Consider the following 122,547-nt stretch of genomic DNA (forward strand, 5'->3'; position numbering starts at 1 on the left):
CTCCGTAGATATAAAAGAACCACAAGGGCGGGAAGGGACGGTAGTCGTAGTCTCAAGGAGTGAAGAACAAGGTAGCTCCACAATGATAGGCTGCGATGGTGAATGCAGCGATACCCCCAGAGAAACAATTCCGCAAGTATTCTGCAAACAGGTCAATGGAGTCAAATCAAATTCAAATTCAAAAACTTTATTCGATCATTGATTGATGATCATAAAAGTACATACATACATAAGTGATAAAACATGAGGAAACAGCAAATATTAAGTTAATCACATATCAAAAAGGGTGCTTTTCCTCAAACAAATCGATTTTAAAATAAATACAGCAGTAAAAAAACAGATGTCCTGTGAATCAAGTCCAAATAAAAGCCCCATGGCCGATACAATAGTGGATACATTATATTTTTTGAAAAGCGGTTTCAGATATATTTTTCGGAGGTGAAGATAAAGAGGGCATAACAATAAAAAGTGCTCCGTACTTTGTTTTGTGGTCCCATCACACGGACAGGGGGCAGTAGTATAGGTCTTCATTACAGGATAAGCGACAAGCAAATGAACAATCCCCATCCGTAATCTTGTCAATACATATTGGTGGGATCGGATAGTGACCAATTTAAGATATCCTGAAAGCCCCATTTCTTCCTTAGTGTATCTGTCGTAAAAAACATGTGTAGAGAACTGGGCAATAGCTGCGTTACGCTTCCCCATGCTAACCCTCAAAAATTCATGTTTAAGCTCACTCTTCGGTATATCTAAAACACAAAAAGGGTTATCACGCACAGTAAGGTTAAAAACATCATTAAATGTTCGAATAATATAGTTAAGCCAAGGGATGCGGGCACATTTGTCCATATGAAGACAGTCTAAAATAATTTTTCTTGTGAAACCAGTCTGTTCCTTAATCCATATAGATCTCCATACTAACAGGGGTCTTAATCTGATCAAGTCAGATAGATGTTCTAGACCAACCTCCTGATGGATCAGCTTTGTTGAGGCAGAAGATGGTAAACACAGGAGTTTTTTGACAAATTTGTTTTCCTCAACCTGGAGCATGTTGTTATTACAATGGCCCCACACTCCTGAGCCATATAGGGCCAGAGCAACACATTTATGGCGGTATAAGTACAACATGTCTGGTATCCGTCTTGAGCCTAACTTGGATGCGAACTTAAATATGCCAAAAGAACACTTGGCCATTTTGGCTCTTACATTAATCATTTCAGGTGTCCACATCCCCCCTCTGTTAAAGGTGATACCCAGATAACAAAATTTGTCCACCACTTTTATAGTTTGGTCCATAACTGTAAAGGGCCTTAAGTTTTTAATTTTCTTCCCACAGGGCATTATAAAAGTTTTTGAATTATTAATTTTTAATTTTCTCCCATTAATAAAATCTGCAAATTTATTCATAAGTTTTTGCAACCCAAGAGGGGTTTGTGAGAGCAGAACCGCGTCATCCGCGTAAAGCAATATTGGGATGGAAAGGCCGTCAGCAGTCGGTGCATCTGCACTGACGGTCCGTAGTTCCGACTCAATTGCGTTTATAAAAAGGGAGAAAAGAAGAGGTGCAAGGACACATCCCTGCCTAATTCCAGAACCTACTTTAATACTGGGTGTACACTCCCCCGATTGCCCGTAGCGTATCTTAGCCGTCAGATTCCTATAAAGTTGGGCCAAAAAATAGATAATATCCTGTGGAGCACCCATGTCCAACAAGGTTTGATGGAGTCAAAACTTTATCGCGGTCTGGACCCGGAGTAAGCGGCATACACTCGTGTGAGCAAGATGGAATTACAGTAAAGGGCCGTGCCGGCTACTTGTGCCCATTGTGGCTTTCTCGTGGAATACTCGAAAACGGCCATTACCTTGTAATTCACGACGGATTCGATAACAGTTAGAACCATTATTAATTATTACTGTTTTTACTGCCCTTGCTGTTCCTGGCGCTTAGAATTCATTGTGATTCCATAAAACAATTGACTACGAAAGTTATTCATTATTTGATTGGCGCGCCTCAGCAGAAGACACTTTGTACCCGGACTGGGTTGGAATTATCACCAGTCGTGGGGGACTACACATTCTTTCCATTGGAGATAGCCCTGAAGATTTGGAGTGCAATCCACTCCAATGAAACACGTGTCGGCTGGCGCATTAAATATTATTGCTGTACTTACCAACTGTCCCTCGCTGATGTTGTATAATCAAGATCAAAGAAATGTATTATAATTTGTATCAAGCTTGTGTGTGCTCAGGTTCTTTTCCTCACACATTCTTTACCCCGTCTGCCCTGATGAAAATGTTATTAGTGGCCCAAGAGCCAAGATGGATGTCTTAAGCCTACTATACAAGGCCTTTACTGTTGTCATAAATGTAGCAACATTATGATCTATTAAACCATTCAGAAGAGAGATTTTTTTGTACAGCGAGTATTCTGAACTCAATTATTTTTAGTTGCACTCATATGATAACTGAAAAGGAAGCATGTGGGAGAAAATTGATCCATGTCACACCGTTTGGACACTCTTGGAGTCTGTCATTGAAACCAGGGTCTCTGGGTCAAGGCCCGCAACAAGGGATGCCATGGGTCTATGGGCGGACTAGCCGTACCGGGCATTGGGCTTTTCCCCGGGAGGCTGGAAGGATGGGAGCTGCTTTTGCTACTGGTGGCCGGTTTTGTAGCAGTGCTGCAACATCGGCTCCCAGTAACAAAAGCACAAAAGCCGCAAGCAATTGTTTCCAGCATCCCGGAGCCAGGCAGTGCTTGCCCAGGGGATGGTCTGATAAAATTGCAAGGGCCGCTTTGGGTACCCAGTCTGGCCCTGCATGGGTCCAAGACAGGTTTCTGACTAGTTTGGGCATGTAATACAAGGGCATTAAATGTATCCTTTGGTTTTTATAAGATGGGGCAACAACAGTGGGAGCCCTCCTTTTATACGACAGCTACACCTTGGGCAGAAACAATGCAAACATCCTTCATTCAAAGGAAAGGTATAGCTAGGTTAGTATCACACAAGTAGGTACCAAATGGGCAACAGCAGTGCAAACTTTAGTTCCTCACAGAATAGGGACAGTGTGGCAACAGCAAAGTAAGCGTCCTTCTCTCACAGAAGGCAATATCTATAATCCTCCATCTCCTGAGAACTGATCCAGCATGGCAGAGTTGAGCAAGCTTTAATCGCCAACAGAACATGAATGGTTAGGGCATGAGTGACGTAGGTTACATAAAGATGTCTGGAACAGTAGCTTAATTTACAGAGAAGAATATATAGGTGGATTGGTGAGTAAATGTGCGAGTTCTGACACCATTTTCACGTCGGTAATATTCCATGTCAGCAGCCTGAAAATAAGGCTGGGGTCACTCTTAGGCTCATTTTAAAAGTGTCTTTGTTTTAACACACACTGAGATATAACAGTAACCTAGGGGGTCATTGTTATTTGTAACATCTTTGCCGCAGTCTACGTAACTTTGCGCTAGACAGGCACACAGATGTGTCAATCTGTTTGAGAACTTTTGAATGTGCATGCATCAGGCTCTCTGCAATCCCAGCCTGGATGTTGCACCTTTTCAAAATGTTGTGTTCCTATCACTTATGGACTTTATGCTTGTCTTTCTACCTGTACAGCACTCTGTTCACTTTAGGCTAGGTACACGCTACAGAAATACCATATAAATACATAGCTACAAAGAAAGAGAGGTTGTGAGCTATAAAATGGGATGTGGGCAAATTTGTAGAAATGCAACAGAGAATAAGCGTGACAGACATACGACTTAGAATAAGCTGTTCTCGGGGAGAGGAAGTAGGCAGGGGGCAGCGGAGTGGAGAGTGTCATTTAAACTGCTATTGTTTAATGTATTTTAAAGTGGACAGCTGAGTGAATAAATAAATGGAAACATTCCCACCGATCCTGACACAGAATGTGCGTCAATAGTCCTTTGTGCGTTGTTATCTTCAACGGGTGGCCTTCGTCCCGGAAATGCGGCGTGCTCTTTTATTATTTAGGTAAATGAGTAACTTTAAATTAGTTAAAAAACATTGGGCGACTTTGAATTGGTTGAGGAAAGTCGTGGGCGGCCGTAAATTGGTTGAGGAGACTAGATTTATAAAAATAATACCAGCCTTTTTTTTTTTCTTATTGGCTACCGAGACCCGCAAATAACACGTGCGCTTGGCACGATGTTTAGTTTTTGCACTTCCGACTTCCGCCAGTGGGCGGGATCTAAAGCGTAAGCAGAGAGATGCTGGCTTTACATTGGCTGAGAAGAGCAGATTTTTCTGATAGGCGGGTTCTGTCTTCACTGGACCTTGCCCCATAACAGCTTCAATGACGCTGTCTTCCGCTTACAGCCACCCGGCCTGTACATTCGTGGCGAGTCGTCACCTCCTGCCCGCCTCTGCCCCTCCCTCCTGGAAGCTTCAGTTCCCTGTTCAGTTCCCACCCCCTCCTCCTGGTGTTGCTGTGGTCGGGAGCCCCTCATGCGCACGGTCTCAGGCCGACCTCCGCGGCTCCCTCCTTGGGAGCTCCTACTCCAGCTTTATTTCTGTCCGGCGCTACCTCTAGGAGCCGATACAAGTTTGGTGAGTGTGACGTGCGGCTGTCACCTGTCAGAGGTGCTGCCACGCAAACATGGAGGGGTCAGGGATGTGACAATAGCGGTCTGTTGGCCCACGTTATAAGATGACTGTTTATACAGTCCGCATTTTTCGGTTGGACTACAAGTCCCAGAATGCTTCTCTTAAGACGGTTAAGCAGGATAGAGTGAGATCTACTCTCCTGCAAGGCTGGCAGATGGCTCCAGAATCGGACTTTACTTTCTGTTATTTCAAGTAGGTTACTTCAATTGGCGTAGTTTAAGTGAACCGAATGCATCTCCAGGCTTCTAGAATGCCCTAGGTTGTTAAATAATGACTTTGGTTGTTTGCTAACTTTGTCCTCGTGACTTACTGGTGGGCGTGGAGACACTACACTTATTGTGCTAAGTGGGAAAATTGCAGCTTCTGATGTTCTGTATGGACCCAGTCGAATTTGTTGGTGAATTTATTGTTACAACTGAAGTACACATGACGGTCGGGCATTTTATTTGCATTTCTCTAATAACAATGTGCCTCGAACTTTACTGTCACTCTTATTTGCTTTCTTTCTATTGTATGGCTCCTCTTGTTTTAGCCCGTCTATCTTGTGGGTGTTCTTCCCATGAACCATACCTTTTTTCCATCTCGTTGTTTGACTGGCTTCTTTGCGTCCTTTACTTGCTTTTAAGGACCTACTTTTTTTCCTTTTTATTTACCATCCCATAGTACAGGTGTTTACAAGTTGTCTTCCTTATGTGCTTGTCTCTCCTCACTTTGTTCTCTCTTGTCCAAGTGTTTCTCTCCTCCTACCCTCACTCTCGTTGTTCTTTCGCTCGTGTGATTCCAACCTTTTTGTTTTCCACATTGCCCACTTTTTTGCTTCCCTCCACCCTTGCCAGCTGGGTTACTTCACCCGCCCCTGCTCCCAACTCATTATTATTTTTTTAGCACTTTTGAACTACATTTTGAATGAGCACCACACGTGTTCCAGCCCTGCCGCGTAGGGCACTGAGTTTGCCATCAGTAGTGTGCCCCAGTCTGAGAAGTGATTCTTGGGTATTCGTGCGTGTTGTAAATGCTACCAATAGTGGCGGCCTCCCTCAGAGTTTCTGTCCTGTCCCAGGGGGATCCTGCTACGGAGGACTATGGTTATGTTGCATCTGAAGTCAGGTTGTATCACTGCACCCCAAACAGGTTTCGCTACATACTAGCAACAAACTTTGAATACTCAACATTAATTCCTAGCTGTATTTTAAAATATTAAAAAAAATAACAATGTAAGTGGTCTGAGCATAAGCCACTTGCTCACCATTCAGGCCTACTTAGATTTGTTTTATTCCCTCAGTTGTGGTGATAGTTTTTTGTGTGCAGATTAGCATTTCAAGGATGTTTTTGTGCTATTGTGTTAACTTGTAGTAATTCATTCCATAATATACAATACTCCTGTTTGCCACCCTGATCTTAGTCGGTTACTGGCATTAACATTAACCAAATTCATTTTGACATTCCTTTAATTTAGGACAGTTGAGTTAAATGTAATGTGACATCACTTCCTGTGATTTCGTTGTGTATGAGAATTGGATACTTTTGATTCCTTATCATTTCCATCAAAGATTCATACAACGTAGACATCCTAATGGTTGCATACATTAGAATTCAAGATGATTTATTGTAAATGATTGCTGCATAGAGATCTCGCAGAATGCATTCATCCCTTATTTTAAATTTATCACACGTTTATTATCTCATGCCCAGAATCCAATAAAGTTTTGAGTGCAAATGTTGTTATTGGAACCTTTGTTTAAAAGCTCCAAGCCAGCATCTTGGCCACAAGACCACAGTCCTCTTTTATCTATCTAGGTTCTTTCTGTCCCTTGTTGTACCTCTACTTCCTTTTGAGGTAGGTAAAAGAGACATCCGTCGTAGATTGGTGAAGACTTGTAGCCACTGTAATGTAAGCTGTAGAGGAAAAAAGTATCACGTGGCACTGTGTTCATGATTTTGAGATGCCAGTTATATTTCACTTCGTTGTCCCATTTGCAAACTATAATTTTTAATTAAATATAAAGATACATTTATTGGTGTTACGGAAGAGTCAAGGATCCTTGTGAGTGACGTAATTGCAAAGCACTTGGGGCGATCAACATCGGACGGGTTGTATACGTTTTCCTCGCACGCAAACGGAGAACTATTTCTCTGAAAATGTTGGTTAAGTCCAATCCACTCGGACGATATGGGAGGCATATAAGGTCGTTCTGAAAGGGCAGGTCCTATCTTCGAAGATGGGATATATCACTAAGAAGCGTGAGCTCGTGGCACAGGTGGAACACAACCTTCTTAACCTTAGAGAGGGTGCATGCACAGAATCCTTCTCCTGATATGGCGCACATGCTTCTACTGAAGCAAGATGAATATCGGATCAAAACCAGGGAACGCATGTTGGCCAAATATTGCCACACCCAACATAGAATATACGAAATGGGGGATAGAGCGGGCACGACACTAGCCTGGCTACAAAGGAGAGTACAGGGGTCGAGATGAGTACATAAGCTAATGACACAAGGGGGTGACACGGTGTCCCATCCGCAGGATATTGCAGAGGAATTCGCGGCTCACCTAGAAAGGGTATATTCCCCCTCTACGCACTACACGGCTGAGGATTCGCGCCAGCTTCTCCAGGATAGTGAAATGCCAGCCCTCTCGGAGCTTGATAGGAAGACACTAGAAGAGGCTCTCTCGCCTGAAGAGATCGGCAAAGCAATAGGGCAGATTAAGTTGGGAAAGGCGATTGGGCCCAACAGCGTCCCAGTTGAATTTTTGAATGCCACTGCCTCCCGCACGATCTTGAACTTAAAGGCCATGTATGAGGAGAGTCTGGAGGTGGGCCGGCTGCCAGTTGTTCAGAGATTGTCTACCATAGTTGTAATCCACAAGACGGGCAAACCAGCGGACGCATGTGGATCCTATAGGCCGATCTCGTTGATCAATGTGCAGGCAAAGGTGCTAGCGAAAGTTTTGGCCAATAGGCTGGTGTCGGTTATCAAAACATTAGTCCACCCGGACCAGTCTGGGTTTATGCCTGGAAGGAACAGGGCCCTCAATCTAAGCCGATTACACAATGTGATGGCATGTAGAAAATACATCGAGGACTCAGCGGTTGTGTATCTCTATGCCTCAATGGCCTTTGATTCCATAGAATGGCTGTACATGTTTGAAGTTCTGAAAAGAAGGGGTCTGGGTCCTAAGTTTATAGCCTGCGTCCGACTGTTATACACAGATGTCTTGGGTCAAGTGAGGGTAAACGGTCATACGTCCCGGATATTCAGGCTCCAACGGGGTGCCCTCTATTCCCGTTGATCTTTTCGCTGTTACTAGAGCCCCTAGCGGCTTGGATACATAGAGATGTTATGGTCTGAGGGTTGAGATGGGCGGATGACGTGGAGGATTGAATATCCTTATATGCGGACGATATACTGCTATACCTGGCTTCCCCATACAGATCTATATCGGTGGTGTTTGATATTTTTAAAAATTTTGGTAAATACTCTGGGTATGCGATCAATTGGCACAAGCCCGTATTGTTTATGCTACATGGCCCGGTCCCTAGGCTCCCGGCAGGATGCGATGTGGTGGGGGCGGAGGAGAGGTTTCGGTATTTGGGAATCTTTGTCACGTCCGACTCGAACCTCTTTTACAGCTCTAACTTGGCCCCCCCACTCGCTAAATTACGGGCGGATGTGAAACATTGGAGATCCCTTCCACTTTCGCAGCTGGAAAGAGCGGTGCTCTTTAAGATGCTGGCCCTCCCTCGCTTCCTGTATATCCTTAATAACTGTCCGCATAAAGTACCAGACTCATATTTCAGGGCAGTGGAGGGAGAGGTCCGTACATTGTTGTGGGATGGGAGTGTCCCAAGGGTGGCACTAAAGAAGTTAACAAAAAGCTGGTACGACGGAGGCATTGCGCTCCCCGACCTGCAACTCTACTATTGGGCAGCACAGCTAGCAACTGTTAATAATTGGGTATACCGGCCTCCGAATGACCCTGCATATGCTCTTGACAGATACCAAACTGATCGATCCGGCTATTTCGGAACCCTATATACATACGATACGAAAAATAAGGGGCGTTTCTTTGGGCCTACCCTACACACCTTACAGATTTGGCGAACAGTGCTTTCTCGCCTTGGCTGGGTTGGCGTCCTCACTAAGGCAACGCCACTTTGGTATACACGGAAGCTGGGCATGCTGTGTCACCAGCCCGGGTTTGATAAGTGGGAGCTTATAGGTATCTCGACAGTAAAAGACCTAGTCAGAAAGGGAGCCATACTCCCCTTTGGGGACCTCCAGAAATAGTATCCCCTGGCTCGGGGAGAAACATATAGATATCTGCAAATCCGACATGCTCTTAAGGCGGTTTTTCCGTCCTTTGCGAACATACCAGAATCCTCCCCACTAGATAGGCCCTTAAATTCGGAGGCAATATCTCTCACCTATAAGAAACTTTGTAATAATCTCCCGGATACCTTTCCAAGACTTGGAGAGCGATGGCAGGGTGATTTGGGCGTGATTAGTAACAAGGACTGGCAGGAGGCCCTTATGTCCCCTCGAAGTGTGGCTCAGGGGTTAGAGGCGGCAGACCTGGAAGCTGAGATCGGTCCTGTACCAGGGTTCAATTCCCCGCCTCGGCGGGTCTTGGGCTAAAAAATTCCACGGACTCGATAATTCTCGCTTCGGTGCCTACTCGACTCACGGGTTCACACTCTGCGACTCTGGGCAATAGCTTGCTTAATCTCCACTACGGCCCCTTGCGGCGGGATGCCTGGCTTTCACCTTGTGGATACCCTGCCGGGGTTATCTCACAGGGAAATACCAGGACGGGTTCCCTAAGCAAGCGCCGTGAGACCCCTTTGCGGGGGTGATACGTGCGCTATATAAGTAACCACGTTTACGTTTTTCGAGAGGGGGCCATAACACTTAAGTATAGGTTGATCCAATTGAGGATACTACACCGCTCATACATGACAGGGCAGACACTAGCGAAAATAGGGTCCAGAGCCGACGACTTCTGCTTACGGGGCTGTGGCCAAGAGGCCACATTCTACCACACACTCTGGAGCTGCCCGAAGATTCGTAGCTTGTGGGAGGAGGCCTCGGAAGATATACAGGCGGCCCTACATAAAGAGATTGTATTGACGCCGAAATTGGGATTGTTGAATGTCTGGGAGGCGACTGATCTCACGGAAGTGGAAAAACCATTCACTACGCTAGGATATACCTTAAGCGGGAGATAGCGAGAGGATAAAGGGGGGGGGGGGAACGCTCATACCACAAGTCCATACATGGGAGAGAGAGCTTGATAGATGCATGCTGGCGGAAACAGAAGTCTTTTTGGCAAGGGGCTGCCCGAAAAAGTGGGATCGGAAATGGTCGCTTTGGAATACTTATCGAGGAAACCCAGTGGTGTCTCCAATGGTGGAACTGGACATGCATAGAAGTACAGAAGGTGCAAGTGTGCTGGAATATTTATTTTTGTCTACTGATTGTCCATTTATTATATGTAGGCAAGTCAAAATTACCGTCCTTTTCTGTATATATGATTGTGATATTTACCAATAAACACCTACTTTTTATTTTTTAAAAAGATATATAAAGATACATTACTGGCCTCGAATATCGTTAACTTCTAGTGCAAGATTTGTCTAGATTGCATCCTAGAACCATACAGTACTGGAACTCCTCTACATAGTCGCATGTACTGGTAGCGGCAGATCTCCCTAAATTGGTGATGCTTGCTCACTAGGCTGAACAGGCACAGCTTTTGGCTTAGCCAACTTCAACATGATGGTATGGGTAGGCATAAAATACGTGTGAATGTAGAAAATGTGGTGTGACTCACGTAAACTAAAAAATAGTAATACGCTTTAAAACAATAAATGGTGGTATGGGTAGGCAAGTTGATTTAAGGGGTACTCGTCTGATCTATAAGACCCACCCTTTCAGTGCCTATTAGCCAATATTTATTGCTTCTTATTTTATATTGATCATGATTCCCTACCCTGCAGCTGTTTATCAGGTCCTTCACTGTCATGTAATCATGAGGCACACAGTTTACTGATTGAAGCACCCACTTCACTTCTTTTGCACCCCATCCTCTCAGTGCCACCATCAGCCATGAAGACTTTTGGAAGTAATTTTCACTTATCCCCACTTCATTCATTGGCCCCCTCCTCTGCCAGAATTAGTCTTTGCCAGTTTTGTCGTTTTCCACAATCCGTGCCACATGAAACATTGGCAACTTCTGTGTATTGCCCTCAAGACCGTACCTCACTTCTGAGTTATCCTTTCACTGTTGGTGCCTCCCTACTTTGTCCCTTGTTCTTCACTTAAGCAAAATTCGACTTTCTATGCCCTTGAGTTCCCATTTCAAATTCAAATAAGCTTTATTCTATTCAAAATATAAATCATAAAAGCACAATTTTCACATATGATTCTAAAAATCCGGTCACATTAGTATTACATAAGAATGTGATATCAACCATATTAAAAATCAAGTTCTTAACTCACACTATTTTCTAAATTTGATCACATTTTACAAATACCTTACTAAGAACTGGGAAAAATTTCATAAAATAAAAATTATAATATAATAAATCATGTGTTAAAAGCCAGGTTAATATTCCCTAATGTTTTTCTAAATGTAATCATTCATTTCAAATACATTGCTACTGAGCCAGTTAACATTTCATAATTTATAAGTTGCAGTGTTATGAAAGCAGGGCAACATTGTCTCATACCCAAGATCTTTAAAATGGGAACAACCCATCTTTTTTTCTGGGAACTGCATACAATTTACAAAATAAAAGTGTGCAGTGTAGACTGCTGAGACAAGTCGTCACATGGGTATGGTCTAAGAGTTTTCGGCCAGTCATTCATGACAGGGAAACTCGTTAGACTATGGAAAATTTCCAAATTTCCAGACAAAATCGAGTTAACAGCATCCTGTCAAAACTCCCGCCTACATACACGAGATATGGTTTTATGCCATAGCATGAAATTAACAATTGGTTTTCCATGACAGTGGGCTTAACAATTTCATTTGAGAGACTAATTAACTCCAGGTGTGTGTGAAGCACTCAGCCTTAAGTGTTTTTCTCGGGATTGATATAATGCTACCCGGTCAGTAAAATATTCGGTATGACCAATGTCTGTCATAAATCTTCTGATGTACTTTAACTAGGGGATACATAGCCCCCTATGAAGTTTTAAGCAGTCAGTTCTGATGTCCCGGTTAAGACTTGTGTATGTTGTAGCCCAGATTTAACGTCATAATAAAATTAGCTCAATTCTGATTAAATCGGAGAGTTCCCATCTCATTCTTTGCCCAGTTAACAATCTTAACTAACCATGAGACCCTTTTTTAATTCCTGTGTTACCTTCTTCTATGTCACTACTTTCTTTGTGCTTTACCTTCTGACTGCTCCCCTCCTCCTTATGTTAAGTGTCTGTCAATCCCCTCTACCGGCACATTCCGGTTACCACCAGAATGTTATGGTTTCTCCCAGGGGTGGTGCTATAGATGTAAGAAATAAGTACTCCAAATTAAGGATTCTCCTTTGGCTAGTGAGGAACTCGTAGTGACATCAACATTAAGATGGCACAGCAGGAATACACCCCTGAAATACAACTAGCCTATCAAAGAAACACAAATGTTCCAATGTTACCATTTGCAGGATAGCACAAATAAAGAGTTACAGGGGATTCAGCAAATAGCTGTCCACCCTGAGAATAGACATGACCACATTACTCTTTCTGATATGAGTAACCACAACCTAGGGTCAAACTCAAACATAGAGTTGACAATATTGAGGGGATGTGCACCAGCCAGGCCAAGAAGCTGGTGGGGATATGGGTACTGGAAGGTCGGTGGCTCTTGTTGTGTTTGTCCTCGCTGCCACATGACCTCATAGGATTCCACCCTAAGTGTTCTGTAACCTAGGAACCCAGTGAGATAGTCTGAGGCAGATCGAGGCTGGAAGAGGAGTGTTCAGACTGTCCTCAACTTACGACTGGGTTCTTGAATTAAACCTACTTTACTTCAACTGTTCGTGGAGTATTTACTTCGCAACATTGGCGATGGGGCGGTCTTGAACACAGCTGATACTGAATCTGTACTCATATTTTTGGCCGATGTATTTGGCCGTGAAGGTCTTCCCAAAGACATAAACTGTCTGCCATTATCTGAAATTATCAGTGAACCATTTAAGAAATTCATCAAAGAAACGGGCATTAACCATAGAACCACTTCTGTATACCACCCAGAAGGAAATGGTTGTGTAGAACGCTTCAATAGAGTAATCAAGGCTGTCATTGAATTTTCTCTTAGCAATTGCAATTCAATTCAAAAGTGCTTTATTCGAGTAATTACTCATAAAAGCAGACAAACAAACACATAATAAAATACAATTAAATTTCTAAGTCAGCATGACGTAAAGCACAAATACACATAAAAAGAGATTTAAATAAGATTACAACAATTAATTACGATCAAGGTGCAAAGTTCATATTATAAAAACATATTAAAATACGATCCAATTACATAGTTAAAAATTGATATGAAAAATTTTACGTCAGATAGACACCAGGCATGGGACAGAGAATAGATAAACTAGCAGTCTCTGATCAACTTGGCAGAGAGTAGTCACCCTACTAGCAATCTCTGCCTAGTTACCCACGCCCACCCCAAGTACTTTGCGGTCGCTATGACAATCCAATTTAAGGAGGTAGTTTTAACAATACGTAGAGCAACCATGCTGCTTTTAGTACCCAAATTTCTACACATGGGGGCCAACCACACACGTCTGGGAACAGAATATACATGACAAACAAACAAGAAATGACCCAGCGTCTCGTTGCCTTCCCCACAAACTGGACAGGTTGCTGGACCTCCATTTCTCCATTTAGATGATAAATTACCAAGAGGTAGCGAACCAGCCCTCATTTGAAAAAACAGTTTCCTGTCCATGGGTCTAGTTATAATGTCCCAGTACATTTCAAACATTGGAAACAGTTTAGCTTCAAGGAAGGCAGTCGTCATAGTCCCATTATTATTGTTAAGGAGGCTCTTGTTTTCAACCTGTTCCCAATAAAGGTTTTTTATAAACAACTTCGATGGAAAGGATGACCCGGTTGGATCAGACCATAATTCGCTTAACCCTAGTTCACTTAATGCAGTTCTCAAAGATCTAAACCATTTGATTGCATGAAATCGATCTGCTTTGATCACATCAGCAAATCCTTCTGCATATTGTGACAACTCAGGGGTGGTCCAGATTCTACGCCAATATAATATTGGTCGAAGTTTACACATAGCCGAGATTTCCTTCCTGCCAAGATCATATCTGAGTGGCAAGAGGGGACTGCTCTGTGGGGTACCAGTTAGTTTTCGGAGGAAGCTATTCTCTGACCTCTGTAGCTCCTGGAGGTTTTCTTGCCCCCACAGCTCTACCCCATATAGGGCAGACCCTATTGCTTTAGCCTCATATATGATTAGTGGCGGTTTAATGGGCTTAGTTAAAGATTTCTTGTGCTCCTTAATAATGGTACCAGCCAATTGTTTGTGTCTTAAAACTGCCAGATTCAAGTGATGGTTCCATCTGTTATTATTTGAGATTTGTATCCCTAAATAGGTAAAAGAATTCACAACTTCGAGGCGGCGCCCACTCATGGTTATTTTGGATTTGAAATTCCTACAAGGATTAAAAACCATGAGTTTTGTTTTTGCTGCGTTTACCTCCAAGCCGTGATCAGTACAAAATTTGTCAAAAATTACCAATGCCTTTTGCAGACCACTTGGGGATTTTGATAAAATTAAGGTGTCGTCTGCAAACATTAAAATAGGAACTTTTGCACCAGCAAGTGAGGGAGCATCTAGGGGCTCAGCTTGCATGAGGGGGACAATTCCGTTTATATAAAGAGTAAACAATGTTGGCGCCATTGAACAACCCTGCCGAACCCCACGCTCGACAGGGAAGTCAATGGTATCATTACCATAGCCACCCCATTGAATCTTAGCGTAAGTGCCCTCATGGAGTCTCATGATCAAAGTTAAAATAATCATCGGGACCCCCAGAGCTGCCAACACCTCCCACAACTTTGCCCTCGGCACCAGGTCGAATGCAGCCCGTAGGTCAACGAAAGCTGCATAGAGACTGCATCCGCCCAGGACCACTGTCCGCCATTGTATCAATTGGAAGCGGAAGACCTGGTCTACAGTGCTAGTTGCTCTGCGAAAACCAGCCTGAAAAGGGGATAGGACATTCTGCTCCTCAGCCCAATCAAGCAGATTATTAATAAGTACACGCCCTACCACTTTTTGGACCGTATCTATTAAGCTGATTGGGCGATAATTACAGGGTTGGGCACGATCCCCCTTTTTATATACCGGTATAATGACTGCACCCCGCCAGGATACCGGGATTTCAGCCCCCCTGGCTATATGATTTAATAAAAGGCAGATGTACTTACTCCACCTGTCGGTGTCATCTAAGAAGACATCCGCCGGGACACCGTCATTTCCCGGGGCTCTGCCCCTATGAACAGATTTCAGGGCAGTCAGGATTTCACTTACCATAAAAATATCTTCAACTGCATACAGATATATAAGGTTAGAATTACTACCAGGCTGATCCCTGGAAGAATACTGCTCGCTGAAGAACTTAACCCAGGCATCATGAGGTACATTGTTATTGGGAGGCTCTGAAGATCTATCATGGCCCCATTTGACAATATGCCAAAATTGCCTAGAATTTTTACTTTCGCTAGCACATCTCAGTTTCTGCCAGTGGTCTTCATCCCAGTCTCTTTTTGCCCTGGCGATACAATTTTTGTAGTGCTTCCTGGCAGACCGAATGACACTCAGATTATTGTTTTTAATAGCAGCTCCTAGTTTAAATCTTGCGGCCCTGCAATCTTGGTTATACCACTTAGCTGGTTTAAATGGACAAGCCCTGCTGTTTCGTACGGGTTTTAAGAAAAAGTTTTTGACTTCATCAAAGAGAGTCGTATGAACTTTATGAACATCTTCTTGTCCTTGTTCAAAAGCAGTAATATTTTCCAATGCCATAATGGCCTTGTCTGCCGCTGCTCCTATCTTTTCCAGGGCCAGTTGGTCCGTCTTAACACCAGACCACCTTAACCTACGCATATTATTAGATTGCACAATCATTGGCGGCACAAGTAAATCACTAGAGTTTGGAGTGACTACATTAGATGTCCACCAATTATGCGAGACGCATAGCGGGTCGTGGTCACTTTCTGTCCTGACTGTGACTACCATGTCACTGAGAGATGGCCATAACGAAGTACTACAGATGACATAGTCAATACGACTTTTACTTCGCCCGTTGTTAAACGTCATGGCGGGAACACGATCTGATTGGGTTCGGCCGTTCAGGGCTCGTAACCCATGCTCCAAGCACATGGCGTTTAGACCTAAAATGTCGGCCGTCCACCGAGTTATCGGGGGGGACTCTAATGTGGGAATGTCCCAGAGCTTGTCTTCCTCCGAACCCAGAGGAGAGTCACCAGTGATGAGAGGTTCGAATGTCCGATTCAAATCACCTGCAATTAAAATGTTTTTTCCTGCAGATTGGGTCTCAAGGAGTGTATAAAGACACGTTAGAACCTCGGATCTACCTTTGCTACCACCTCTAGCATAGATATTGTATATATCCATGGAGAGGGGTAAATCACTGGTCAATCTAATAAGCTGGATGTCTTTCTGGTCAAGTTCCACACATTTTACAGCAATTTTTAAAGACTGTCTAACCCATATAGTGAGGCCCCCCATCGGCCGCCCTTTAGGTCCCTTAATAGCAGGAACATAAAAGTTTACATATCCCAATGCAAAAGTAGGCTCACAGGCCCAGGTCTCTTGAAAAATGCAGAGGTCATACTTATTAATAAATTCAAGCCAATCAGCACTATCCATTTTGGAAGATATTCCAGCCACATTCCATGACAAAAGATTCCCTGAGATAGATGTCATAAGAATACCGGGGTTTGTTGTATTCGTGTTTAGCACCTTACCCTCAGTATCCTGATCTGTAGTTATAACATTGGATAACCCAGGTGAATCAACAGTCAGAATCCCCAAAGGGCTAGTAGTTGTAAAATTACAGGCTAAGTCAGAAGTACTTTTAGCACAAAGAGGCACGGCAGCAGTATTACAGGTAAATGGTTGTCAATCGCAATCGCTTAAGTTAGACAATGCAGAAAAACGATTTTCCAACCCCAAACCCCAATCCACTGAAGCAACATCCTTCCTCCCCCTCTTAGTCACAATGTTCCATTTGGTTCTTAGAATACTTGAGTTTGGTCCACTTCCCTTTCTAGGATAAAAGAAGTCCAAAGTCAATGGAACAATTGAAGTTGTTCGCCTTTGTGGTGGTAAGATGTTTGGTAGAATGTTAGGCAAGACCCCAGGGTCGGAGAAGTGAAGAACAACACACTCCCCGTTAAACTTTTTCACCCTGTCCCCAATCCACTGTACCCTTCTCACTTTGACGAGCTCTTCAGAAAGTTGCTGCTTTCCCCAAGGAGTAATTACCATGTTGGTGGTTAACCATGATAAAGATTTATTTCTTAGAGAAGATGTAGTTTCCCGCTCTCCTTGAGCCAAGGGAGGAACGTTAGCAAGGACAAGTACCAGTGGCGAAGCTTCAACCACAAGCTCGAAAGTCCCCTTTTCAATAAATGGGTCTTCACCAGCAGGAGCAGGGATCGAAGAAATATGGGAATCAACTGGTAGAATATTATCACTTGCCATTAGGGGATTTAATACAGGGGCGGGGATGAGACCACTAACAGCTGTAGTTACTGATTTATTTACGGATTCCTCTATCCTTACATAGACATTTTCCGGAAGATTCCCTATCTCACCCATGGATTTTTGTAATAGACCTTCCAGTCGGTTAACCTCAGAAGTTAACTTGTCTATTTTGCTAACCAGGGGTTTAACCACACCTTTAATTTTTGTGTCCATTAGAGCCAGTAGTTTATTGAATTGGGCATTCGAGAGTGTAACGTACGCTTCATTAGTCAGGTCAAGCTCCTCATCCTCAGAATGTTTCCTCGGGAGGTTTGCAATTTTATTTTTAGCTGACCTGAGACATTCCCGTTTACCCAAAACGGGTGCTGGAGGGGAGGTAGAATGATCATGACTATTAGTTATATCAGCCAATACCTCATTAACACTAAGGTCTTCAACTACAGCAACAGTACCACTGGGCTGAATGGTAATAGTGTCTGGAAACAAATCAGGTGTAGCACTATTAGTACTATTGTTGATTAGAAGGCCAAAAGGATCATCAGCCTCGATGTCAATGAAGGGAGATTGAACAGGTGAGCCTATTCCCAGTGAGGCTCTTCTGCCGATATTAATTTTTTCAACTACTTGCACCAGATAGTTCTCAATAGAGTTACTAGAAGTGGTTAACTTTTTTGGAGGCATCATATACTTTATATACAACCAAAGTCAATGTAACTTACGTAGCAGTGTGCACGGCAGATGTCGATGCGCAGAAACGTCAACTCCAAAGCAACGAACCAAGAGACCAGGCCCAACCCAACCTTGGCCAACCTCGGACGGCCTCAGACGGCCCGCCCTTTGCCCGGCCTTCGCCCCGGGCGCTCCCCGCGCGCGACTCGCGGGGCGAGAGGCGTTGCACTCTTTTTACGCGCCTCCGGGCGCTCTGCTGTCGTCACGGCCGCCGGGGCACCTGGGATTTGTGATTCCCTGCCCGCTCGGCGCCGTCGGTCAGAGTGTTGCTGGGCGTTGCGCCGTTCCCCTCTCGGCGGTGCTGAGGCACAGTTCTGGCGACCCAAGAGAAGTAATTCCGGTAAGCCGTTTCCCTCACGGCACTGCTGTCTGACTGTAGAAAGCTCCCAGTGCACGCTCGGCGCAGCACTCTTTTTACGCGCCTCCGGGCGCTCTGCTGTCGTCACGGCCGCCGGGGCACCTGGGATTTGTGATTCCCTGCCCGCTCGGCGCCGTCGGTCAGAGTGTTGCTGGGCGTTGCGCCGTTCCCCTCACGGCGGTGCTGAGGCACAGTTCTGGCGACCCAAGAGAAGTAATTCCGGTAAGCCGTTTCCCTCACGGCACTGCTGTCTGACTGTAGAAAGCTCCCAGTGCACGCTCGGCGCTGCACTCTTTTTACGCGCCTCCGGGCGCTCTGCTGTCGTCACGGCCGCCGGGGCACCTGGGATTTGTGATTCCCTGCCCGCTCGGTGCCGTGGTCAGAGTGTTGCTGGGCGTTGCGCCGTTCCCCTCACGGCGGTGCTGAGGCACAGTTCTGGCGACCCAAGAGAAGTAATTCCGGTAAGCCGTTTCCCTCACGGCACTGCTGTCTGACTGTAGAAAGCCCCAATTGCTTAGATTGGGAAGATGAACTAAGAAAAACCGTCAATGCATACAGAATAACTTGCTGTGAATCTTCAGGGTATGCCCCGTTTGAACTCATGAGGGGAAGACTTCCTGGTACCAAATACAATCTGGGTTGGTTAAAATGTACTAATTCTGTAACTTGGTCTGCTTAAAAAATAAGGAAGTCTTTGGAAGATACTCAACAAAAACAAAAAGAGGCTTTTGACCATACTCATAATGTAAAAAAAGTACATCTTTGTATTGGTGATGTAGTGAAAGTAAAAAAAGGAGGATTGACATGTAAGGGAGAAAGCAAATTCTCTGCTCCTTTAAAAGTTATCAAAGTAATGTGTAATTCTCCTTGTGTTACTGAGGGGGAAATGGTGATTCTCCCACCATTTACAATGATCTTCCTAGTTCTGGCTTGAGTGTGGCATCCGAGGATTATTGCATTCCTGAAAGAAATTCTGAAGTAACTAGGGCTGGGAGAGTGTGTGTTAAACCTCTTTATTTAAAAGACTACATCACACATGTTTGTCCTTTTTTAAAATTTTTATTAAACAGTCTCGACATTAGACACAAATTCACAGAATTACTGGAGGGTTATAGTGGAATCAGGTTACATATAGTACCGCAGCATGATGCACTGGATTTCACGGGGATGGGGAATCATCATCATCATCATCGTTGCAGGGAGGGGTACATATATCTCCTCGCTATGTATTCCAGGAGGGTGTCCAAATATGTTTGTCCTTCTTAATTTATTCTAGCAAGGTTGTATTTTATTCTTTTGGAAATAGTTATCTAGTCATGCTAGCATCTTACTTATAATATGTATTTCTTATATTGTTGTGTTACTTTGTTATCTTGTTTTTGTTTTATTCTTTTGTGGGAAAGGGAAGTGTTGTGTTTATGTCCTCGCTACCACATGACCTCATAGGATTCCCCCCAGGTGTTCTGTAACCTAGGAATCCAGTGAGATAGTCTGAGGCAGATTGAGGCTGGAAGAGGAGTGTTCAGACTGTCCTCCTCAACTTACGGCTGGGTTCTTGAATTAAACCTACTTTACATGAACTGCTCGTGGAGTATTTACTTCGCAACAGCTCTTCAGAGGTTTACTATGTAACATAACTGATATCTCTAACATAACTGAAGATAACTGGTCCAGCAGAAAGGGCCTTCTCACCAAGGTCATCTTGATGGAGGTGGGTAACTGTAACCTAAACTAATATGTCCAATCATTGTTAAGAGGTCTACTTCACACCACTGATTTATACCGATGTCATCCTGGCCGGACCCACAGAGTATTTTCTTAATATCTGATGAAGGAGGTTCATTTGTTTCTTGTCAGCTGAGAACCAGGGTGCAGCTAGTTTCAACCAAAAAAATACTTAAGGGAGGACAATAGTCTTATTTTACAGGATTTTACAAGTAACATTGGGCAAGGAAATGAAGGGAGTAACCATGTAATTACTGTGCGGTGACAATACCATACAGATGTTGTTTCCTTAATATTTAGGTATATGCGCTCAACCGTTTTTAGGTCTCGACTATTTCTATCCCGTTATGGATTGAATATGCGAGGTTATAGTAAGCAGTCCGAAAAGTCTACCTAGCCTGCGGATTGCGTACAGTTCATGTGAGGCAGGCGCGTGCACATCAAACACCATCGGCCTCGGCATCAGACTTCAAAGGAAGCAGCTCGCACACCACCATTTGTCTGAGCCTCGGCATCAGACTTCAAAGGAATCCGCTCCCGCGCCACAGCAATGCCGAGAGCTTGTTTTTTTTTGCATCCATTTCGGCGTTCTCTGCACCTTTTTCGTTTTTTTTCTGGACGAAAGTGAAAGCCTACTGTGCTTGTTTACAGTAGCCTTGCTCCTCAAATGCTGTTGCTGTGTTGCCATCTCTCTAGGGACACTCAGCTTGAAAACACTCGACTTGCTAGCTGCAATGCTACATCCGCTATGCTTTGCCTCTAGACACGTTGATCCCTCCCAGACTGTGCTGACTCTGCCCCTCCTGATTCTGAAACTGATCAACGCAGTCACCACGCTGTCTCTTCTCTCTGTCTTATGATGTCTGCCTTGCCACCATTTACTTCGGACCCTCCTCACCCTCCCTCACACACCCCCTCACCCTCACAAACCCCCCTCACCCTCACACCCCTCACCCTCACACCCCTCACCCCTCACACCCCTCACCCTCACACCCCTCACCCCCCTCACCCTCACACCCTCTCACTCACCCTCACATCCTCTCACTCACCCTCACACCCCCCTCACACTCCTTCACCCTCACACACCCTCACACCCCCACACCGTCTCACACCCTCGCACCCCCTCACCCTCCCTCACCCTCACACCCCCTCGCCCTCACACCCCCTCGCCCTCACACCCCCTCACACCCCCTCACCCTCACACACCCTCACACCCCCTCACCCTCACACCATCTCACACCCTCACCCCCCTCACCCTCACCCCCCTCACCCTCACACCCCCTCACCCTCACACCCCCTCACCCTCACACCCCCTCACCCTCACACCCCCTCACACCCTCTCACCCCCCCCACCACCCCCCCACCACTCACCCTCGCACCCCCTCACCCTCGCACCCCCTCACCCTCGCACCCCCTCACCCTCGCACCCCCTCACCCTCGCACCCCCTCACCCTCGCACCCCCTCACCCTCGCACCCCCTCACCCTCGCACCCCCTCACCCTCGCACCCCCTCACCCTCGCACCCCCGCACCCTCGCACCCCCTCACCCTCGCACCCCCTCACCCTCGCACCCCCTCACCCTCGCACCCCCTCACCCTCGCACCCCCTCACCCTCGCACCCCCTCACCCTCGCACCCCCTCACCCTCGCACCCCCTCACCCTCGCACCCCCTCACCCTCGCACCCTTACACCCCCTCACACCCCCTCACCCTCACACCCCCTCACCCTCACACCCCCTCACCCTCACACCCCCTCACCCTCACCCACCCCCTCACCCACCCCCTCACTCACCCCCTCACTCACCCCCTCACTCACCCCCTCACCAGCATAGCATAACATAACATAGGATAGCAAAACAAAACATAGGACAGCAAAACAAAACCTAGCAAAACACAACAAAGCCTAGCAAAACACAACATAGCATAGCAAAACAAAACGTATAATAGCATAGCAAAACATAGCATACCAAACACAACAAAACATAGCATAACACAACAAAACAGCATAGCAAAACAAAACAGCATAGCATAACAAAACAAAGCTTAGCGTAGCATAACAAAACAAAGCATAGGATAGCAAAACAAAACATAGCACAGGATAGCAAAACAAAACATAGCATAGGATAGCAAAACATAGCATAGCATAACAAAACATAGCATAATAAAACATAGCGTAGCATAACAAAACATAGCATAACATAACAAAACATAGCATATCAAAACATATAGCATAGCAAAACATATAATAGCATAGCAAAACATAGCATACCAAACACAACAAAGCCTAGCATAACAAAACATAGCATAGCAAAACAAAGCATAGCATAATAAAACACAACAAAGCATAGCAAAACGTAGCATAGCATAACAAAACACAACAAAGCATAGCAAAACGTAGCATAGCATAACAAAACACAGCATAGCATAACAATTCAAAGCATAGGATAGCATACAAAACAAAACATAGCATAACAAAACATAGTAAAACACAATAAAACATAGCAGAGCATAGCAAAACATAGCAGAGCATAGCAAAACATAGCAGAGCATAGCAAAACATAGCAGAGCATAGCAAAACATAGCAGAGCATAGCAAAACATAGCAGAGCATAGCAAAACATAGCAGAGCATAGCAAAACATAACATAGCATAACAAAACACAGCATAGCATAACAATTCCAAGCATAGGATAGCAAAGCATAGCATAACAATTCAAAGCATAGGATAGCAAAGCATAGCATAACAAAACAGAACATGGGATAACAAAACAAAACCTAGCATAGCATACAGCATCACTCCGCACCACCACAGCATCACTCAGGGGCACCACAACATCACTATGCGCTACAACAGCATCACTGAATGCCACCGCATTACTCGTTCACCATCACAACATCACTCTGCGCCACCACAGCATCAATCTGTGCAACCATTCAACAACACCTGGCTCAAATATGTTCTCTCAATGTTTCAAGCTTTATTACAAATGTAACAAAAATATGTTAATATTTCACTTCTGTTCTTGGATTTTCGTCACAATAAAATACACTGAACATAATCTTTACAAAAGTTATTTACAAAACTTTAAGCTATTGCCATTATAAATTACAATAACTTTTATTTATTTAAGAATTAATTATTGAAAAAAAATTAAAAACCATTGTTATTTGTAATATCAATACATGTAAGTCACGTAAATACAACACATATTGCATTACAAATGCTATAGGTGTCATATTTGCGGAAGTTATAACTATTGGCATTGTAAATGACAAAGCAAGTAATTTCGCTATTTTCAAAAACAAAACATAATAAAAACAATTGTCATTTACAATACCAAAATCTCAAACTTTCCTAATGGGAGACCAATTGCATTGCAAATGCTTGTTTATACAGTTAGTGATGAAGCAGTCATACTATTGGGGCCAGAATGGAGCGCAGGAGGTCAAAGAAAGCGGACCCAAAATAAATTATTGCATTTATATAGTCCATGCCAATGTAAAGAAGATTGGAAAACTAAAATAAATCACTGTATTGTTGGTAGCAATAGTACCAATTTTCAGTAACTTCAATAGAATTCAACTGACACCTTAATTTCCCCTTGTGGGTCTTTCCCTTCCCATTACCCATCTGAACAGGAGACCAATTGGCAGGCTGGCGATGGTTGACCCCAGTTAATTCTATTACATCTTGTAAATGGGAGACAGTTTATTTGTCTGTCATGAGGAGAAGTATTGAATGTCAATACACTGCTTTCTGATGAGCTTTTATAAATATACCAGCATTTGTAAAGCGCACAGCTACCTCCCAAGAGGTGTCCCGGCGCTGAGGGCCGCGGGAAGATTAAGCGAGCTATTGCCTAGAGTCACATGGTGCTGGGCTAACCTGCTGCCGTGACCGAGGATCGAACTGTGGACCCCGTGGCTGGAGTCAGGCACCCTGGCTGCTGCTCCACACCTCTTCTATGATGTAAAGATGTACATTTTGATGCACCTGCTCCAGATCGTAGTTGCCTTTCAGGGAATGTCACAAGTAGGAGGGGCAGGGGAACAGAGGAACCTCATGCAGATCTCCCTAGCAGGGTCCTCCTTCCTTAGTGAGAGCTACAAAAAATTACAATTTTGGAAATGACCAAGAGTATTTACCTGTTAGGAGAATTGGAAACAGTGAAGGTCCTGACCTAGAAATCCATATGTCTTATAGAAGATACGTTCTTCATTGCATTGATCTAATTCTCTCATTGTAAGATTCACCTATATTGGCATCCCTCAAAGAAGGTTATAACCTATGCATGTCTACCTCACGAGGATTTGTCTACCCTTGTGGTCTTACTGAGCATCGTGGATTTGGCCCTTGGTGACGCTTGGAAATCTTAGTCTAGATTCTTATGGTTCCACTTTCTACTGCCATTTACAAAGGGTTATATCAGTGATACTCAAAGCACAGCCAGTGGGCTACTTGCAGCCCTCCTGACCTTCACATGTGTCCTCCTTGTGAACGATCGCACTGGGCTGCTGTTTACTTATAGACAGCATTAACTTTCAGAAATATGTTAAATAAATGGGCAAGCGTTTATTTACATGATCGAAGTAGGAAAAGGAAATGAATAAGGAATCGTGCATCACTTAATGTTAGGAATACATTAATTTTTTTAAACCTCTTACAAAAAACGTGTATTCAAATGATAAATTAAAAAAGTTACTTTCTTTAACATACTTAAGCTTTTCACCTGAGGACATTAAATTATATCCGTGCACTGAAGTATTTTTTAAAAGTGATTGTTTAAAAAAATAAACATAGAAACGTTCATGCCTCCTCCCACCCGGAGGACAAGGCCAATAGTTAACTAAGAGGCAAGTTAATTGTCACGTTTAACCCTCTTGGTGGCCAGGGATGCAAGTATACATTGGCAATATTATAGTTTATTAAATCAAACACAAGAGAATATTTTCTACTTTGCATATCCAGAACACACATTTTTCATGCTGGGCTTACATGTGATAATGAAGAAAAGAGAGCAAAGTGAAATAAAACAATTGGACAGTTTGGTCAAGTTGGGAAGCCGATATTGATTGTGCGGGTTACTTTACATCGGAAAAACTAATCAGGAAATTCGTACACGAATTACCCAACATAAATCCAGAATAAAAAATGGGATCGACACTGCCCCATTGGTTAACCACTGGAAACGTTGTAAACACTTGCTTAGCGATCTCAAATGGACTGTGATCTCACGTGTCGAAAAAGATGCACGAGAAGGAGACATGGAGCTAAAATTATCCAAAAGGGAAGCTTATTTAATTGTAAAATTTGACACAGCAGTCAAAGGATTAAATGAGATCTCAGGGATATATAAGCTTTAATCCAGGAATTTCACCATGGTATAAGGTTATACAGTCAATCTATAGGACGCTACACATGCGCAATTTACACCACATTACGAGAAGCCTTCCCGGCTTGTCTCTGTTTCACGCATGCGCATTAGCGTGACATATATTGAGCAGCCCTGCAAGTTACTACACACTCCACGCATGCGCGGGAGAACAGTGCCACAGGGGACGCCGATTCATTGAGACCGACGGAGCTTCATACCGGTAAGCTTGAGCAGGACCGGGATGTTTGATAAATATGCCTATACTAGACCGGCGCATGGAATAAACGAGCCCTTCGTTCTTCTTTTCTAACAGAGGCCGTTTTTCCGAAGAACTTTATTGAATTCTTTGCACGTATTGTCCTTGTTCAAGGACGCATTTTGCCACAATCATCCGGTAAGCAATCCACAACCTCATTTTATTTATGAGCAACGCACCCGGTCCCGCCATACTAAAACGAACGCTGCTCTGTTACAGGCCCCCTTCTTACTTGAACTTGCAACACTACAAGATACCGTCAAGGTAAACTTTTTTTCTGGAATATGGCAAACCTCATTTCGTTGTGTGTTTTTCAGCTTACTTATATAGCCCTTTGCATGTTGTTCTTTTCATCACACAGGTTTTACTCCTTCCCTGGATACTTTCCATAGTGGTAAGCAGAAAGCTCCTTGGGTGGCAATGCTTTAGAGTGTCTTGATATTTTATTATAATAGTTTTGTAGATCCACACGATAGAATTCTTTTTCTCTCTTTTTTTCTTAGAATGACCTGGCCCTGACGAAAATCCCTGCCAAAACTCGGGGATTTGAAACGCGTAGGCCGTTCCATGTTCAGTGTCTGCTTCCCTTTCATAGGTTTTGTCCTTTAGTGTGAACACAGTGACACATTACTGGCTTACAAAAAAATTGCTGTATATATTTCAATTTGATATTTGATTTTTCTGATTCATTTGGATTTACACTTGTAAATATTATTGTGTACATAATTGTATAGACTGCAGCAGACCTAATACATTACACGATTATTTATTATTTATTTAATCGTGTATGTATTTGCTTTTGTATGTTTTCTATGTATGAATGGTAAGGTATGATTGTGATATGACTGACTTTGGCATGCTTGTTGAATTTTTTAAAAAACTCACTCTTCTTTTTTTGTCCGTATTGTATTTAGTGTATGTAAAAGTGTTGCTCTTGTTCTAAATGTATATGACTAATACAAATATACCCCTGTGTTTTTTGGACTAAGATAATCTAATAAAAAGCTACTTATAAGCACATCCCAGCTTGGATAAACGTTCTTTGCTCTGGTGGCAAAATCTTTGTTAAACAGTATCAGTATAGGCAATTGTTCTTTGTTGATTTAGAATTGTGGCTCAGCCTTGCTGATTAAGAGCCAACCCAAGTCGTTCCTAGGTTTACTTATAGACAGCATTAACTTTCAGAAATATGTTAAATAAATGGGCAAGCGTTTATTTACATGATCGAAGTAGGAAAAGGAAATGAATAAGGAATCGTGCATCACTTAATGTTAGGAATACATTAATTTTTTTAAACCTCTTACAAAAAACGTGTATTCAAATGATAAATTAAAAAAGTTACTTTCTTTAACATACTTAAGCTTTTCACCTGAGGACATTAAATTATATCCGTGCACTGAAGTATTTTTTAAAAGTGATTGTTTAAAAAAATAAACATAGAAACGTTCATGCCTCCTCCCACCCGGAGGACAAGGCCAATAGTTAACTAAGAGGCAAGTTAATTGTCACGTTTAACCCTCTTGGTGGCCAGGGATGCAAGTATACATTGGCAATATTATAGTTTATTAAATCAAACACAAGAGAATATTTTCTACTTTGCATATCCAGAACACACATTTTTCATGCTGGGCTTACATGTGATAATGAAGAAAAGAGAGCAAAGTGAAATAAAACAATTGGACAGTTTGGTCAAGTTGGGAAGCCGATATTGATTGTGGGTTTTCTGGTTTCACATTGTGTAATTCTTTTGTATTCCAATTCAATAATGAAGTTACTTTTTTTTTTTACACTTGCTCTCCCAAGGTTGGGACAGCAAGTAGAGAAGGCTTACACTAAGGTGCAGTTGGGGGAACAGCGATTCAGATACAACACAGCACAGTATTGTCAAATCTATGACTCTTATAGAGACTAAACGATTAGTTTAGAGTGCAGTATGGAATGAAACCCTCAAAATAACCCCATGACTCACTGACCACACCATCAACATGCTTTGTATCCCCAACACCTACCTTACTCCCCAACCCTTCCCTGCAAAGCCCTACTCCCACCCAGCTGGCATAAATGCGGCCCTAGGGCTCACGACACACCATACTTTGTGGTCCCCAGGGAAAATGTGAGTACCCATGGGTTATATCATGCTGAATTAAGGCCTTGCAATTGGGGCTGTGTGCTGCTTGGTAAAGTGGAGATGGTAGAGGTCGCCTGAACACAGTACTTATGCCCTTTCACCCCTGAAACCTAGCATTTTTTCACGATGGCTGTATACAATGGCTTTTAGAAAGTCCTCATTAAGCCAGACCTAGTTAAATGCTTCAATGAATAGCCATGATTAAGTAGCACAAGGTAGTATCTGGGATGTGGCGAGAGCTGTGTTTACAGGATTACTGACTAGTGTCATATCAATGGCCTTCGTTTGAATGTTAAAGATTGGAAGTACGACTTGTGAAGATGAGAATAAACAAGATCTTCTTGGATTCAGAAGAAGTTTTGTAATGAAGATAATTTGAATCATTACTTACTGCAGACAGTGAACATCATCTGCTTCAGGCAAAACCATTCTACTGTGACAAATCTAATATGACCAATTAACGTAACATATGAATTAACAGTATGGACTAACTGGGAGTTTATCAGTTCTGCTGGCCTTTTGGTGATCGGTAAAAATCAGAAACTCAGTATTTTATAGGTACGGATCGCTTCAGTAATTGTTTAATTCAGCCACAGGTCCTGGCCTTCACTACTTTGGGTGGAGATTTTCTGCCCTTGTACTGTGATCCTTCTGTTTTCCCAGATTTCTCCAGCCCTGAGGTAACTGTACTGTAGAGCCCTTTTCCTTCAACTCTTAAGTCCAGTAGCTGCAGGTACATTTGAGTGACTATGCAAGAGAAACCAAGATAGGATGTCTGTTTTCATTGTTTTTGGGGACTCTACTATCCTGAACCTGCTACATATCTCGCAGTTGGTGGTTTTGATACTCCATTCCCAAGTCAGCTTTGATTCGTCTGTCATTTCCAGCTTTGTGGTGTCTCCTATGTTCTCTGCCTAGAAACTATTCAGTTTCTATATGGTTTACCTCTCCCCTGCACAGATCCCACACATTCATCGCTTCTGTGCGGAGGACGCCTTTTCTCCCATCTTGCAGCTAAAGCCTGGAACTCCCTACCCCTCCACCTCGCCGACCAACTTCAGGAAGGGGCTTAAGACCTGACTTTTCGACTGCGACCTTCATCCAGTGCCTGGATACCTTCTTGGGTGACGAGCAGTGCTCTACAAATACAACTTGATTGATTTAACACTACCGTGTAGCGTTTTGTTCAAGGTATGTCCAATCTTTACAGGTAGGGACCAAAGGGAGACCATTAGAGCCCTTATATAATGGATTACTACCCAGCCCTCTTCTGCAGTTCCGGCATCTTCAATCTTATAGGAGCTCCATACATCTAACTTTACAACACCTGCCAGTTGGACACATGGTTTGAAGTGGCTACCATGTGAGGTTAGGAAAATATTTCACTATATAAATATGAATTTTCACAGCATTCACAGATAGCAACATTAAAGTTTTGTATTACAGCTAATGTGATAATACGTAAATCGTAGGCGGTCCATTTGGTGCACAAAGATCTTTCAGAATCAGTGACAGTTTGCTTGGTTTTTAGAGATGGCTGCTCAATTGAAATGTTGTATTCTTGGCTTAAAATTCTGTTTTGCTTGCAGTTTGGCGCAGCTGATTGTTGCCTTTCTTTTCAATTAATAATTATTAACTGAGTTTCTGCGATTTGTGCCAGCAAAGGTTGTCCGATCATGGTTTTATACTATCAATGGTTACAGATGCCCCAAAATCTTATGTTGCCCCATTTAAAGCAAAACTCCACGCTGAGGCCAGACTTGTATTAGGAGAAAGGATCTTTGATCACATCTCCCCTACCCTCAAGCACCTCAACTGTCAGCCAATTGAGGACAGGGCCATATTTTAAACCGCCTGCATAACACACAAAGTGCTCTACGCTGAAAAAACTATCTACCCCACAAATAGACTATCAAAAGCCGGCCAAAGGAGATCTTCACGAACCTCAAGCAGTTTGCTCTTGATTCTTCCAAAGTTTAAGAAGGAGAAATCTCTCACCCGCTCCTCCTCTGGAAATATTCCCAAAATCGGGATCTCCCTGCCCCAGCACCTGCGGAAAATTAATTCTTCCTACACTTCTAAAAGAAACTGAAGCTTCTTCTCCTCAACAAATACCTCAACCCCCCTCCTTAAAGCACCGGATTAGCATGCAGGTTCCCTCCCCGCACCCTCTAAACAAATCTGTACGCCACTATCCTGGGAAAACTGCCTAAAATTTCCCCCATCCTTAACAGGCCTTAACCCAGCTACCTCTGAACGATATTGTTCATCCTTACTACTGTTCATCTTGTTGTGCCGTTTTATCCTGTTTACAGTTTTTTTGTACTCCTTTGGTAATCATGTGCAGCTGCTGCTGTGCTCGTATTAGCAATATTTATTTTTGTGTGCCGTAACTACCTCAAAATGAATCGGCAGCTGAATTGTTTGGCGGCCATCTTAGGTGAGGAAGCTCGCCGGTCGGGCAGTGCTCGCTCTAGCGTCAAGGACGCTCGACCCCCTCCTAAAGGAGATCATGCTGACGCGCAGCGGTCACGCGCAGCTGGAACGCCGGATCACTGCCGGATCACTGCCGGATCACTGCCGGATCGGCAGCTGAATTGTTTGGCGGCCATCTTAGGTGAGGAAGCTTGCCGGTCGGGCAGTGCTCGCTCTAGCGTCAAGGACGCTCGACCCCCTCCTAAAGGAGATCATGCTGACGCGCAGCGGTCACGCGCAGCTGGAACGCCGGATCACTGCCGGATCGGCAGCTGAATTGTTTGGCGGCCATCTTAGGTGAGGAAGCTTGCCGGTCGGGCAGTGCTCGCTCTAGCGTCAAGGACGCTCGACCCCCTCCTAAAGGAGATCATGCTGACGCGCAGCGGTCACGCGCAGCGGTCACGCGCAGCTGGAACGCCGGATCACTGCCGGATCACTGCCGGATCACTGCCGGATCACTGCCGGATCACTGCCGGATCACTGCCGGATCACTGCCGGATCACTGCCGGAGTCACGCCAGAGTCCAGCCCGTCTGCGCCCGTCCGCGCTGAGGACGGGCTGTCCATTGACAATGACATCTTGTTCTCCAGTTCAGGTAGGTTAACTCTATTCGTCTGACGTATTCCGCACTTACTTTAACATCTCTACGATTCCGCTTACACGTCTCCTGTACCTCCTGTATTTTGCCTACCCATTATTTTACCTGTGCAGGCTGTGGTTTTTCGACAGGTAAAATGTTGCTTTCTAAGACACAAACTACCAAGGCACACTATCGGGGCAAAAGGAAGGCCACTAAGAAACTTCAAACTTCCCCTCTACAATTTTGGAGTATTAATTGTAGATCGCTCCCTAAAAATAAATTTAATTTGTTTGATTTTATAAATGAAGAGTCGCCAGACGCACTGTTTCTGACTGAGACCTTGCTCCACGAAAGCTCTGGACCTGACATTGCCATAGCCGTTCCTAACAACTACGTGATGGTACGTCAAGACAGGGCCTCCGGGAAGGGTGGGGGGATTGCAATAATTTTTAAAACCATCTACCAATGCAAGTTGGAGTCGTTTCCCCTTCCTGGATGTGAGGCCGCTCTATTTAAACTAACGATTGGCCCTCAATTAACGCTTTCCGGTCTTCTAATATACCGCCCCCCGGGCAATGCTGGTCCCTGGATATCGTCATTGGCCGATACTTTATCCCCTGCACTACTTAAAACGGCTAACTTCACCATTCTTGGTGATCTTAACATCCATCTTGAAGATGTTGAAGGTACTCTCAGTCAGTCGCTACTGTCTGATCTTGAAGTTTTTAATCTCTTACTGCGAAAATCTGGGGCTACCCACTCGGCCGGTCATTTGTTAGATCCGATCATTTCTAATCTACCTTATGACTGCTCCCAAAGGGCCCGCCCATTAGGATGGACTGACCATTTTGCCGTACACTTCATGTTACCTCTATCCTTGCCCAACGCGAAGTCTTGTGTTGGTATGGGTAAGCCGTCTTATCGGTGGGACAAGCTTAACATGGTGGCATTCAATCAACATCTCACTGAATCCATTCCGACTTTGGAAAAATCGGGATCAGAATCTAATGCTGTAGTCTCCCAGTGGTTAAGGGATGCTGTAACTGCACTCCTTCCTTCTACATCTAACAACCACAGATCCCTTCATCCTCCTGCACCTTGGTTCTCTGAGGAGTTAAAATTACAACGCGCTAAGTGCAAGGCCTTGGAAAGGAAATGGAGGCTCTCGTATTCTACCCCTAGCAAGGCAGACTATAAAGAAGCATTAAAAAGCTATCATGCTAACTGTAAATTGGCAAAAGCCACCTTCACGGCATCCACGATTATCCAGGCACAGAACTGTCCGCGGACTCTTTTCGCAGTGGTGAAGAGGCTAACGGGAGCAGATACAGTACCTCTCCTCCGGCCCTGGATAAACCACAGTGTGATGCCATGCCATTATCTCTAAAGTGGAGCATATTTATGAATCTTTGACTACTCCTCCGCCATCTGTTGAGTCCTTATCGGCGACCACTCATGGTAGTCTTCTCCCCCTCCCTTCAATGTTCATCAACGATTGGTTACTGTTTGATGACACTACCTTTCTATCGTGCCTGAACATTATTAGATCAGGCTCCCCTCGGGACCCTGTTCCTATGAAAATTCTAAAACTGTTGGATCTCGAACCTCGGAGAGTCCTAATGAGACTTCTTAATACATCTCTTGCAGAGTCTATGGTGGCACAGGAGTGGAAGCATGCCATGGTCGTTCCCTTGTTAAAAAAGACCGGCGCGGACATCACTAATTTAGCCAATTTTAGGCCCATATCCCTGCTGCCTGCATGTTCCAAAATTTTGGAACGACACGTGAACACCCAGCTTAATTCATTTGTCGAAAACGTGGGATATCTCCATCCGTCCCAATCCGGGTTCCGCGCTCATATTCCACTGAATCCGCACTCCTCGGGGTGACGGAGAGGCTTCGGCACGGCATCGATCGCGGGGAGACCTTTGCACTCATCCTTTTGGATTTGAGTGCAGCGTTCGATACCGTGTCTCATTCTATTCTTCTTGACTCTCTCCGCTCCCTTGGTGTTGCTGGATCTGCGCTGGCCTGGATAGCCTCCTTTTTAGGTGGACCTACCTTGCAGGTGTTTTCGACAGAAGCTGAATCTGCTGTCTACGCATTGGCACACGGCGTCCCCCAGGGGTCGATTCTCAGCCCTTTGCTGTTTAATATCTATATCAGACCCCTTGCTACCATCGTTGAGGACGCCGGCCTGACAATTTATTCGTATGCTGATGACACGCAGATTGTGTTCTCTCTTTCTAGCAGTGAGGGCCACGAGGTCTCTGCCTTGAAATCTGGCCTGTCACGCGTTGCTGCTTGGATGCACGACCATCTGCTCAAGCTCAACGGTGACAAGACCGACGTCGTCATCTTGGGCAAGAATAAAGATCTGTGGGGCCCTCGACATTGGCCCTCCGATATGGGTCCTCTGCCGAATCCAGCCCCCGTAGCCCGCAACCTCGGTTTCCTCATCGACGACAGGCTCTCTATGAGACAGCAGGTAACAAAGGTCGCTGCAATCTGTTTTTCCATCCTGAGATGGTTGCAGAAGATCCTATGGATGTTGCCTTGCTCTACTCGGAGAACTGTCGTCCAGGCTCTTATGATCTCCCGTATTGACTATGGGAATGTGCTTTATCTCGGGGCCGATAAGGCCACAATGAATAAGCTTCAGGTGGTGCAAAACTCCTCAGCTCGCTTACTGTGTAATGTACCCCGGAGATCTTCCGCAGCTCAGGCTCTGCGCGATCTTCACTGGCTTAAAGTCCCGAACCGCGTAAAATTAAAAACCTTATGCCTTCTTTTTAAAATCCGGCAGGGTTCTGCCCCTAAATATCTGCAGAACCTGGTTCAAGTCTACAAGCCTGGTCGTACTTTAAGATCCTCCACTAGTGGCAATGTCCTGGTCCCTAGAATAAAACTGGCCAAAATGGGCGGCCGTTCGTTCTCTTATCTCGGTCCAAAGATGTGGAATGCTCTTCCGCCGGCCCTGAAAGCTGAGACTGATCTCCTCCCTTTCCGAAAAAAACTGAAGACTTTGCTGTTTAACTGATCCCTCTGCATTGTTGGTTCTATTGGGCTTTGCTGTTTCCTTTCTTTCCTCTATCCCTGGCGCCGGGAAACCCATTGAGGGTAGCTGTGCGCAATACAAGTTTAATAATAATAATAATAAATCTATTGGCCTTATACACCATGTCACTTACTTTCACCATGTATCTGTATTAACTCCAAATGTAGCTTACTCAGTGGCTGCCTATGTAATTTCCTCATTTATCTCCGCACCATCTGTCACTATGTATCTAAATGTACCTTAAACAAATGCTGCGTGGGGTAACACTGTGAAGCGCTCTGATGCCCTCCTGTCAAGTTTGCGCTATATAAAACTCTATATATTGTGGAGTATTGATACCCTCTTCCTCCCCCACCCTGTATGCTACAAATCTGGGGCATTTCCACACCAGTCAATGGTATGTGGCCTCTGGGTCAATATACTTAGGCCAGTCCCCCTGAGTACCAGGGTTTAGGCGATGTAACATTGCTGGTGTCATGTATGTGTGGTACACAGTTATGTTTAAATGTGTTTATTAGCATTTTCAAAATTTTGCAATACAATACAGAGACATGAGTAGCGCGTTACGTAAGAATGTGCACTCCGCATGCAATCCGGTATCCATAAGAAGCATATTAACCATGCAGTGTACGGTATAAGCAAAACCATTGCCCAAGTTGTTGCAGATATCCATAATGAGTGCTCAGCCTCTGCTTCAAGAACAGCAACAACCCCCCCATCCGGGTGCCTTAAACTGTAACCCCAAAAACAAATCCTCGGTCCGCTCTGGCAGCATCCTGCGTCAAACAGTAGGGGAAACCTCTCGTTCTTTCCATAAATCGGATATGTGCAACACTCTTAAGTATTTAGGCTGTGTTATTTCATTAAAGTCAGACGAGAGCAGTATTAGAAAAGGACTTCAAACTTTCTGGAAGGAGGCTGTGGTGTTTTGTAGAGTGGCTGAAATGCTTTCCATGCCCAAGATATACCAGAGCCTATGTAGCCCCTGACGTGTGTGGGGTTAGTGGAGGAGCCCCAATGTGACAGTATATTTTGCAGTGCTGCACCCAATGCTATCCTCATCTGACGGCCTCTTATACTTTTAAGTGGGAACCTTATTGGGTTGGGAAGGCCCAGGATGACATAGACCGGGAGCCTTGGGATCTGTGTGTCAAACAGCTCGTCTATTGCATCAAGGATTTTAGGCCAGTAATTGGACAGCAACTGGCAGTCCCACAGTATATGCAGCAATGTACCCTCACCGTTGCACCCTTGCCAGCATGTAGGGCACCTTTGAGGGTTGCCTTTATGTAGGCGCACTGGTGTAAGGTACTAATAAGTAGCTATTTTCCTAGCAGTCTCTATGCTGGCCACGTTGCGTGCCGTGTGCTTTGCTCTGTAATAAATCCCCTCCCAGTCCTTCTGCGTAATTTCCCCACCCAGCTCTTTCCCCCACCTCCGTTGACTCGATGTGGCCTGTAGATGTAGGCTATGTCTAATCCTGTTGTGTATATATCTGTTATCAGTCCTTTATCTGAGGTTTTGGTTATTAGCCATTTTTCGTATTTGGTCATTCAACAGGATCCTTGTTCTCTGACTTCCCCTTGAAATACCCAATGCCGTAGTTGCAAGTATCGCAATCTCTCTGTTTTAGGCATTCCATAACTGAGCTTCAGTTGAGTAAAGGGGATTACGCCCGTTAGATCAAATAGATGGCCCACGGAGCGGCAAAGAGTGTCTTGCCAAGCTAGAAAGGCTTTATCAGACATCCCAGTGAGAATTCAGCGTTTCCAAAGAGAGGGGTCAGGGGGGACGGGAAAGTAGTTAACTTCTTTGTTGTTGCCACTCCATCCCAGACTGACATCACTGATTGAGTAATGGGTGACCTCGTCAAGCCCCCTGGGTGTTGTGCTTTCTTTAAAAAGTGGCCCTTCCTGAGAGGAGTCCTTGCAAGTGCCCTATCCTGGAATAGCCATCTCTTTTCGTATTCTGGCCGTGCCTATTCCACTAAATACCTTAATTGTGCAGCTTTATAATAGTTAAGGAGGTCCGGGAATCCCAGCCCACCCTCTTCAGGCCTCATGTATCCCGTAGTCCTACTCATCCTGAGTCTCGCTCCTACCCAGACAAACTGATTAATATCTCTTTAAAGCGAGGCAATCACTCCAGGTGGAGGTGAGAGGGAGGGGGATAGCGCCGGCAAGGTCTGGAACAAATAAAGTGCTTTAGGTAAAAGCAACATTTTTACCGCCGCGATCCTATCCAGCAGCGAAAAGCGATGTTTACTCCAGGCACCCAAATCTTTTTTCACTTGCTGTGTCTGCTTGGCATAATTTAACTGAGATGTTCAATGCACAGAGGCCGCCAAATCAAGGCCCAAGTAGGGGATAGAATCCATCATCTGGACTCCGGAGAGCCATCCATCCTCAAGACCAGTAGTTGGGGGTGTTGGATTCAAGTTCAATATCGATGATTTCCCATTTTTACCTTGTAACCCGACACCTGGCCAAACATGTCTAGTTCTTCTAAGAAGGCGGGAAGGGAGTTTAGGTTCCGTTAATGCCGCAATGATGTCATCTGCATAGAGACTAATAGGATGCGTTTCACCCCCGAATGGGATCCCCTTAATATTAGGATTATCCCTTACCTTTTGTGCCAAGGGCTCTATATAAAGAGCAAATAGCAAGGGGGACAGCGGGCAGCCCTGCCTAGTGCCCCTCTGAGTGGTGAAAGGTCGTGAGGAAGTACCGTTCACTCTTATAGACGCCATGGGGCTATGGTAGCAGCAACTCGCCCACTACCTGAATCTCTCATCCAGGCCGAATTTGGACGTTGTATGACTAAGATTTCTCCAATCCACCCTGTCAAACCCTTTTTCAGCGTCGAGCGTCAGTAGGAGTGCATCCATACGGTTGTGGTGGGCCTTGTCTATTAGGTGAAGTATCCTCTTGGTGTTGTCCACGCACTGGCGGGATTGGATGAATCACCCACCACTATTGCCGCACTTAACATCGTTGCGGGAATCAGATTTCCACTCCCAAAGGAGTTGGACAGTCTCATCAAAACCGGGGCTAGAATATGGTAGAAAACGTTATAATAAAAAAAAAGCCCGGAAAACTCGTCCGGGCCAGGGGACTTGAGCAGCATGAGACGTGATATTGCCGTGACCACTTCTTCAAATCGAATGGGAGCATCCAGCGCAGAAGCTTGATCAGCGGTGAGCGTGGACATTGCAACCAATTGTAGGTAGTCTAGGGTAGCAGGTTCTGAAGTGGTGTCAGCTGTGTACAGTTTTTCATAAAACTCCCTGAAGGTGCGAGCTATCTCCTGGTCCTCGGTGATCTCCCTCTGTCCTGTCCCCAGTAATGAAGAGACCTTTGTTCGCTGCCTCTGGGCCTTCAAACTATTAGTTAAAAGACGACCCGTACGGCCCCACCACCCCAATGTAGTTGGTATATTTCAGCCTAACTGCCGCATATTCAGCCCTATCCAGGTCTATTCCGGCCATCTGTGCTCTGGCTGCTTATAACTGCTTCCATACCATGCGTGCGCCTGTCCTGCTGTGTACTCTTTCCAGTTTACGGATCTGAGCCCCCAGGCTAGCTCTCGGGTCATTACGTTCCTTATTTTCGGCTGTTGACAGGGCTATTAGCTCCCCCTGCACTACCGTCTTCATTGCTTCCCAAAGTGTCGCTATGGATATGTCGGGTGTAGAATTGATATCCAAGTATTCCTGAATACTTTGAGTGAGCTGCTGTACCACTGTTTTCTTATGAAGCATGGTGTCCTTAAGTCTCCAGCTGCTAGCTTGGCATGGGCTAAACGGCAATGACACATGCATGGAAAGTGCGTCATGGTCGGACAGGGCCATAGGGTCTATATTCACCGCCCTGGTGATCTCCCTCGTCCCCAGGAAATAATCAATGCGGGCATAAAACTTACGTGCATGCGAGAAGAAAGTGTATTGTGTCGAAGTCGGATGTGCCTCCTTCCAGATGTCTGCGAAACCCAATTCCTGCAGCCATTACTTCCCTTCCCCTGACAGTTCTCCTTTGTGCCAGGAGGAAACCTGTGATCTATCCCTATTTGAGTCCATCACCATATTCAGGTCCCCCCCCGCCACCAAGGACATGCGGATTTGTGTAGCCATGACATCCGCCAGAGCTTTTCTAACAAAGCATTCTTGTCCGGAGTTGGGGGCGTATATGGAGCCTAGTACTATGGTCCGGGAGGCAAATTGTATGGTGTATGCCAATAGTCGTCCCTTCAGTTCAGCCACTTTCTCCTGTACCACCCCCTGCAGCGTTTAGAGATGAGCAGAACCACTCTCGCCTTTTTCTCCCCTGTAGAGGAAAAGTATTGCTGTGGGAATGCTTTCGACCTCATGCAGTGGCAATCCCTTGCAAGAAGGTAAATCGCCTGCAAGAGACAGATATCCGCCTCGAAAGGATCGCCCTCCTATTAACTGGGTTGTTGAGCCCCTTTACATTGACTGTAAGTATTTCCACCACCTCTGTAGCCATCTGTTACGGCCCCAAGAGTAAATCCTTCTCCCCATTGGTCTTAAGGTCCCCTCCCAGAAGTCATGTGGATAGGGATAAGGATGTTGATGCGGTTGAAATTGTTCCCAGAATGGCAAGGACCCCTTAAACAAAAGCTGTGTTTGTACCGGACCCCCCTCCCTCCCCACCCTAACCCCAACAGGCAAAACTGTATTTACCCCCAAGAAATTGTCCAGGAGCTGCGGTATACCACCACGCCTCCCTAGTGAAACAGTTTGTAGGGAGCATCTCGTGGCCAACAGCATTATCCACCCGCCTTCCCCCGGCAAGCGTTAGACCACTTATCTGACCCAGCAAGTAGATCAATCTTCAGCTCCGGTTGTGAATTCGGCAGTTAATGAGGCCAGCACTGCTTGGCACCCCTAAGCGATAGTCTGAGTCTGGTTTGGAGAGAGCTTTCGTTCTCCGTCGTCGTTCAACTCATTGCCATCTCTCTTGTTGCTCCCTCTTTTCGCCACAGTCTGTTTTGTCTGCTTGAGGATCATCAATGCCCAGGACATTAATGCTTCCTGTAATGACTTGATTTGTCACAACCTGCCGTCCCACCGGAAGGTGATGCGAAATGGGTGCCCCCACGAATAAGGGATCCCCTGGCTGCGGAGGTGTGTAGTGACTGGACTGAAGGCTCTGCGCTTTTGCAACGTGATCGTCGCTAGGTCTTGGTATAAAGCAATGTCATGCTCTCCATAGGTTAGTGGCTGCATATTCCTGGCTTTCCTCAGAATGAGTTATTTGCGTGGAAAGTCTGGGGAGTAAGCCAGTATGTCAGGTGGCGATGCCGAGGCCTTTCTTTGCAACCCCACTCTGTGAATCCGATCTATATTTGTTGGAAAGTCCTGTGGTTTCTGCAAGACGTGGCGGAATAGGCCTTGGAGGTATGTGGTAATATCCGTACCTTCCTCTTTGGAGGGCACACCTTTCATGCGGATATTATTTCTACTGGAGCGATCTTCCAAGTCCCCCGCGTGAGCTTGGATATCTATTTGCTTGGAGACGGTTCACCTTGCTTCAAATGCTCCACTTCCTCCTCCCTCGAGTCTTGCCTGTCTTCCATTGTGGCCACTCTCTCTCCGAATGCGTCCATATCTCGTATTACCTCCTTAATCTCATTGGAGAATTATTTTCTGAGGTCTTGGAATTCATCGTGCAGGGTGGCGAATAATTGGGCCAGGAATGCCCGTGTGACTGGTTCCTCCATGGATTCCGGCCCCACCCTCCAAATACAGATGTGGGAGCGCTGTCGTCTCCGCCACTCACATCCGAGAGTTTGCTGAACATGTCTTTCATGTTCCTGTCTTTTTTTGCACATGTTTGGGACATATCTGATTTGCGGCCTGGCATGGAGGGCAGGTGACTATGTATGGGTGGGGGTCACCCCTGAGGCCTCTCTGCGCAGCCGCTGCTCCCCCAATCATTTCCACCGGGGTGCTCCCTTGTCAATCTGGGCCTCGGGGATGCTGTCCAGCGGCCCTCTTGACCCCAAATGCCCCAGAGCCCCCACCAACTGCAGCCCGTGCAGGCCCATTCAAGGTCCCGGACGCACCCGAAGACTGGCAGTCCACCAGCCCGTGCGGGCACCTGTTTGTTATGTGGCCCCGAATCCGGGCCGCAGTTCTACCCGTATCTTGGTCGTAGGCCTCCGTTTCCCAGGGCTCCTCCAAATAGGCTCTCCACCTCTAGGTTCCCCAACCACTGGCGCCGGGGAAAGGGATGTGTTAATTCTGGGCCCGACGCCTCTGGAGCCGCTGGCGTGTTCCCACCGATACTCCCCACACCGGGGCCCCGGCCATGTAGACCACAATGCGCTGCTTGCTAAAATCGTCCGGCAGCGCTGCGGGTTGTTTTCAATAAGAGGCCTATCTGGCTTGACTGGGCTCACTCCCGCTCCCCAGCGAGTCTAGTCTCTGTGGCGGTCTGAGGCCCTGTGCGGGTCCCGTGCTCCTAGTTCCCTGGGGCTCCCCTTCCACCGCCAGGCCCCGCTGGTCCACCTGGGGCCGCCGGCTCAGGGAGGTAGTTTGTTGCATGGCAGTCTTCTCGGGCCTGTGGAGGAGCACGTAGACCCGATGTTTACCATCTGTGAGGGTGCTGGATGTGCGTGGCCGGGTGTCCCGCCTGTTCAGTTTCCATGCGGGCCTCCGCCTTCCGATGCTCCACAGTCGTGGTGCCCCCTGTCCAACTCGTGCTCCTAGGGGTCCCGCCGCGGGGGCGCCCCGGGGCTCCGGTTCCCCTAACTCAAGGGCCTCTGATTCTCCAATTTGTGGCGCAGCTTCGCTACTTCGCCCAGGCCGCCATCTTACTGCGCAAAGCCAAGCCGCTGGATCTCGCCCTCCTGAGACTTTCCCTCGGGCAAAACTTGTCGCTATGGACCCCCTGAGGTTCTCACTCAGCTACCGAGCATAAACAAGGGTCTGTCTCTCTGTATCGTGTGGGGAAGATAGCGGCCGGCCGACGGGAGCGGGAAGACAAGTGAGCCACGTCTTACCCGCTCGGCATCTTGGCCATGCCCCTGGTACACATAGTTAAAGTGGAGCAACGAAATCTAGCTTTGCTTGACACTTCGTTTATCAACAGCAGCGTTTGTTTCCATTGTGTGTCTGTGAAGACCTGGTCACAATCTGTCTCTCATTTCATGTATGAGTGTAGTGGGTGCTTATGTCAGTCTCTGTTAGCCGTGTAGATTTGTGTTATGATACCGTGGTCTGCTTTCCTTTGGGTACTTGAGTCTCCAAGGGTTACAAAGCCAAGCAGTCAGGAGCTGTTCAGCGGTTCAAAATCCGAAATACCGTGTTACAATAGGGATTCCAAAAAAAGTGCAATTTCCATTTACCACTATAACTTCTATGAAAAATTGGACCTGATTACTTAGTCAGGAAAATGAAGTAGTCGAAACTGATTTTGAAACAGTAGTTACCTCAATCTTCAGGCTCAAATCCAAGTGTTAATGCCGTAGGCAATGTATTTTATATAACCTCAAGCAGTTTAGTCACAGCTGTCCTATCGAAGCAGCAATTAGATGCCACTGTAAACCTTTAGGCTTATCAAGCCATGCTAGAATTGTAGATTAGGCAGTCGGTGCGACACAGGTGGCCCAGGATTTACATGTTTTAAAACAAATGGTATTTGAGATGTTTGAACCACTACTCTAGTGTCTTTCATTCGTAGTTGCAAGGTTGGAAAGCACAGTGGTTGGTGATCCTCTCCTAGAGTTACTAACTCAACAGCCCCAAGAATGCCAACAGACCAAAACCCCATCACCTTGGCTAGAATGAGGGGGTCGCACCTAAAGTTATTGTTGGTGCAGGGTGCCAAAAGCCAGTTGAGATCCTGAGCCCATTGAACGTGGCATCGAGGAACCGTAGGCAGGGCTTCTCTTGGCAATTGACACTGTTGCTGGTGAGTAGAGACCAATTAGGCACTGAAAAGGTCTTAAGTCTCTGCAAGGAAGTAAAAACACCTGCAACCATGTTTCGTTAAGATGGAACACTTAAGAGACTCACATCCTCAAAGCCGTCAGTCCAGATCAAACTTTGTTGTTTGGGTTGCACCCATAGGCCCTCTGGACCAACAGCTTGACAAATAATTCAATGATTGAGATTATTGCTTGCAGCTAACCGGACAAAACTCTAGAACCTGGGTGAAAAAGGAAACCACTGTCATCCTGTGAGAGCAGATTGCAGTATATGCGGAATACTTAGATGTATTGCACAGGTTGACAACAGCGCAGACTTACCATAGTTGCAGTCCAATACAAATGCAGTCCAATACAAAGTCGCTCTAGCTCCTCGACCCCGGATTACTACTTGTTTGTCGAGGATTCAGTCCTACTGGACTGAAAAATAAGCATGTTATCCCTGGCACTTGATGTACATGATGACGAGTTGTCAAGCTTTAAGTGGAAAACGTGGTTTGCTAAATGGAAAAACCGAAAAGGGTAGTGCAGCAAATACCTTGAAGTCCTGCTTCTCACTTTTGCACAACAGAGATTAACCCATTGAGGCATTCGCTTCAAAATCGGTGCCTTATTTTGGAAACAATTGTGTGGATCTTTCAGCTGACCTGGATGGGAGTAATTTATAAGCATTAGAATAGTTCTTATGATTTTCTGTGCATTCCTGGAGTGGATGATTAAAATTCCCTGCTTTGTGCTAAAAGTGTGTGGATGAAAGTAACTCCATTTATGTTGCGAGTGAATGTGAGGCAAGAGTAGCATAGCCTGAGAAGAATAACTGCTTTCACCTGCATACATATGTACTATCAGCAGAACAATTGTGAATGCTTTGCCAAAGATCGGAGGTAGCATGTCAAAATCACTGGCCCTCTTTGGAGTCAACAGTGGCAAGAAGAGTTTTGGGATCTCGTGTGGTAACCCAGGAGAGTAAAAGATGTAATTTGTATAACCATGCTGTTGCCGAATTGCTTATGGGAAAACCTAGCTCCAAGAGATGAGCCTTATTTCTTTCTTGTTATCTCCAATACTTACTCACATTAGCAGAAGCTTCACCAGTATTATAGTATGCTTCCTACTTTCCTTGATGGGATTGGTGATTGCTGGGGTATGGCATGAATAAAAATGGGCGTGTCAAAAAGTTGACGATTTATTAACTGAACTTTGTTGGTTGCTTCTTTACAGCACCTCTGCAAAGATTGGTCTTCCTGGGCAACCAGGCTATTCGCCAGCACCCTATCTTGGCAATAGGCCCATATTTAATGATTACAAGGGCAGTTTGGGACCCTCTGTTGGTGGCACCAGAGGCAACAATCCAGTATTGCCTTGTCGTAGAACTGGCTGTGTATTTTCAGCACTGGGTGTGTATTACACCCCAACAATAAAATGGTAACTACTGTAACAGTAGTTTGAATAGATTACCAAATGTAGTGCTGCAGTCCTTGGATGCCGACCTGATATAAAGTGCCATATTGGTCTCTGAAGTTTATTCCTGAACAGGAAATCTGTTTCAGCTGACTTTTTTAGGTCTTGCCTAGGTGTGCAGGCCATGCGCTGCTCGCTTTGTGAGGCATGCAGTATTCAGTATAGCATTGAAGCTTAGTGGAAGCTCCGCCCACTCTCCGCCCACGCTCCGCCCATCATTTTCATTGGCTTGTCTTAAATGCTGCCTTCCGATTGGTTGTAGGCTTGTTAGTCCCTCCCTATGACGGACATGTCATCATTTGTGTCTACCATGCCTACTGGCCCCTTTACTGCACAGACTACTTTCTTCCTGTGGCTCTTCCCTTTGCCCCCCTCGTCCCAGTCCAATGCCTTTTCACTCGCCCCCTCCTTCGTGCCTTGTCGCCTGCCTGCACTCTCGTTTGCAATGCAATAGGTCTTGCCTGAATGCGAGTCGCATTGCAATGCTGGTTTTCTACTGGAGCAGGACCAAGGCTGAATTGCATATGGCTTGTTCGTGTCTGAGGTGGCATGGTGTTGGGGAGGAGGGAGGTGGGGGGGGGGGGGGTTAAACGATGGACTGCTGCCCAGAGTGGCTACAAGAAGCTGAGATTGTTTCAAGATATCTGTCTTTGACTTTTTTCCCCTAAGGAAAACTGTTTAGGCAAGCAAATAAAATTACGGATTTGTATGCTGCGGAATGATCTTCAAAGATTATAGAGAACATCCAAAATTCAGAAGCAGAATATAAAATGATGTACGGAGGGTATTACAGGCTTGTGGAGCTTCTCCCAGTGCAACCAGTCATCTGTAACCGATGAGTGAGGTTGTGTGGAGAGGTGGGCTCTGTCAGACCTCTGCTATAAAATACGGGTTCAGTGGGAATAGTAGGGGCTGTCGCATATAAAGTTTTTCTGCTCAGGTGAACCGGACCTTTTAAGCCTGGGACAAAAGGACAACTACAACCTGAGCAGGCGAGGAACTGATAAAACAATCCCTTCTAAATAACCTTGTCCAACGATGGAAGAGGCTTTTGTATAATTATGGGATCTTTGGGCAGCAGAACATTAACCCGCAGGAATGTAATAACACCGATAAAGGTTTGGGAACATTTGGTAGTGTTTAATTGAACGCACGACTGTGAGCAGTAGAGAACTGTTGTGCTCGAATGAGCTAGGCATTCTCGCTCCGTCTGTTCAGTTGATTGATATTGCAGGTTTCATAAAGGTACGCGAGTCTGCCAGGAGCGAAATTAACCTGCAAGAGCAGGTGTCCGACTTTAGAAAAAACATGAATTAGAACATATAAAAAGTTTCCACTTTGAAAATGTTAAAGTCTACAGCTGGACCCGTGAATGAAGGAAAATGAGATGAAAAGTAAGAACATTTCATTGTTTGTTTTAATTGGTGTAATTGATGCAAAATCGTAAATGTTTGATCCAAACATAGTGTAAAAAGTAATGAAATATATTGATACACAAAGATATCCTTGGGTCCGTTGGCACTCTTAATGTGGTCTTTCTGAAGTTCTTTGTTTTTTTTGTATAAAAATCTTTTTGTATTACTTTTTCATTGATACAATATTAAACCAAACCTTTCCATTTGCAAAAAACCTAAACTGATGCATCACCACCCAAAGGTCATCCAATAGATTGTTCAAGAGTCTTGCGCCATATCATCATCATGCGACATACCAACCCGCCCCATGGGCGCTTGCTAGTGCTTATACAGAAATACTAGAGAATTGTCTCACCACATGCCCCCTATTTTTAAGTATTTTCTGCAGCAACCTCTCTCTCTCCATAGACCCTCAACTCCGCTGCAGCTCAGAAGTCCATGGCTCAAGTCCAGTCAGGGGCAGTCGGCGCTCTCCAAGCGTGGACTATTTCTTTTTTTTGGCCACCATTAATCTGTCCTCGCCCATTCGGCCATGGGTCCCTGGCCAGGGTGGGTAAGAGGATAGAGAAAGTGCAGCCCTGTTGAGTACCCTGTTGTATTAGGAAGAGTGCGGGTAAGGCCCGGTTCATCCTCACCATTGCCCATGGCGACTGGTACAGAAGTTTTATGTATGCTCTAAATAATGGACTGAAGTATATTTCTTCAAGAAACCCTTGCAAAAAGGGTCACTCCACAGAATCAAAAGCTCTCTTGACGTCGATTGAGGGAAAGGCGTTAGGGTTGACTGTGTGTTGGGCACAAGCCAAAGCCACCTACAGGAGTCTAATGTAGTGCCTCGTCCCCCTATTGGGCATGAACATGTTCTTGTCCCAATGACCGAGTGTCCCAATTACCCCCACCAATCTATCTGCAAGCACTTTCAGCAATATTTCTATTTTGCGGTTAATAAGTGAAATCTTCTTGTATGTAGCACGATTAGAATCTGGTTTACCTTCCTTATGAAAAACAATAACCATGGACCCCTCGGGTCATGGGGGAGCTTCCCCAGCTTTAAGGATTCCTCAAACATTGAATGGTTTGTGTGGACCAACATAGAAGCACATCGTTTGATTATATCTTTTATTCTATGGTTCAAACTTAAAAAATATATACTAATTCTTCTTCTGTTATTGAGAGGTTCAACCTAGTCCTCTCTTCTGGCGATAATGTGGCAGTGGAGGTAAATTCTGAAAAGTCTAGCTCACAGGGATGTTTCATAAATTACCATGTTTTAATGATTCCCCTTAGGCAGGTGTGTCATCCTGAATACAATATTCTACTCAATTATATTAAAAACCTATACCGGAACAGTAAGTGATTGTAGCCCACCAGCCTCATTCTTTTGTCTGGCTCATCATTCTACAGTCTGCCCTGTAGCCAATTATGTAGATAGGCTGAGATCTCCACTCCCACGCCCCAGAACCCACCGTAGCTGAGATTGTCGACTGTATGTCAAATGAAGGGAATACTCTGTGATTATTTTTTCCTACATTTGAAACCGCTACAGCTCTTTCACCATCTATTGTGACAGATAAAACATTGTTTCTCTGTCCCTGTGGTTCGTCACTCAAAATGTCACCCTTCTAGGCCTCTGATGAGCTCTTTCGTGTAGCTGAGCTGAAGGGAAGATTTTCTTCTCACGGTCTGGCACATGGCTGACGCATTTGCTAAATCTTAGGAATAACTTTATAACGGCATGCAAATACTGCCTGCTCAAATAATAATCTTAATGACAAGCAATTCATCAGTTTCCCTTATTCTCGTCATATTGGAGAAGATGGCCATGAATTTTTATCAAGCTTATTTTTGAAATATAATTGAAATACAAGATTTTTTTCACAGAGGTAGGCAGGCCTCTTTGTCCAGAGTAGTCTCTGGTTCCTAGACATTGCCCATGGTGGATACCGCCATTGACCACTGATCTCGTATAATGCGGGCACAGGTACAATTAAGTTGGATAACCAGATGGGTGCTTTGCATACTTCACCCTACAGGGATAGTGAGCTTTAATGGTCGTGCCTTACTCTGAGGTGGTAGAAACTTGGATACAGCATACCCAAGAAAATTGCAAACTCTAATCTCAATATCCACCTTGTGTGAACAGTACCAGATCTAAAATACCTTTATGGCATTGGTATGCCAACCATAACATGGGGTCCTGTGGCCGGAGTTCTCATGTGACCCTTCCGCTTTTAATGGAAAGCCGTAACACTGAACCAGTACATTCTAAATTTGGTTTGATACAGCTACAAATTAAAGATCATCCACAGACCACTGTAGGGCCTACCAAAGAAGATTGCGTAGCAAGACCTACTCTTACTGCACTCAAAACGGCTCACCATGGTGAAGAAAAGTGCTCTAGAAACCATTATCACATCCCTGCAAAAAAAGGAATTCTATGCTTGTTTAATCCAAATTGGAAGAATATCTGCCTATTTGGGATCTCAGGCATCCAAACCAATTCTGCTGAAAAATGTTTATGCGAATGATCATGCTTCCGGAAGTTCAACTGTTTTAGGAGGGTGCTCTTTAAGATGCATGCTTTCATATCTTTATCAATACCAAACAGTGGAAGTTCCTGCAGGTTAAGATAGCTGATTGTCACAGTTAGTTTAGAGTATTGCCCTTGGGACTAAAGTTGCCTCTGAGAATCGCTACCATGTGTATAGTCTGGTCGTGGTCTTCTTACAGCGTCTGGGGTTTCCTTACCTGGATAACTGGCTAGTTAATTGTCAGAGATATCCACAGATGCCTGCTCGAGTCTTTTGTATGAGTTAGGCTGTTTCTATAAACAAAGGCATGTCCTCCCCTACCCTATCCACTTGCAAACAGTTTCTGAGAGCAGCACTGGACACTAAGGAGGCAAATCCCTCTGAAGACAAGATACTAGACTTCAAATGCTGGCAAACCAAGAGGCAAACATTAAAAAGAAAATTCAGTTAGCCTTCTCAAATGTTTCCCAGGCATGATCAATCCTTTTCAGGCAGCGCAGTGAGAGTCTGGAACTCACTTCCGCCTCAGCTCCGGACCACGTCCTCCTCCCAGGCCTTCAAAACTGACCTCAAAGTTCTCCTCCTACAAAGACACTTCCAAATGTAATCCATACCCTCTATATTATCTGAAGGAAGCCCTTTTAATTATTGAAAAATCTACTTTGCATGACTTTGGAAGTGTCCTCCCAGTGTGTTCTTGTGGTTTGAGAGTCTGTATTTATTGCAGTACTATCCTACCTGTGTTTGGGACTCATGTGTAACATGCACCCGTCACTTTCTCTTGTAACACACTGTTTTCTACCTCTTAAATTTGTTTGTTTTCGATACCTGCACAAGTGCCACCAGTGCCTTCGTAACGTTTGTTCTTGTGCTTGAGTGTCCTCCATATATTACAGTATTTTACCTCTATGTTTATTTTGTACGCTTTTGTAACCTGCACACGTCACTTTTTAGGTCGAGCGTCAGCGAAAGACCTATTGTCAGCCGTATTTGGGAATGTAGACACGAGAGGGTGTACGAGCGCAGAGCGCAGATTTCAACTCGTGGGCGCGCACGGCGCCGTGCCCCCTCTCGTGCCTCATTCCCATGCGCAAACACACTCGCGCATGCGCACATACACAGCCACACGCATACACAGGCACACAGACACACTGCATACACACGCACACAGACACACACGCACAGACACACTCGAACAGACACACGCACGTACACCCCCCCCCTCCACTTACCGGGCTCTTTCTGCGTGTCCCACAGTCCGGGTGTTCTCTGCACAGCAGGGGTACATAGCTCCCAAATCCCCCCTTCTAACAAAGCGCTATGCACAGCTGCGACCTGTGGACTTCCCCAGGTGATCCAAGGAAGGCATGCCCGGGCCAGCGGACTTCCCCAGCTGGTGCAGGACAGACATGCCATCAGGTGCCAGCGCGCCCGGCTTACCTTTGGCCCGCACTGCTCCGCTGCGCCCTGGCGGGGGCTCGCAGCAGCCGCCTGGGACACCCTGCTGCGCAAACACCATAAACCGAGGAGGACCAGGGAGCCGAGCTTCGGCAAAGTTGCCATGGTGCGCAGCCTTTCAGCAACGGCTGCGGTCTGAGCACCTCAGGCGCATGTGCGCGGACTGCAACACTTCCAAACCTCCTGCTTCTCCGCTGGGAGAGGTCGCGCGCGTGAGCTTCTACCGTAGTGGCAGAATCAGATCACGACGCGCGCCTCGTGAACAGTTCACGTGACTTTTACGTTTCTTCTGCGATGACGAGCACGCTTCCACTTTCGCGAGCCGCAGACCACGACGGTATTGCAAGGCTGAAAGACGGAAGCAGCATAGTTCACGGACCTCTGACGGGCTTGTTAAAATACTGGCAGAAACGTGCGGAAAGACAAGCAGGCGCTACAGAGCGCTGGGAATGAACCACACGGGGTGAGTGCCAAGGTCACCGTCTCGGCTCCGGGCCTTCCCGCTGCCATTGTGTCCTGACGCGTGCAGTCACGTTGCATCAGAGCGCGGCTTGTTTGTTTTTATGGCATGGGGTGCTCACATCCCAGCGTCGGCTCAGCGTCCTTAACCTAATCTCCCCAAGCCCTAAACACAGAAATTATCCTTTCATGTTAAACATTTGCATCTCATGTCATCTAAAGCGATTTACTGTACTCCAGCCAAGTTCGCGCTATATAAATCTGCAAAAAAGTTCCGGGTATGCCTTGCACATATGTGCCGAACTTGGCTAAAGGCAGCGCACTGCCGCTTTACATGGAAGAAGAAAATGCCGATATCGTTAAATACCTGCCCAGCCACCAGATTCCCAGACACGCCCCTACCAGACCCCCACGACCCACTCTAATAATAATAATCCACATTTGTAAAGCGCACAATCACCCGTTAGGGTCTCTAGGCGCTGGGGGCCGTCGGGAAGATTAAGCAAGCTATTGCCCAGAGTCACATGGTGCTGGGCTAACCTGCCGCCGGCGCTGGGGATCGAACCGTGATCCCCAGATTCCAGCGTCAGTCGCCCTGGCCGCGGCGCCACACCTCTCCCAGCGCGAACTTACCATGAGGTCATTAAAACGCTTTTCATGAGCACCAAAAGTTCTACATGAAAGCATCATTTTTTTTTGTTTTTATGGCACATGGTGCTTACATTCCCAGCGTCTGCTCAAAGTCCTTCACTTAGTCTCCCCACACCGTAACAGAAATTATGCTTTCATGTAAAACATGTGGTATATTAAACAAGGGAACCCGTATTAGGTAGCAAAGGACCTTGGGTGATTAGTCATTTTGTGAGGAACAGTGGTCCTTAGCTTAGAGAATACAAAAGGTCGAATTGCAAACATAGACTTAAATAAGTACTATGGCGTAGTTTTCCAATGCCCAGCCGGACAAGGACCTGTTTATTTATAAAATTGTAGAAGAATTTCAAAATATGAGAGACAAGAATCAAACAAACTGGGCACAAGCCTGTACCAAGTTGAAGAAACAAACAATCAAGGAAAGAAATGAGGATAGTTAAAGAGCAGGCAAAAGAGAGTTGGAGCGAATGGCGGCTTGCTTTACAATCGAATCTTGTGCAAGCTCAAACCAACAGTAACTGCAATGATTATATGCAAATGAGGCATGCAGTACTATTAAAACAGTCGACGAACGTTTCGATCCCTAGCTCCTAATTTATACTGGGATCATCCTCAGGACAAATGTAAAGAAACTATTGCCTGAAACATTAGTAGCCTGTGGGAATAGACAGGGGAAGAAAAGAAGAAAAAAACATTTTATACCATAGTTATTACATTTTAAGATAAGCATGTCATCAACTTGTCCGCAATTATATTAGCAGTGCACTGGTGATTCTTGGAGCAATAGTGCAAATTCATGCAGGCGTAACGTCAGTGCCTGGTGCCTGGTGAATAATCGTTCGAGTGACTTTGAGAGCATTGGTGGGCCGTGAGTTGCAAGAATAGGTGCGCAAGTAGTGGAGTGTCCATCTGCATGCGAACTGAGACGTGTGACTGGTGCTAGAGGGATCGCACTTGGTGGTCAGACAAGGGGCCCCCGGAGGACCGAGCGAGGATAGCGTCTTAGTGGTGGGGGTGAACTAACTGGCCTGTAGGGCATATCGATAATGCACCAAGGAGTAAAAAGCGGCAGTCAGGTGGCTGCGTGGAAGTTTACCTTCAATGATTCGGCGTACTTTGGGGCGTGGGTTCGCACAATGGCGTAACAGGGCTGCAGCCCAAACGAGTCTGAATCGGCTTCTGAAAGCCGTAGAGCCTGAAAAGTAATCAGACCATCAGTTAAGGGGAGTTGACGGGGGGTGGGAGTCGGGATTACGAGGGCATGCATGTTGCGGCAGGATTACCTGTAAATTGCTAAAGCGGGCCCGGAATTCAATAATGCCTCGCGGAGGGATTAAGGTTAGAGCGCGGCTGCATAGGTACAGCAGTCCGCGTCACGTTGATCCTGAAATAAAACAATTGGGGGAATCAAAAGGGAGCGCTGCACCGTGGAGGCACTAGATGTGGGGTTGTGCTGAGCACGCTTACCTTGACTGGAGCGTGTATTGAGCTCGGTCTCGGGTGTCTTGCTCGATGGCAGAGGAGTGGCCACGCACCGCTGGCGATCTTATGTGACATGCAGAGTGCCGACGATAGAGATAGTGAAGGGACTAATTTCGATGGCCAGTCTTGTGTTTGGACGCCATATTGGAGTGGTGAGGGAAGTGAAGGTGATTAAAGTGAGGACGCGGCGGCCATTTCTAGAGGGTGAAGAGGTGATACTTGTAAACGGCAAAAAACAGTGAATTATTATAAATAGTTATTCATAAAGAGTAACCGCTTAGTAGGTACAAAATTCCATAATCAGACAGTGACTAATGTACATTGACGTGAGCAAATTCAACAAAGAATTGTTGAATTATGTCCTTCGTTCACTTAGTCATTTGGTCAAGAGTGGCAATAAACCCAGGCTGGATTACATCGCTCAAGATGAGTGGGTGTTAAAGCAGACTCGTCCAGTCTTCTGATCTGTTTAGTCCATCTTGAATGGAGTTGAACTGGATGATAGACTTGAGTTCCTCTTTGTTCAGTAGTGCTGCCATGTTGCCTCCCCTTGGTGGTAGTTTGAGTGACTTTAGGACAGTCCATTTTAGGTCATCCTCTGTGTGTCTCGAGGCTGAAAAATGTTCAACAAGAGGGGCATTTGGAGTGCCGCATCGAATGCGGCTTCTGTGCTGTCCAATCCTGGTCCGAATCTTCTGGGTGGTCTGACCTATATATACCTTGATGCAAGGGCACTGAATCAGATATATTACATTCTGCGTATTGCAATTGGAGAAGGACTGACTCTTGACAGTAATGTTATTAAACGTGAAGGTTTTGCCTTCAATTGTCAAATCACAGTTGTTACACCCACCACATTTTGCGTGACCAACAATGGGGGACAGGCCCCATACAACATCAAGAGTGGAGGCTATGGGTGCACAGGGTAGTGTTGCCCTAACTAAATGATCTTTTAGGTTCTTGCTTTTTTTGAAAGCGAAGATAGGTTTATCAATGCTGAGAACACCTGAATTGATAATTGGCCATTGTTTGAGTATTACTTTCCTCAGTTTATGCGAAATGGGTGAAAAAGTGGTAACGCATGCAATGCGTTTCAGCTCTTTTTTAGGTTTGGGGGTGAGCAGAACTTCTCTGGGGCAGTACCATGCTCTTTTTGAAGCATTCTTTACGATTTTGCGCGGGTAGCCTCGTTCTTTAAGTTTGGAGGATAGGATCGCTGCCTCCTGAAAATAGTCGCTTTTACATGAGCAGTTACGTCTTATTCTCAAGAATTGAGAATAAGGTAAGGAATCACGTAGGGCCCTAGGGTGATTACTGCTATAGGCCAAGAGGGTGTTCTTTTCTGTCGGTTTACGATAGAGTTTAGTGAGAAGATGACCCTCGCAATGAAAGATTGTGTGATCTAAAAATGCTATAGAGTCATTGGATGTAGTGATGGTGAATGACAGTCCGGAACAATTATTGTTCAGCCAGTGAAGGAATTGGCGCAGGTACTCGACATCTTGTTTCCAGATAATGAAAATGTTGTCGATGTACCTGCGCCAAAATCCTATGTTGTCGAAGAAAGGGTTGGAGGGTGCAAGAATGACATTGGTCTCCAATTGGTCCATATAGAGCACCGCCAGATTGGGGGCAAAAATAGCCCCCATAGATGTCCCCTTAATTTGTTCAAAAAAGTCATTTTTGAACATGAAAAAGTTCCTAGTAAGGCACAACTCGAGAAGCTGAAGGATGAATGTGGTGGGTACCGAGTGAGGGTGTGGTCGTGAGTCAAGAATTCTTTGAATTACCAATAGTGCAGCTGTCTGGGGTATGTTGGTATAAAGAGACTCAACGTCCATGGTGCATAGAGTCTCGGTGCTAGGATTGAAGGGATGGTGTTCGATCATATTAATCATGTTCATGGAGTCTGACATAAAATTGAGTTTTTGGTACGAAGTCTTTAAATAAAGAAGTCGACGTACGAACCGAGAGGTTCCAGTATTGAGCCACATGCAGAGACAATGGGTCTCCCTGGTGGGTTGGTTGCGTTCTTGTGCACTTTAGGAAGTGTGTAAATGACGGGAATGCGTGGACTCTTTACATTGAGAACATTAAATTCTTTTTTTGAAAGGAATCCTGCCTCCAATCCTTCATTTGTTATTTTTTGAATAAGAGTCTGTATCTCTTTAGTGGGGTTTTGCCCAAGCCTTCTGTAGTGTTCTTTGTTGTTAAGTTGGCGTTCTATCTCTATACTGTACGCTATTTTTTCTTGGAGAACAATGCCACCACCTTTATCGGCGCTCTTAATTATCAGGGCATCATTGTTTTTTAATAGCTGGATAGCCTGTTGTTCTTCCAATGTAATATTGTAAGGAATAAATTTCCTCCCTTCTTGGAGGCTAGAGAGTTCTTTGAGAATAACTTTTTCGAATGTCACAACCTCAGCGGGGATCATCCCAGCTGAGGGTAGGAAGATCGAAGGAGGGCGGAATGGGGTATTGGCAGTTTGTTCAGGTGTCGGGTGTAGTTGGAAAAAGGCCTGTAGGCGTATGCGCCTGAAGAATCTCATGAGCTCTGTTTGAAGTTCCATGAAATTGGGAGGAACCGTAGGGACAAACGATAAGCCCTTTTTGAGCAGCGACAGCTCGTTTTCTGCCAAGATGTGGGTAGAAAGATTAAAAATAGGGATTGTATCGCTATTTTGCGATGAGAGGGCGCCTGTTATTACCATTGGTAATAATTGTTCCGGGTCCTCCTCTCTCCTGGTGGATTGTACCATCTTTGAGCCTTTTTTACTTTGCCTTGCTGCGGTGGATCCTGAGCTCCTCTGCCTAAAAAAGTGCCCTGCTGTGCTCCCCCTCTTCTGGAAGTACTACTGCCCTCACCTGGATCAGAACTGTCTGATGATTCAGCAGAAGTATCTGAGAACCCAACCAGATTTTGACGTTTGTTATATCGTCCCCAAGGGCGGCTGTTCTGGTGTGCAGGATAGGATCTATTGGTATAAAAATATTTATGTAGGTAGGGATAAGTCGTCTCTAAGTTGTAGAATTTTATATCTTTTTTGATCTTGTTAGATTTCTTGTTCTGTTCTATCCTGTGGAAATCTGCTACTGTTTTGTCAATTTGTTCTAGTAGTTTTTTGGAATCGGTAGAAGGATTGGAATCTTGTATCTTTTTAAGAATATCTGCAATTTCTATTTCTAGGGCTTTTAGAGTTTCTGTGGCGATGTCGATAACGAGGACCAACCAATGTCGCGAACAGGTTGTTCCTATATAGCTGAAGTTCTGGATGTACTTAGGGTTATCTGTGAATATACCCGGGATGTTCCTGACTTGTAAACCTAAGGGGATAACCTCGGCTTTAAGATAGTCTGTCAACATTAAGATCATAAGCTCTAGTCGGACCTGTTTTTTCTTGAGCTTTTCTAATTGGTCAGGGATGGGGGTGTTCTCAGGGGTGGCTGCTTCTGCTGTATCAGACAGTAAGGAAGGTAGTGAACAGAGATGCTTAATGTAATCGTCTGTGTACAGTGGTGCGTGGGATGACATGCTTTGTAAATAGGGACAAACAATTAGGAGAAGGATTAAGTTTAGGGGTAGGGAGGAACTTTAGTGCTAGGTTTGACCCGCCCCAGCCAGGGTGGGTAAAGGGAATAAAAAGTCCACATTTGTAAAGCGCACAATCACCCGTAAGGGTCTCTAGGCGCTGGGGGCCGTCGGGGAGATTAAGCGAGCTTTTGCCCAGAGTCACATGGTGCTGGGCTAACCTGCCGCCGGAGCCGGGGATCGAACCGTGGTCCCCAGATTCCAGCGTCAGTCGCCCTGGCCGCGGCGCCACACCTCTCCCTTGCAATCAAGCGATTGCGCTGTGTAGTGGTATATTAAACAAGGGAACCCGTATTAGGTAGCAAAGGACCTTGGGTGATTAGTCATTTTGTGAGGAACAGTGGTCCTTAGCTTAGAGAATACAAAAGGTCGAATTGCAAACATAGACTTAAATAAGTACTGTGGCGTAGTTTTCCAATGCCCAGCCGGACAAGGAACTGTTTATTTATAAAATTGTAGAAGAATTTCAAAATATGAGAGACAAGAATCAAACAAACTGGGCACAAGCCTGTACCAAGTTGAAGAAACAAACAATCAAGGAAAGAAATGAGGATAGTTAAAGAGCGGGCAAAAGAGAGTTGGAGCGAATGGCGGCTTGCTTTACAATCGAATCTTGTGCAAGCTCAAACCAACAGTAACTGCAATGATTATATGCAAATGAGGCATGCAGTACTATTAAAACAGTCGACGAACGTTTAGATCCCTAGCTCCTAATTTATACTGGGATCATCCTCAGGACAAATGTAAAGAAACTATTGCCTGAAACATTAGTAGCCTGTGGGAATAAACAGGGGAAGAAAAGAAGAAAAAAACATTTTATACCATAGTTATTACATTTTAAGATAAGCATGTCATCAACTTGTCCGCAATTATATTAGCGGTGCACTGGTGATTCTTGGAGCAATAGTGCAAATTCATGCAGGCGTAACGTCAGTGCCTGGTGAATAATCGTTCGAGTGACTTTGAGAGCATTGGTGGGCCGTGAGTTGCAAGAATAGGTGCGCAAGTAGTGGAGTGTCCATCTGCATGCGAACTGAGACGTGTGACTGGTGCTGGAGGGATCGCACTTGGTGGTCAGACAAGGGGCCCCCGGAGGACCGAGCGAGGATAGCGTCTTAGTGGTGGGGGTGAACTAACTGGCCCATAGCCTCCACTCTTGATGTTGTATGGGGCCTGTCCCCCATTGTTGGTAACGCAAAATGTGGTGGGTGTAACAACTGTGATTTGACAATTGAAGGCAAAACCTTCACGTTTAATAACATTACTGTCGAGTCAGTCCTTCTCCAATTGCAATACGCAGAATGTAATATATCTGATTCAGTGCCCTTGCCTCAAGGTATATATAGTGTCAGACCACCCAGAAGATTCGGACCAGGATTGGACAGCACAGAAGCCGCATTCGATGCGGCACTCCAAATGCCCCTCTTGTTGAACATTTTTCAGCCTCGAGGCACACAGAGGATGACCTAAAATGGACTGTCCTAAAGTCACTCAAACTACCACCAAGGGGAGGCAACATGGCAGCACTACTGAACAAAGAGGAACTCAAGTCTATCATCCAGTTCAACTCCATTCAAGATGGACTAAACAGATCAGAAGACTGGACGAGTCTGCTTTAACACCCACTCATCTTGAGCGATGTAATCCAGCCTGGGTTTATTGCCACTCTTGACCAAATGACTAAGTGAACGAAGGACATAATTCAACAATTCTTTGTTGAATTTGCTCACGTCAATGTACATTAGTCACTGTCTGATTATGGAATTTTGTACCTACTAAGCGGTTACTCTTTATGAATAACTATTTATAATAATTCACTGTTTTTTGCCGTTTACAAGTATCACCTCTTCACCCTTTAGAAATGGCCGCCGCGTCCTCACTTTAATCACCTTCACTTCCCTCACCACTCCAATATGGCGTCCAAACACAAGACTGGCCATCGAAATTAGTCCCTTCACTATCTCTATCGTCGGCACTCTGCATGTCACATAAGATCGCCAGCGGTGCGTGGCAACTCCTCTGCCATCGAGCAAGACACCCGAGACCGAGCTCAATACACGCTCCAGTCAAGGTAAGCGTGCTCAGCACAACCCCACATCTAGCGCCTCCACGGTGCAGCGTTCCCTTCTGATTCCCCCAATTGTTTTATTTCAGGATCAACGTGACGCGGACTGCTGTACCTATGCAGCCGCGCTCTAACCTTAATCCCTCCGCGAGGCATTATTGAATTCCTGGCCAGTTTAGCAATTTACAGGTAATCCTGCCGCAACATGCATGTCCTCGTAATCCCGACTCCCACCCCCCGTCAACTCCCCTTAACTGATGGTCTGATTACTTTTCAGGCTCTACGGCTCTCAGAAGCCGATTCAGACTCGTTTGGGCTGCAGCCCTGTTACGCCATTGTGCGAACCCACGCCCCAAAGTACGCCGAATCATTGAAGGTAAACTTCCGCGCAGCCACCTGACCGCCGCTTTTTACTCCTTGGTGCATTATCGATATGCCCTACAGGCCAGTTAGTTCACCCCCACCACTAAGACGCTATCCTCGCTCGGTCCTCCGGGGGCCCCTTGTCTGACCACCAAGTGCGATCCCTCCAGCACCAGTCACACGTCTCAGTTCGCATGCAGATGGACACTCCACTACTTGTGCACCTATTCTTGCAACTCACGGCCCACCAATGCTCTCAAAGTCACTCGAACGATTATTCACCAGGCACCAGGCACTGACGTTACGACTGCATGAATTTGCACTATTGCTCCAAGAATCACCAGTGCACCGCTAATATAATTGCGGACAAGTTGATGACATGCTTATCTTAAAATGTAATAACTATGGTATAAAATGTTTTTTTCTTCTTTTCTTCCCCTGTTTATTCCCACAGGCTACTAATGTTTCAGGCAATAGTTTCTTTACATTTGTCCTGAGGATGATCCCAGTATAAATTAGGAGCTAGGGATCGAAACGTTCGTCGACTGTTTTTTCGAAACGTTCGTCGACTGTTTTAAATAGTACTGCATGCCTCATTTGCATATAATCATTGCAGTTACTGTTGGTTTGAGCTTGCACAAGATTAGATTGTAAAGCAAGCCGCCATTCGCTCCAACTCTCTTTTGCCTGCTCTTTAACTATCCTCATTTCTTTCCTTGATTGTTTGTTTCTTCAACTTGGTACAGGCTTGTGCCCAGTTTGTTTGATTCTTGTCTCTCATATTTTGAAATTCTTCTACAATTTTATAAATAAACAGTTCCTTGTCCGGCTGGGCATTGGAAAACTACGCCATAGTACTTATTTAAGTCTATGTTTGCAATTCGACCTTTTGAATTCATGTAAAACATTGCACCTCGTGTAAAGTCCTTTATGTCCTCCGGCCAAGTTCGCGCTATCTTAAGCTGCAAAAATAAGCACTGGCTATGCCTTGCTCATATGAGCCGAACGTGGCCGAAGGCAGCGCACTAGGGCGCTTTATGTGGAAGAAGAAAATGCCGATATAGTTAAATAAAGTGTCTCGCAGCCCGGTTCCCAGATACGCCCCTACCAGACCCCCACTCTAATCAATATCGTAGGTACTGCCGAGAAATCTTTTTCCATTTAAAGCCCTGGTAAATATCACTCATAAGAACAGCTTCTCACTGTAAACAAATCTTTATATTTCGAGTTCAGTCTGTTTTTAACATACTTACTAGCCCATTCCGTATAACAGGTGGTGCGCCATCAAAAGTGCAGCAGGTGCAGTGGCGCCAGAGCCCAGAAATGTAAGGCACCCACCCAGCCGCTCCTCTTACCTGGGTACTGAAATACCGGGACATCGCAGCTAGTGTGAAGAAACGGTCTCCGAAGGGTGAAATGAAACTCCTCTCTCTGACACAGCCAGAGTATTTATAAGCAGCGCCCAGTTTTACTTTTGGTTTGTATTTTTCACATGTCCAGGGTGGGATGGGCCGGACTGGCAACATTGCGTTAGACCAGGGCCTGTACTGCGCGTAGCGCAAGAGCACAGCCTGCCCGGCCATTGCAAAAGGGATTAGGGGCAGAGACGTCTTAACGCATGGGCAAACTGGGCTGTGCCTTTTAAGCCCCCCCCCCCCCCCCCATTTCTCCCCACCGATAGTCAGCTCTTTCCTGGAGAGACTCTTGCCCTGATGCCTCATTTAATTCTTAAACAGATTTTCTTAAATAGCATTTTCCTTTAATTTACTTTTAAGTGGGTGATGCATGAAAGTCTGTCTATTGCAGACATTTTGCAGACAATTGTAGTGTTTATATTTCGTGCAACGTCCATAAAACAGTTTCTTTTAGGAAAAAAAAACAAGACCTCATATAGGAGAAATGGGAGGGTGTCACAGAAATGATTTCCAGTAATAATAGTGAGATGCTTCTGGGTTACAATATTTAAAACACACATCACTATCCCTGAATAATAGATATAAAAACATTTAGAATTTGAACTAGTGCGCTTGTGCACGGTCTGTGACCTGGCCAAAGAGGGCATGAAAGAGATGAAACTGGATCATAAATGTAAAGCAGTTCCGAACAGGGGCCCCCAAAATGTGTTCGACCATGGCCCCCAAAATCCTTAAGATGTCCCTGGTTTGGGGAGGTTCTTCCTCCAAAGAATTTCCGATCCGAAGCAAATCCAAAATATGGTGCGTTTTACCACACATTTTTAAAATATTGAAGCTTGCCTAATCATTGAATGGACGGATGGGCATGGCTCAATGAATGAATTAATGAATAAATAGTTAGATGGGTGGATGATCTATGTGGAGCAAATGGTCTCAATTAACTGACCAAGGGTGGGTGCTGTGGTTTTCATTTTAACTTGTGCATTAAAACATCACCCTCCCAAAACAGTACTACCACCAACCCTTGTGAAACGTGATTTACCATCTCAAATGATTAAACACAAAGTTTTAAGCTTTCATCTAAAATGGGCAAGAGATAGAGATAACAATGTAGTAGCAAAACTGGACAAAGTGAAACCAGGAAACGTTGCATCAATCCTAGCTTTCACCTGACCACACTGTGTGATCCCAGGCAACTACTTTTTTTCCACAGTTTCTTTCCTTTCATCATTACGTGCTAGCACCTTTTAATACATCAGCTCGAGGTGTGTGCTGCACAAAAACAAAGCACTATAATTTACTCCATTCACAGGGCTTCAAGAGGGATGAAAAACCTGGGGGGAGGGGTGTCTCTCAATAGGGCGTGGCCTGTATAATTAAGGGGCGTGGCTTAAAACACAGAGTGGCTTAAAACACCGAAGCTAAAACCCGTCCTCAGCATAGTGTGCTGCCCAACTGTTATTTTGCTGTTTGTCTCATTGCATCCAGATCTATAATACATCAAGTAATATTATACCGAACAGCCAGGACTATTTGCTTTGTCAAATGTTGTTAGTTGCATAAGATAAATAAGCAAAAACTATGTCTTCGTTGTATATAATATCGAAAATGCTTCAGTTCTGAAATGATGAGACTGACAGTACTATAACAAGTCTCTTCGAAGTCACATCACCGGCAGTGCAGGGTGGCAGGCACTGCTCCAAAGTTCAGATTTTTTTTCACCCTGAGGGTGAAGGCATAAATGGAGAGCCCGATAGGCACCCGTCTCGGCACCTGCTTTTTAGAACTGCCGGTGCGGAGTACCGGAAAGCCCTGTCCATTCATAGTAATACCCAAGGCTAGTGCTTCCCAAACTTTTTAGAACTAAGACTAATTTTTTTCATGATAAACTTTAAAAACCTACCAAGCTTTGATGGACATGAGGAAGGCAATTTGTAACTTCATTAATGCATTGTGTGGTAACGCCCTGTCATCTACATACATACAGTTTTACTGATAAAACTATATTGCACACAAATGGTAAAATGTGGCTATTGAGTGTCAGTAAATAATTATTATTGAACATCTCCAAAAAAGTTGTCTTGATTTGTTTGGTTTGATCCTATTAAAATCTTTGTTTTAATCACACTCCAGATTTACAAAACATGTGCTTCATAGTTGCTGTCATAACTGCTGAATGTGTACAGTTCATTTACAGGTATTTACATTTTGTGGTGTGTTACAAAAAATAGCAGCCTACAGCCTTTCACAGTCTCTGAACCCCTGCTAGACCGTCACATAATTCACTTTACTTTACTTTTTCTGCACAGTGAGAGGAGTTTGTAAACACCAATCCCCATATTTAAACAAGCATGCATTTACAATGCAATAGGTCTTGCATTATTAAAGTTTGAGCTATTGGCATTGTAAATGACAATGCCTTTTATTAATTTGTTTTTAAAACCTGCAATCGGTGCATAAACACACACTTTGAACATATAGTCCTTGCATACAATGAGCAAGGCTGGCATTAAAAGAGACTGCCAGCCTTTCTTCTCATAAGCATGGACTATAAGTACAAAGTGCTTGTTTACGCACCGATGCAAATGAATAAAAGGCATTGTCATTTACAATGCCAATAGCTCAAACTTTAATAATGCGAGACCTATTGCATTGTAAATGCTTGTTCCTCTTGTAATGCACCGTTTGCCACCTCTTGTATTTTGTTGGCCCACGATTGTCACTTTTGTAATGCACCGTTTGCTACCTCTTGTATTTTGTTGTCTCACGATTGTCATTTTTGTGTCATTTAATGTAACGTTTGCTTTTGTATGTTGCTCACTTGTAATGTTCTCATGTATCAGTTCTGTTCCTACTGTGAAGCGCTCTTACACCTTCGGGTAAAGTCCGCGCTATATAAAAACGCATAAATAAAATAAATAAAAATAAATGGCATCCTGCTATTACCAATCTGGAGACTTCACATGTGTCCTGTCTAGGAGGAATTGGATGCTAAGTGGCTAAAAGTCACAGGATCTTTGAACAATCACCTCAACCGTATGGCAGTGATGAGAACTGCTCTATTCTGGTAGCAGTTGCAGACCAACATAGCCATAGATTTGCCTTTCCTTCAAGAACCATCTCAATTTGTCATGGCTACTCCTGTTTCCATGAATTGTTGGGGTCCCCAGTTACAAGACCTGGAAACTAGAGACAATTGGTCCCACCAATAGCAGTAACTACACGTCAACTTATTGAAGCTCAAAACAATACAGATGCAGCGCAATTATTTCCTTCCAAGGCTCAAACTCCGCTTTTCTAATAAGGACGGAGAACACAATGGCCATGTTTTATGTAAACAAACGGAGTGGAAAAATTCTTTCTTAGTGCTCAATTGTGGGATGTCCATGAAGGCAAAGCACCTGTCTGAGGTCAACAATGTTTAGGCTGCAATATAACACCCAACCATAAGTGGGATCTCAGTCCGACCCAGCTCAACAATGTCTTTCGCCACAGGGGTCATCTGAAACTGGATTTGTTTGCATCTGCAAACAACAAGAATAGTGGTAGTTTGCAGTCCAGTTTTGGGATCCTGGTTCGAGGGGCGATGCCTTTTCAATTTCAAGGTCTAGGACATTTGCCTTTGCCTTTCTACCACTTTCCTTGTCCCACGGTTGGTCAGTTCAGCAAGCTCAAGAGAACTCGGTCATATGATCCAGATAGCGCTACTGTAGACCCACCAGTTCTCATACACCATCCTCTTTCAGTTGCTAGAAGCCCTGTGCTTTCTACTGTGTGTACAACCAACTTAATCTCCTACTCTGGAGCACAAGAGATATTTTCCATCACAATCCAGCATCACTCTTTTTTTCCCTTTTTAGGTCTCGACTATTCTTCCTGTTAGGGATTGAATAGGCGAGTGTAGTGAAGACGTAACTACAATAAATGTTTTAAAGACAAGTTTATTGTCTAAAGCAGGTGCTGCGCAGCAGCAGTGTCGTTCAGGGAAAAGGCTGGCAGCAACTGGCAAACATTTGAATAACACAGTGACAAGTGGAACGCTTGTCACTGTGACATGCAGAACATTCTTATACAGGACTGAGCAGACAAGCACATGTAACTGTAAGGAATACTATATTATCCTCCTCTTAACAGAGCAAAAAAAATTGAAAAAAACAGAAAAGAAAGAAAAGAAGAAAATACAGGTATGATAAACATTTTAAAACTTCAGGTCCTGGTGCCGCAAGAGTCATGAGCAGTAACAGCGGAAAAATATTAACGGTATCTTAAAGGTAAGGAACGTTGACGCACACTCCTCCGTAAGCACGAAGTAGAGGGGGCATCAACAGTATAATCACATGAGGCATTAGAATTATTACATGAAGGAGAAACCACAGGATCATAAGAAACAGGTTTAAACAAAACATCAGATTCAAGTACAGACTGATTGTTAACCTTATTTGCCTTGTGTCCTGAATGATTATTCACCTTAACCACTTTAGATAAATTCCACCAATCTTTGTTATTAACCCTTACCGCATTACCACACACTATATCAACTCTGAAAGGCTCAGAAAATTTAGACAAACCTTTCTTCGCATGTGTAGGGATCTTAATCCTAACCAAATCACCAATTTTTATGTCTTGAGAGACAGAACATTTCCTTAAATCAAAATTTTCTTTTTGACGAGTTTGTGCATGAGAAACATTACTTCTAACAAAACTGTCTACATTATTCAAAGTGTTTAACTTAACCCACCTGGCCATCCACCCAGGACAAACCTTTGAGCAGGGTTTTCTTCCCCTATAAGTTCGAAAGAAGAAACCTTGGTAGAAGAATCATTTGAAACTCAACCCGGACAAGACCGAGCTGGTTCTGACGGGCGGCTCCTCCAACCCCTGGTCTTCCTCTTTTTGGCCCCTCACCTTTGGTCCTCCCCCTGTACCTGTCGCTTCTGTTCACACCTTGGGTATTAGGGTCAATCAGGATCTTTCTATGCATGCACAAATCAGTTCTGTCGTTTCTTCCTGCTTTCTGGCTCTTCGTCTTATTCGAAAAATTTCCCGTTTCTTTTCTTTTGATGCCCTCAAAATTATTATTATGGCCTTTATCACTTCCCCCCTTGATTATGGAAATGGCCTGTACGTGGGCATTCCAGCCTACGAAACACGTCGCCTACAGGCAATTCAGAATCAGGCTGCCCGTCTCATTCTCCATCTTCCTAAAACCTTTCACATCACTCCGGCACTCAAGTCCCTTCACTGGCTCCCTGTCCTTCAGAGATCCCTCTTCAAATTGGGCTGCCTAGTTTTCCGGGCTCAGGCCCGCTCTGCCCCTTTGTTTATCAGTTCCCTCATTTCTTCTCACGCCCCTACCCGCACTCTTCGCTCCTCCACTCTCTCTCTTCTTCATGTCCCCCGCTTTCGCAAGTCCAGAACGGGTGATACCAGATTTTCTGTTTTGGCCCCCCGTTTCTGGAACTGCCTCCCCCTGTCTATACGCTCTATTCCCATCTATTCCCATTTCCGTAAAGCCTTAAAAACCTTCTTGTTCTCTCAGGCATTCTCCTGTTAAATCCCATGGGCCTCCTCTGTGACTTGTGGTCTAAGTCCCCAGCGCCAGGAAGCCGCTCGGCCACAGTGCGCTTTATTAAATATTTTTTTTCATTCATTTCATTTCAGAAGTGTGAGGCGTGGTTCGATAAAACCATAACATGGATCTTACTGCATTTTGAACATTACATTGATTAGATAATGCCCACTGTACACAATTTTTTTTTTCATGTAATATGTATTTTTAAATTGTCTCTCCTCAACATTATTTTTTTTGTGAATTTTTTTATTGAAATTATTCAAATAAACAAATTAACAAAACTCACAAGGCAAGAATACAGTGAAGCATGAGTCCATGTAGGCCGAGCTCCAGCGTACAGTACATATAGTGCAATCAATATTCATGGGGGGGGACGGGAGCAGCGAGGAAACAAGCACAGTAAATGATAGAAATCGTAATGCCCGTTAGGGGGACAAGGAGGCATCGGGAGATGAATCATGTGGGGGAGTGCATACTTTTCCACGATATGCGTTCCATTGTGACCAGATCCTGCCCCATTTCTTGGGCCTGCCCCGTGACAAATACAGTTTTCTCCCGAATCATGCACCAATCCATGTTCTCCTTCCCTTTTGATACAGTGGGTGGCCTGTGGGAGCCCCAGAGCTGAGCGATATCTCTCTTCGCAACCATATTACCAAGGGTCGCCCAATTAATCTGCGCCGTGTTGTAATCGTTAGGTTCCCAGACATTCAGCAGACAACGCCTGGCTTCGGGCAGCAGCGACACACCAGTAACCCTTTCCATCACCACATGTATTCGGGACCAAAAATCAACCACCTCCGGACATTCCCTTAGAATGTGGAGGAAGGTGCCAGTCATACCGCAACCACGCTTACACAACCCGTCTAAAGAATAACCCATACGAACCAGACTCGGACCAGTAACATACACACGATGGAGGATCTTAAGCTGGACAAACCTAAGGCGAGCAGGTATGGCAACTTCCTTAGGCGAGGACAAAGCAGATTGCCAGTCCTCGTCATCCAGTTCTAGTCCGTCAGCACTCCACAAAGCCCTGAGGCGCACAAGCAAATCAGCTCTATTATTGATCAGTTTCTTATAGATCAGTGAAATTGTGCTGTCGGGCACATGGCCATCTAGGATGCGGTCCTCAAGGGGGGAGGACTCATGAATATCATCACCCACAGCAACAAGCATTTGCAATGCAATAGGTCTCGCATTTACAGGAGTTTGAGCTATTGACATTGGAAATAATAATGCCTTTTATTTTTGTTTTCGTTTTTAAAATATAAAAAAGGCATTGTCATTTACAATGCCAATAGCTTACACTCGTGCAAATGCGAGATCTACTGCATTGCAAATGCTCTTTTTTGCAGCAGTTATTCCAGTGTAGCGCTTTGCAGCACTTCTCAAGTTCTGGCGCTACGAGGGAGACTGATTCCGTGTAGCAGGGAGTTCAGTCATTCCAGACTCACTGCTGTCCCAGCTGTGCAGTGAAGGAGAACGGACTTCACTCTGCAGCTGCAGTGAGAAGTGATCGCAGTGGCCTCCACTCAGCTGCACTCGCTGCTGTGGTGCTCTGGATGCCGTAAGAGGCAGCAGAGAATCATGTCGGTTACTGGGGTGAAACAGATGCGGAGGACTGAGGTCTGGCTGCAGGGACCCGGCTGTGACTGAATCCGGGGAATTAAGTGCCGCCAAGTGACTGGCTCCCGGAGTACTGATCGCAGTGCCCTTCCTCGATGACTTGGATGTCTGTGCGCAGGGCAGATGCCCCCCCTCTTCCTGTCTTCTGTATTGCACAGCGCCACTGCGAACACTCTCAGTAGAGTCCTGGGAGTAGCAAACATCCACCCGGTCTGTGCAGAGTACCCAGATAAGTGTTTGTATGTGAGCACTAAGAACCTCTCCTATTTGCGAGTGGTGCATGGACCGGACCCCTGCTGTCTGTGAGAAGTACACAGACTCCTTCTCTGGGCCAGAACACAGTGCCTCCAGCCTCTCCATAGTGCGCAGAGCTACTGTAGGATAGTGAGCAGTGCACAGACTCTCTACTTCCCGTCTCTGGGAAGTATTTAGCCCTCTGTATCTGTGCAGAGTACACCGACCCTCACCCTCCCTGCTTGGAAGCAGTACACCCCCTGTGTCAGCGCAGAGTACACAGAGTACCCTGTTCCTGTCTGTGCGTAGTACGCAGACATCCCTGTCTGTATAGAGTACACCGAGCCCCCTCTCCCTGTCTGTGGGCAGTACACAGCCCCCACCACCCCCTCAGCCTGTGCAGACTACACCCAGCCCCCTCCTGGGTGACCACACGGCTCCCCGTTGCCTCCTGCCGACAGGCAGCAGACCGCCACTTCTCCCCGGCCACCTTCCCCTGTCCCGCACTGAACTCCTGCCCTTCCTTCCTCCGGCCTTTGAAGGGTGTCGCCTGAGAGGCCCGGCTGCCAAACTTTAGAAGGGCCCACAGACATGTCTGCATGAAGATTGTGCATGCAGCAGTCTACCTCTGAACAGGATGGTTATTCTTCATAACTGCTTTTAATCTGTTTTCTTTTAATATGCTGCACGCACCCTGTCTAGCACCTATTAACTCTTGCAATCTTCCTCCCAACCCCCTCTAGCCCCCCCCGCCCCGACAGCCCACATGTTCCCACCCCATTACCGCACCGCCTTCTCACTAGTGTGAATGTAACTTAAGATGTGGGGTGGGTTAAGGGAAGTGCAGAAGTGTTGGCGTTCAGAGGCATTGATTGCATTAGGTTTCACTATAAACTGTATCCCCCATTGCTTTTCGCATTAATGACCAGCAGCAGCCCGAGCGCCAAATGTGTTTGCAGCCTGGGTGCTATGTGATTATAGGCCGCCTCTGCTTCCTGGGGTGCTGTGCACTAGCAGGTTTCGACGCCAGCAGATGGGGAATATATACTCACCAAGCCTACTATGCGCAGGGAACTTAGCCCCTTTTTTCCTCGCATACACGCTAGACTTGGGCCGTTAAGTACGTGCTCATTCTGTGTTGTACCTTGTACTGCATTAATTGTGGCATTTATACGGTGCTTGCTCACCCTAAGAAAGTCTCAAAACGCTTGCTTTGAGTGCCACACGGGGCTAAAGATGTTTATTTATTTTAACAGAAGAGAAACAAGATGAAAAAAAAAAAGCCGCGAGCGTGCACTCTCCCGAACTTCCGGTCTTGGGATGTGCACGCTCACGGCAGTCGTGGGGCGGGACTTCCGACTTTGCGAGAAGCCCGCGCCCACAGAGTGGATGGCAGCAGAAGTAAGGAGAGGCGGCTGAGGCGGTAAGTGGGGCTTGGCACCTGTGTGTGAGCGTGTGTGTATGCAGTGTGTGTGTGTGTGTGCGCGATGGCGGCGGCGGGGGGGGGGGGTCTTTGTATGTGTGCGTGCGTGAGTGTAGGTGCGCTGGTGTCTGTGTGGGGGGGTCTCTGTGTGTGCGTGTAGGTGCGCTAGTGTGTGTGTAGGTGCGGCGAGGGGGGGTGTGTGCGTCTGGCTGTGTATGCGTGTGGCTGTGATGTGCGCATGCGTGAGTGTGGGTGCGCGTGCACGCAGTGAAATCCAGCCGGAGAGCGCGTGGCACTTTCTTGTCCTTCATTCCCCCGAGTCAGCTAGCTATAGTTCTCCACCTGGACCCGCATCCTTCGGATGCGTGTATTCCAGGCTCGACCTAAAAACTGACAATAGAGCATGACAGACCTGAGCATACCTAAAGAATTCCGTGTCACCGAGCTCGTACTCCGCCTTCAGCACATCGAAGGACTTAACGTTACCCTTAGACCATAGATCACCAACCTTGCTTATACCAATCGTATCCTATTTATCAAAGCCTTTCGTTCTCCACAAATGTCCCAAACCTTCAGAATCATACAAAGGGGTCGCGCGGGTAAATCTACCACACCACCCCAATGCCGCATTCGCGTCCTGCCACACCCGTACAGCAATTTTAGTGGGACCGGTCAGTGTTCTATAGAGCCCCTTGGAATACAGCGCCCTGTTGAAATTCCCTCCTGGCAGAAGATATTTATCCATAGCGAAAGCCGGGGCAGGGCCGGGAGCGTATGTTGCGTGGTTGACCGCACTCAACTGAGAAGCCCAATAATAACGCTTTATGTCTGGGAGGGCAATGCCACCGTCATACCACGGAAGCGTGAGTTTGGAAAGAGCAATGCGCGCCCGTCCCAGACCAGTCGTCTCTGTAGGCTCTCCACTTCACGAAAATAACCCGAAGGAACTGGGTCAAATGAATTCTGAAGTGCATACAAAAATCGAGGCAGCGACATCATCTTGAAAAGAGCCGCACGACCGAGTGGTGACAGTGGCAACTTACGCCAGCGTGCAACATCAAGCTTGAGCCGCTGAAGGGGGGGTAACAAATTACGCTCGTAGCGCACAAAGGGGTCCAAGGAGACATAAATCCCTAAGTACTTAAAGCCGGTCTCAATTACTTGAATTGGAAATTTACGAGGCAATGGAGGGAGATTTCCTGCCAAAACGTAGACGCAGGATTTAGCCCAATTAATAATGAGACCCGAGTTCTTTCCAAAAGAGGTCAAAACATCAAAAAGTACATTCAAGGACTTCCGAGGTGAGGTAGAGAAGGATGTCAGCCGCGTATAGCGAGATACGATGCTCAAAATCGGGAGTCCACCGAATGCCCCGCATTGAAGGCTCCCAACGGAGCCATTCCGCCAAAGGTTCTAAAGCGAGGGCAAAAAGCAGCGGAGACAGCGGGCAGCCCTGCCGAGTACCACGCCCAAGTGTAAAAACACCGGACACCTTCCCGTTAACTACCACCTGAGCCAAAGGCCTCTCGTAAAGAAGTTTCACCCAGGCGATGAACACCGGGCCAAATCCAAACTTCGAGAGGGCCGCCCAAAGGTAGGGCCACTCGATGGGATCGAAGGCCATGGTAGCGTCAAGGGAAGCCAAAATGGCCGATTCAGTGAGTGTCCCAGCCCTCGCGAGAACTCCATGGAGTCTCCGAAGATTAAGGGCAGTGTTGCGATGTAGGATGAAACCGGATTGATCCGAATGGATCAAGTCTCCGATCACCTTAATCAAGCGATTAGCCAACAATTTAGCTAGAATTTTAGGTTCAGCATTAAGTAAAGAAATAGGTCTGTACGAAGTACAACGATCCCGCGGCTTACCCTCCTTATGGATAACTACAATGGTAGCAAGTCGTTGATCAGCCGGAAGGGAACCAGACTCCAAAGCCTCAAGGAACATCCCCCTTAAGTAGGGAGCCATTTTGTCGGGTCGCAGCTTGTACAGTTCAATGGGTAAACCATTGGGGCCCATTGCCTTGCCAGAACGAAGGGAACGTATGGCCACCGCGACTTCATCTACCGTAAGAGGTGCCTCCATGAGGTCTCTATCGGCGTCAGAAAGGCAGGGCAATGCAATGTCCCGCAGCAGCAAGTGAGAGTCTACCTCATCGCTATCACAGACCGAGGCATACACAGTCTTGAAGTGGTCTACGAAACACTGAACGATCCCGACTGGGTCCGTAACACACTCACCATCAGGGCTCTCAATCACCAGAACACCACGATTCACTCTCTCTTTCTTGTCCAACCACGCAAGCAATTTACCAGCCTTGTCTCGCACATCCTACATCCTGCCCTGTTGCTCTCCATACATCACTTTCGCCGCATCAGTAACGAGAGCTCTATAATCGGCTTGTTTCAAACTGAGGGAGTGCAGCTTTGCGCGAGAGACTCCTGATTTAAGATCATCCTCAAGTGCAGTTATTTCGGGTTCCAAGCGTACAAGTTCCACATTGTTAGCCTTCTTGGCGGCGGCAATCAGCGATAGGGATTGCCCACGAATAACCGTCTTAAAGGCTTCCCACAATGAAACAGAAGAAGAAACAGACCCCACATTTTCATTAAAGTAATGGTCAATAGCTTTCACAAGTTCAGAGCGGGTTTTGGGATTGCGGAAGTACCAGGGATTAATAGGGGCAACTCTACCCTCACTGCCCACCCCGACCTCAAAACAAAGCCACAGAGGGGAATGGTCAGAAATTCGCCTGGGAAGCTGGCGAACTTCTCTAATGGAGGAGGATTGGACCGATGGCATTAAAAAGTAATCCAGCCTGGAGAGACTGCCATGGGCCCCCGAATGGAAGGTGTATTGTAACTGCGTAGTGTGCATCAACCTCCAACTGTCTAATCAGACCAAAGGTTTCGAGCTAGTCACTCAGCCACACTTGGGACCTAGCCAAATCCCTAGGGGGACAACGATCAGAAGTGCCAGAAACCACAGAATTAAAATCCCCACCAAGGATCAGGAGGCCCTCAGGAAGCCCTAACCCTGCCGAGATCCGCGTAAGTTGAGGCCTGTAGGCCCGGAGGGATATACACCGAAAGTATGGACCGTGTCTTCCCCTCCCATCTACCAGTGAGCGCCGCGTAGCGCCCCCTGTCGTCAAGCGTCACTTCATCGATTTCAAAAGGGAGAGAAGACCGGATAAGAATGCCCGCCCCCCTGGAACCAGAAGTAAACCCAGTGTGAGCCACCAGCCGATATCCACGTCTATTCATGGCCTGACACGCATTACCTATTAGATGCGTTTCCTGCAAAAGGACAATGTCGGGGGAATGGCGTCTAAGGAACTGTAACACAACCCCTCGCTTTATTCTGTCTCCCAACCCATTGACATTCCAGGATAGCAGTCTCAACTCGCCACCCCCCATCCCCAAGAAGAAGGCAGAGCAGCACCCACACAAGACCCAATGACCAGAGCAGATGAAAAAAACAATACGATGCCTCGTGAATAGAAAGAATCACACACACACACCCCCCACCACCCCCCAAATTAAGCCCGTTACAACACCCCCCCCACCCTGCACCCCTGCGTACGACTCATAAGCCACCCCAACTTGCAGTGTGCCTGTCGCCCCGTCATAAAACTAATCTACACAAAGAACCCAGGAGGAGGAAGAGTCCCCATTCACCCCCACCACCCTCGGGCCGATCTAAAATAAGAACAAGAGAACGAATTTCCAGACTCAGCTGAAACAGTAGAAAAGTTCAGACGCCAGGATCCACAGTTTCACTCTCACTCTGGCACGCCACTGTCGGCGCCACCGGGGTGCCCGGATCGATCGTCTCTCTTGGGCAAAGAGTCGAGCTAGTCACTAACATTGTCCGGGCAATCAAAGAAAAACGTACGTTCCTCATATTCGATCCGAAGTCTGGTCGGGAACAACATGGCGTACTTAAGACCCAAGTCCCGCAGCCGTCTCTTTACTCCCTGAAATCCCAGCCTCTGCACGAGCGGTGTAAAGTCGGGATAGAAGGTCACGGAGGCATTTTCGAATTTCACAGGGCCTTTGTCCCGCGAGGCTTGAAGGATAGCGTCTCTATCCCTAAAGTGGAATAGTCTTGCAATAATGGGGGGGGCACCCGGCTTTGCCTTTCCGCCTGGGACTCGATGGGCCCGTTCAACAGCAAAGAATTTGCTAAGTCCGGCAGGAGCGAGATAATTCGTGACCAGATCTTCCACGAGAAGGTCGGTTGCAGGAGTCTCGGGACTCTCAGGGACACCGATAAGGCGTACATTGTTACGACGGGCCCTATTTTCATAATCCTCGAGGCGACGAGCCATCATGTCGTGAGAGGAACGCAAGTTACCGATCTCAGTCTGAGCGTCCCTGACATCCGTAATCAGACTGGAAGTCTTCAAATCCAACGACTTGACCCTCTCGTTAGTCTTCGCCAAGTCCGCTCTAATCAGCGTGACGTCGACGGCCACCGTGTCGATCTTAGAGGCAAGGGCCTCGTACTGCTGTCCCATGGAGGCCTTCATGCTGGTGATGGCACTCATGACGTCTTGCAACGATACCTCTGAGGTCGCAGCAGAATCGGCCTTAGGATCGTCAGAAGTGCGGCCAGCACCGCTGGGGCACCCCTTTAAATGGGAGTAATGGTCCATAATGTTCGTCTGGGTCTGTCCCCCACGGAGAGGTGTCTTGATCTTGCGTCTCTCAGTATCAGGTCTGGTGGCCATATTGGAGAAGGGACCCCGCGCGACCTGGTGAAAATGGCCGGGTGTAGAGTGGCCAAGAAGACAACGAAACTGGATCAGAATAGCGTAGACGCCAAGAAAGCTGGAAATGAGGCACTCAGCAGGGACAGCACACAGCAGTGTAGAAACACCAGGCCGGCCAAGGGTCAATCAGGGCAGCGCTTCAATCAATCTGAGCCGGGAGTAGAAAACGAAACAGAAAGTTAAACTGGGGTCAATCGGGAGGAGACCCCTTCAGCCGTTGTTGTTAAACTACTACTCGGCCTGCCCAGCAACCAAGCCCCTGGTCCGTCTCGGGGCGGGCTGCAAAAGTTTGACGCGGTGTAAAAGTGGATCCCAACGTCCGAATTCAATTCTTCAAAGAATGTTGAGATCAGCGAGAGTTTGCGAACAAAAGCCCATCTTCAAAATCAGGATGTAGTCAGGATATTTGCGAAGGGCGGCGCGGGTCCGGGGAGCTCTGTGCTCATGCGACCATCTTGGATGCCCGCGAAGCTCCTCCTCGAGTACACAATTATTAATGACTCGATTCATGCGCTCCACTAAACCATTTGCTTGAGGGTGGTAAAGAGCGCTCTTGCAATGTTTAATGCCACTTTGGATAAGAAAACTCTCAAAGTCCTGACTAACAAATTGTACACCATTGTCACTGACAATGGTGGTTGGACAACCCTCTCGAAGAAAAATGTCCTTCAGAAAGTCGATGACATTTCCTGAATTGGGTTCATTAATAAAACGAACCTCTGTCCATTTCGAATAGTAATCGATGGCAACAATAGCAAACCTTGCATTCATGGGAAGAGTATTAAATGGTCCTAATAAATCAATACCAATTTTCTCCCACGGTCTACTAGGAAGATCAATGGATTGGAGGGGAGGTGTACGCACCTTCAAACTTTTCTCAGAGTTGGAACAAATAACACAACTACCAACAAAAGTATCCACATCCTTATCCATCTGTGGCCACCAGAAATTCTCCCTCAATCTTTTTTGTAAACGTTCTGCCCAAATGGCCTTCATGAGCTCCCAGAATCAACCTATATCTTAGAGAATGTGGAGGAAGCAGTCCATCTCCACGCATCAATAATCCATCTTCTATGGAAAGCTCATTAGCCACCTCACAAACGTCTGAAGAGCAACATGGGCATTCTTCTCTTTAGGCGAGCCACCTTTCACACATTTGATAACCTCACTCAATAGAATGTCCTCAGACAATTTACTTCTCCATTCTCCTTCACTTATAGCCCACATTTCATCCAAAACAACAGCAGCCACAAAGCAATCGTCCCCATCATATTCATCCATAAGACCTTCATCACACTCTATAGGGTGCCTAGAGAAATAATCCGCTCTTACGTTCCTACATCCTGGAATGAACGAAACCTCAAAATCAAACTGTAAAAGTTTGGTGGATAACCGCGCAATTCTGGGCGTATGTTCCTTCGATTTGTCTCCTGAAAGAATGGATACAAGAGGATTGTGATCCGTGCATAATTTGAAATGTTTACCCCACACGTATGGTGAAAAATTTCTTATGGGCCACCAACATGCCAACAACTCTCTTTCTATAACTGAGAAATTCAATTCTGAGCCATGCAGGACTCTTGAAGCAAACCCTAAGGTATGTTCCTGCCCTTTAACATTTTGAGTGAGAATGGCACCCAGACCGACCCCACTGGCATCTACCGTTATTGTACAAGGAACATTTGGGTCAAAAGGTTTCAAAATGATGGGACTGACCAAACGCTCTTTGATCCAGCTAAAAACAGCATCACACTCTTTGTTCCAAACAAAAGGAACACTTGACTTGAGCATATTAGACAATGGTTGAACCTTTGAGGCATAGTCAGGCAAAAAACGTGCATAAAACTCACACAACCCAACGAAAGATTTCAAGCCTACTTTGTCAGTGGGTGCGGCTGAATCCACAATAGCTTTGACTAAACCCGGTCTAGGCTCTACACCATGTTCCGACACCACATGCCCCAAATACTCTATCTTCTGTACTTTAAAGACACAATTTTCCTTCTTCAAGACAACACCTGCCTCACACAAAGTCCTTAGGACACAACAGACTACCTTGTCATGGCCCTCTGATGTTGGACTATGAACCAACACGTCATCCTGGAACACCACTACTCCCTCTATATCCTTTAGAAGATTAGACATGATTCTTTGAAAGACCGCAGCGGCGGAGGCTAGGCCAAAAGGCATGCGACAGTACTGGAAGGAGCCAATAGGAGAAACAAAAGCTGTTAAGTGTCTAGAAGATGGATCTAGAACAACCTGATGGTAGGCCGAAGCTAGATCCAACTTCGTGAACCATTTGGAACCATTGATCCTGCACAACATATCTGAGATCTTTGGAAGGGGATGAGAATCAATCCATATGCTCTTGTTAAGGCTGCGTAAGTCCACGCACACGCGAAGATCGCCATTTTTCTTCTTAACGACGACCAATGGACTGAGCCACAGCGAAGACTCGATGGGTTCGATGATACCCTTACAACACAAATCTTTTAGTTCTTTCTCCAACTGATCCCTCACACTAAAAGGCACATTTCTGAGTCTGTGCTTGACAGGTATAGCTCCATCCTTAACTTTAATACAGTGAGTAAAACCCTTAATTCTACCAAGTTTTTTTGCTAAACACAGAAGGGAACTTTTCACACCACACATCACAAAACTCATCTGACGAGATAATGGATACCTGATCTTTTGTGCCAGGTCTAAGGATCATTTTGAATAACCCTTGGTGGAACCAGCCAAGAATATTTAGTCCCTTGATGGCAACAAAAAATTTTCCAACAATTTTCCTCCCTCTAAATTCCAAAGTATCCTCAAAATATCCAACCAGTTCGATAGGTCTCCTGTGTCGTATGAAGGTAGAACTATCTGGAGGTAACAATGTTCTTGTTCCCCAGACTTTACGAAACTTTTCTTGGTCAATCATAGTGATTCTTGCACCTGAATCCACTAACAGACATAACACCTTTGAACCTATACCAATCTCCACATATGGGTCAACACATTCTGAAGACTCATCATTAACCACACCCACATCTGTAACAACTACAACCATGTCTCTCAGATCATCCTCAATTTTTTCCAAAACATCTCCCTTAGATTCTGCAGTGCACACATTTGCAACAGAAGGAGAAGGAAAGGATTTGTTGCTTTGTCTCTGATCATATGTAAAATCAGAGTTCTTCTTTACATTCTGACAAACTTTTGAGAAATGGCCATATTTACCACATATTCTGCAATTAACATTCCTTGCAGGACAAGGACGACCTGTTCTAAAATGGGGTGCATTACCACACTTGAAACAAAAATTTGTTTGTTTGAAAAACTTACTGTCATTGCACAAGTAATTACCAGATTTACCTTCTTTGAACTTAACACTTACAGATTCCTCTTTTGCATTGCCAGACGCACCCTTCTCGTCTAGTTCTTTTACCGAAACTTTAGAAAGTTCAATACTTTTAGCTATTTTGAATGTTTCCTCAAGAGTAGGATTGCCTAAAGAGAGTAACTTTTGTTGAATACTCTTATCAGTGCACTTACATATAAACTGATCCCTTATAAGCTGTTCTCTAAAATTTTCAAATTGGCATTCAGAACTCAACCCACGTAAAGCTGATATGAAATCTTCAACCTTTTCCCCCATTCTTTGGTCTCTTTTAAAAAACGTATGGAACGCTTCACAAATTTGCGTGTCATCCTTGCGCAGGGGCCATGCTAATCTTCTCTGTATCGTTCCAATTTTAGTATATATGCTGCCGAAGCGAGCACATATACACATGTTCTGATCCTTTGAACATGTGCCATCTCCTCTCCAAAAAGGAATTAGTCAAGTCTTACCGTGACAGCAAACTGTCCTTGCTACTTAATCATCAAAATCTCGGGACTTTGACAGTTTCCTTTTTGTCCTACAAGGCCAACTATAATATGGAACCAACTCTGGATAAAATTTACCCTTCCATATTGAGGAAACTATACCTGCAGTGGAGACATGGGTCTCTCCCCATTAGAGTTCTTACATCCAAATGGAGTGATGATGCAAGCAGTACTTGTCCAGCATGTAGAACTATGGATGAAACTGAACTCCACATCCTTTTCGTCTGTCCTGCCTATCGAGAGATCCGAAGGTATTGGATCGCTCCCCTATGCAGGAACCTGGGACTCGCGAAGTGTCTGGTCGCCTTCAGAGTTTTAAAAACTGATCTCTCGGACCACATTGTGTTTGCTATGGCCAAGTACTTGGGCGCTCTCTGGTCCATTAGAAGGAAATGTCTTAAGGCTCTGACTTGATTTTCAGTACACTGGGACTTTGCTAAGAAATCCTTTTACAAATTTTATATTTTGTTGTATAAATCATTTTATATGAACCAGTTTTTAATGTGTATGACAAACGTCTTTTATGGTAAAGTTTTACCGAAATAAAGATATTTTTGAATTGAAAAAAACGTATGCCTAATTACTTCTAAACTAGGCTGGAAGTCAAAGCGTAATTCCAACTTTTTAACAGTTTCAGTGAATTCATCTACCTCCACATCATCCGCTGTACGAATTAAAGCAGGCCAATGTTTAAAGATCTCTCTTCCCTCGAATCCTAAGGCATTCAGCAATAAACATTTCTTTCTCTCAGCCCTATAACGTGAACCACCAATAGCGCCAATGTAAGTAATAAAGGCGTCATACCACCTTATCCATTGTATAGGAGGATCACCTGGTGTCTCTAAAAAGGGTGGTGGTGGTGCAACAGACTGCCTAATGTACAAATTAGGAATACAATAAATATGACTTAACAGGGAACCAAACAGCAGATACAATTAGCATAAATATATCATAGCACGAAAATAAGCTTTGCTTAGAAATATGAACCAAAAGACTGAACGAACTGTTAGTCTGCAGGCTGCAATTGAAAAAAAAAATGATAATATGCATCTAAAATAGACAACAGCTGCTTAGAAAAAACAATAGCTGATAAACTGTTCGAGTACTGATACAACCTGAAAAAGAAAACAAATCATAAGTTTGTGACAACTACAATCCTGTTTTACCGTGTCTTCCACAAGTCAGCATGTGCATAACAATCTCTGGCTGGTTGCACTATGTGGAAAAAAACAAAAAACAAAAAAAAAGCGCGTTATCAGCGCAATGCAGCAACAATGACTGTCAGGCACCAACACATGAGGACGTAAAATGACTCTGAAAACCAAACAGAATTGCAGGGGCTTGAAACGAGAGTGGCTGACAGGAGGATGTGACGAGTCACCGAAACGCAGAAAAAGAGCACAGATGCGTTGCCTCCAATCGTGACGTCAAACAGCCCGACCAATCAAATCCTCTCTGACTTCCTCCAATGATCCTTCACTTCAAGCCTCCAAAACACAACACTTGCGTTTGATGCCTTTTGTATGCACAACAAGTCATCCAAATCGCTGACGTAAGCTGTAAGTAATGCACATCACCGCCGCTTTTCACACACCGTTGTTACTTGGTATTTTTAAACAGTACCTCCGCTTTGTTCACGTCTTTGAAGTTTGTCATCCAGATCGATGACGTATGCTGAGAACAACTCACACCGCTACCGCTTGTCAATCACCGCTGCCGCTGATTATTTATTTAACTCAGAACATTCGCCTTGTTCACGTCGTTTCGGTTTCACACTCAGCTTGAATCTGACGCCACTTAAACACCTTCGTCGAACATCGCTGAGTTCATCACATTTGCCGAGATTTCCGTGTTCCTTACTTTAATTGTAAGTGGGTCCTGCAGACACCTCCCATCCTCGTCGCCAAAATTATTGTAGTGAAGACGTAACTACGTAACTACAAGTTTATTGTCTAAAGCAGGTGCTGCGCAGCAGCAGTTTCGTTCAGGGAAAAGGCTGGCACCAACTGGCAAACATTTGAATAACACAGTGACAAGTGGAACGCTTGTCACTGTGACATGCAGAACATTCCTATACAGGACTGAGCAGACAAGAACATGTAACTGTAAGGAATACTACATCGAGATTATAGTAAGCAGTCCGAAAAGTCTACCTAGCCTGCGGATCGCGTACAATTCATGTGATGCAGGCGTGTCACCCCCTCACACACCCTCACACACCTTCACACCCCCACACACCCCCACACCCCCTCACACCCCCTCACACCCCCTCACACCCCCTCACACCCCCTCACACCCCCTCACACCCCCTCACACACATAACAAAACATAGCATAGCATAACCAAACCTAAAAACCTAGCATAACCAAACCTAGCATAACCAAACCTAGCATAACCAAACCTAGCATAACCAAACCTAGCATAACCAAACCTAGCATAACCAAACCTAGCATAACCAAACCTAGCATAGCAAAACCTAGCATAGCAAAACCTAGCATAGCATAGCAAAACAAAACATAGCAAAACACAACAAAACAAAACATAGCATAACAAAGCATAGGATAGCAAAACTAAGCATAACATAACAAAAAGCATAGGATAGCAAAACAAAACAGCATAACATAACAAAACCTAGCATAACAAAACACAACAACACATAGCATAGCAAAACATAGCAAAACACAACAAAACAAAACACAGCATAACAAAACAAAACATAGCATAACAAAACATAGCAAAACACAACAAAACATAGCAAAACACAACAAAACATAGCATAGCAAAACATAGCAAAACACAACAAAACATAGCATAGCAAAACATAGCAAAACGCAACAAAACATAGCATAGCAAAACGCAACAAAACATAGCATGGCAAAACATATAATAGCATAGCAAAACATAGCATAGCATAGCATAACAATTCAAAGCATAGGATAGCAAAACATAGCATAGCATAACAATTCAAAGCATAGGATAGCAAAACATAGCATAGCATAACCAAACAAAACCTAGGATAGGAAGAAAAATGGCATAGCATACAGCATCACTCCGCACCACCACAGCATCACTCAGGGGCACCACAACATCACTATACGCTACCACAGCATCACTGAACTCCACAGCATCACTCGTTCGCCATCACAACATCACTCAGCGCCACCGCATCATCAATCTGTGCAACCATTCAACAACACCTGGTTCAAATATGTTCTCTCAATGTTTCAAGCTTTATTACAAATGTAACAAAAAGATGTTAATATTTCACTTCTGTTCTTGGATTTTCGTCACAATAAAATACACTGAACATAATCTTCCCAAAAGTTATTTACAAAACTTTAAGCTATTGCCATTATAAATTACAATAACTATGTATTAATTATTGAAAAAAAATTAAAAGCCATTGTTATTTGTAATATCAATACATGTAAGTCACGTAAATACAACACATATTGCATTACAAATGCTGTAGGTGTCACATTTGCGAAAGTTATAACTATTGGCATTGTAAATGACAAAGCTATTAATTTCGCTATTTTCAAAAAAAAAAAGATGAATAAAAAATGTGTGATTTACAATACCAATAGCTCAAACTTTCCTAATGCGAGACCTATTGCTTGCAAATGCTTGTTGCTTTGGCTTCTAAACACCTGAAATCTGATACCTCAGACAGTTGTTCAGAATGACACACTGTATTAAGCCCAAACTAGGATAGCAGCAACTAATACAATTTATTAGGCCAAATGAAGGTGATTTTGCTCATAGTGTCCTTATGAAGGCCTGCATTTGGTGTTATCAAAGCTACATCAAATCCTTCTGTACCTTTTGCAGTTGACCCAATCAGGAATTTTCTCACCGTTCCATTAGGGTTCACCTGGCAGAAATCCTGTGGTTCCACACATTGGTTCATCCAGCTCTGTAGTTCTTATTTATTTGAGAATCATCAAATGCTTTCTCAAAATGCTGTTCTGAGCTTAACCTCTTGCAAGACCTTCAAAAGTTAGATGGGACCTCAACACAGTGCAGAGCCAATGAAGAGCCCATTATTGCCGATTTACAAGGCAGAAATAGTTTCTTCCATGGAAGGTTATATCTTTGGTGCTGACATACACCCTCTAGAGTCATAGATCCAGGTATATGCAGTCAAAGATCCCTTTTCTAATATTACATAAGGAGACAGTGATTTTTCGAACAAACTAGAAGTTCGTACCAAACTTATTGACCGATTTTCATCTGAACAGATCTGTTATTCTGAGATTTTGTTTCCCAAAATCATTCTTCTCTCCCTCTCCTCCCTCTCCTCCCTCTCCTCCCTCTCCCTCGCCCTCTCTCTCCCTATCTCTCCCTATCTCTCTTTCTCTCTCTTTCTCTTTCTCTTTCTCTCTCTCTCTCTCTCTCTCTCTCTCTCTCTCTCTCTCTCTCTCTCTCTTCGCTCTCTCTTCGCTCTCTCTTCGCTCTCTCTTTCTCTCTCTTTCTCTCTCTTTCTCTCTCTTTCTCTCTCTTTCTCTCTCTTTCTCTCTCTTTCTCTCTCTTTCTCTCTCTTTCTCTCTCTTTCTCTCTTTCTCTCTCTTCTCTCTCTTCTCTATCTCTTCTCTCTATCTCTCTCTCTCTCTCTCTCTTCCTCCCCAACCATTAGAAAGCTGCTTGTCCTATTGTTAATTCAGTGGCTTCACACTCCTGAAGAGGGATGTCTGCAGCACCTGCACTCTATACAGGGCTCCCTTTATCGAACATGTGCAGGGCAGCAACATGGAGGAGCCTTCTCACCTCCACAAATAAGTGCTGCCTGGATATGGTGATGTCAGAAAGTCAGCAGTTAGGCAAGCAGTTTTGTGAAAGCCATTTCAATAGGTTAGCCTCTTTTCTGCTAAGTGTACATTTGACATATATTTACATGGATATGACATTATTGTAGTTGCTGGTGTTGTGCATTGATGTACTATGTTTATGCATTGCTACTTGTTTTGAATCCAGTATGTGCACCTATGAAAGATCCAGTACTGGCAAACAAAATTGTTTCACAACGGTTCTCTAGTGTTAGTTTCTTACACAGAATCACATAGGTAAGTAACTTGTTTGTTATCAGGGATACTGTATTAAAGATGGATACACACATCTGGGATGCGGCAGGCAAACCTACTGAAACGTGATATTGAATCTGATATACCCGGACCAGTGCAGCTTTATGCCACAATTAGTGGATTGGAAATAACTTTTAAAGTATTGTGTTGGTTAAACTTAGGCAGAATGTGCATGGGATGGATGAAAGGCCCATTACCAACTTTTGCTGTGTTCCTTTCTGGAGGGGGCGTCTCCTGGCAGTTTGGGAGTTCCTATGAAGCGACGGGTCAGTACTGATTTGCATAAGACCTGCCTTTGTTTAGAGTTGCACAGAGCGAAAAAAGATAGGTTGGAATGCTACACACCCTGGGCGAATGCCAGTGGTTAGACTTTTTGCAAACATTCCTCCAATCACATTTTGTGTAACTGATGCCAAACTTTTAACCAGAACTGTAACTAACTTAGAACTGTCAGACAGTCTGGAGCTGGGACGAGGTATAAAACATAACTGCCCCGCTTCTCTTCAGTAGTAGGGCTACTTCCTTATCTTGATGGGTGCAGGAAACCTAATAGGTGACAGAGAAAATATTGTATCATTGTACCTCGTTGCTTTGTTGATGTACCTTTGGCATCTAGTCTAAACAGTGGTCCTGGTGTTAGGAAGAGCAGACTTTTATATAATGGTAGTTCGTATCAGAATCTGGGAAAAGTTGGCTTTGTTCCTATTGGGCTCACTGAAAAATAGAATTAGTACTACCCTGACAACGTTACTACATTATAGCACAGGGCACTGTTAGACTGTAGGGGTTGAAAGCCAACTCTTGAAAATTGAAGGGCATGCTGAATCTTGGTATGGTAATAATGTGAAGAAATCTGTAGGTGTCTGGGAGATTCACCCACAGTCTCTGAGCCATGTGGCTCTGGCCAAGATGGTAGAATTACTGCACTGCTTGTACTTATTCCAGCGATGCATGTTTCTGTGTCCTAGGTAATTGTTAAAGGGGGCTGGTCAGTATTTTATCTCATGGGATTGTAAGAGAAGTAAGAATAAGTTAAATGTTTATCGTGATGAGGGTTGGATATGGCTACCTGATATATGTGGAATTATCTGGCAACTTAAATTCAGTTTGTGACCTGCTACTTCATCCACAAGATAGGGAACTTTTCGTTGGCAAGCACTGGGCTCAGTTACTCTCTTCTCACATCTGTAGCAGCCTCTAAATAGTTTTTCTCTGAAACAAATGGCTAAAAAAACTGTCTCTCAATGCACCACATCCAACAGATTCCCTCTGTGGGGCTCCCTCATTTTCAAAAGGCAGTAACTGAAATTAACATCTCAATCTTGAGGGTAGGTTTCTGTGCATGCATTTAAGATATGTTCATGAACAACAAAATGTTTATTCTGCCGACATGCACAGCTGACATTTTGGGTTGCACAATCGACGTTCATCCAATTCAGCAAACTAGTTACGCATATAAGAGACACCCGGAAAAAATGTGTTGGCCCCAGAAGAGTGCAACACTTGGGCTACTATTTAAACTTGGAGACAATGCGATTTCCCAACTGTCCCATGCTCTGAGGAACGCCAGTCTGTAAAAGCTACTAAACGTGAAAGCAAAATTTGGGACAGTTGGGAATTGTTAATGACCGCTGAAGCATGCCCCAAAGTATTTAAACATTTTCCCAAAATCCTCCAGCAACGCCTTATTGACGTTGGTACAGTTTTGTTTAGTTCACTGAAATTATGACTCCTTTTCAATACTACACAGAATATACCACAGCAGAAAGGTACACGTGCCCAAAATGTGATGTTCAGTTGCCGCATTTGATACTCTATTGAGTGAATGACCCAAGTATTCTGGGAGAAAATACTCCGAGGTACAAATACCACCAAATGCATAGGGCCACCTTTTTGGGTGTATCGCCTTTCCACATGAAACACCTATTTGGTGCTGGCTGCAGGTAGGATTGGACTTGAACGGATGAGCAATGAGGTGAATTGAAAACTTCAGGCCAAAATATCACAGCTACCCACATTGTAAAAAATTTTTGGGGGGGGGGAATTAGATTTATCCAGTGTTTCGTTTTGGGACCTTTCCTAGGTGGTTCCAAGTGGGTACTGTGTATCGGGGGACATGTTGGAACGCTTGGTGTTATTGAATTTGTGGATGCTCACAGATTCTGGAACTTGCTCGCACAGAAATGTATAGCTAAAGCTTGAGGTTTGTAAGTACTTCTGGGTGAAAAAAAGATGAGATCTACGCAAGTTGCAACACTCTGTACTCCCCTGGGTGTCTATTTTTGTGACCTGTGTGGTTTTGGTAGGTTTCCGTGGAAGCGGCCAAGCTCGATCCCAAAATTTACAACCACCCACATTGTAAATTTTAAAAAGAAAAAAATATTGATTTTGCTGTGAAATTGGATGTTTCTAGGTCAAAGTTTGTGTCATAGCTGCTAGGTACAGCCACACAAGGGGGATACTGTTTTTTTCAGGAGACATGTGAGAATACAGAATAGTAGAACATTTGTTAATATCAACTGGATTTCTATGCATTTTAGGCTTCCAAATGTAAGCCAGTGTGCAAGAAAGATGTTTCGCGAAATGGCCTCTGAATCACATGATAGTACGGGTAACCTCAAAAACCACTGTTCCTAAATTCAATATCTTGAGCACATTTCAGAAATACATAGGTTTCCTTCAAACCCATTTTCATTCCTTATATTTTACCATAGAAATTGTTGCATGGCTAGTATACAATCGAAAACTGTAAGCTACAGCCAGTGGTTGGTATGGGTTTCAAATATTTTTGGAAAACCCACACACCCTATGTATGCCTGCGACCAGAAGGGTCTATTGAATGGGTCTCCAACTTTTTCCGTAATAAAAACTACATATGTTCAATAAAAATCATCCCTAGCTACTAACAAATATTTTCAGAGTAGTAATAGAGGCCACATCAGACGAGATTACATAAGTGTCCCGTTTGTGCAAGATTACTAGAATAGATAGCTTTGGTGCTTCAGCAGTAATGTCAAAAATTGCTTTAGCAATTTGGAATGTCTTAACATGGGCAACAAAACATCCATACCTGTAAAGCCAGTGGCATCAGGGTAATAACATTAATAGTAAATCTTCCTAATGAAGCATGAGTTCTCAATAATTTTTCTCCAAATGTCAGCTCATTGGTTCTGAAAATACATACATTTCTGTAATCGTATATAGCTCTAATAATGGAATCACGCAAAAGCTTCTGATTTAGTACAATGGGCTGCACAGAGGGGAGTTACTCAAAACTGTAGACCTATCGGTAGCTCACGAGCAACTTGTTGGAGAAGCCTGGTCTATTGGATGTTACAGTAGATTGCTTTTGTAAATCTGCCATTGGTACCACAAAATTACATATGAAAAGGTTACCAGTGGCTATTTCTTCCTACACATTTTCATTCGTTTTTTTCTGAGGCATCTACACAAATGACCCCTTGCTGAATACAGAATTGTATCTACTTTTCAGAAATGTGCCGCTTTCTGGGATCACCCATGTGTCTCACCTGTTTGCAACGTAAACTGCAAGTAGGTTGAAACCACACAAATTAGTCAAAATGGACTGACTACCTGTAAGGAAAATCCGAAAACTTTGGTAAAAAAAACTTTATACAATTCTGCTTGTTCCTGAAGGCTGGGAAAATTTATCTAGCACAATAAATGTTTTGTTGAGCCCCTATTGAAAACCTACGCTTTCGTGCAAAGCACTTATTTCTCATTTTTTTTCCCTAGTTTTCTCAGTCCCCTCAAGGGCAAGCCCCAGCTACCTTTAGAAGCACCAGGTAGTTCGAGATAAAAAGGCTGGAAATTTGACATGGATTTCTTTTGTGGGAAAAAAGAAAGTTCTAAAGGTTGTTGTGCGAGTCACCCTAAACATCTGAAAAAGAGCTTAGCGTGTGGGCTTAGTGGGAGGCTAAGCTCCAAGTGGTTATGGTCCTTCATGCTTCCCTATCTTCTTTCCATCATGTCCCAGTTTCCTGGCTGAATTTTATTTCTGTTCCAACCAGATATCACTGATTTAGTGAGTTACTCGTGGTTTCTTTTAGGTTCCAGATTTTTGGGCTCTGTATTTGCACAATGGCAGCAGGCCACACTGTTCCCATGTGGACCTGCTCCATGCTGGGATCTATTAAGCTCAATGGTGATTTCGGGTAGCATGCCTTTTGGGATTACTCGTTAGGGCCTTAAAGGGGCAACCTCCGCTCTGAACCCAGTAAGTGCCGACAATGCCTAGGACTGTGACGTTCCCTCGGGCTTTGAACAGACTTGTTTAAAGAAATCCTTAATTAAAGATGAGGGGTGTTACCATGCACTCTTGTGGCGTCACCTTTCACTGCTTGGCTCGGGTATCCCAGATTAACCTGCTCCCCCCTCTTCTGAAACAGGACAATAATAATAGTAATCTGATATCTAGTTCTTCCTCCCACAGGATTAAGCTTTCAGCTGCGTTAATTAAAGGTGTTTATTACTGCAGACCAATGGCAGTCAGTTCATCGGATGAATGGTGGGGGCCTGCGGGAGTTTGAAGCTGTGACTTGATGCAGGTTGCATATAGAGGTCTGCATCACCCTCTCAACCCACCAAGTTATCTTCTAGCACACTGAGCAGCCTTAGAAAGTCTGGCTCGATTTGAAACTGAACCAGAATTTCCAGAGGTACTACTAGGAATTTAAGGAAGTTGAACACACACACACACAGTGGCTTGAGGTGGCGTTTGGCCCTGTGTTCTTACAGTCGGATTGTCTTGGGTTTGCAGTGTGGCACAGGGCCCTGGGCCAGGCCTCTGAGGACAGGTGTTTCTGTCATGTCACTGATGCTCGGCCGAAAGGCTCTTTCACTGTCACTAATGAGTTAACCCTTTGGACGCTGCTGTCACGGCCTTGTTTAGCGAGTGTCCGTGTTGTTGCTGGAGAAGTATTGAGACCAGATTGCATCACACATCCTCTGAATAGGCTTGCATCAGTTTTCAGCTTGTAATGGGAGATTGCAGCTTTAAACACACAGATTGCAGGCGCAATATCTCAGCACAGGACACCGTTTTCAATACAACATACTTTACCACCCCTCCCCCTACAGTTGGCGCCTGACTCCTTATTAAACCCTAGCCCACTGTCTTAAAAACAACATACCTAACTACCCCTCCCCTTACAGCTGGTACATAACACCTTATTACACCTCAGCCCACCATCTTCAATGCAGTATACCTTACCCCCTTACAGCTGGTGCACACCCTATTACAACTCTGCCCACCTTCTTCAATGCAGCTTACCTTGTCGCCCCTTCCCTTACAGCTGCAGCATGACTCATTATTACACCCCAGCCCACCGTCTTCAATACAGAATGCCTTACCCCTCTTCCCCTTACAGCTGGAGCATGACAACTTATTACAACTCAGCCCACCATCTTCAAATATGACCTATGTCACCAGACGTTTTTAAACCGTTATTCACCTGCTGCCAGTAAGTGATACCATGCCACAACACAGCCCACCTTATTCAGATATGACGTGTGTCACCAGGAGTTTTTAAAGCCAATTGTTCCGCCGCTATAGTTTGTCACTGGATCAACTTATCGCACATATATTACCAAATCCAAATGTCTTAAAGCACAGTTATTACCCTGCTGTCATTCGTCCATAAAACATTTTGATTCAAGTTTGGGAGACTAGCGATTCTCCGAATAAAATGCCAAGAGAATCTGAATTTCATTAGACACAGGGGTTGACATTATGCATCATTTCTTTAATGCCACTCCACGTAGCACTTGAAAGAACATGACACCATAAAACAAAAGCAATCTAGAAAAGAACATCCACACAGAATGAGTAGTCCATGTACTGAACAATCTACCTGTTTAAAATGCTAAACTTGTACCCTCCTTTCTTGTTAAGAGGATTGAGTAACCCACCACGGTGTAACTTTTTACTACAGCTGTGTAGCTAATTACAGGAACCGTGCCATTGAGTATTTTCTGATACGATCAAGAATTGTTAGTCTCATTCTAAATGTAGCTTTCACAAAAAACATTAAAATGCAAATATAATCACTTACACACACCAATAAATATATCAATTTCTAAAGAATTTCTTTACCAACTTGTTTTGTTCTTCTTCTTTTTTTATATAAACAAGAAAAAAGACCCCACCAGATTGGGATGGAAGGGCGGGGTAATGTTAGCCTTGTGTTTTTAATGAAATTCAGATTCTCTTAGCATTTTATTTGGAGAATCACTGTTTCATTACAAGACCGGGGGCTGCCATTATGCATGTTGGTAGACCTCTAATACCACAACTGGCATTAAACCAATCTCTTCTCATAATCTCTTCCAGACTTCCATCTCTTCAGAAGGTTAGAGTAGACCAAGAGAATGATTGTTAAAATTTTGCGAATTGAAACTAGTCTGCTGCATGGAACATTTTACCCATCTTGCGATTGAAACCTTTTTAAGCAGTTACCCCAGGTTCTGAAATTAAATAAAAAATTGGTCCACACCATCCGGTCGAAACTCACTCATTCAAGAATCCTATTCTCTCATGCAATCCACTACATTTAATTTTTTGCACGAATCAACTCTTGGATAAAGTTATCCTGAACCGGTGATAGTACCCGTTATTACCTCCAATGCCTAGATATCTGAAGCTCCACGACCAAGAGGTTAGAGTACACACTTTGGGCAGGTGGTGAAGGTCTGGTGTCAGAAAGATCACAAACTCAAGTGCATACAATGTGAAGCCTTTCACTGCAGTGCAAGGTTCTTGCCCTCTCCAGAATTTTGCATTAAAATAGCTTAAATGGTTGTACAGGTAATTCGAGTTCCATACCTACTATTTTCAATTGATCTTTCCATCAAATTTCAAAGAAAGAAAATCATAGATCAAAACCATTACCTACTACGCTCGCCCTTTCAATTTGCCTTTTCAGTGTGTGCATCATACCAGTATGTCAGCTGTACAGACTGTCATACTCCAGATTCATCTCCACTCCATCTATTTCACTTTTGAGCAACTGTCGTGAACGGTGTCTGGTCAGACTTAGTGATCTTAACACTGAGCTCCTTCCCCCACATGGCGAGCGGTCCGGTATAGACAAGGTCTAGAATAATTAGTTTGCTGTTCTGGCAGGTTACTCTATCTTCACAGAGAGTGCTCAAAGTGTTGCTTTTGTGATACCTGCCATGTGAGAAAAAGACTGAGTTCATCCCTTGATCACACTGTTCGCTATTAACAAACTTTGGACAAATAGTTCCAAGCACTGACAAATATAGACTACGGTAGGCGATGCAATCCCACCAGATTTAGCTTACCTCAGTTGCATGTTTGTGACATTTTTGAGGAAAAAGATGTGGGGTTATGTGGAGTGGAGGAGTGGTGGTAAAAACGGAGATTCAAATAGTACAACTGAAGAGGGAGCGGAGATGTTAACATGAAGGTATTAACAAAAGGTTGAGAATAGGAGATATTAAAGGGGTGAGTGAGAGGAGACTTGGTGAGGCTGGAGGGCAAGTATTCAAGTTTGTCACCAATCCATTATCTCCCGACCCATTCCCCTTGTTTTATTCAGTTCTAATTCTGTGAAAATTAGTACACTTGATTTGTATGATCTACATGCAACTGTTGGGTGACTATTTTCTAAAATCGCTTCTAATTTTTTTCGATTTTACATTGCTGTAAAATTCATTGTTCCCTTCAAAACAAATATTTTAATATATATAGTGTAGTGGACAACCTGGGGGTCGCCTCCACAGGGCTGAAGACATTTTTAATAGTTTCAAATCTTGTTATAGGACTTAAATAACATTACATTTAAATATTTTTGCAGGGGCTGCACACTGAGGCAATTTGCAAATTTAGTGTTTTTATAGCACTAAAATCTTTTGTAAAAGGCTTTTTTTGGGGGATTAAATTTAGTTAATTTAATTTTTGTGATTGCCGCCAACGGGGTAGTAATCTGTATCAGGCTTTTTTCACTATTTTCAAATGTTTGTGGTATTTGAACTTTCTAGCTCCAAATTCCCTTATCTTATGGTTTGAATGTTGTGGCCTTTCAGACAGGGCAGTGCTTGTATGCACCTGAAACGGAGATGTGTGAGTAACCTGAGAACGTTTGCTCAAATTTCAAATTGAGTTGGAAAACATGCCCGCAGTCTCTAACCCTAACCCAAAACGCAATGTAAACAAAGTTGTGCAAAGCTTTTCAAAGTATTTCAAAAGTTAGATTTATTTTGTGGTTGACTCGGAAATGAGCCTGTTGGATGTTCTTTCTTTTTTTAATAATACCATTTAGATGTACGTAATTCCCCCCCCCCCCCCCCTCCCCCCCCAGTCGTCACTAAGCCCTTCAGAGCCTCACCGAGACCGGGTCAGCCAGCTTTCTAAAGATTAAAACTTAATCGCTAAAGATCTTGCAACAAAATCCCAAGAAGCTTGTATATGCGGGTGTGTGCAGGATGCCCTTTTAGGTTCGCTCCAGGACTGTCTGTAACCTGCCCCCGTCTTATGCAGTCTTCTGAGGTGCTGAGCAGCTGTCGACTTACGGCAACCCTTCAGGGACACAAAGCAACATGATGTAACTGAATGAAAAGGTCTGCAGCAATAAATGCTACCTTCCTCGCTTACCTGACACCACTACAGGTGTTCGCATTGTATCCAGGACATACAAGGAGCCCTCCGCGACTCTACCACAGGTGATCGCGTTGTATCGAGAACGTACACGGGAGCCCTCACCAACTCCACTACAGGTGATTGTGTTGTATTCAGGACATATAAGGAAACACTCACCAACTCCACTACAGGTGATTGCATTGTATCCAGGACGTACAAGGGAGCCCTCACCGACTCCACTTCAGGCGATCACACCAACTTCAGGACATACAAGGGAGCCCTCACCGACTCCATTACAGTGATCGCACTATATCCAGGACGTACAAGGGTGCCCTCACTGCCTCCACTACAGGTGATTGCATTGTATTCAGGACGTACAAGGAAGCCCTCACCGACTCCACTACAGGTGATAGCGTGGTACTCTGGACATACAAGGGAGCCCTCACTGACTCCACTACAGGCGATCACACCAACTTCAGGACATACAAGGGAGATCTGGTCCATTTAACTGCAGGCCAGCGCACTGGCTTTAAGAAGTGCACGGGAGCTCTCCCCCATCTTGATTGCACTGACTTCAGGAGCCGCAAGGGAGCTGTTGACCATTTTACTGCACTTGATTGAGTCGTCTAAAGGGCATAGAAGGAAGCCATCGCACCACTTCAATGCATATGATTGCGCCGGTTTCAGGAGATACAAGGGAGCTGTCACCAGTTTCACTGCAGATGATTCTGCAGTCTTTAGGACTTACAAGGGAACCTTCGCCTTACCTCTCTACAGGTGATTGCACGGGCTTCAGGTGACGCAAGGGGACTATTAACGGTGTGACCGCACTGCCTTCAGGTGTCACAAGGAAACGGTCTTACGTTTGGGTGCATTTAGTTGGATCTCACTGACTTAGGGCCCTCACCCCAGCACCCTCCAAGTACTGCTCACTGACTTCAGGACGCAGGAATCCATTGGTCTGCTTCATCCTTTCTGCCTGCCTGGAACACGGTCCTGCCTGCAGGTTTGGTAAGTTCTTGTCAATGCTGCAGCTCCTAATCCCGCTCATGTGGTGGGGTCTATGGTAGTTAGTCTGGGACACACCTCTTTGAAAGATTGGTTAGGTTATACGAAGAAAGCCTCATTGCAGTTACTGTAACAAAAATGTATCATTTTATGAGGCTATTTATGCATTTATCCCACCACCTATGAGGTGTAGTACAACAGACGTATGTGATGGTGTGTTTGTAGTGTTGTGCGTGAAGTGGATAAGCCGAGCTAGAACCCAAATATCTAGACTCTTTGGGCAGCGCTTTAAATGGTTGGCAAACTTTGTGTCCTGTTGAAAAACTATTGCCTGCCTGAAGCTTATCCCTGGTGGAGCAAAAGATAGGATAATAAGGGATGCAGTCCTGAAAAATGTAGAGGTCTTTAGAAGGCAGAGCAAAGCCTTCTCTTCCTCATCAGCTAGCACATGTTCATAGCTCGGTTTGCACAAATACTGTCTGGCCCCTGTCAGCAGCCTATGTCCTGGGAAACTTGATATCCCACAGCATGGGTGAAACTGCACGTTGAACAGCCAGCATCATCGTTCGGCATTCTAAAGTGTACATTAAACCAGGAAGAATTGCATCACTACAGTATAGGTCTACTTTCTGATCACTACCTCTTTGTAAATTCCATGGGTGGGCGTTTGCAGGTGAGGGAGGGAAGTTTAGCCTCCTGGCGTGTCTCTCGAATGTTTAAATTGTCAAAATATTGAAGCCAGCCTGCTCATACACTCTTCCTGTTTGTTTTCCAGGGGGATCAGCCATCCCTTTCCTGCCCTCGGTCCTGACCACTGAGGATGGCGAGCGCAGGGCCTAGCACATCAGCGGCGGCTGACAGCTCCAACACAGGGGGCACCAGCAGCAATGGCTCCGCCGAGAGCTCCAATCAGGACAGCACCTTCGAGTGTAACATCTGCCTGGACACCGCCAAAGATGCAGTGATCAGTCTCTGTGGACATCTTTTCTGGTGCGTATTTTGGAAATTAAGAGTATGTGCACAAAGGTTTATGGTGGACATGCGGGCAGGGGTGGGTCAAGGGATTTGGCCTTCACATGCTCCTTTTCATATTTGGGCTTAAACCTCTACTGTTTTAAATGGGAGGGTACTGACTGGTTGAAGAAGCTTTATTTTGAAAGAGCGACTCTGCGATCCTCCAGTCTGCTTTCCAAGGCTGGCTCATGGGTCCAAGCCCAGGGGTCTGTCGGAAAGAATATATCTCTTTACAACGCATGCTTTAGATCACGTCCATTACAACATGGTCGTTACAACACGAACCATTAAATCGCAAATCATTACAATGACTTGCTGAAGGGGGCGGTTGGACTTAGGAATAGAATAATTTACTATTCCTACTCCGGTTTGTGCAACAGCAGGTAAGGTGTTGGATTGTAAATCCAACACCTTCTGCCCCCTTACAGCAAGTCGTTGTAACGACTTACGATGTAATGGTTTGCGTTGTAACGATGCGTTGTAATGGCATGCGATCTAAAGCATACGTTGTAACCTATGTTTCCCGTCGGAAGTAGTGAGAACCCTTGTACCTTTAGGGACGTAAAGAATCAAGTTTCCTTACTAAGGGAATCCTAGGTGCTCCTCTGAAGCCAAGATGTGTACGTAGTTCGGTTCTTTTAGTGTTAAATAGGGTAGTACAGACACTGGTGGCAAGCAGGTACTTCTTGATACTGAGTGCCTGCACTTCTCTCCTTCCACTGCAAGCGCAGAGCACCCTTTCGCTCGGCTTGTCTCAGTGGTACCCTTCAGGGCCGGGGATCTTTCGTGCTTCACTAAGCCAAAGGAAGTAACCTAAGCTGGCCCTGGCTGAGAAGGGGGAGGGAAAGCAATGGCAGGTGATGGTCCCACGGGTTGCGACTGGGGAAGGAGGGGGATCCCTCTTTTACAAGCTGTACAGCACCTACATCATGTAGAGTTCAAGCAACACTACTTATTCAGCCTTCTCAATTCATGTCCATGTCCCTTTTCTCTTGTTTGAACTTCGCCAGTTTGCATTTTTTGACAGGTGACTTTCACTTCTTAAAAAACAAACTCCCAGGTGGGTAGGAAGGTGTGCATCTTTTGTTCTGGGCACAGTCGTAGTAATTATTGCACCTCCCTGTCAGATGCTGCTTTCCGCTTGGCTGCTTCTAAACGTGTTAATAAGTTGCAATGTCAGTTTAGGACTTTGACACAAACTGTTATGCAACTGAAGTGGTCTCGGTGCAGGTGAGGAACGGACTGCTTAACACAAGATAACAGGTAGTGGTGAATAGTGCTTAATTTGAGCCGGTGGTTGCATGTGGGGTATACTGGCACTCATTTTTGGGGACCAGCATTTATTTTAGCCCATCAGACGTTGACTCCGAGCAAGAGAGCGAAAAAAACACAGAGGACAAAGACAAAAAAAGTGACAAAGCTGGGAAGAATGAGCCTGCAAGAGTGATATCAAGGGGCATTGGGTGTCTGGTGGTGGATTAAAGAGCCATGATGTGGATTTGAGGCTACTCAACCTTGGTATTTGGCACGCTGACAGTCAACAGTACTGGCATTGAGCTTCTGAGCCGTGGCACTCCTTAGTTTACAAATAAAACCCTGGTGGGGAATGGCGTCCTCTAGGGTTGGGGTGGTTTGTGTGCCTCTGCCCACTTACTGATGTCAGGGCCCATCCTTTCCTCTGTCTTTATCAGTGAGTACAAAGGGCTGGAGGAAAGGCATGCCGCCTTCCCCCCGACTCCTGTCCATTTTTCTGTTATTTAAGTACTCTCAGGAGTAGCTCACAGGAGAATTTCAGGTCTGTGTGGTTGCCAATGAGACGTAGGAGACCCCATTTTTGAAGCCTCAACCTATATGTTTGCGAGTACGTGCCTGGCCTGGCTGCAGAAATCCTGTAGTCTTTCAAGTCGAGGAGCCCACATTTAGGTAATGCATTAAATATGCAATTTGCTTAGTTCAGGTGGGACAGGACAATGATACTGGTGGCACAGGTCTTTTGCGGATAGAGTTTGTCCAGAAATCATTTCCATAGAGACCATATGTGAAATTAGCCTTGACCACGACAAACCTGCAGGTCTAAAGGGGCCTCTTGTGGAAATAGAACTGCCAGTTGATTTCCCTCTGTGACTAGAGAGAGAGGCTGGAGCCTGGGTCAAACAAACCTGGGTGAATTCCAGAGAGTGTGCAGGGATCCTACGTTGCCACTTTAAGTTTTGACTGAATGATCTTCAGTTAGTTAAGCTTATCCAGTAGTTGATGTTTGCCGTTGATGCAGGGGTCAAGTTTTGTGCACTGTAGCGGTGACCGGTAACCCAGCTTTTGTCTGTCGACTCCTTAGAGCTAATAAGAGCTACAGGTGCAATTGTTCAGGGTTAGTAGATCAGAGTCCTGGGCATCACAACACTCTAGTGGGGCAATCCATCGGAAGACTAGCTAACCAACAAAGATAACCCACCCTCCTCAAATGAGGTGTCAGCAGTTGCAGTTTCAGGAGTAAGCTCCCAAAAAAGTACAAGTTCTTCCTGGAAGTCCTGTAGAGAGTCGAGGGATTATGTCTGTTTACTTTCTAACAGACTAGGGCCAGCGTATAACCGGTCAGAGACATTTTAATACTGCAAGGGTACAGTCGGACAGGCAAGCATGTCGTAAACAAGGCGGCCATGAATTGAGATTGGACTGGAGGGAGAGGCTGCAGCACCAGGACGACGGCATTTATGGCCAGGATTTAAAAGGATGCTCTTGTTTTCCAGACAAACTCAGGACAGTAACTGAAATGTAAGAGAATAAAAGGACCTGAAGTTAGGGTATGGTTGGGAATGTATTGTACCTATATATTAAATGCTGAACTGTGGAAGAAATGTAGACTTCACTGGTCTTTACAAGACCGATGCCCCACGTGCCCAATATGTTTGTACTGTAATCTGCAGTTTGCAGTTCATGCCAAGGGAAGCCTGCAGTGCAGCAGGGAGTTTGACTCTTCAGGGCACAGAGCATCGATTTCCAGATGTAACCTATCTGCAGGGCAAGGAATGTCCTGTGTCGGGCAACCAGTTGTCACTGGGATGTATGATTGATTAATGGTCTGCTCGAGCTGCAAAGGTTTGTGTGTCCAGTCCAAGATCTCTCCGCCATCCATATGTGTCATAATCCAGGCAGCAGAGCAAGAAGAACCGCTTTATTCCCAGTTGCTGTTCAAGAACTTGGCGCATTGGCCTCTGCTCAGGTGCTCCTTCTCAGAATTACTCGACTGGGAAGAATGGCCAAAATAGCCACAATGAAAGTCGATTTGTGAAACGGGTCTGGTCAGACTTCAGTTTGTATTGTGGCAAAAAAAAGTTTTGGACAAGACAGTGACTGAGATAATGGAGGCACTTCATTAGTAAATTCAGAAAAGGACGGGTCATGTCTCGGTGGGTTGTAGGGTACAGGCATTCATGCAGCCTTGTTTCAGTAACAACTCTGCAAAACAGCATTTGAGGTGCACGATTGCGTCCTCTTAAGTGAGCAAGGGATAGGTTTCAAATTCTGTGTTAAAATGTGTTTGCGGTGCTTAAAGTAACCTTCAGTGTTCCCACTGACGAAAGGGTGAGGGGAGGAAAGCTCTGTCACTGGACAATATAGATGCCACGACTGTGTTTGAAAGGAGTGGCCACCCCACAGGAGTCGTGGAAGGTGCAGGCCTCGGAAGGGCCCTGCTTTCTACAGCTGTTCACTTCCTGGGTGACAATACCTTGCTTGTTAAGTGCCAGTGAAGCCTGGGGCTCTCCCACTGGCAATGCAGATGGGAAGTATCCTGTTCATATGATCAGTAAGGTGGTCGGTCCTAGCCGGCACAAAACCGAGCTTAATGCACTGCTTTTGCCTTGTTTCCTCTGGGATCTTCATGTTTTATATCTTGTATTTTGCATGACTCCTTTCTTCTTCTCCTCCTTACCCCCTCTGACGTAAGCCATCACAGTGAAACATTGGAAGTGTTTCTTGGGTCCTCGGTCCCAGATTGGTGGCGTCTTTCGCTCTCCCTCTTACGAATGCCATACTTGAGAAGTTTCCTCTGTCCCCTTTGCGTGGTTTTCTCTAGTGTCAAGTTTTGGGACTCTGGCTTCCTAGTCTGCTGTTGTCTCTTTGCCAGTTTCAGCCTCTCTTCTGATTCTTACCTGGCTGCTGTTGTTGATGTCAGTGGGGGGTGGCTAAGCTTTCTCTGCTGTCTTTACTCCGGTCTTAGATCTTCTAACTCCAGCTTCACTTATTTTTAAGTTCTTAATCTGGTTTTCTCACCTGGGTCGCTTCTACTTTCTTTCAACGTGCAACATTCATGACTCTTCTTTTTCGTAGCTATTCTGGTGTTGACCCTCGTGACCCCAGCCGCTTAGATTCGTTTTCCTGTGTTTGGATGTGGGGGCGATGGCTGTTCTAGTCTATTCTTGCTGACCTGACCCTAATCAACCTTGCTGTGTTGCTGCAGGAAAGTATATTGTACAATGCTAACGTGTTTTTTTTCTCTCTCTCTCTCTCTCTCTTCACCTCCCTCTTTTGTGCTTGCTCTCCTGGGAACGCTGACAGTTGGCCTTGTTTGCATCAGGTAAGATGTCGAAATGTGTTTTTTTGTGTGTAATCTCTTGCCCTGCTGTTCCTGTGCGATCTTTTCCCATAGGGTGCTCCAGCGCGCAGCGATGTCCACACACAGCTGACCCTTGCACAGTCTCACACACAGCTGACCCTTGCACACTCTCACACAGCACAATGTCCTCTTACAGCTGGCCCTTGCACAGAATCCCTACCATGTGTGTTGAGGTTGTGGCTGCCTGGCACTTTGCTGAGAGGCCGTGCATTATTGGAAACTGCCTCTTTCACTACCTGTGGTAGTGTGAGCACGGCAGTCCACAGTGCATTACTGACCTCTAGTGGCTGGATTTGGTATTGCAGTCGGAGGAGAATCTGCAGTCTACGTCACGGCCGTAGGATGTTTGTTAGTGAAAGAGGAGAGAGATGTCACCAAGGATACCGAGTGGGAATCTCCCTCATTATTTGACGAGACTGACGGTGCATCGAACGCCCTCTGACTGTCTCTCATTGGATTGGAGAGGAGAGTTGAGAGTGCATTGAATGCTCCCCGAGACTCCCTCTCTTTGGCTTGGAGAGGAGAGTGACAGTGCATCAGATGCCCTCTGTGACTCTCATTGGCTTGGAGAGGCGAGTGAGAGTGCATTGGATGCCCTCTGTGACTCTCATTGGCTTGGAGAGGCGAGTGAGAGTGCATTGGATGCCCTCAATGACTCTCTCTCTCTTTGGTTTGGAGAAGTGAGTGAAAGTGCATCTTATGACTATCTATGACTCTCTCTTTGGCTTGGAGGTGAGAGTGCATCGGATGCCCTCTATGACTCTCTCTCATTGGCTTGGAGAGGAGAATGACAGTTCATCAGATGTCCTGTAGCACTCTAGCTCTTTGTTCCCTTACTATGGGTTGCAAACCACCAATATTTTCAGTGAGTGCCGAATGTTCAAGCAGTAAATGTAGATGCCTTTAACCCCTTCGGGGCTGATGACGAGCTGAGCTCGTCACGTAACGCAAGTTTTTTTAAAACGCCGGCTGACCTGCGGTAATTCCGACGTGGGAGGGGTAGGTGACTAGACGCCCTCTGCCAGCGATAATCAGGTTCCGTAACCTATTTCTGGCCCCACCAGGTCAGCACGTGAGAGCTGCCCGACCTTGGGATAACGGCTCTTGGGAGGGACTGGACGAAGGATTGTCCCTACGACACACTCCAGGTCGTATACTTGATTCCTCTGATTACTGAGGGATCTGTTAGCAATTATATGAGCTTCTTTTTGGTCCTGATGAATTGCCTGAGTGGCAAGAAACATGTTGACCACACGTTCACTAAGGGTTGAATGAGGCACGATTACTTTATTTATCCCGCCTCAATACCCCTTATCGTTCCTTTTAATAAAGCAGTGAGCCATACTATTAAATTCCTTTCCCCATGGACTCCACTGACTTTTTTTAGACCACACCCACGCTCACTATTGCACTTTTTTAGGCCCCTCACACTCACACACCCTTTGGCTAAGGAATAAAAGAACCCCGCCAAAGTGCAGCATCCGGTGCTGCCCGACAGGCATTGCACTGCCAGTCTGTCGTAGGGGCAGGATACCGATGATGACGCTGGACGATCGCCGGGTGGGATGACAATAGTCGTCCAACCGGTGACCTGTGTGAGGCATCCCCAAATTCCGAAAAGGGTTCACAACATTCACTTTTTTCTGTTGAACTCAATATGAGTGAGAGGTTCACGTTAGTCATTTAGTTGACTCTGCCCGGGGAACTCTGTATATTCTTTGTTGTTGGTACTTTCTGGGACACATACATTGGACCCCGCTAAATATTGTCCTAATTTTATGATTCCCCCTTGTTGATACAATTGGAGAGGAGAATGACAGTTCATCAGATGTCCTGTAGCACTCTAGCTCTTTGTTCCCTTACTATGGGTTGCAAACCACCAATATTTTCAGTGAGTGCCGAATGTTCAAGCAGTAAATGTAGATGCCTTTAACCCCTTCGGGGCTGATGACGAGCTGAGCTCGTCACGTAACGCAAGTTTTTTTAAAACGCATCGCGCAGCGGGAAAACCACTAGCGCGCATGCGGTTAAATTCTGTATTTATCTGGTTACATTTGCCATTGCTTCAAAAACAGAGGTCAAATGCCAGTCTACAGCTATTGACAAATTGCTGCTTATTTTGTAACATGGGGATTGGGTTTTACAAATTTCTCTCACTTTGCAGTCGGAGTGAGAAAAGTAAAGAGGATTATTTGACAATCTTTTTGGGGAGTGTGAAAGAAAAGGCTGTTGGATGTAATGTTTTGTAATACACAACAAAATGTATACACCTTTTAGATATAATGTATACAGCCAGCAGTTAAGAAAGCAAAATTAAGCCCTCTTTTGTAATTCTGAAGTGTGATAGAAACAGATTTTAATAGGATCAAAACAAATCAACACACAATAAATATTCACTGAAACCTGATTTCCATACATTATCATTTATGTACAACATAATTATATCAGTAAAACTGCATGTCGATGCGAATATAATCCCCATTTCAATAGACCATTTGCTATCGGTAATTGGCAGTGCGCTACCACATGATGCATTAGTTACATTAAAAATAATCTCCCGTCTCATGTCCATTAAAGTTAGGTGGGTTGCGAACATTTGTCATTCTAAAAATTGGGTCGTGGTTCTAAAAAGTTTGGGAAGTACTGCTCTTGCTCATTGTCTTCGAGAGGTGAGTGACAATGTATTGAATGTCATATAGCACTTTGGCTCATTGACTTGGAGAGGAGAGTGACATGTGTGTTGGATGTCCTGAAGCAATCTAACTCATTGGCTTAGAGAGGAGCCTGACAGTGCATCAGATGTCCAGTGGCACTCTCCTTCATGGTTATGGCGAAGACCGGGCATGGATGTCCTTTGACTCTCTCCTTCATCAGCTTGGAGAGCAAAGTGATGGTGCACTGCATCACACTCTCCTTTATAGGCTTGGAGAGGAGAGTGACTGAGCATGGAATACCATGGGACTCAGTCTCTGCTTCATTGGCTTCTTGACCAGGTTCCCTCTGCTAGTAACTTCTGGCAAAGGTTTTTGGTGATGCTGCTTGCTGTTAATGTGAAGCATTGTGCAAAATGTGACCATTGGCACCCAGAAGGGCTTGTTGAATATGTATTCATAAATAGTGATAGAAGGGGGAAATTGTAAGGCTCTATTTCTAGCCCGAAAGAATGGCTATTGTTTTTATAGGTCTTCAAACCTAGTAGCAAGACTTGTACGCTCCTAAGATTAAATGGCAGATTCCTGCAACGTTCCTCTGAAAGGCTGGTATAGTGAGATGTGACATTCGACTGACCCTCCTCAGTTCCCACTGGTATTTCAGAAAACCTCCCCATTTTTCAGCAGCTCATTGAGCTTTAGGTTTCATGTGTGGAAATGATAAACCGAAGAAGCAATAAAAGAAATTAAGGGGCAAAAACAAGCAGTAAAATATGATTACGTTGTTGTGATAAAATCATCCTATTTTGTTCTCCGAGTCTTTTATATAATCTCCTTTTCACCTATTTGCTTCCATCAACTCTCCTTCAGGAAGTACATACAGGGACAAAAGGGGTCACTACATGGAATGCCTGCGTATACAAATCTCCTAGTGCTAAAACGTCCGTGGCTAACCATTCGATGTATTCTGAGAAAATAAATCTAATCCCCTAGGCAAGAAGTGATGGACCCCAGAATCTAACCTCATTGTAATAGCCGCTGTTTCTGCAGTTCACGTTCCTTCATGCCTTCCCCTGTCATTGGTTCTTTTGTGGTGCTTTTGCTCAGGCTTGTTGCTTCTGCTGTGAAAGTGCTGTTTATCTCTTAGCTGCTTGTACTGTCCGTTCAACTGAATTCCTTCCTCTTTGTTGTTTTTGATATTTCAGTGGCTGGAAACCCGACCCAACCGGCAAGTCTGTCCTGTGTGTAAAGCAGGCATCAGCAGAGAAAAAGTGATTCCACTGTATGGGAGAGGTAGTACTGGACAGCAGGATCCCAGGTAAGCCAGGGGCAGCTTGGAAGTATTATATGAATAGGACTGTGAGAGGGAAAGCACAGGAAAAAGGGAGGATATAGAGTGTGGTGAAACTGTACTGGGTTCACTTACATTCAAGTGCATTACATGAACACCCTTGAAAGTGTGATCTTTGGCAGTGGAACGGAGGTGGTGATGAGTGCGAAAAAGCATGACCTGTTTGCGGGAGCATGTGTGTTATGGGGGGTTTGGTGTGAAGAGAAATACTTTGCAGCACAGCTGACCTCTAATTTCAATGCTTCTTCCTCCACAGAGAGAAAACCCCTCCTCGGCCACAAGGACAGAGGCCGGAGCCTGAGAATAGAGGGGTAAGTAAGGGACTAGGGGGTGGTTGGGGTTCCCCCTTAACAGATGGTTTGATTGTTTCTTTGTGTGCTTTGATTGTTTCTCTGTGTGCTTGAAGTTGTGGGGCAGGAGGGTGAGTTCTCGACTGTCGGACTTTGCCTGCAGCATGCAGTATGGTAAGAGATTCTTTGTAGCGCTTAATCTCTGTAGCAGGTTATCATATTAGGGAGTGGACCGGGTAGGTGGAAGTCTATGCCCATGTCAAATTGGAGTGAACTGAATGTTAATATCAGTGTAAATCGTGCCAAGAGACCTCCTTCAGAGCATTTACTGAAGGACAGTGACGTCCATCGGTGGGACTGACTGTCCTCGATGTCTCAACATTGGCAGTCAATGCTCATATGAGGAATTTTGTAACTGTTGGTTCGAGGCATGTGGGCTGCTGAATTCATATCTTAGCATAGATCGCCTCCTAGTGTTGGGTCCGGATGTTTGCACCTTGTTGCTTGGAAGAGTCTTCGAAGTATCACGATGTAGGTGACTCCTCCCCTGGACTACAGTGCGCGTGGGATTTTCCGCCAATGGGTTCGGATGCACTTCGACAACTCCAACTTCGGGACCGAAGTTTTCCAACTTTCCACCTCTAAAACTTTTTACTTTCGACGGTATTGTTTCCGCTCGGTATCCCTCGACTCGACAAAACTTCCTTTTCTCTCCTGTCGTCGACTCGGGCCGTTGGGCCTTTTCGACGCCACGTGGACCTTCTGCTGATGGAAAGGACCCTGTTTAAAAAATGCCTAGAGTGTGGAGCCAAATTTCCACACAGCGACAAGCATAGGGTATGCAACAGGTGCCTATCTCCGGAGCACAATGAAGAAAACTGTCCAGCTTGTGCTCTGTTCCGGTCTAAAAAAACTATCCGGAACCGAAGAGCTGCTCGACTAGAAATGCAGAGGCAGGCACCAGAACCGGAAAACATTTTCGACGACGTACATGAACTCCCAGAGGCAGAGGGCTCGGAAGATCTCGAAATAGTCACCGTAGAGGACCAGTCGGACTCCGATGACCAGATCACACCGGGGAAAACCAAAGCCTCTACCCCGTCTCCACCTCCACATAAGGCTCCGGTCAAAGCAACGCACAAAAGCCTTAGCCGCGACCGAAACACCGCTTCAGAAGCCCCACCTTCTGGCTCCGAAGACCACACCTAAGCCTTCCGGTACCCCGGGACCGGGCAAAGCCGCTTCACCCTAAAAAGGTTGTCTACCCAGTAAAGTCATCGATCCGAAAAAGTGCGTCGAGCCAAAAAAGGCCCATGAACCGTAAAAAGCTGTCAAACCGAAGGTCGTCAAACCGAAGAAGGTCGCCGAGCCGAAAAAGGTAATTGGGCCGAAACAGGTCGTCGACCCTGAAAAGGCCGTCAAACCGAAAAAAGGCGTTGAACCGAAAAAAGGCGTCGACCCGAAAAAGCCCGTCGACCCGAAAAAGGCTTCACATGATAAAAACGTCCAGCCTAAAGAGACGCTCAACCCGAAAAATTTGTACAGTCAAAAAAAGCAAAATCTTCGGTGCCACGGACAGAGGAGAAAGAACTCTTTCACCCAGATCCACAACAAAGACTATATAGACCCTGAAACAGGACATATAGTCTACAATCAAAACAAGAGAAGACTGGACACTGAAGCCCCTTCTCCTGTTCCTCCAAAGAAAAAGGACTTTGGCACATCCCCTTCAAGACCTTACACACCTCCTCCTTTCACTCCCAACATGCCTTATGTTTCATATTCTCCTTCACTTGTAGATTATGATCAGGCGGAAGACATGGGGGAGGATCCTCAGGATGATTTTATACCACCTGACGATCCAATGAACCAAGGATGACACATGGAGTGACCATAATGACCCCGATGACACACCGCCCATACCCGATCCCACTACATACCCCACAAAGCCGTCTCCTACTGACGACACTGTCGCTTTTAACCAACTAGTGGACAGAGCAGCTCAGTATCATGGTGTACACATGCACACTGACCCTATAGAGGAGGATTTCCTATTCAACACCTTCCCAACATCAGAGAAGAGTGTATGTGCACTCCCTATGCTAAAAGGGGTACTAAAGCACGCACCAGACATCTTTAAAGACCCGGCCAGGGCGCGTGTCCTCAATCCAAGGATTGAAAAGAAATATAAACCGGCCCCTACAGACCCCTCTTATATCAGGTCTCAACTACCATTAGACTCCCTAGTTGTGTCTAACGCTAGGAAAAGAGCAAACTCACAAACAACGGGTGATGCTCCCCCTCCTGACAAGGAGTCCAAAATTCTAGAAGCCTCAGGGATGAGAGTGGCCTCTCAGGCAGCAAATACCTGGAGAATTGCCAATACACAAGCTCTCCTAGCACATTATGACAGAGCACACTATGACGAACTGGAGGGATTACTACAACACCTACCAGAACCCTATAAGGCAAAAACTAATGACCTAATACAGGAAGGGAAATTCATTACTAACGCATCCATAAAATGCACCCTTGATGTAGCTGATACAGCCGCTAGGCCTGTCAACACTAGTGTATTGCTACGCAGGCATGCCTGGCTTCGCATTTCAGGTTTTAAAAATGAAGTGCAGTCTACCATACTCAATCAACCAATTAACCAGGATTTCTTATTTGGACCTGCGGTGGATACATCGTAGAAAAGATGAAAAAAGACACTACACCGCTAAGTCCATGGGTGCACTTCAATTTCAACAGTCTAGAAGCTCTTTTCATCGCTCCTCCTTTCGAGGCACAGGCAGAGGCAACGCATCACAAACATATTAATCATATAAAAGTAATACACAAGGCACCTTTTAATAAAGGCTCCAATAGAGGAGGTTATAGAGGAAACAATAACAAGGGCAGAGGACGTGGTAATAATAACACCCGAGCCTCCACCGCCACCAAACAGTGACTTTCTAACACTCCCTCTAGACCACTTAACACCAGTCGGAGGAAGATTAACACAATTTCTACCAGTCTGGAATATCATTACCACAGTCAGGTGGGTGAGACAAATTATCCAGTATGGTTACTGCCTGGAACTCAAATCTACTCCACCCAACATGCCACCCACACCGTCTAAGGTCCAAAGAACACATCACGCTATTACAACAGGAGGTGAAATCCATGCTAGAAAAAGGTGCCATAGAGCGAGTCCCATTACAACATCTAGGGACAGGGGTATACTCTCTATACTTCCTCATTCCCAAAAAAGGCGGCTACCTCAGACCTTTGAACCAATACATCCACTCAGATCATTTCCATATGATCACTCTACAACAAGTACTTCCACTACTCCAGCAAGGCGACTTCCTAGCAACATTAGACCTCAAGGATGCATACCTTCACATACCCATACATCCAGCTCACCGGAAATACCTCAGGTTCACAATAGAAGGTCAGCACTATCAATTCAAAGCCCTCCCCTTCGGGGTAACCACAGCACCAAGGGTGTTTACAAAATGCCTAGCAGTAGTGGCAGCACACCTCAGATGGCAACACATCCATGTGTTCCCCTACATCGACGATTGGCTCATAAAGGCCAATTCGTACGTACCGTGTGCCACCCATACCTCACAGACGATCCAGCTACTGCACAATCTAGGATTTTCAATAAATTACCCAAAATCACATCTGAAACCCTCCCACATACAGCAATATCTGGGAGCAACAATAGACACCTCCGTAGCAAAGGCATATCCAAATCCAGCCAGAATAGCCAACATACAATCTCTGATTCAAAAGTGCCAGCCACAACACTCCCTGCCAGCTCGAGTGTTCATGCAGCTTATAGGCATGATGGCCTCCTGCATATTCATCGTCCCTCATACTCCGCTTCAAATGCGCCCCTTACAGGAATGCCTAGCACACCAGTGGAACCAAGCTCAAGGAAAACTAAAAGATCTAGTGTTGGTAGACAGTCGCACTTACCGCTCTCTGCAGTAGTGGAACCCACAAAACCTTTCCAAGGGGCGACTGTTCCAAGAGCCGGTTCCACAGGTAGTATTAACAGCGGACACATCACTGACAGGTTGGGGAGCCCATCTCCTTTAATATACAGTCCAAGATCTCTGGACAGTCAAACAAAAGACTCACATATAAACCACTTAGAGTGAATGGCAATATTCCTGGCAATGAGAGCTTTTCAGAAATACTTGTGCAACAAGACTGTGTTGATCCGGACGGACAACATGACAGCCATGTACTACATCCAGAAACAGGGGGGCACCCACTCTTTGCAACTATGTCACCTAGCACAGAGCATATGGAAGTGGGCAATTCCTCAAAACATGTATCTCCTGGCAGAACACCTCCCAGGGACAGAAAACCAGATAGAAGACCTACTAAGCAGACACAGTCAGCAATACACAAATGGGAGATTCATCCTCACGTTCTCCAACCATTCTTCCAAAAGTGGGGACACCCAGACGTAGATCTGTTGCCACAAACGAAAACTCAAAATGCCCGTTCTTCGCCGCCAAGTTCCCACACCCGTTGTCACAAGGCAATGCTATATGGATGAACTGGTCAGGCAGATTTGCGTACGCTTTTCCACCAACCCCAATGATTCCATTAGTGGCACGCAAGCTAAGGCAACAGTCACTCACAATGATCCTGGTTGCTCCCACATGGGCAAGACAGCCATGGTACACAACGCTCCTAGAACTCTCAGTAGTTCCTCACCAAAGACTGTGCCTCTCGCCACAACTGCTAACGCAGAACCATGGAGAAATCAGGCACCCAGATCCCAATCAGGTGAACCTAGCGATCTGACTCCTGAAGTCTTAGAGTTTGGATATCTTAACTTGCCTCCAGATTGTATGAACATTATCAAAGAAGCTAGGCGTCCCACTACCAGAGCATGTTACGCAGCTAAATGGAAAATATTTGTAATGTACTGTAAAAATAATCAAATCAATCCATTGGATGCCTCCATCCAAAACTTAATCTGTTACTTGCTACACTTTTAAAGATGTAACCTAGCATACTCATCCATAAGGCTACACCTTGCTGCTATAGCAGCATAACTTCAAAACAGACAACACGTGTCCCTATTTAGAATCCCACCTATCAAAGCTTTTATGGAAGGACTTAAAAGAATTATCCCTCCAAAGCATCCACCTTCTCCAGTCTGGAACTTAAACATAGTACTTACCAGACTCATGGAACCTCCCTTCGAACCACTTCATTCATGTGAACTACAATTCTTAACATGGAAGGTGGCATTTTTAATTGCTATTACCTCCCTCAGGCGAGTGAGTGACCTACAGGCACTAACCATTCAGGAACCATTCATGCAAATTCACCACAATAAAGTAGTTCTGCGTACAAACCCAAAATTTATGCCAAAAGTTATATCCACTTTTCACTTCAATCAGTCCATAGAATTGCCAGTTTTCTTTCAAAACCCGCAATCTGTAGCTGAAAGAGCCCTACACACACTAGACGTTAGAAGAGCTCTCTTATATTGCGTTGACAGACCAGAATCATTCAGGAAGACAAAGCAACTATTTGTCGCTTTTTCACCACAACATAAGGGCAATCCCATTTCCAAAGCAGGAATAGCCAGATAGATTGTTAAATGCATTCAAATATGCTATCAAAAAGCAAAGCGCACTTTAACAGTTCCCCCTAAAGCACACTCAACGCGTAAAATGGGGGCATCCATGGCTTTCCTAGGAAATATCCCCTTAGAAGACATATGTAGGGCAGCTACATGGTCTACCATACACACTTTCACAAAACACTACTGTGTTGACGTGCAAGCCAAACAACAAGCTGCTGTAGACCAGGCTGTCCTTAAAACTCTATTTCAAACCACTGCAGCTGATACAGGCGACCACCGCTAGAGGAGAAACTGCTATACAGTCTATGCTAAGATATGAATTCAGCAGCCCACATGCCTCGAACGGAAAATGCTACTTACCAGTATGCATCTGTTCTTGGCATGTAGGGCTGCTGACATTCATATCGACCACCTTCCTCCCCGGTGCCTGTCACAGATGCATGGTTGTCTTCATTACATACATTTACATGGTCATCTCTTACTTTACTATACTCCATCTTTGACACAATGGCGAAAAGCAATCTGAGGATGGAGAAGATGCCCATGCGCACTGTAGTCCACGGGAGGAGTCACCCATCTTGTGATACTTCGAAGACTCTTCCAAGACAACAAGGTGCAAACATCCGGACCCATCACTAGGCAGCGATCTATGTTAAGATATGAATGTCAGCAGCCCTACATGCCAAGAACAGATGCATACTGGTAAGTAGCATTTTCCTACGTAAGGCTGTTGGGGGATAGGAAGGGTTGGGTTGGTTAGTTGAGTTTGTTTGTTTGGCAGGCGCAACCTTCAGTGAAGGTCAGTGTATCTGCAGCTGCCTTTAAAATAAACATTCATGGTCTGTCTATAAAATAGGCTTTTACTGATCCTAGAAGATTTATTACTCAGCCGGACTTCTCAATTGTGCCCTGTTTGGCTAACCAGACCACCGTAAAAATCACAATCTGATACTTTCTGAACAAGACCACTGTACAGTCCTCCTAGCCAGACCACTGTACAGATCCCTTCTAGCCAGACCGCTGACTAGAGCCCTCTGTGATCCATATCTAACAAGGACAACAAGCTCCACCTCTCCGATTCACACTGGGTCAAGCCTTATGTGAGACGGACCCAGCCAGGACCTCTTAATGCAACTTTGTCTAAAACTTACCATGCTAGGTCTCTGTACCGCAACGTTGTCGGATTTGTATCTAGTCAGGCCACATTAATCGTTCTATGATGCTCACTTGACAGGGGTACTTTACTCAAGCACAGTCTGTTACATCAAACCTTGCCACTGCAATTACACTGCATCAAATCCATATGTAGCCAAACCAACCTAGTCCAGCGCTTTTGACTTGCACCTTGCCATGGAAGACATCTACTGTGATGCAGACAAGGCCAGATTACGTATACGTTGCCCTTTCTATTGAAACGCAGCCAGCCTCCTTTGCCCATGCGCTGTCAGGGCCAGAGAATGGGGTTAGCTTTGTTGGTAAGAAGTCTGGATTGGCCACCATTCCATCTCTCGAAGATGGGCATATGTTGTATATTATGTAGGTTACACTTCAGACAGACCGAGACATTTTGTTTACTTACAGGGGATTTGAAGCCTGTCCATTGCTTACCATAGGTTGGCTTCATCGTAATTCATTTGCTTGCTTTTTGGTCAGTATGTGTCGGCTTGACTTCCTCTTGTGTTTGGCGATCCCCTGTAGCATGGCCCTTGTATGGCTTCCTTGCTCTGTGTCCTTCTACAGCTTGCGCTTTACTATTTACTTTTTATCTTATTGTGGAAGCATTCCAGAAGAGTGCTTGTTGCTTGTCCCCACCTTCCCTCCCTCCCTCCCTCCCTCAAATTGCTTGCACCATCCCACCCCTGCCCGCCTCCCCTGGTCTGTCGTATTGCTTGTTCACTGTCGCCCTCCTCCCCCTGTCTGTCGTATTGCTTGTCACCGTCGCCCTCCTCCCACTGTCTGTGTTGTCCCCACTCCCTCCCTCATTCTGTTGCTTTCCCCAGCAGGGGACAGCATCAGGTAATGTTAATAGAGTGGAATCAGAGCGAAATATGTCTTAATCAGATTGGAGCGGAGGGGATAGTCTCCTTTTTTTTGTACTTCTTTAATATTTGCTGTGTCCTATAAATGAGAAGTTGAAATTGTGTTTAGAAATTTTCAAAGGTTCAAACGGGGAATTCTTTCCTGCTGTCAGACTGGAGGAAAACTGTGGACATTGGTGTTTGTTCTCTTTCAGCAAAATGATAGGTCTGCGGAAAATCCCTTTTGCGGAAGATGGATTAAAGGATAGTACAATTAATGTGCCTTTCTTAATTAGCATTTGCAAAAAACAAGTGATGGACTGAATGTGGATCAATGTCACACACTCCCCCAGTCAAAAGATCTGGGCCCAAATCCATCGTTTTTTTGCACTCCACACCACCCTGGGTCAGATAATGGCTTTATGCAAATCAGCTCTGACCCTGTTGCCCCATGGGAACAGTCCAGTCCGAACTACAACAGCCATATCTTTCCCAGACCGGAATCAAGCATCCGAGGACCGGACCGGTTTCGAGGTAACACCTCTCTTCAGCCCGGCTAGCTTGACTCCAAGTGGTGTGGAGTGCCTGGGACCCACGTCTGGGCATCCCCAGCGCACTTAGGGCGGCAATTGCAAAAAACAACAAGTGATGGACTGAATGTGGATCAATGTCACACACTCCCCCAGTCAAAAGATCTGGGCCCAAATCCATCGTTTTTTTGCACTCCACACCACCCTGGGTCAGATAATGGCTTTATGCAAATCAGCTCTGACCCTGTTGCCCCATGGGAACAGTCCAGTCCGAACTACAACAGCCATATCTTTCCCAGACCGGAATCAAGCATCCGAGGACCGGACCGGTTTCGAGGTAACACCTCTCTTCAGCCCGGCTAGCTTGACTCCAAGTGGTGTGGAGTGCCTGGGACCCACGTCTGGGCATCCCCAGCGCACGTAGGGCGGCAATTGCAAAAAACAACAAGTGATGGACTGAATGTGGATCAATGTCACACACTCCCCCAGTCAAAAGATCTGGGCCCAAATCCATCGTTTTTTTGCACTCCACACCACCCTGGGTCAGATAATGGCTTTATGCAAATCAGCTCTGACCCTGTTGCCCCATGGGAACAGTCCAGTCCGAACTTGCATAAAGCCATTATCTGACCCAGGGTGGTGTGGAGTGCAAAAAAACGATGGATTTGGGCCCAGATCTTTTGACTGGGGGAGTGTGTGACATTGATCCACATTCAGTCCATCACTTGTTGTTTTTTGCAATTTCTTAATTAGCATGGCATGATCTGCTTAGAGGGTCCTGCTCTGTGTTGCATTTAAAACAGAATTTGACAAACCATCTCATTAGCATCTATTTTGGTCAGTAAAATTCTTTACTGATTTGAAAAATACTGATCATAAATTGGGCCAGTTTTTGGGCAACCAGTAAATGGTACATCTGGCTCAGACCTTGTTACTGATAATTTCACAATAAATGGACACCATCTCGTCCTGTGTTCGGCATGTGGCCCAGTTACACTGTAGTGATCCAGGTGTACCCTTGAGACCCAGATATTTCTTGAGTTACTTGTTTAAGTCCTAATGCACTTCAAGAATTTGCCATTAAAATTATTTACCTTAAAACTTAACATTGAATTCTTTCTTAAATCACTCTGGCTTTGGGTTTCAAGTATCTAATCAAATAAGTCAGCCAAGATCTGGCAGTGTCGTCCTAGAAAGAACTGTCCGATAGATTGTCATGAGTGTTTAATCCCACATGGAGCAGCGTGTATTATGATTGCGTGTTTTCCTTGTGTTTGATTACCATGCTGTCTTTAAGAATTATAAAAGCTGCCTTCGTGTAGGTTCCTGCTTTGTTGTTTTCACTGGGCGGTACATTATTTCAGTGCATGGGTACATGAGAACAGTTTCACAAAAGTCAATAAACTGACAGCTGTGAGGCTCGCTTTCTGACCCAACTTTTTGGGATCTTTCTTTACAAGTCTGGGATGTTTGTCAATGGGCTGTCCTGCACGTAGACTGCAAATGAGATGGAAACAAGGAAAATATTGAGAATAATGAGGACAGAAAGTGAAATATAAGCTGATGAAACGATTGCAGTTTGCGGTGTAACTGCTCCAGTGTCCCCCGGGGAAATCTTCCGGTTCCTCAGACTAAGGAGTCCCGGGGGAGGTCATTAAGGTATCCGTCAGTGCCAGAGTGAAGCCGCTCTGTAGCCTTCGTGTTCCCTGCACCGGTTTCCCTCTTATTAAATGTGTCTCATCATTTAAATAGCAATATTAAATAGACCTCCATATAGCAGGTCAGATGAGACACTTCTAATAGAAAGTGAATGAAGTGATTTTAATTGACTCCCAGCACGTAGCCTGTAACTCAGTGGAAACCACTGCATACTTCTGATAGTAAACCTTGAAAGAGTGCATCTTATTTTATTTATTTTATTTTGATTTTAGGAGTTTTATATACCACTGGCACGATCAGAGCTCTTTACAGCAACGTAAACAGAGTATTGAGCAGTTAACAGTACATTAGTAATAAAAGGTACTAGATAGAATCCAATTCAGTATCATGAGGGGGAAGGCTTCCGTTCCGTCAGAGTGCAGGAGTTAGGCTGAGGAGTCGATGCATCCGATGAACTGGCCTTGGAAACTTGTGTTCTAATCCTGATATAAACGTCTCCTGGAGCTTGCATCTGAGGATCTGCTATTGGGCCCTGCCTCTGGCGGTCTGCCACGTGAGCTTGCGTCGGGGTGGTCTGCTAGTGGGAGGTGCCTCTGATGGGTCTTCTGGTGAGGCGTGCCTGCAGGTGGTCTGCCAGCTCTGTGTGCCTCGGGTGGGAGTGGGTGGGGGCTGTCTGCCAGCTGACACTTTGCTGTATGCATATACCTCTGGCAGTCTGCCAATGAGCTTACCTCGGGTTGGTCTGCCATTGAGGTGAACATCTTCCTGGTCCCCCAGTGGGGATTGCTCTAGGTGATCTGCTACTGGAGTGCGCTTTGGGTGACGTTTTGGGCTGTCCGAGGTGGGGTGCCATTTTATTTCTACTTTTCTCACTTTTTTTGTTTGCTTCTTTCTTAGGGCTTCCAGGGCTTCGGCTTCGGAGATGGTGGTTTCCAAATGTCCTTCGGCATTGGTGCTTTTCCCTTCGGTATTTTTGCTACAGCCTTCAATATCAATGATGGACGGCCCCCTCCAGGTAATAAAAGGGCAGACTTTGACTTGGGGTCTTCCTGGAGTGCCTGTGCTCATTGTGTTTATGTACACCTGCGTTTTCAGTTTGTGTGTCTCGTCCATTATTGTTATCCTTTGTAACAGTCCATCTGCGTTCTTGTATTTATTTGCATGCAATGGAGCTCTGGTTGTTGGCTGCACGTATGAGAGGATTGTGCTCCTGGCGTTATATTATTAGTAAAGTGCCTGGTGCAGCCTGAGGCTGCCTCAAAGTGCTAGAAAGTACAGAGGGATTGAGGAAGAGCCTTGTTAATAGAAAGAGCAACTACACCTGGAGGAGTGAGGGTGCATAATGGATAGCCATCCTTGGACGCCTGGTTGTTGGGACAGGAAGGTGTTTTGTAAGGCAGGGACAGTAGCGGCAAGAAGTAGGGAGTGACTAAGGGTAGGCGATTGAAACGGGAGGAGAATAGTGCCTGTGAAAGGGACTCAGTCCTGCAAGGAGTAAATGATCTCTTCTTGTGTATGAGCAGATTCGGGTCGTTGGCTATACCACTGTTTTGCATGACATCCTTGCCGTTTGTCTGGACCTATGTTTGGCATGGGCTTCCCTGGCTTTAGTTGTTGTAGCTTTATATCTTCGTTTTGCATGAAGTCCAGGCCATTCTCCCTACCTTGAGTGAGGTCCTATTTGCTCTCCCCACGCACGTGTGTATGGAGATGCTGGTCATTGACTCTACTTGTAACTTTGCCATTAGCTCTGGTTATTTCTTAAACAATCTATGTAGAGTATGCTGATGTATTTGTTTATTCTTTTGAACAGCTTGTGGAAGGATGGCGCGATCTGTTACTGTTCTTTCTGCCTCCGTGTTGGATAAGGTCTTTGTCTGTTGGCTGTGGCTTCATGTGGTCTTCTGGCCTGGTGTTTGGCTTTTATATGAAGCATATGCTCTTGGCTATTAGTTCGACCCCTCTAGTGAGGATGGGAGGCATAGGTGCATATCAATCACTCTTCCTTCATATGTATTCAGGTCCTGGTAGTTGGTGCTGCCTCGTGGGTACGATACTTGCATGTTCTTTTTTCTTCTCTTCAGTGAAATGAGGTTATGTCCATTGGATCCATTTAAAACGAATATGTGCTGTTACATACTGTGATCATTTTGATCGCGTTGTAACATCGCAGTTTTTACAACGCAAGTCGTTAGAGCGTTTTGCGCTGGACTTAGGAATAGTAAGATTTACTATTCCAACACCAGTCTACGTACAGTAGGGAAGGTGTTGGAATAGTAAATCTTACTACTCCTTAGGTTATAGCTCCGTCCAGCGGAAGTCGATGTTACAACTTGCGTTGTAACGGCTGCTTCCTAACTGCATTGCGGTGTAATCACAGCGATGTAAAGGATGTTTCCCATTTAAAATACCCTCCAGATTGTTGGACCACTGTATGAAATGAAGCCATACTTGTTGTTTCTACTTAGGGTGGAAAGAGGTTCTGGTCATTTGCACCACCTCCAAATAGACTATACGCAGGTCATTTCCCCTGCTCTTGTGAGGAAGGTGCACAAAGTAATTGGTTCTATGTGATGTGAGACGTCCTGGCTCTGGTCGGTTGGGTTCGATCGGTGTCTAATTGTGTGTAGCACGAGTCCTGCTTCCTATACTTGAGGTGAAACCTTGTGTCTAAGGGTCTTGTGTGCTGAAAGAAGTCTTGATGCTTGGTTGGATGTTTGTGCAATCGGAGCTGTCACAGGGGTTTGGTTGTAGGTGTTGTAGTTTAAGTTCCTGTGTAGATGTGCAGTGACATGATCTTACTTTGCTTTCCAGCTGTCCCGGGAACACCACAGTATGTTGATGAGCAGTTCCTGTCCCGGCTCTTCCTGTTTGTGGCATTGGTGATCATGTTCTGGCTGCTGATTGCGTAGCCAGCATCTCTTCCAACAGAGAGTAAACTATATCAAGGTTGGCATTGGACCATGAGCTGGCCAATATCTTGGACCTCCCTCCACATCCCATGTCTCTTCTGTTCCCCCACCCGGCCCGCGTTCTACCTGCTCTCGTCAGATGCCGCTGTAAACCCTGGTATCCAGGCTTTTGGCATAGGCCGCAACTTTGACACACACTTCTTCCTTAGTGGAGATTTATGATCACATACTGCAGTGAGGAACGTCGAAGCTTGGCACAGATACACAACTGGATACAGTGGGTGAGATCGCCCGCATCCGCACAAAACCACGGTGATAAGACCCATAGCCCAGCACACCGCTACAGTCATCTCTGGCACAAGAAACCAAACAGTTCAGCAAAGACTTCCCAAGAATGGAATCTGGAATCAGTGATCAATGGGCTCATGCTTGGCCCGATGTTGATACTTTGAGTAATCGCCATACTTGGAACTTGAAAACATCCAGCTCGACTGTGGCCTCCTTGGCAGAGCTAATGGGAAGATTGTGCACTTTGGAAAAAATCTCAACGCAGACCGAGTGGAATCAGATAGAATAGGACATCTACACAACTCAGTGAGCGAAATACTTAAGGCCGAGGTAGCACGGTCACACCCAGGTCTGGGGTAGGATGATAGAAGGCACACACAGCAGAGACTGGAACCCGCACTGCAGGACCAGGGTGTAGGGCTGTGCGTTGTCCAGAAAAGACCTAACCCAGAGAAGGACAGCCCAGGCCGCTGTGGTCTGGGAGCAGCGTGATGCCAAGTAGATCAGGTGTGGAGTAGCGCCGTTCTGCTTTTGCATGTAGACCTGCAGTTTTTTGCCTCGTGCAGACATGTGGTGTATTTGAGTTTCAGGCTCCTTATTGTAAGAGCCTGAAAACCTGTATACATTTGCATGTTTGCTCTCTCTGTCCCTCTCAAAAATGACCTGCTCCTATGTGGTATCCTGTGAGAGAGCAACGGTGTGTTAATGCAGCCGGTTACACAGGAGCTGAGCCACAGATGTAGTTTGCAGAAGTTTGTACAGTTCCCACTGAGAGTTGTCAAATGATGTCCTGCAGTGGGCCGAGGGTGGCAGCTCTGTGACCCATCTCCCCATGTAGACCGCGTCACTGCCTCTTGGAACCTGCTCTGATGCTGTTGCACAGTTCAGGGTGGTGCTTCTCGGTTCCAGCCCTCAAATAGTGTGGGGGAAGAGTTCAACGAAAGCCTGAAGCATTGGGGTCGCCCTTCCTGCAGGTCCTGCCTCTAGTCCGGTGGCATGGATGGTTCTCACACGCGTTGTGCCTCGTGAAGCTACTCCGGAGCGAGGAGACATGTCCAGCAGTATTTGTGCTCCCAGGTCCTGCACGCCCTGCAGCATTTGTGATCAGAATGACATTGGTGGGCTGCAGGGCAGGTGCGTGGAGCTCAGACCGCCTGCAAGGACATTCAACTATTGGCCACACGTGAGCCTTCTCCCAGCAGATGCTCCATTGCAAACGTGGGCTACATCAGATTAAACATGAGTGCGGGCCAGGGATGACGAACTGCAGCTCAAATATTCTACTGCCATAACTCCTCTAGGTAGAAAGGGGACGCTAGGGGGCGCCAGTTGTGGATGCTCGTTGCTGCTACTGCTGTGCCGGCCTCCACCGCCAGGAGGTAACCCAGGGAGGTGCCAGCGCCTGGTGTGGCCGTCGCAGCGCTGTCATCTTGGTGGCTCCAGTGACTCAGCGCCCTGCCTGTCTGAGTCACTCTGCTGGAATGCCTGCCCTCCCGAGTGCCACGACTGTATCCACTTTTGCCCTGCTTCCCTCTACATATTTTGCTGACTCTGTGCCCCCACAGCACTGTCCCTGCCTCTCCGCAACTCCCACAGCAGCGCATTTCTGTGCCTGACTCGGATCGCCTTCGCCTGCTCTCCTTCGATCTCCCTTCCCAGCTTTCCATATTTTAACATTTGCAAAATTCAGATTTTTAAAAAGGGCTGTGCTTTCATCTCTCTCGCTGGCCTACGGTTATTTATTTTAATGTCCTACCTTGGGAGTATCATTGGGTGGAAACTGTAACTGAGCAGGAGTGCTGATCTGGATTTCTGAGCCTGCGTTGTGGCTGCTTTTCTGTGCGTGCTGTGGGACGTCTCGGTCCTGAGTTTGTGCCTGTTCGCCTCACGTGGCCCGTGCCCTCCTCCTGCTCCTGTCTGTGGAGGTGCAAGAGTTGACCTTTTTGCACTCGAGGAAGCCTGCTGTGGCATCACACACTTTAGGCACCGTCTGACCTGCTCAGTTGCCTCACTTGCCAAGTATTTTGAAGTTTCAAATGAACTACAATAAAAACACGTATTTAAAAAGCCTGTGTTTATTCTTTTCTGCCGCATGCAGGAAGCTCGTGGCCTCAGGTAGCACTTCTAGCATCTCTGCCTGACAGTATTGGGGTGCTGGTGTGGTTGTGTGACCCCACTGTATCTTTGAGAGACGCGTGCTGGGATACAGCCATGCTAAACAGTGTTTAGTACCAAATTTTAGGAGGGAAAGACGCCACGCTTTGGTATTTCTCTGCACTAATATTTCAGCAGCAGCAGCAGGCACCCCCGACTAGAACGAATACACTGAAGAGATGCCAGGCCTGAAGGAGCAAGGACTTGACTGGTAAAATAACTGTAATGTGAGTGAACTGAGCTGCAAAATAACTGAGGTGAGTGAACTGCAGTGGGTCTGCCATAGTGCAATGCAGGAGAACAAACTTCAGCATGTGCGAACCACACCTGTGAAATGTAAACACAAAGTTCCTTGTGGCAGCATTCTCCTCGCAGAGGGCCTGGTGCTGGCATTTGACTTCTCTGCTTCTGGTGCCGGCATTTGACAATCACTGTGCTATAGCCTTATTGCCCTCGGCCGAGGGCTATACTGGTTGTTAAAGACTGCAAATCAGTCAGTGGTGTAACAAAGGTCCCCACAGTGTGGGAAAAGGAGGGTGGGGTCTGTACTCCAAGATGCCCCTTCAGCACAATACCCTGGCCGAAAGCTCCTGAGTGAGCCTTGATGGGGGCCCCTCCATATACTTTGCAACCTACCTCCCTCTCCCTCCCCCCCCAAGTTTCGTTATGTCACTGGAATGCGAGCAATAATTAGGAAGAGGGCCTTTAATAACAGGTATACCCTGAGGCAGGAGGGCTGTCAGTCAGTCAATCAATCAGTAGATTTGTAGCATGCTACTTGTCACCCGTGAGGGTATCCATCTGCTGTAAAGCTATTGGAACATTCTATCTGCTGAGGGTAGAATGTTCTTAATTAAAAAGCGTGCAAGCAAAAAGACAAACAGTAGAATGTTGGAGCAGAACGCCTATGCCAGCGCTCCGACCTTTCTCATGTTCCATTTGGTGGTAGAATGCACGGTGCCTTTCGCTGCAGCCTGGTGTAGCAGTTGTCTGATACCAACATCTGCCCATAATGTTCCTAGCGCCGGCATTTGCTGCCTGGTATTTATTATAGCCCGCTACGCTATACTGGCTAGTAAAGGCCCGCTGAATCGTTAAAGGCCCGAGCCGAAAGCGAGGGACTTTAACGAAACAGCGGGACTTTAATAGCCGTATAGCCCTGCTACGAAAGGCTATTCGAACATTCTGCCTCTAGAGGGCAGAATGTTCTAACAAATTAAACAAAGGGTTCTCGAAGCTCGAGGGGATATAAATCCCCTCAAATTTCGAGAAGCCTTTGTAGAACATTGGAATGTTGCTCTGCGGGCCTTTACCGCCCCGTAGAAGCAGGGAGAACTCTATTGTCTACAATGGAGCTCCCAACATTCCAATGTTCTAATATATTTTATGTATAAAGTTCTTAGACTCTGACAGTCTCACTGAGATACCAACACAACAGAAAGCCTAAGCAGAAGACAGAAAGAATCCGAGGGTTAGCAAAATAAAACATCTACGGTACTCTTGTGAAGGGCAGACATTTCTTCAGTTTCCTCCGCTTTAGAGGTTTATTGTTTCCTACTCTTGGGGGTAGAAATCTGAGTGATTGCCTGGGCCAGGTCCCTCCGATCCAAGATATATATATATGGAATGAAAGCAGATTTTAAGAGGGCTAGGAACAGGTGGCAACATATGTATGAGGCGGGAAACAGCATTTACAAAATGTTCTAAGCCACACCTGCCGTTTCAACGCAAGCGGAGCCACGCATATGCCTGGTTAAGGCAGTCAGCAGTCTAGATGTAGAGCGGATGGGCGGGAAGAGGAACAGGAAGGGTCGGGAGAAGGACCCAGATGCTGCTTGGGAAGTGGGTCAGGGGCTGGGTTTTGGAGGGGGTAGTTTTAGGGCTCAGGGTGGGGGAGCTGGGGGTCACGGTAGTTTATTGGGCAGGGGGCTGGGTTTTAGAGCTCAGAGTGGGGAGTTGAGGTCGTTTTTAGGGCAGGGCTGGGCTGGGCTGGGGTGGAGTGGAGTGGATTGCAGGGCTGGGGTATCTTGTTTTAGGCCACAGGGTGGGGGACTGGAATATGAACTTTAAAATTAATATACCTTTACCAATCCGGCCTTTACAACAAAATGTGTTGTAAAGGCATACGTGATAAAGACGCAGTCGTGGTTCAGACCGCATTGTTTAAGCATGGGTGTTTAAGACATGCATTGTATCATTCAACCATCACAGGCGCACTTGCTAATTCAGATTTCCCCTTACTGCAGAAAGAATAGTAGGTCAGGCACATGCTCCTTTCTCCACTGCCAATCGGTGTACCTCCTGCCAAGCTGCTGACACATGAACATTCATCACAACAAATGCGCCAGTTGCATGATGGGCCTCCAGATCAGCAGGCAGACACAAGTGTAAGGTGATACAGTAGTCCATTAAATAAGGCAAATGCTGCATCTTGATGTTCCTTATGGGGCAAGAGGAGGGCCTTCAAAAGCCTCAACAGATAGAAGCCGTAGCTGGCCATTAAGTGGCCTACACTTTCACAGAACCTCCTGATCTAGCCTGACTCCCAGCAAATTGTGGTGAGGGCCACAGTGTACTGTTCCAGTGATCGAGTTGTTTCTAATGACCCTCTGCTCGAGCTTGCTAACGGTGTGAATCAGGAAGTTGTGGCCCATCCATCAGTGAATGGCCTCCACACAATCCTTCAATTTCAGCATGATCTAGGAGCCTGTTCGTCCAGCCTGATGATAAGCAGGTTATGAACTGTAAGATAAGGCCCTGCAACCAAATGACCTACTTGGGTCGGACAGAACATAACATAATAGGCACAAGAGTTACATTTATAGAAACAGAAGTATTTTATTGTCTCGTAAACCACTTTTTTTGTTTAAGGTTAAAACACCACAATCTTTTTTTTAATTACATACCTGTTCTCAAATTTAGGGGATTATTTGCATTCAGGAAATTCTTCCTGCTCTTTATACCAAACTCTCAACCATACCCTTGATCAAATCAAAACACAACATCTTATAGGATAAGATAATGTAAAGGAAAGGTTGATGGAATACTCTGCCTAAAAGTAATTGCAATGTCGATCATTTCATATTTTGTTAGTCGTAGACCTTCACCAGGACACAATATTTTTATTGATTCTGGTCATGCAATCTCAGGTCCTCATACATGCGGGATAGGTGGAATTTTTAAACAGACTATTGTTTTGTAATTGCATTTATATAGCGCTTACTACCAGTGGCGAGGTGTTGAAGTGCCTTTTCGGCAAGTAGCACACAACTAGTGAAATATGAAATTAATTGCAGTGGTGGATATGTTAGGCTGTTATTTGGATTTAGAATAAAAGTGGAGCAATAGACGAGCTAAAGGTTTGCATTTATATAGCTCTTGCTACCGCTTATGATTTGTTGAAGCTCTTTTTTGGCAGGTAGCACACAACTCTGGAACCCAAAGAGGATTAGTGGTGAAGTAGTCTAGGAAAATATGAAAATAATTTGAGCGGTGGACATGTTAGTCTGTTTGGATTGAAAGGTTAGTGGAGGATATGGAAGAGGGAAGGGTTTGTATTTATATAGCGCTTGCTACACCCTGATGAGATGTTAAAGCTTTTTTTGGTGGGTAGCACGCTACTCCGGAACCCAAACAGGATTAGTGGGGAATTAATATAGGGATATATAAAATTAATTTGAGTGGTGGACATGTTAGTCAGTTATTTGGATTGAAAAGGAATAGTGGGAGGATAGAAGAGGGAAGGGTTTAGGAAGTTATTTTTTGAGGGGTTTCATAGCAGTAGGTGAGGATTTGGGATGAGTAAAGGGGAGGGGGAAGAGCCAGAGGGAAGGGTTTAGAAAGGCTTGTTTGGGAGATCTGAATAGTAAAAGAGGTATGCGATGATGCAAGGAGAGATAGAGGAGGGAAGAATCGAAAGGATTATTTTGAGAATCATAGTGGTGGTATAGGGTTTGGGATGATTGAGTGTGGTATAAGGTGGGAAATAGGGTAGTGCATTGGCGAGAATAGTAGAATGAGGTTTGAGATGAGCCAGAGTGGAGGTAGAGGATATTTATTACATAACTCCATTCATAAACGCTTGTGGAAGTTGGAGGACAGTGAGGGAGAAAAAGGCACAGGCAGCCATTTTAGAGAGCACACAATAGCAGAAAACCGAGCTGGAGGAAGGAGTGCCGGCCTATGTACATTAAGTTACCCCAAGACCATCACTCGCACTATTATCTATACAAACACCTGATCTCAAACTCTCATAACTTCACCAAAAGGCTACAGTTTTGTGGTTGTTTTAAAGTATTAAACCCTAAACTTAACAGTGACATAGCAGTATAAATACCCCAGTATAGTTAGGAGAAATACCCTGCCTACCCTGTTCTATGAAAACACGCCTCAGTGCCCCAAACCTGCTCACCGTTTAAGCAACAAAAATGCATATTCAGGTTAGTGCACACCAGCCCCAAATAGTTGGTCCCAACAACCACTTGATACCATGTATGCACAAACAACCAACTGGCAGTGTGCTTGAACGACCGTCCCCTTGATCACCATGAACCCCGTACGTACCAGGTAACAGATTTTCAAGACATTCCTGGAATTCTCAGCTTGCCCGTCCTTTCGTTAGAATCACAACCAGATGCCAAGAATAGGACCCCTTTCAAACCCCAACTCCTACCCAATACCGGTGACTTCTCGTCCCATTGTTCCATACACTTTCCCACATGCGTTCCCTTCGCCAGCAATACCTTCCCTTGAAGGCACACAGCTCTTTAATCACATTTTCTTTGTAGTTTTGCCCCATTATTCCAGCCCCCTTACCTGCGGAGTCCTGGGCAAAGGCTGCCCGCTGCTGCCGGGACTGGCGGGTCCCTGGTGGTCCCCTCTGCTGCGTGCCCCCCACTCACCCAGCCGGACCGCCATATGCTGGAGGGGGCTCCATGAGGACCCGTGGGTGGCAGGGTAGGCACGGGCGGGCGCGGTCAGCAACTGGTTCGGAGTCTGGATGGCGGCTATGCATAATACACAACATCAACACACTACCGCAATAATACAGCGACATAACCTAAAAATGCAACCCAACAATGTGGCACAAAGGGTAGGGTGGAAAACACAAGATGATGGATGGAGTGCTGAAACATGTCAAACAGTCCCAGATTTGGGTTTAATCCACCGTTCTTTTGCTCAATGTACCACCCCAGTTTGGAGCCAGTCATATGCAAAAAAAGTCTCAACCCTGTTCGTCATGGTATCAGTCCAGCCCGAACTGCCAGGCCAGGTCCTCCCTGGACTGGAAATGAGAATCCTGGAATCGGTTTTGGGGTATTACCCCTCATCAGCCAGGCCACAGTGAGCAAGGGATCCACGCCTGGACATACCCTAGGCCACTTAGGGCGAACATAACACACACACACACCTAGATGATGGACGGAGTGCTGAAACTTTTCAACCACTCACCCCAGTCACAGATCTGGGTTTAATCCATCATTCTCTTGCCCACCATGCCACCCCAGCCACATGCATAACATTCTATATAGGACTATAACATTGTGATAAATATTGTACAGAGTCAATAAATGCTAAGCTATCAGGCTTGAATTCATTCTTTTCTTGATATTATTTAAGTATCTAAACGATCAAATTTAGGAATGACTAATTCCTCTATTGTGTGTTGAAAATGCAGGGCTCCACCAATAGGGCACTGTTGTGTGTTGCTCGTTGTTGTCCCAGAATGCTTGGGTTACAGTAATGCTGAACCTTGCATTAGGGCCCTTTGCATAGCCTAAAATGCAACTCGGACAAGTCTGAGTTGCTTTTTTTTGGGTGTGCTCCTGATCCGTGCTGGAAATCGTGGTGGACCCAGGACATGTTTCCTCCTGAGAAAGTGTCAACGCAAGCCAAGAATCTTGGTGTGATATGCGATGACGACCTCTCTTTTAGATCCCAGATTATTGGGTTATCGGGGAAATGCTTTGGCATCTTGAAGATGCTTAGAAAATTTCTCCCGATGTTATCCCTACAATACAAAAAAATCATTGTTCAGGCGTTGATCGGATCGTGACTCGACTACGCAAACGCCTTGTATCTGGGACTGCCGAAATACTTGTTGGCCAGACTACAAATAGTGCAGAACTCGGCGGCAAGAGCCATTTTCGGCCTTCCACGTAGAGCTAGAGCATCTGATTTGCTCAAAAAGTTGCACTGGCTGCCCATCTCGAAAAGAATCGTCTTTAAGATTCTTACTTTGGCGTTTAAGGCCCTTCATTCTGTGGGCCCTAATTATATCAGGAAGCGAATGGCTTTCTATGTGCCCAGGAG

General features: G+C 45.4%; 1 protein-coding gene and 1 non-coding gene across 4 annotated transcripts; one reads left to right on the forward strand and one right to left on the reverse strand.

Annotated features, from left to right (window-relative positions):
- Nucleotides 1-4,283: 4,283 nt before the first annotated feature.
- Nucleotides 4,284-116,148, forward strand: RNF185 (ring finger protein 185). 3 transcript variants are annotated; one of them, XM_078667707.1, is made up of 7 exons: nucleotides 4,284-4,577; nucleotides 28,931-29,161; nucleotides 91,921-92,157; nucleotides 100,631-100,743; nucleotides 101,033-101,087; nucleotides 111,779-111,896; nucleotides 113,696-116,148. In XM_078667707.1, exons 3-7 carry the CDS (start codon nucleotides 91,966-91,968, stop codon nucleotides 113,791-113,793), a joined length of 576 nt encoding a protein of 191 aa, XP_078523833.1. In that variant the 5' UTR covers nucleotides 4,284-4,577; nucleotides 28,931-29,161; nucleotides 91,921-91,965; the 3' UTR covers nucleotides 113,794-116,148. The 3 variants fall into 3 exon arrangements, with proteins under 3 accessions (XP_078523833.1, XP_078523832.1, XP_078523834.1); XM_078667708.1 differs by lacking the exon at nucleotides 28,931-29,161 and adding an exon at nucleotides 96,717-96,735 and having other exon boundaries at nucleotides 4,360-4,577; nucleotides 91,921-92,135; XM_078667706.1 differs by lacking the exon at nucleotides 28,931-29,161 and having other exon boundaries at nucleotides 4,297-4,577.
- LOC144793192 (U6 spliceosomal RNA) lies at nucleotides 76,222-76,328 on the reverse strand. The gene has a single exon (XR_013602837.1). It is a non-coding gene; the product is annotated as a U6 spliceosomal RNA (small nuclear RNA).
- Nucleotides 116,149-122,547: the final 6,399 nt, after the last annotated feature.

Source organism: Lissotriton helveticus, chromosome 11 (genome assembly GCF_964261635.1).
Source record: "Lissotriton helveticus chromosome 11, aLisHel1.1, whole genome shotgun sequence".
Taxonomy (NCBI): Eukaryota; Metazoa; Chordata; class Amphibia; order Caudata; family Salamandridae; genus Lissotriton; species Lissotriton helveticus.

Excerpts from the sequence above, each read along its gene's own strand:
- RNF185 (XM_078667707.1), top strand. The coding sequence starts at position 91,966 with ATGGCGAGCGCAGGGCCTAGCACATCAGCGGCGGCTGACAGCTCCAAC. Across the intron at positions 101,088-111,778 it reads CGGAGCCTGAGAATAGAGGG|GGCTTCCAGGGCTTCGGCTT; the intron begins GTAAGTAAGGGA and ends CTTCTTTCTTAG. Across the intron at positions 111,897-113,695 it reads TGATGGACGGCCCCCTCCAG|CTGTCCCGGGAACACCACAG; the intron begins GTAATAAAAGGG and ends TTTGCTTTCCAG.